The sequence below is a fragment of the Scomber scombrus genome, chromosome 12 (assembly GCF_963691925.1).
Source record: "Scomber scombrus chromosome 12, fScoSco1.1, whole genome shotgun sequence".
Taxonomy (NCBI): Eukaryota; Metazoa; Chordata; class Actinopteri; order Scombriformes; family Scombridae; genus Scomber; species Scomber scombrus.
Genome location: NC_084981.1, coordinates 25,404,982 through 25,549,160, shown reverse-complemented (window position 1 = coordinate 25,549,160; position 144,179 = coordinate 25,404,982). Strand labels below are relative to the sequence as shown.

The window sequence follows — 144,179 nt, the reverse complement described above, 5'->3', positions numbered from 1 at the left end:
ACCACTGATGGGACATACACTAGATGAGATAAGATAATGGTGCTCTGTGCTCTGCCTTTCCTGTTAATTGTATGTTATCTTCTGCTTAATGTGTGTGTGTTTGCATGTTTTGATTGTGTGGTTTGTGTGTTTTTTGTGCGGTTTATAGATTTGGGCTGCAGGTGGAAACTGCTGTGCTCATCCCTCTGATCAAATTCGTACTTATTTATTAGAGTTATGCTATGTTTCACTGATTTTGGCTGCAACATGGTTTAAGGATGCATGATAATATCAAGTCGTCTGTATCGGCCGATAAAGGTTTTATAATGAAATATCAGCATTGGCTCAAGATGAACATTTGTGCTGATATAAGCGACCGATTCGTCACCTTCTCTTCATCCGCCTTGGTGGGTGTGCTTCTCACCTTGATGGTCCCACCGCCTCCTCCATAGGCTCCACTTCACTTAGCTGCCTCTTCAGTGAAGTGGAGGGAAACATCAAGACAATCAAAGTGAAACAGTCCATGAAGCAGCGGCGGCGGTGGCGGCGGCTCTGTGTTCGGCTGCACAGATGGGAAACATCTCGGCTGGCAGGATGCAACCCTCTGCTTGTAAAAAAAACAAAAACCCAAAAAAGTCCTCCTTCTTCTTCTAGTTTTATAACAGTTGGCAATATATCACGTTCATTACCACCAACTTCTACTTCAGATTGTAGACCAGAGATTAAATTCTATACAAATAAAGATTAAATTCAAAGAAAACTCTAAATCTTCACCCACTTAGCAAGTTCTTCTTTCATGTATCGTCTTTCTTGATCATACTTAGTACAGTCTATGATTGCATGCATAATGTGTCTTCTCATAGGTAGAAAAAAAATATGTGCATATATCTGCAATCGGTCAAAATGGGTTGGAAAATATCTGCATATTGGAAAAAGGCAAAACAATTCAATGACGTGCATTTTCATAAATAAGCTTTGCACAAAAACTAGATTTACTCATTAAGGCTTATTGAAGGACAGCTTTTCCTTTTAAAAGTGACAAAATATGAGTGCAGTGAGAATAGTTTAACTTGCACACCAATATGTTCCACTTAAGTGTTGAATTTATGTTTTAAGATGTTTAAGATGTGTTATGTTTTTATTTCTAGAAAAAAAGTTTAATTTGTTTGAAATATTCTGAATGCAGAGATTCTTCCTCTTGATCTGAGAAATGAAAGTTTTTAGGACTCGGTTACACATGCATGACTTGACAAAGTGGAGGTACTTCAGTGGAGGGCTCATTGTTTCTGTGGTTTCTGTGAAAACCGACCAGAAAAATCAAAGGGAACAAACAAAAGAGAAAAGGGAGGAAAAATGGAGAAACGATAAAACATCTGCGGTGTGTAAAACAATACTGATCCTGGCAAACACTCAGGTAATTAAACAAGCAGCTTTATTTAATTATTTATTTTATTTAATAGCAACTTTTTGGCTCAAATGATACCAAAATCTCTTCCAAGTATTAAACCTCTAGAGCCAAGATGTGAAGATTTAATGCCTGTTAATATCACTAATAATCCCTTATAATGAGAAAAAGTACATTTTAATTCTTAAACAGCTTGCTTAGAGACTACAGAGGCTCAGGATGATTGTTTCAGGTGTCCTGGTTTCCTGGTCGGAGCTGTAAGGTGGGGCAGAGCGGGAGGTACGGAGGGCATCAAAGAGAACAAGAGAACATGTCGGCCTATTTTAGAACATGGCCTCCCCGTCTTTGTATGGGCTTCAAAATCCCTGAAAACAAAGTGTGTGTGTGTGTGTGTGTGTGTGTGTGTGTGTGTGTGTGTGTGTGTGTGTGTGTGTGTGTGTGTGTGTGTGTGTGTGTGTGTGTGTGTGTGTGTGTGTGTGTGTGTGTGTGTGTGTGTGTGTGTGTGTGTGTGTGTGTGTGTGTGTGTGTGTGTGTTGGCAGTGATGAAGTGTATTGTTGGATTGAGTGAATAAAGTGCTGGCTCAAATTCAATTTGGACTTGGCCTCAGCCTAAGTGTACACATTCACACACACACTTAAGAGTCTTAAAGTTTTGAAAACACTCTTCACTCTTTACCTCTTAAGACCTTAATTATACCAACATGTTGCCAAGACTTGCAACCAACAATTATTTTTTATTATCCATTAATCTTTTTTGATTATTCACTCGATTAGCGCAGGTCCTTAAAATGTGAGAAATGTTTATCATACTCTTAAAGTTCAAGATGCTGCAGCCTAACATGTCTTGTTTTGTCCCAACCAGCAGTCCAAAGCCTAAAGGTTTTCACTTCACTGTCACAAAGGACTAAAGACTAAAGAAAAACATATTCATGTTTAACAAGTTGGAACTAGAACATTTGAATATTTCTGTCTTTAAAAAATGACTCAAAACAATTAGATATCAAAACAATTAGCAATCAATTTACTTTCAATCAACTAATTGATTCATTGACTAATTGTTGCATTAAATATTAATATCCACTCCTGGAAACCAAAGCATGATTAATAGTTTTTTAAATGTTTTTAAAAATCACATGGTTAAAATTTAACATCGCAAGTCAATTTATTCACATATTGCAAAAATAATGTAACATTAATGAAGAAAACCTGGCGCCTACATTACCCATAATGCAACTCAGTCCCCCCAACAGCTCAGCTACAGAGGTCTGCAAGTCAATTTATTCATGTTGCACTTTTATAACATTGTTTGACTCTTTATGGACACTTTAAAGAAGTATTAAAGTCAACACAATTTTTTTTATTCCATGCAAACTTGGTGCCTACATTACCCATAATACATCTGAACAGTCTGGTAACGTCACTTCTTTCTAACTCAACACCCCTCAGATTTTTATAACTTTTCAAACTTGCGTTCGGCCCCAATTTACGGCGACTCAAGTGACATCATCATGTGAGGCAGATTTCACACAGCAGCTCTCTGGATATTTATCCTGAGCTTCCTCAAACCTCTGCAACAAAACAGTAAATGTGATCTAGGTGGTATTAACTTTTCCTTCCAAAATGTGTAAGTTGCATATAAGAAAATACACTAAACACACACTATTAACATCTGGCTGTTGTCTTTTTATAGTGCTGCAAGTGTTTGTAGGTTTAATGTAAAATCCCTATAAGGACACACATATAGATTTAGCTCTAACACACATTTATTAAAGGTGGTTTTGACTGTTTTTCTTCTTTTTCTTTGAGTTTTGCTTCAATTTGTTTTAAACTTGAGCCGCTCAGTGTTTCGTTACTTATTTGTTTTCAACTCTCAACCACAGAATTGATCATCTACGCTGTGGCTGCACGAGTGTTGATTTGCACACCACTTTGTTTTGTTATTGCTAAAGTGGTCGTCCTTTTTTTTTTTTTTTTTGGCACCATTTTTTTTTTTTGTGGTCCTGCATGTTGCAGGTTTCGGTGCAGATGTGATCCTCAGTGATAAACTGCATCATGTCACCACAGAAGGAAGGGTATCTAAAGTTCAGCAGTGCAGAGCCACACATCACACACATCATCTGTTGTGGTTTGTGAACTTATCATCGTCATAGAGCCTGCAGACACATCACAAGTTAAAAAGCTCTTTTGTCTGTGAAGGTTTTTTTAAGGCTCGTATCACTTCAAAAGCTAAACTCTTAAATCATCCTCGTGGGACTCGTGAAGTCTTTATGAGGCTTTTACTGACTCTCTTTTATTCTGTTAACACGTGTTTGTTTTTATGTGTTGACGACAGATAAACAGCCCCGCAGTTGCTTCTGAGGTCCTTGAAAATAGAAATGTGGCCAAAGCGGAGATTGTTAAAATGAGTCTGACTGTAGACTGATGATGTATTTTACTGCTCGTGTTGTTGTTGGTGCTCATTTCTTTTCTGCATTGCCACAATCATTTTTTATTTTTTATAGCTCTTGCAAAATTTTAGATCTGGATATTTTTAGCGTTATAGGGAAAAAATGTTTTTGACGTTTATATCGAGACAGATTAGATAAACAGCACAGTCGGTATGCATGTAATATGAAACTATATTTGCATGTTTGTCTTGGCTGTTTAGTCTTTAACAGAGTGTAACAGGACGGAGATGAATGCTGGAAGAAAAATATCCAAATAACAGAAAAAAAGGATGATCTAATAAAAGTCGGCTCCTTCCCAACTTTACATTTACATGGAAGGTTAATTATTTATTCATCTTTTGGACTTAAATCAATATTACAATAATATCCTGGAAATAATTAATATCTCCAGAAACACTGAATTATTTAATGACTAGATATTTACTGTGATTACATACTGTATGAGATGTATCATTAATCAGGAATAAAGATAATGAATCATGGTTTTAATACGTAGCTAAGCCAAATAGGCTTTTGTCTTGAAGCTGAGAGAAAAACAAACTATATAAAATATTATACAGGCCTACAGTAATATATTCAATCATATCATTATTATAACTTTACACAGCCTCGTCATGCCCGTATTTCATATGTAATCATAGTAAAGAGAATAGTTGTTTGTCTTGCTTATATCAGAAGCTGAGTGCAGGAAAAACAAACTATATAAAATATTAAATGTATATAGTAGTGCCAACTATTTCCAACTTTACATTCACATAGAAGATCCGATTTTTATTCATTTTTTGGACTTCAGTCAACATCACGATTAGCACAGTAGAAATAATTGAAAGTGCTTCACATACAGATCTCCTCATGTCTCTAAAACTGTTTCATTCTTTAATGACGACATGTTAATTCATGATTTATGATATTTCTCGTATGGTTTTTTTGTCTAGTTCATATCAAAACTGGGCATAAATAAAGCAATAAACCTGCCAAACTATATAAAATATTATATATAGTAATGCATATTCATGTTTTCATATGATAATAACTTGAATTATTCCCCTTTTTTCCCTGTCTCCTGTTTTTTAAACCATCATTAATGTGTTACCTATGAACCAGCATGTTTCCATGTCTGCAGCACACCATCAACATTATATACACAATGCGTCCATGTTCATATTACTGATGAAACTGATGATACGTGGAAGGTTCAGGCGCTTGCAGCTCATGCAGGAGCTTCTGTTTGCTGCTTGCGTCGATGATGAAGCAGATTTATTAAACACAGCTGGAACTGACTGTTTTGACATTCTGTTAATGGTGCCGTTATTATTTATGAACTCTGCTGCTCTTCCTGTTGTGTGTGTGTTTTTTTGTTTGTTTTTGTAATGATTCAACATCCTGCTTCGTATAAATCTGAACAGCATTTCACACAACTTTATAGTGCACAGGGGTGTTTAACAGAGAAGATGTGCAGTATAGAAGCAGAGTGAAAAACATGTTAAGACTTAAAATGTAAAGCCAAACCCTCATGTATGATTTCCTAATATGACTTCTTGTGCTGCTCCTGTTTGTCTGTGTGCGCGTTGACATCGATATACGACTCCTTTTTCATTTCAGAGAGCGTAACGCCAACGGTAAACAAACCCATGACATGCTTTTCTTTTTAAATGCATGTAAACAATGTTTTGTTATGGAGTGACGTGCGAGGAAAAAAAAGCTTTTTAGGGATTAGAGTTTGATTGCTAGAATAAAGCAGACTGGGAAGGAAATGAAAATAATCACCTGTTTCTACATCTTTTAAGCACTTGTCCGCTTTCAGGTTTCTTTTTAAAGACAAATTGATGTTTATTAAAAAAACAAAAACCCTGTCACCCTCACATGTGGAGCTTCAGCAGTGTTCACTCTGTGTGAATGTTTGCTCACCAGTCATTGTTGAGCAGCTGGTTTTACTGGAAACCAGTGAATATTCAGATTCAACAGATACTAGAATAATCCCAACCTTCACAGATGTTCGGTGAATATTAATGATTCTGTAAAGTTAATGATTTATTCCTTGAGTACTGACCAAATTATTTTAATCCATGGTCTTATTAAGTATATATTCCAAGTTTACCATGTGTTTAGACTACATTTAACTTATAACGTTTCATTTGTGTTTGTTGTAAAATGGTGAAAATGGGTGGTTTAAGGTTTAGATTAGGGTAAAGTTTGGGGTTATGCATCTCTTACCTTCATATTAATCAATCTGTCTCCTCACTCTTTTCTTTCTTTCTGTATTTCTGACTGTTACTCTTCATGAGTTTTCTATCTGTACAGCACACATGAGCGATAACGTTAGACACAACTTAAAAACCAACCTAATCAAAAACTGTTTAAAACATCTCACATCTCAGACAGAGGAAACCCCTCCATCCATCCTTCCTCCTCCTCAGAGTGACAGACATTAGAACAAAATGTCCTCAAACTTACCTGTTCTGACTTCTTCTTCTTCTTCTTCTTCTTCTTCTTCTTCTTCTTTTCGGTCATGAATCAGAAGCAGCTGACGTTACAGTAAATGAGCCTCGAGCCTCTCAGAGCATGTGAGGCGAGGGTTAAACTCTGTCATCAACTAAAGCATAAAAAACATTAAAATAGTGCAAATATAATTTCTTCTATGTCTCTCATTTATGGACAGTTTGTGCAAAATATAGGAACATGTGTTTATATAGCCGAAATTTGGCAAGTGGACAAGAATACAAAGATTTTCTACATCTCAGAAAGACAGAAATCCACTTAGTTGTTGATGCAAAACTTACACAAAAACAATCAAATCACACTGGATTTCTTATAGCAATGTCACATGGGCTTGTTACTGGAATAGAGTGAAGATATAATCATCATATAACCTATTAAAAAATATCATGCACGTAAAGTTAAAATGCCAGTGTGCTATGGAGAATATTTTTATATAATGGTTTTCTTTCTAACTCTAACCTTTCAGTCTGTTGTTGTTGTTGTTGCCATCAAATGTCTCATTGAATTGTTGCTTAATTAACCAGTTCACAGCTCCAGTGTGACTTGGCAGCTTCCCCCTTTTTTAGTCGAGAGAAAACAACACTCATTTCTCATCTTCATTCATTTTTGTATTAAAAAAGCTTATTGTGTTTTATCTTGTGAGTGAAACAAACTGTGGACGGTCACACTCTGTGGATGTTAATCACATGGTGCATCTATGATGTCTGGGTCGTCCGCGTCTGTTGCCAACAGCAGTTTTTTTGTGCACTGTTGAACCAGGAGAGGCTCCGCACACTGAGGGCATTCACACAGGAATAAAAAAAAATAAAAAAAATAGTTTAAGTGCCATCAACCATTGAACCAAATAAATAAAGGTCTATCTGTAAGCAGGATTGAAAGTATGAAACCTTCAGCTGCTTTTAAATGTCATATAACAAACTGAAAAGTGTAACCATCCCCTCTTCTTCTCTGTGTTTTCTGTGCAGGAGCAGCTCGGAGCGCCGCAAGGAGAAGTCTCGAGATGCGGCTCGTTGCAGACGCAGCAAAGAGACGGAGGTTTTTTACGAGCTCGCTCACCAGCTGCCTTTACCTTACAGCGTCAGCTCTCACCTGGACAAGGCCTCCATCATGAGGCTGGCTATCAGCTTCCTGCGCTTACGGAAGATACTCGCCACAGGCACGTACATTTCCCTCCACATATGCAAAATCGTGGTTTCTAACAACAAGTTCTTTTGACGTGATATGGCGACAGATTACTGTGTGTGTGAGACTAATTGTCCAGTGAGGTAGGAAGGTATTTGTTGGCCCCCCTTTCTTTGCACCTCTCCTCCTTCCTCCTGTCTTTTTTTAAATTTAGAAACGGAGGAAGCTCGACAAAGAAACAAGACCTATTGTTCGGGAATTCCTCTGCTGTGTCTCGAAATGAGATCAGAGAAAAAACAAAATTAAACAAGCAGCAAGCAGCAACACCAGCAGCGGTCAACTCGGTCACAGTACAGCTTTTAAAAAACTCTTTTTCTTTTAACAAAGCTGTGAAAAAGTTTATCAAGTATGCAAGGAAGATTATTTAACCCAAGTTACCTGGAAATGATTAAGTCAAACCTCTTTAATCTGTACTTAAACCTGCGATTACAATGAATTCACATTAAACTCAGCACATTTTTAGCTGATAGAGATTAATGAGTGGTTAATTTTATCTCTAAATATTTACCCCACAACTGTCATTGTAATCTGACATCATTCACTTCTTATGTAACTTTTGAAGGCATCGCACAATAGTCCACATAAGCTCTAAAAAAAATGCTTCACTTTGTTTGGAGGGGAAAATGGTTATAAACATACAACCAGCGTTTCCTTAAACAACGCTGACAGCTACTTCCTATTTCTTTTGATTTATGGAGTCTAATCAATGAGTCAACGAATAAATCTCCCCTTTATATATTTATTTAAAAAGCTTTCCTGCAGCGCGTGTGGCTCAAATTTTATGTTTTTGCTTTGAAACTTTAGTTTTATTTTTATGAAACAAAAAAAGTAAAAATGACAAATACAAAGAAGCCTCATTTTTCTGTGCTAAGTGTGTTAAAAAACAAACTGCATAGTTGTATAATTAGCAAATCAGTTACATACATTAAATAAATCTCTGGAGTTAAGGTTCATTTTTATCATTTTTTTCTATATATTTTAGCACAATTTAAACTCTCCTTTCCCCACATCCTGTTTTTCAGCACAAACTCAGCTCTAACTTATCATTGTTTTTCAATCTAACACACTATAAAGCTACCAGGAGCCCATATCACAATAAAAAATGTACACATCTTTAGTGATAAGCATCAAACTATTACTGCAGAACAACATAGGAATGCAAAAATGTAGATTCAGTCGTTTATACACACAAATAAAGCAGATTTTGCAATTTACATTTTCTGCAATTCATATGCAAAGTGATTTTTAACTTATTTAGCTCATTTTTGACCCTTTTAATTGAAGATATGCATGCATGTAAGTCACTGAAAGTACTTATAAGGCAGTTCAAATTGCAACATAAGTGAGATATTACATAAAAGCATCTCATCAACTCTTGAGGCTGTTTGTCTCGGCTTGTCTCTCCATGATAAAGTTATGTTACTGTAAATAAAACATGCTCAGTGTATTCACCAGTGAATAGACAAAATATCCAGGAAAAAAAAAACTACTTACAATGAAAAAAAAGATACATGTTTTCTTGCTTACCCACAGTAGTATCTCGTCACGCAGCTAGTTTCAGTTTCATGTTCCTAGATTTGTAGATACGAGCCGCTGGAACGTGCCTCCACCCAACACACTGAGGTTGGATGACATCTCGTTGCGTCTCTCAAAGTGCTGAAAAGTCACGTCTGAAAAACTCAAGAGCAACTCATCTGAAACAAAGTACAAGATGCTCAGATGCTCAGGGAATCCACAAATGTATTACATTAAGATAACCCCACAAAACACTTTATAAATAAGCCAAAATGATAGAAAATGAATATCAGAAGAAGACCTGAAACATAAACTTCCTTATGTACAAATGGGGCCATAAAGAAGATCTGAATAGAGCGTCTTACTGAATGAATTTAAGGTATGAGGAACTAAAAATAGTTTTAAACAATAAGGATAGTTTAAATGAATGCATTTTAAAAAATAAACTGGTACCAATGAAGTTGATGATTGATATCAAGAGGAAGCTTACTGAGCGTGTCGAGCGTTGGCGTGTAAAAACCTCTATGAGAACATCACAGTGTCATTTGGGTGAAATCAACCTTTAAATTCATCAAAGAAAAAAACGAACGGGGGGTTTAGATTCCTGGAAAATTCACAGAAATTGCAGATGAAGGAGTTTACGAGGGAGGAGAAAGTTCAAATTAATAAAAATAGGAGTAGGGATGAAGGTAGATAAGACTGATTTTGAGAGAAGGAGAAGAAGGAAGAGGTCAGTGAGTCTAAGAAAGAGAGGAGAGGGTGGAAAGAAGAAAACATGAAGAGAACGAGGAGGAGGAGGAGTAAAGGTAATGAGGGTAGGAAAGCAGGGGATGAGAGGAGGGAGGAGAGGACAGGAGGGGGGGATCCGTGAGATGCAGCAGCAGATTGAGCGTTATCAGGCCGGTCTGATTGCTCTGTGATGGAAGGAGAGATTGGAGAGGAAACAAGGAGCTCTGCCCATCGTCCGGCTGGTGCTGGCATCACTCCTGCTAGCCATAACACCCGACTGCCTTGGCGCCAAACATGCTGGCATGCACACACACACACACACACACACACACACACACACACACACACACACACACACACACACACACACTGTTATGTACACAGACATACTGTATGCAATCCAGAGCACATGTGCAGCACCTCTGTTACGTAAAAGAGGCTCAGTCGGAGTCAGGAGAACACTGATGTACTGATTAGGGAGGAACTCAAACCTGTGTTTCTCACTGATTGGTTCATATTTGACTCAGCTTAGATAGAAAACACACTCTGAAACATGAAACATGAAACATGAACACACTCAGTAAATTATTCTGGATTGACGCTAAAATAGCACGTTTAGACCCAAGTTAAAACATGCATGTTTGCTGTTTTAGTGTCTAAAGCAGCGTTATTATACTTAATAAAAACTAAGACTAAACTAAAACCAGCAGGGAAACACTAATTTTGTCATCTGGAATAAAAATAGAAATGAAAACTAAGCAAAAACTACAATGAACAATGCAAAATGAATTAAAACGCAACAGAATTGCAGCTAAAATCAGATTTGTTTTCATTGTTGAAGACCATTGAAAGTTTTGCTTTTGATATATATTAGATGTCATGCATTATTTCATCCTTTTCAGCTTCTATAAATAAAAACTTTCCTCCAAATACCTGAAAAATCAATCAATCTTTATTTATACAGCGCCAAATCACAACAAAAGTCATCTCAAGGCACTTTACACATAGAGCAGGTCTAAACTGAACTCTTAAACTAAATAAAAACTCAACTAAAAACTAGTCAATTACTCAATTTAAAAATAAAACTACTTAATCACTTGTTAAACTAACTAAAACTTCACTGTAATAATAAAATAAAGATTAAAAACTATAATAACGCTGGTCCAGAGTCAGATCAGAAGTAAAAAATAAATCAATTTAAACTACGTCTCTACTAGAGTTAAGTGCAATGTTAAGTATGATTATGTAAGCATGAGACTTGAAACTTAAGGAAACAGCTCAGCCTCGCTCAGTCAAAAGTGAAACTTAACACTTAATTATGTCATATTGAAGTCCGTCTTTTTGTGAGTATACTTCCACTGTAGCTGATTAATGAGTGTCAACACAAAGAAAGGGATTTATTTTTCTACTATAAAGATAAATCATTTCAATTTGATTTTTTTATTGCGCCAAATCCCAGCAGACGTTATATCAGTGCCCTTTTGACATAGAGCAGGTCTAGACTGGATTCTTTATTGATATGACTCATAGATGACTGATCCCTTCATATAATGTGGACTGTGGATTTTGTCCCCCGATCACTTACATTGTCAATACTGACAGATCTTCTAATGGTCAGTATGAACAGGAGGAACGATGACAAAGAGTCAAACCTTAGGACACACTTGAAAAATATTTTTTTTTACCTTTGGATTCATTGGCTCACATATAGTTTCATAACATTGCTCAATCGTTTTACGTCTTCTTTTGTCCTTTTTTATCACGAATTTTGAAATGAAGTGGAAAACATTGAAACACGAAACCCCCGAGATCAGAGAGTAGATGACGTTAACAGGGTTTCCTCTGATGGCGTTAAAGACCCTGACATGCTTTTTTGTTTGATACATTAACAAGAAACAGACGCAGGAAAAGATGTCATTACAAACTGAGAGAAAAGAAGGAGTAAAGATGAAACCCCCCCCCATGAATCAGTGACCTGAGTGACGCACTGTCCCAAACCCTCTGTCCTCTCGCTCCGTTCTGTCCGGTACGACTCAGCGGATATCAAAAAAATAGAGAAGACACGATTATCCGAAACAACAGCTGACCTTATCGCTAAACACTTGTTTCTGCACCCCATTATTTTCAAAAGGATGGCTGTTGCGTAACCAAAAGAACAACACTGAGAAGAAAAGTGCAACCGGGTCCAAATGATGATGGTAATCACAGCTAAGTATTTAGGCCAAAGGTGCTGCCGGTCCCCGAGAGTCTCTCCCCGAGCTCCCCGGGGCCCATGAGAAAAAGCTCTGGGCTCCCCCCATGGGGTTACGGATATTTGGGCCCCGCTCCAAACTCAAGTCCCAGGCCTCGTCGGGGGAGAGCTTTGAGAACTGGCCTCCCTTATCTCAGGGAAGCACTGGAGGAATTGCAAACTTCCCATCGACTACTGGGCTTTGTTCAGCGTGAAGCCACCGTCCCCCCCGCCCCCCCTCCACACACACACACACACACACACACACACAAACACACACATACACTTGAGCCGGGGCCAGTTAGGCGCTCGCTGTGTTTTTTGTATCAATTAGCCGTCCAGCGAGACATACTGGAGTCCACTGTGTAAATGTTTGGAAACTGTACTGTACATATTTGAACATAATGTGTAAAGTTACGCTCCGAAAAAAAAAAGAAAAAAAAGGCTCCAGCTATTATGAACGCTTGTGTAGTTTGGGGTGTAATTTGTCAGGGTCGGGGCTCGGGAGTGGTCTGAGACGCAGGAAGAAGCTGCACTGGTTTGTTTTGGCTCCGAGCCAAAGCCTCAAGAAGGAAAACAACACACACACAGAAACACACACACACACACACACACACACACACACACACACACAGAGAAACACACATATATGCACAGATATTCATGTATAATCAGCGTACTGTAGAAGGAGAGAAAGAGTTTGTGAGTAAATCCCTCTTCTGTTTTTCTCTCTCTCCGTCCAGGCAACAACAGCAGCAGCAACAACAGCAGCAGCAACAACAGCAGCAGCAACATCAGCAGCAGCAACATCAGCAGCAGCAACATCAGCAGCAGCAACATCAGCAGCAGCAACATCAGCAGCAACATCAGCAGCAGCATCAGCAGCGATGTCGACGAGGAAGAACAGATGGACAGTCTGTACCTGAAGTCTCTGGAGGGCTTCATCACCGTGGTAACGTCTGACGGCGACATGATCTTCCTGTCCGAGAACATCAACAAATTCATGGGGCTCACGCAGGTACACGACCGTTAAAGAGCTCAGAGAATAGAAAGAGGTGGACATGTGCAGACGGGCGTTTGTTTTGAAATGCTGCACCGCTTCACACTTTGCACATAGATTTTTATAATGGACCAAATGTAACACTGAAGCATTTAATTTTGGTTTGATCTTCATGATGAAAGTTCAACAGGAAAAACAGGCTTTATGCAATATATTATGATCATGTTGGTATAAAATCTGCTGATAAAACACTAAATCTTTGGCCCTATAATCTGAAAACCTTTGATTCTGTCCTTTATTCAGCATAACAAACCATACTCACAAATTATGAAAAACAGAAAAAGAGAAAGTTAAAACCAACCCAGATTGAGTTCAACACTGTACATAAAAAGATAAAATAGCATTAAATAAACCGTATTTAACATAAAAACAAGGTGTTATGCATACACCTGAAGCACCTCACTGGGTAAAAAACATTAAAAGGTTAATATAATCGCTTGTGGTTGTCCCAGTGAAATAATAGCAGCAGCATTATGGATTTAAATGAAAGCTGTGACTTGCAGATTTTCATTACTGAAGGTATACAAATAAAATAAGACAACACTTAATTGATCCCTGAGGAGAAAACAGGTGCTACAGCAGCACGAGTCCACGTGCAGAAGACACAACGAGGATAGAGCAAGCAGGGATAAATATATTTAAAAAGGAAGGAAACATACACATGAATTCAAATGTAGTTCAATGTAAACACAGATATACAAAAAGTGAGAAGTTAGAAGCTAATAGTTATAAGCATTGTAGTACATAAGTATGCTTAATGTGCAAGACTGATGGTGCAGTTAGATATATTATAATACATACAATATACTATAGAAGTATTGGTATGATAATACCATAATAATAATAATAGTTCAATATTTCCATTTCCTCTAATCCTTCTTCTTCCAATAGATATACAGTCAGTCAGTCAGTCAATCAGTCAGTCGTGGACGGAGACGTGGATGTAAACTGTCACTCAGACCAGCCTGTTGTATTTGTGTGAAATACCTCTCATGCCAGCAGCAGTGTGTGTTCAGTCCAGACACTGTGGCTTCAACTCTACACACACTCAGCAGTTCTTCTATTTACTGTCAAAGCAAATCACAAAAAAAAGAAAGAAAAAAGAAAAAGGGGGAGAGAAGAAGTGTACTTTAAATTGTTGAGCAAGGTCTCTTTTTCTTTGTTGTTTGCCGTTGTTGATTTTTTACTTCAGCAGCCGGCATTGATAAGTCTCTATTTGTCTTGCGGTGAAGTATTTTTTTTTACGTGTTCGATCCCCTGTGGCTGCCATCACTCACACTCCCCAACCCTTTTCCTCTGCTTCTGTTTATCCCAAACAAACCACTGTTGCTGCTGGCCGACATGAGAAACACAACATGTCGAACGTGCAGAGAGAGAGAGAGAGAGAGATAGAGAGAGAGAGAGCATGGGAAAAAAAAGAAAATAACAGGACTGACATGTATTCATATTTTTTTTATTTTGCAGGTGGAGCTCACTGGTCACAGCATCTTCGATTTCACTCATCCATGTGACCACGACGAGATCAGAGAAAACCTCAGCCTGAAAACAACTGGTCAGCACTTTGTTTCCCACACACACACACACACACACACACACACACACACACACACACACACACACACACACACACACACACACACACACACACACACTGACACACCAGTATATATCTTCCTGCATGATGCAATGATTTTCTATAAACAAATCTACTGTGTCGGGAATTTAACTAGAGCAATGGTCATGATATCATTAAAATATAACCATAAAATAATAAATGCACTCATGTATTCACGTGGCAATCAACCCATTTGATCATAAAATAATATATAACCCTTCTAGAAATCTCCTCCTGAATGTCCATATATGACTAAATAGGATATTTGACTAAGTAGATATAAAAGGCAACGTAATGCTACCCGTGTTACATTTCCTGTCATCATAATAAAAAGAATCATACCGAATGTACAGTAACAGTGTAGTTCCTTATTTCACTCTAAATTATCCGATCTTGCACAATATATACCGATAATAACTGCAGCTTTATTAGACTTTTTATGGTTGTATGTTTACACTCTTTTTGTAATGGACCAAAGTTCTTTATCAGGGAACATTTACAATTAAAGAAAGAGGAATAAATGAATATAATATGCTCTAAGATAAGGTTAAAAACGGATTTTGCCGAACTGACCTCCATTGGGGAGCTGATTTCATACAATGGGAACCAGTAATGCCAAAGCTTTTTATCTTAAGAAGGATTTGTGGAGCTGTAGACTTCAGGAATGCACTAATATATAGTAGATTTATGTCGTATAAGGCCTTTAAAAGTTAGAATTCAATGCTAAATGTATTTAAAATGTCCTGTTGGAGGCACAAGAGGAAAGGTCAAGCACTTATTAGAGTAATTTGGTGTTATCCTCTGAGGACTGTAAATGTGCACAGTGTTTTTCAAGATGTGCATGAACTAACCTCTCTACCAAACATTGAGGAACCTGAACAGATCAAACACTGTCTCTCAAAACTCTTTGGAAGAACGATGGCTGACAATATACTGAACTGAAAGCATTTAAATGATCCGTGGGTCATTTGAACCGAAGAAACAAGACCAGATAAATCACACATTTCAGCAAGTTAGTTGTTGTGACAGAATACACAAACTTTAAGCTTTAGTAGAAATTAGGTGAAAGGTCAGTGATTTGTAACTAGGAACATCTCTCATGTCTGTTGTCATTGTTTCAAGCTAAGAAAACAGATGACACCCTCTTGCCACTGGGAGGGTTTCATCTGTATTTTGAGTAGAATGATAAATTGGTTCATTGTCTCTACGTGACGGATGTGTGATACTAGTCCTGTATGAGAAGTAGCCAAAAGTGAGAGAATTAACTTTCATTGGTAGACTCCCTAACTGGAGTGTGTGACTGATGGCCCACTGACGAGTATATTAAAGATCCAAAAAGTCTCAAATCAAACACAGCCCGTTTCGCTCTTACCTGAAATAACGATTAGCTAGTTAGTAGTCATTACAGACTGCTAAATGAACCCAATAAACCTACTGATGGCTTATATCTAACAACAGTATAGTGGTACTTAATGTAAAAAACACATGTATGTTTACATTTATATAACGCAGCGATGTTCACCGTAGTTACAACGTCATCGGCCGCCATTTCCTGTTTGAAATATGGCCCCTCCCCTTCTGCTACAGAGCCAAGATGGCGACCGTTGGGGGCAAGAAGTGTCCATAGTTACACACTCAACCTTTTGACTGTACTGCATGTTTCCATACTTCTCAGTGTGAATGCACTTATGCATTCAGAGTATTAAGAAGTGTAAGTACAGAAGAAGAGATTTGAGACATAGCATGTGACTCACTTAAATAAAAAATGATGGATCTAGTATTTATAAAGAGAAGTTAAGGCTTTTTTTTATAATGGGAGTCAGTAGAAGCGAGCATCTAGCAGCCATCACTTCAGCTTCATGCTGTGCTTGTTGCTGCTCGCTGCGGACCCCCCTCCGAATCAATCATCAGTCCTTCCTGCTGCTGTGGGCCAAAAATGTATCAGAGAAAAAAAGGCAAACCCCCCCATACATGTACAGCGGGCCGTTATATAATGTCAGCTATCTCATGAACGAGTGTCCAGAACAGACATGAGAACACAGGGTCAGGGAGCATATAGAGAGGAACTTAAAGAGAGATACAGTGTGTGTGTGTGTGTGTGTGTGGGAGCCGGTGTGTACATGTGCAGAGACGAGGGGGGAAAAAAGGCGATGATAGGAGCTGTGAGGATGAGCGGATGAGGAGACACACACACACACACACACACACACACACACACACACACACACACACACACACACAGAGGAACTATCTGGTAGATAATGAACATGCTATGTCACAGTTTCTGTAGCGGACGTTCACATACAAGATACAACTCAGAGAACTAAGGAGCGAGGTTTTACAAGTATTTAGGGTTAAGGGTTTTTACGCTCTAAATAAACACTGATACGATGTGTGTGTGTGTGTGTATCTAAAAAATGAAAATTATGCCGCTGACTAAGGTTTATATTAGAAAATAATCTCTCTCTCACTCATGCAAACACACGATTGCACTCACTAAACTGTGCTTGATAACTCTTATCAGCAGTGACCACAGGACACACAAGTGGAATAATACTTTATAATCTCTTCCCCCCATTAACACACACACACACACACACACACACACACACACACACACACACACACACACATATGAACAAACACACTTTTTCTTTCGTGAGGATTAGGAGAGGGAAGAAAAAAAAAGGTTTCTATGAGTGTTAAGATAAAGAGACACTTGTGAGTGTGGATACTGACAAAAGACACTTCACCACTCTACACTCTGGCTGCAGCTCTGCAGCTGAACTCTGACCTCGTGATGTAACAGCTTGGCCTAATTTCACGTTCCTCTCTCTGTCCGTGTGTGTGTGTGTGTGTGTGTGGGCGAGCGTGTGTGTGTGTGCATGTGCGTAAACCTTGACCGTATTTTCCAGTCACATACGGGAAGGCCAGATAAGGGGATAAGGGTTTTTTTTTTGTTCATTTCACCACTAAAAAATTAAAATAGAATAAAAATTGAATTACATTTGTAGCTACAAGAAGCAATTACGTAACTAAGATCCGGTGGGGTTTTTGTCATTTAGTCAGAGAGAAGAAAACAGCTTGAGATAGAGCTTCGCTAAATGATAAATCTTATGTTTTTCTCATCGTTAAAGTGAAATATTCCCCATTTTTTCACGTTGATTTAAAAGAATAAAACTTTTAAACTGGAGAAGCAAAAATTCTGATTATATTCTGATTAGTCTGCCTGATTTTTACCTTAGATTAATCTATTATGTGATGTTATTTGGCATATTTTCCCTCATGGAAAGTATTTTAACAGAAGAGAAAAATTCAAAGTTTCTGAATTTATCACAAAGAGGGTTAAGGTAAATGTAATAAATATGATACCACTGTCAGGAGTGAGATTCAACTAAGAAATGTATGGCCTCAAAAAGTAGCACATCGGTACTGAATCGATTCCCTCCCGGGATTGTGTGTGTTTTTCCAGGCAGCGGCTTTGGTAAGAAGGGCAAAGAAATGAGCACCGAGCGAGACTTCTTCATGAGGATGAAATGCACGGTGACCAACAGGGGGCGCACCGTCAACCTCAAGTCAGCCAGCTGGAAGGTAAGAGACAGCTGCTGCAGGTACAAGCCAACACATCTGCAAGCATCTGCACACTTCACATGTACAGCGTTACCTATCGTACATTCCCACACACACACACACACACACATTACTTCCATATGGCTTCTCAATAGATCGCTTACCTAACTTTTTTTTTGGCTAAAAATGAAGCAATGAAGCAATTTGTTGACCCTCATCACAGGTTGAAAATGTGAATATATTGCGAACAGGAAGCCAAGGAGTAATTTCTTCTTCTCAGACTGATTTATTTGAATGGGTTTTAAAGGCTGCAAGGTGTTAAATCTGTTAGTGATTCACAATAATAAAGCAAAGATTAAAGTAAAGCCTAAAAAAATACGTTTTGGGTTACAGAAAATCTTTTTTTCTACTTTTCTTGAGTCTCAAAGTGAAAACTGAGCTTTTACTTACTGTTGGCTCTATCCCATAGAGTAAATATACTGGATAAAAAAAGATATTTCATGGTAAATATGGTCTATGGCAAGAAGTAGCAAAGTGCAAATGTAGTCAGGTCAATGTCAGCTGCTGACCAGCAAAGCCAAACACATTATCCTTCCTGTGTCCTCCAGCTTTATCCCCACATTGTGTGCGTAACATTTATCCTCCTCCTCTTCCTCCCTCCAGGTGCTGCACTGCACCGGACACCTGAAGATGTACAACAGCTGCCCTCCGCGAGTGCTGTGCAGCTTCAAAGAGCCCCCGCTCACCTGCGCTGTCCTGATGTGCGAACCCATCCCACACCCGTCCAACATCGACACACCGCTGGACAGCAAGACCTTCCTGAGCAGACACAGCATGGACATGAAGTTCACCTACTGCGATGAGAGGTACACACACACACACACACACAGACACACACACACACGCACTTTACGATACTAACATCAGATTCAAGTTGGCTTACATTAGAGTAAAATAAAACTGTGCGGTTGCCCTGAACCAGTGGATACTCCAGTAACTGCTCCATGCACATTATAGTTAAACACATGTTAATTAGTGAGCTTTAGAGATGCTGGTATGTAGATTTTGTTGCCTTCAGACTGAGCCAGACAACCTGTTGCCCCCCATTTTCACTCTTTATGCTAAGCAAAGCTAACCAGCTGCTTTCTGAAGCTTCATATTTATCATACATACGAGCACGGAATCAATCTTGTTGTTTAAGTTTACATTTAGCCAGTCCGACTTCGGGGTTAGAGGCTCATCCAGGTGACACAATGCCCATCGCTGCCACTGTATGAGTGAGCAGATAGTGTACTGTGTGGCTTTCTAGAGCGTATTCTCTTAAAAACATCTGCCTGCTACAGCTGAAAACGATGCTCTGTGAGCTCTGAGAGTGAACCAAAACAATCAAACTGCAGACAGACAGCTAAAAAATGAGCTGAAACTAATTATAACGCTCCACATAATCCTGTGTAGGCTCATCACTACATTAATCATTGTCATTTATATTGATTACGTCTGCTCTAAGCAAAAAAAATCATCTTATATGAGAGGCTGAAACAATAAAAAAAAACTTAATTTTTCTTTCTTGAAAAATTGCTTTACAGAAAATAAACCCATAATTTCTAAAGAAGAACCTCAATAGAGTTAAATAGATCTTCACTTTGTGGGTCGCTGCCAGTGAAAGCACAATTCTTAAAGAACAACGTACACGGGAGACTTTTTGACTGATTGCAGCGTGTTGACTGAATCAGTTTAACTTGGCAGGGCAGTCAGTGGGAAATGTAAGCCAGAGATGAAACATTAATACTTTAATAAGATGCTGTCACGACATTGTCAGAGTGTGCCAAGAGTTCCCAATCACAGACAAGCCTGTACGCACACACACACACACATACACGCACACACACACACACACACACACACACACACACACACACACACACACACACACACACACACACACACACACACACACACACACACACACACACACACACACTTACTACTAATAATATACTAACAAAACACACATTCCAGCTTTTCAAAGTTGTCACTTAAGCTCCTGTCTGACATCACATCTGTCATGTGTCATGTCACCAGGACTGCCACCAACTCTGTGTGTGTGTGTGTGTGTGTGTATTTTGTGTAGCGGCCATCTTGAACCCAAATATTTCTGTCGCAGTTACACGAGGAGGTGATGATGAACACACACAAACAGTCTCTCTCTCACACACACACACACACACACACACACACACACACACACACACACACACACACACACACACACAGTCTCTCACACACACACACACACACAGTCTCTCTCACACACACACACACACACACACACACACACACACACACACAGTCTCTCTCTCTCTCTCACACACACACACAGTCTCTCTCTCTCTCACACACACACACAGTCTCTCTCTCTCTCTCTCTCACTCACTCACTCACTCACTCACTCACTCACACACACACACACACACACACACACACACACACACACACACACACACACACACACACACACACACACACACACACACACAGTCTCTCTCACACACACAAGTACACACTGATTTGAGTTACACAAGCTCATGCACGCTGCCCCGTAATCTTATCAAGCTGCTCATGCAGAACAAAGGTTTCTTTCGTGGGGAAAAGTGAGTGTGCTTGTTGTGTGTATTGCGTGCACATATCTGTGCATGACCGCGCCACAAACAAGGACCCATTTTCTATTTTGCCTTTTTGGTGCAATTTAATAGCTCGCCCAAATCTTCTCTCCAATTACGTAAATGAGTTTATTGTAGGTGGGTTGCCCTCACGGCTCAGCAGGGACTTAGACTCATTAGGGAAAGGGACAGAAAGTTTCTTTAGCTCATTTCTGGCAGCGTGAGAGGTCGAGTAGGGAAGGAGAGAGACACAAAGAAAGAGAAGAGGGTAGAAAAAGAGAGAGGAGGAAACGTAGAGAGACTTCACACTTAGAAGGGCGAAGTGTTTTTACAAGTAGTGACGTCCAAGAGAAAGTTCAACTTCTTAAAGGATGAGTCAAGTCTGTCTTAAAACAACAGGCAACCTGTTTTTCTTGCTGTAATCATCCCTCCTGTTCATACTGAACATTAGAAGATCTTGATTGATGGATGGAGGACTAAATCAACAGTCCTCCTTCTGAGAAAAAATGTACTTAAAAGTTTAATCCAAAGCTAATATGAAGCTTCAGTCGTCCGAATGAGTCCAATCAAGTCTTCTATGTTTCAACGTTACAGTGTTTTTAGTGCCAAAGTCTCTTTTTGTTACTATACTTCCACCACAGCTCAACACGGAAACACTAACACTATATTCATTTAACTTTATTTGAATGATTACATACCAGATTTTGCAGGGAAAGAAGCCACTTATTCCTTCCTGGTTCTGTTTGTATTTAATTTGCATGACCTGATAAAATGGGGAAGTGTTATTGGACAGTAGTATTCATTATTCTTTATGCTTATATTTTTTTTACTTTGAGCATATTTGCAATGCTCTGGCACTGATGCTGACTTCTACTTTTAGCTTCTTGACTAATTCTTTATCAGCGTACAAGTTTTTAGTGCATGTTGTAGATATCTAACCACAATACACTGAAAGTTTCATAGTCTTGTCTATGAATAAGAACTGTTATATATCAGAGTTAAGATACTGTCATTCATGTAGTTTTTGTGCTGCATGTATCTCATTAAGTTTAATTCAAAATAAGAAATCTTTCCAAATCTTCACATTTGAGTAAAAGAAATCCAGAGTGAGGAAAAGAGGAGATGGATGGATTGAACATCAAAAAGAGTAAAAAAAGTTTGGTGCGCCCATTCTTGGATATGATTTCTGTTTTCTTTGAAGAAAATGTTCTTTCACTAACACTCTTCCTCTCATTGCATCTGCTCGTTCCCTCACTTTACCTACTTTCTCACTTTTTTCTTATCTATCCCTCCTTCTTCACAACCACTCCTTCTTTCATTTACTTTCCTCCCCTTGCGTATCTCTTTTGCATTACCCCTTTTATTTTCAATGCCCTCCTTCCCTTCCCTCCCTCCAGTCTGAGGCCTGCAGCTGTCAGTGTTACGTAATCTGGAGGACAAGAGTCTCTGCACATCTCTCTCTCTCTCTCTCTCTCTCTCTCTCTCTCTCTCTCTCTCTCTCTCTCTCTCTCTCTCTCTCTCTCTCTCTCTCTCTCTCTCTCTCTCTCTCTCTCTCTCTCTAAATCCACACAACATATCATCATCATTCACAGATTCTTCATCTTGAGTTGACATGATAATTCACAGTTTATCTTCACATTTCACATTTTCACAAAAATATCCTGGGAATTCTGGCCCGAGGAATGTGCAATCAGCGCTCCGTTACAGGAGATTCAGTCATATTTGGATCAGCTGAGAGAGAAACAGCAACAGTCATAGATAGCAGCGAGTATGGGGGTTGTGTTCTTACCTTTAACTTGATGTAATGTTCTCTTTTTTTATCTAAGATTGGGGGATAGATACAGAAACATTCATTCATATTCAGTGAAACCTGACTCTTAGTTATGCAGAGCTTTGCACAAGGTAGAAAATAATCTTAACATGATGCACAATAAAGCAGTAAAAATGTGGCCAAAAATGTTACATTTGCCATTTTTAAATAAAGTCATTGGCAAGTTAAGTTTAGTTTGCACAAGATAATATACAGTGCAGGGAGAGGCTAAAAACCCAAACAGACTGATATAAAGCTATAAGCATAACAACTACATAAAAGTAGGAACAAATCAAATAATTACTATATATATATAATAAAAACAATAAAAACATAAAATGTGGGTACACTTTTGAGGAAAGGTGTCCATAACATTATGTTTTAATGCTGGTTTAATGATAGACATTTATATTTTCCCCATTGATACATGTATTATTTGTATTTAGTTTTACCTTTTTTGATTATTTTTTCCTGCTTTTTAACTTCCCTATTTTGAATACTGCTTGTAATGTGTTTTTTTATGATATCCCTGATGAAACCCACAAGCTAAAACATGTTGGTCTAACAATTAACTTATTCTATGCTATAAGTTTTGCTGGATTTTGAACTCACCAGCGGCAAAATGTGAGGAAATGAGACAGATCAGACAGGCAGTAACGCTTCACAAATACACAAAAGAAACTATTTTCATTGTTGATTAATCTGCCAAGTATTTTCTCAATTAATCAATTAGTGGTTTTGTCTATAAAACAGAATAGAAAATTGTCAAAATGGCCCAAGTGGATATCTTCATATGTCTTTAATTGGTACGACCAACAGTCTAAAACCCAAAGACATTGACTTTATTATCACAGACAACAAAGAAAAAACAATAAAAACCTCAGATTTGAGAAGCTGAAACCAACAAATGTTAAAAGAAATGACTTCAAATAATTATTAGATTTCTTTTTCTTTGACTTAGACATTAATCATCTTATTGTTCCAGCTCTGAAAAAGAAACCACATCAGATTTAGCGAGAAGCCAGACCCGAGCTCCAGAGTCACATGAACTTATTCGGGATAGATTTGGTCGCTCTGCCAAATAAAACCACATTCCAGTCGCTTTAATTTAGGTTAAACTCGAGGAACTTGTCGGCATTCTTTGTCCCAGTTTACCCTCTCTGGTCCCTTTTTATACCCATAAAACCTTGTGTTCGGGGGGTCATTTCCTGTCGTCCGTTTGGATTATGTTCTCACAGCACAGCTTGTTGAGAAGAGGCTGGTCTACTCAGGCTCTTTGGTTTAATATTTTCACTTTATATACAAGTTAAAATTAGGGTGGTTTGTTTGGAAAAGTTGAGAATATAGTATAATAATGTGTGAATGTGGCCGAAAGTAAAGTTAGTGTCTAGTTGACAGGTAAAATAGTTAACCCTCCTGTTGTCTTCGAGTTAAGGAAGGAAGGGAGGAAAGAAAGGAAGGAAGGAAGGAAGGAGGGAGGAAAAGGAGGGAGAGAGGACAGAAGGAAGGAAGAAATGGGGATGGAGGAAGGAAAGAAGGAAGGGAGGAAAGAGAGAGGTAGGAAAGAAAGAGAGAAGGAGGGAGGGAGGAAGGAAGGAAGGAAAGGAAGGAAGGAGGGAAGGAAATAAGGAGGGAGGACAGACGGAAGGAAGAAAGGGGGATGGAGGAAGGACAGAGAGAAGTAGGAAAGAAAGAGAGAAGGAGGGAGGGAGAACAGATGGATGGGAGGAAGGGAGGAAAGAAGGAACAGTCAAAACAGGCGGGGTGAATTTGACCCGGGAGGACGACACGAATGTTAAATAATAGTTCAACTGCACTTGTTTTTCTCACTGTAATCCTGTAATTTACCTCTTAATCCAGCACATGTGTAATCTACTGAAAGAGAAAAGAGTTGGATAGAAATAAAAGAAAAGAGAAAAAAAAAAAGGTAATTCAAAGCCAGCACCAAAATCCTCATTAACAAAGTGAACTCGTGATGAGAGCTACGGACGGAAAGAGATTAACTTTTCCCAGAAACGCAGTGAGAGTTTAGGACGGAGGGAGAGAATGTGAACAATTCTTATTTTTGGACGATCGTCCGCCTCTCTGTTTCATTTCCAAATCGTGTCTGAGCCCTTTTGAAGTTTAGGAGTCCGGGATTTTTTCAAAGGGATTCAAGGAAAAGTGGAGATTATTAAGTTAAAGTCTCGTGGGGTCAGGGAAGTGGAAGTGGGGGTTGAGGGGGCAACCGTCTCCCTGTTGCCCCTGAGAGAAAAAAAAAATGTGTGAAAGTGCTCTCTAAGGTGCCTTTACAGTATGATAAAATGCCCTCTTAGTGTACCTACAAAAATTAAGACACTCTTGTAAGTATAAGAGGTAGAGGTGGGAGACATCATTTATAAGGGGAGGGTGGGGGCATCGGAGTACAGAAACTGAGACTCATACGTTCCACATATTGGCTCTGCAGGTCCGGTTATTACCCTTCTACAGAGATTGTGTGTAATTATAACAGAAGGCTTCATATTACTAATGAATATTTAACTCTGTTACACTTATATTTTGCTGCAGTGTGATAAAATGCCCCCAAAGTATAATAAAGTTCCCCCACAGTTTAATAAAGTGCCCCCACTGTGATAAAATACCCTCTAGGGTGCCCCCATGGTATGATAAGTGCCCCACTGCCCTCTAAGGTACCCCCATAGTATGATAAAGAGCCCCTACTGTAAGATCAAATACCCTCTAAGGTGCCCCCAATGTACAATAAAGTGCCCCCATAGTATGATAAAATGCCCTTTAAGGTGCCCCCACAGTATGATAAGTGCCCCACTGCCCTCTAAGGGGCCCCAACTGTACAATAAAGTGCCTCCAGGTCTCCTGCTGTGATCAAATACCCTCTAAGGTGCCCCCTCAGTATGATAAAATACCCTCTAAGGTGCCCCCTCAGTATGATAAAATACCCTCTAAGGTGCCCCCATAGTATGATGAAATACCCTCTCTGGATGTTGAGATGAAGGTTCAGGTGCCCTTCATATTTTTTTGCCCCCGCCCCTCAGACAGCCTCAGCCTGTCAATGCTGTGCATCATTAACTGTGAGTGTTTTTTGTGTGTTTTGCAGGGTAACAGAGTTGATGGGTTACACTCCGGATGATCTGCTGGGCCGTTCAGTCTACGACTTTTACCACGCCTTGGACTCAGACAGCGTCACCAAGAGCCACCACAACCGTAAGTACACACACACACACACACACACACACACACACATACACACATACACACATACACACATACACACATACACACACACACACACACACACACACACACACACACACACACACACACACACACACACACACACACACTCAGAGACATAGAATAAACATGAATCCACCATGGTGCTGTCATTTGTTTAAGAGGCAAAAAAAATCCATTCAAAGAGGTAAAAAACATTTTTTTTAAAACCCAAACCCACAAAATAATCACCAGTTTTTTTTAAAGGTTTGTACAGATATGTGTCATCAATCAAAGTCTTAATGTATTTATCTAGTGCAAATTTGTACGGTGGAAATAAATGCTTCACATACAAAATATAAAGATCAAGAGGAAAAAAAAAAAAAACAGAATAAAGACTGTACAAAATCGATGTATAATAATAAAAAAAACAAGCTAAAAACTTGACTGGCAAATGATACAATTTTAAAAAACAATTAAAAACTGATGCATTGAATAAAAGCAAAGTTAAAGACATACTACTGAGATTGCCTGTTTGATGCCTGCTCCACAGTTTAAAGGCACAGATGGGGAAAGAGAAAAGTTGCATCCAGTATTAAAGAGAGGAAAGCAGGGTAATCGAGGGGCCTGAGGGGCTCGTTTGGGAAATATATGGATTTAAAAATAGCTTTGTAAACCAATAAACCAATAAAAGGACCTTTTTATTTTTAGGGTTAAAAGCCTCGTTGCAGCTTGTTAATTGATGTGGTTGGAAAGGCTGTTAAAAGGGCATCACAATAATCGAGTGCACATGTTCTAAAAGCATGATACGTTTTCTGTCTTATATATATGTGAGTGTTTTTCTCTCTGTATATGTAATGTGTGTGTGTGTGTGTATATATATATGTGTGTGTGTGTGTGTGCAGAGCAGGAGCACAGTATTAAGATGTATTTTATTAAATTAAGCGTAGCCACTGATGGCCTGATGAGGTTTGCACGTCTGCTGCCACAAACACAAACGCAGCGGACAGAGGACCAGGTGGCCTCTATTACATTCTAATGACGCTCTGTGTTTGTGTGTGTTAACCAGGCTCTGAAGTGTCATGGCTTTTCTCTTCACTGACAGCACTATATCATTAGAGGCTCTGAGCAACACTGACCGCACAGAAACTGCTAATTTAGTTCCTTTAACCCTCCTGTTGTCCTTGAATCAAGGGAAGGGATGGAGGGAGGACGGAAGGAAGGGATGGAAGGAGGAAGGAAGGAAGGAAGGGAGAAGGAAGGAAGGGAGGGAGGAAGGAAGGGAGGAAGAAGGAAAGAACGGTAGGAGTGAGGGAGGAAGAAGGAAAGGAGAGAAGGAAGGAAGGAAAGGAGGGAGGAAGGAAGGGAGGAAGGAAGAAAAGGAGGGAGGGAGGAAGGAAAGGAGGGAGGAAGGAGAGGAAAGAAGGAAGGAAAGAAGGAAGGAAGGAAGGGAGGAAGGAGAGGAAGAAAGGAAGGACAGAGGAAAAGAAGGAAGGAAGGAAGGGAGGGAGGGAGGAAGGAAGGAAGGGAGGAAGAAGGAAGGAAAGGAGGGAGGGAGGAAGAAGGAAAGGAGGGAAGGAAGGAAGGAAAGGAGGGAGGAAGGAAGGGAGGAAGGAAGAAAAGGAGGGAGGGAGGAAGAAAAATGCAATTTTAAACACACTTTTGAAATATTGAGGCTTTATTTGATACCTTTACAGAGCAGAAACATGTTTTAAATCTAAATTAGCTAAATGTCTGGAATGTCTCATGCACTTTGTCATTAAAAAAACAGCTTTACTGCATCTTCAAAGAGGACATATCATCCTTTTTGTGATTTTTCTGTTATTTTTCTGCAGTTTTAATGATCTTGAGGTGAATGTATGTAAAATACTCCCTTGCTTCAGCCTGCTTTTAACACTCATATTATTCACACATGCCTACAAACTATTGGTTTCCATAGTTTTTGTTGCAAATTTTTGTCATCGGATTCAGACTCGAACGTGTATGGATGACCAATCAGAGCAGAGTGGGCTCATCAGGAGGGGGGGGGCCTTAAAGAGACAGGAGCTAAAACAGCCTGTTTCAGACAGAGGCTGAAGTGAGGAGTTTAATAAGTTAAATAAGGCGTTTTTAACTGGAAATCATGCAAAGATATTCCAGTAGAGATCCAGAATATTAATATAGAGCTGGAAATGCATGCATGATATGTCCCCTTAAACAATTGCATTACAGGCCTAACATGTGATCTAAGCATTCAGTTACAACTTTCAGGACACTCAAAAGTTATTTATTATGTATTGATTAAATGATGATAGTGGCTTGCTTCCAACTTGTCATCTTTAATAAGTTATGTATTGCAGATGTGGACTCGAGTCATTTTTTTTCTTCTTTTTTTTAATGAAATAAGAAATGATTAAGCCAATGAGATGACATTCTCAATTGTTCCCGGTACAGTTCATTTCATTCCAGGAATTTCTGGTAATTTTGAAGTGTCTGTATCTTGGGACTGAGGAAATATGGTGAAAGACTATCAATCTATGTCCTGTGTGTGTGTAGCATGCATGTGGATATAGTGTTTAGAGTTTGTGTGTGTGTGTGTGTGTGTGTGTATGTTTATTTTCCTCTGTCGGTCTTCCCTGCTGTGTCTGCAGTCTTTAGTGTAGGCTGAAATCTGCTGAGATAAAAACAGATCTTTCTATATATCTCACACACACACACACACACACACAGTTGACCCGCTCTCACGGCCAACGTGACCAGCCTGTCGAGCAGCACATGCTAACAGCGTTCTGTGTTACATATAATGTTGCCCTGAGCTTCCTCCCCACACACACACACACACATGCAGTCACTGGCCTTATGTGCACTCTCTGACCGCAGTCCTGCTTCTTTCCCACGCCAGTGCTGAACTTTGGATTGTAGCCAGCACATCTCCTCCTCAGCTCAAAGTTAAACATCCCACTTTGTCCTGCTAACCGATGTTTGGTGGATTTCACAGCCTCACACAAAAGTAAATATGTGGAAATGTAATGAATCAATCCGATAAAAATTCAATTTTTGATGAAAAAAAAACAGAAGAGCTGAAATACTTCACTGCTCGGTGCTTTGTGTTTTGTCTCGTGTGGGTTTAGTTTCTTTCTGAGATTAATCAGTATCTGTTACTGTGCTTGACAATGAAATGTTAGCACCTCATCATTTTACACAATCAAAACAATATAAGCTGTTTTTTCACATTCAATAAATACAACTGCCATTAATCACTGATAACACCCGGGTTAAGTTTGACATATTTGTACATTCAAGAGAAGTGAAACCGCCCAAAAGACCTTTCCTTTAGTCTGAAATGTTGTGACTTCTCCTAAAAATAACCCAGAATATACAAAAACTCTCAATGTACATGGTGTCAAAACTTAAATTTACTCAATTCAAAAGTCACCACTCACATTCAATAAAAGTCTTTAATATCATGCCTGCTGCTGTGTTCTCCTGTAAGACTAAATTATATCATGCATGTTTTTTCTCTATAAACAAATAATGTAAAATCAAAAGATTACACTCTCTGCTCTCTTAAGCATTAGTTAAGGATTAATCACCCATTTATTAATGACTGATGAGGTAAGTATAGCGGAAAATGCCTGATTTAAATTTCTCAGAGTCCAATGTGATGTCACTCAAGGATATTCAGTTTACTGTCATTTATGTCACATAATTGTATTTTCCATAACAAATAACTAAAACAATTATTCAATTATCAAAATAACCACGATTTCATGATAGCCCTCCTGTTGTCTTCCTGTCGACTGTAAGCATTTTACACATATTCTGGGAATTATGGTCATTTAAATTAAACTATACCTCATTTTTGAGTTGACGTCTGTTGTCCTCCCGGGTCAAAATAGACACGAGGACAACAGGAGGGATGGACTCATCAAAGATAGAAGATTTCTGCCACTACTTTACAACTTTAACAGTGGATAACATGCAAACATGAAGAGTGTGGCACTCAAATCATGATGTGATATATGAATGAGGGTTTCAATTTTAAACGACTGCAACATAAAACCTTAAGTCTGAGCTTGCACAACCTGAGTGTGATCATGGACAGGAGTCTCTAACAGCTCTTTCCTCCTTTCCCTGTCTGTCTCTCTGCAGTGTGCACCAAGGGCCAGGCAGTGAGCGGTCAGTATCGCATGCTGGCTAAGAACGGAGGCTTCGTCTGGGTAGAAACCCAGGGAACTGTTATTTATAACAGCCGCAACTCTCAGCCCCAGTGCATCGTGTGCATAAACTATGTCCTCAGGTAAGCGCTGCAGTCCTAATGAGTGCAGCTACTGTATAGCTATTTGCATGAGAAAAGATGAAAACCAGGATAAATTGTGGGTTTTTTTAGATTTAAGGTTCCTTTACTAGGAAATTTCAACACAAATCTTCATACAGAGCTTCATATAGGACTCCAAAATCCTTCTTTAAAGGTTTTATTGTGCTCATAAACTGTGCCTCTCCTTCTCCAATCCTGCAGTGACGTTGAAGAGAAGTCGATGATCTTGTCCTTGGAGCAGACAGAGTCCCTCTTCAAGCCGCGCCACATGAGCACTTTCTTCACCGCTGGAGGAGCCGGTGTGACCGCAGAGCCGGGAGAGACCCTCTTCACCAAACTCAAAGAGGAACCGGAGGACCTCGCCCAGCTGGCGCCGACACCCGGAGACACGATCGTCTCCCTCGACTTCGGTCTGTATTGACTTCTGCCATCTTAAGTGCGTTTTTGGGAGTCTTTAACCTTCGTGTCGTCCTCCCGGGTCAAATTGACCCCGTCTGTTTTGACTGTTCCTTCTTTCCTCCCTTCCTCCTTCTTTCCTTCCTTCCTTCCCTTCTTTCTTTCTACCTTCCTTCCTCTCTCCTTTCCTTCCTTCTTCCTTCCTCCCTCTTTTCCTTCCTCCCTCCTTTCCTTCCTTCTTCCTCCCTTCCTTCTTCCCTTTTCCTTCCTTCTTCCTCCCTTCCTCCCTCTTTTCCTTCCTTCTTCCTCCCTTCCTTCCTTATTCCTTTCTTCCATCCATCCTTCCTTCCTCCCTCCCTTCCTTCCTTCATTGACTCGAGGACAACAGGAGGGTTAAATGAGAGATAATGTAAGTCAACATGTCCTGATGAATCCTTTTAATAATGGGAAACCTTGGAAGACATTATCACATAAAAAAATGTCAAATTAGCAAAAAAACAAAAAAAACGTGTGTGTAAATCATCTTGGCTCTAATCTGTGATTCCTTCTTGCAGTCCGCTCTCATTTCGAGGAGCCTCAGCAGCCGACAGCATACAACCAAGTATCTGCTGCCGCTATGCCTCCTCCTGGACCTCCGGGACCTCCGGCCTGGACCAGCGAAAGCCACAAGCCTGCCCCTCCGGCATCAAGCCAAACCGTGGCTCCACTTCCAGGAGATATGGCTAACATGGCAAACACGTTCAACGTGCAGCAGAATCCGCCACCGAGCAGCGCCACTCCGAGCCTGAGCAGCTGCTCCACGGTGAGGACGAGAACGGGCTGATTGTTCAATTGAAAGATTGTAATTAGTTAATGAGCGAGCGACTTGTTTTTCTTGTTTCTTGGTTTGTTCTTCCTGTGTTCAGTGAGGCCTGGGGGGTTAAAGGTCACTCACAGTGGGCAGAGTGTGTGAGAATAACGAGGGTGGATATTTTGGCAGGAACAGGCTCTCTGAATGGTGCCTTTGTCAAAACTCATCTCTCGCTCTTTGTTTGTGTGTTTTTTTTTCTTTGTCTATGTCATCTTGTCCCACTATTTATTTATTTATCTCGCCCACGTCCATTATTCACACTTCCTCCTCTCTCCTCTCCTCCGTCCCTGCAGCCCAGCAGCCCAGGTGATTACTACAGCTCTGTGGAGAGTGACCTGAAGGTGGAGCTGACTGAGAAGCTGTCTGAGAAGCTGTTTGCTCTGGACACAGAGGGCGACGGCAGTCCTGAAGACACAGAGGTGAGTACAGGTGCCACTTTAAAACAAAAAGTCATGTCTCTTAAAACTTTCATTTGTAGCAGGATCAGAACTCATGGGGCCCATTTTTGATCAGAAAGTTGGTTTTCCTCTTCATTTTGTTAGTATTTCTAACACTTCACAAGCAGTAGATTAGACTATTTAACTATATAACTATTACTACAGCTTTGTAGTACAAATAACTTACAAAATGTACAGATGTCTGCAAAAGTTTTATTGGAAAGGCAAAACCAATCCTGCATCCAGCTATCTATGTGCACTAAACTTAATTTGTTTAATTGTTTCATCATTTCCTCCAAGTCTAACTTAAAATGGAAGAACTCTTTGATTATATATCAAATATATTTTGTTTTTGCCACCAAGTGCCTATTTAAATGGTTAAAATATTTACACCCAAAATGCCTTTATTATTTATTACTGTACATCAAATGGCAATAATTAAAACTGTAGACACATTTGTCCAGACTAAGCTTGACATTTTTTATTTCAGGTCCTCCACACCCCTAAATTTAAAATAAACATCTCGTCTCAGTTTACACAAAGTTTCCGTACATTTATGTGGATGTTTGCAAAGACGGACTGGAGACTAAGTCACAAACATCCTGTAGCAGCTACTTAACTGAGCATAAAGTTAAATAAATACAACTTTTAACAAACCCATGTTGTTTTCTCAGAGGGACTTAAGTGACTTGGACCTGGACACTTTGGCTCCTTACATCCCGATGGACGGAGAAGACTTCCAACTGAATCCCATCATCACAGAGTCGGAGTCCCTGGAAAAAGGTCCGGCTGGAATGATGGGGAGCAACGGCTGCCTCGCCAAAAAACACCCGGCGACACAGAGCAGCTTCAGTAACATCGCCAGCCTCTTCCAGCCACTGTCTTCTCCTCCTCAGCATCCAGGCCACTACCAGCCTCAGCCAGCCTGGTCCGCACAGGAGAAGAGAGGCTCCGGTCAGGGAGCTCTGGAAACCCGAGAGGGGTCTTACATGTTGGGTCACATGCAGATTCCCCCCTACCAGGCTCCGGCCAGCACCCCTCTGTCCTCCATGGGCGGCAGGCAGAATCTACAGTGGCCACCAGATCCCCTGTTAACCTACCAGCAACAAAGAGTCGCCAAGCCCTACATGATGGACAATTTGTCAGAAGAGGAGCGACCCTCCTGCCAACAGAACATGCCACATCTCATGCAGAAACAGAGGTGGTGTACCGTGACAAAAAAATGTCCTATTCACATTTTAAATCAAGATAGAAACAGTAATGCACTAGCTTCTCAGATATGTATAGTATACATGCAGCATAACTCTAACACTGTGTGAATGAAAGTAAAGCAAATACATTTTTAGGAAAGTCTGAACAAGAAAATTCATTTTTAGTCAAAATGATTTATTACATTTATAAATGTTTATCCATTCTGCCAATGAACTAACTTTTATTGTGTGTGTGTGTGTGTTTGCAGGTCCATTGACAACTTTGTTCAAGCCTACAGAGACATGAGTCCAGCCAGAGTCGGCATGGCCAACAGCATCAAGCGCTCCTTCACTCAGATGGCTCTGGTGAGTCTCCTCTCTCTCTCTCTTCACACATACAATATTTACCATTAAAAAAACATTAAAACAGGATCCCCACCTTTCACTACAATTTGAAAATAGAGCAAATTATCCACAGTAATTGTCCTGTATTCATAGATTTGAGACTAGAATTGTCTTTAAATTTACCTTTTCTTGTGTTATTCTGTCTCATAATTAGTCTCTACACCAATTCACATACATACATTTCCCATTAGTCATTAATAAATGTTTCATGTGTGATTGAAACCTTGAATCTTGATAAATCTTATGGGGAAAAACACATTCACAATCACTACTTTATAATCCAAGAGAATATTTTATAGAATATGATTTTTTAAAAATGCTTGAAGGCTTGAATTGATTTTTTAATTTTAGTACATGTGCATATGTAAAAAATGTGTATCAGCTGCACAAAAACTGAAAAATTGATAATGCATCTTATTTCCATTTTTTGTAAACTGTGGGTCCCATTAGGGAAAGTCCAGCTAAAATAAATGTTTTATAGGTTGTTTTTTTTACAGCTCTCAGTAAAAAACTGACCCTGATCAGTATGCAAGGGTTAAAATAAGCAGCTTATTAATGTAAAACAATGGAAGAACTGCTGCAGACTTAATACTGACCACCAGACGGGGAATGAAATTAAGTACAGTATAAAAATGTGCACGTGATGTTAAACTTTCCCAACATTGAACAAATCTTGGTCGTTTCAATCATAAAGCCATAATAATACAGACTTAACTTTAATGAAGCAGCACTTTAAAGGCGTTTCTTGTGAAGTAAATGTTGAATTGTGTTTATCAGGGTGAAACTAAGCAGCCAGAAATCATGTGGAAGAAGATGAGGGGTGACAGTTGTGCCGCCATGGATCGTTCCCTCAGCACAGGATCACTGACAGGTATGAGCTCACCGTTGATTTGAATATCATCTCTCTCACTAGATGAACGTAGAAGTAACCGTGTCGCTCTCTCCTCTCTCAGAGACAGGGATGGGCAGGATGATGCCAGGCAGCATGCCTCTATGTCTCAGCTCTCTGCATCAACACAGGAAGTCTCAGTATCCAGGAAACGGGTTAGAGGAGAAAACCTTTTCCCATAAGAGCTGCAACTACTCAGATTATAGCATGATGCCTTACAACAAGACCGGGGGTGAGCTGACCTGACTTTAATCTTTACATTTCAGTGTTTAATGGCCTAGAAACTCAACTAACATCACTGTAGCACCAGAACTGTGCAATATTCTGATTTGTTTACTAAAAACACTGCAAAAAAATCTCCTTATCAAGTCATAAAATTTCTGTCTCTACACCGATTCACATTCATAAATTCCCCATCAGTCATTAATAATTGTTTGATTAATCCTTCATGAAGCTGTCAGAGAGAAAACACTACACTATTATATTTATCTATGGGAAAAAAAATACATTCACAATCACTATTTTATGATTCAGGAGAACATTTTATAGAATATGATGAATACAACATGTTTGAATTGTAAATTTGCATATATAAAAATGAGTATCAGCTGCACAAAAATTAAAAAAAAGATGCAATTTATTCCCATGTTTGTAAACTGTGGGTCACATTTAGGTACAAGTCCAGCTAAAAGGGTTAAAAGAAGTTACAGACAGAAACAACAGACAGATTGTTACCTGTGTATGTTGTTTTTACTGACTCTCGTTCCCTTCGTGTGGTTTTCCAGGTATAGCGAGTCGTCTGCTTGGCCCTTCATTCGAGCGTTCCTGTCTGCCGGAGTTGACCCGTTACGACTGCGAGGTCAACGTGCCGCTGCAGGGAAACCTGCACCTCCTCCAGGGCTGTGACCTGCTGAGAGCCCTGGACCAGGCCTCCTAGAGCCCCACATTCAAACCACACTACAGACCCGGACTTTATCCCAGCCCTAAACCTCAACCAACAAGCCAAGACCTTTTAGGGCCTTTATCCTTTACTCTGTACCTCTGGGCTTTCAGGAAGTCTTGAGGCTAAGCTACCTATAGGGAATGGTATTAAAAAACCATGTCCTGCCTTATTTAGCCACCCCCGTTCTGCAGCTAAACAAGCTGAAATATCAGGGTAAAGCCACTTGTACCCCTTTTTTTCCCCCCTGAGCTGCATAGTTACCCCTTCACTATCAGCTCTGTGTTCAGAACATGGCTTTGGTTTAAAATGGGTGTTAGTGGCACGGGATTCAAAACACACAACCTGCCTTAAAGCTCAGCTCTGCCCCAAACAACTACAGCCATACTCCCACCTGCCCCGCTCCGTTCCCAGCGTGGTGGGAATCTATGGCCGAGCGAGCGGCATAGAGGTGCAGGATCTAAACTCTTATCCAGATATATGGACTCTATGCAGCTCAGTTCTCAGCCCTGCCTCCTCCTTCCTTATCGGCTAACTCGTGTAGCTCAGAGGTGAGGATATTATACTACCTACACACTAACAGAGACACTGTTCTTTCACTTTAGTGTAACTGACCAGCAATTAGACCCAGCCCTCTCTCCTCTCTAATGCCAGTTCACTTCAAACTCCAAGCTTTCAGGTTTAGAGTTGGGTATCAAGCTTTCTGATTCTGTGGCCAAATGTTCTCTTTTTATAACCTTTTTTTGGCTTGTGGTTCTTTAACATTAAGCAGTGCGAATGTACCCTGCTCGTTGGTTTTATTGTTCTGTGAGTTTGAGTAATATTTTAGTTTTTCCATCTGAACCTCTCAGATAGTTTATTTGGATTGTTTTTAAAGCCACAAGAGATAAAACTACTCAGTTATTATCAGTAGAAAAGTTCACTTAAAACACTTAAAATGTAATATTTCAATACTTAATTCAACTTGTGCATGACAAGATAGAGACATTTTCACCAAATCATACTGTTTATGACAAGTTACAACACATTTGGGGCTCATTTAAAGCTCAAATTGTATTAGAAGAAACAGTAACAAGGATCTGATGAGAGCTAGAATCAATAAGCAGAGTCATAATAGGTAAAAATGTGAGCGATACCCAACAACACAGACACTTAACCAATCTCTCTCTCTTCACTATAACATCATTTGTTGTGTTTAAAATAACCAGTTAGTGGCGTTTTTGTTCATTCAGGAGGAGTCCGCCTCTTCACAGAGACGAGTTCACACAGTAGCATTAGAACGGTCTGGGTCAAACTTAATGACATATGCATTATATTGTTATTTTAGATAATAAGTCTATCTCCTATTTGTTGTTTTTTTTAATGGAAACATTTTAACTTTTATCCAGTCTCTCCACGTTATTTAATCCAAAATCGACGGGACACTTTACCATATCAATACCGCCTCGTTTCTTCTTCCTCGTTTATTTTTTTAAATGTTATTATGTTCTTTACCTACCAGTTTTCTTCTATGTTTGTGTCTCACACAGACACACTAATAAACATATATTGCAATACATGTACTCTACTGTAAGTTTGATAATAAGTTTTGATTTTTATTCCCCTTCTTCTTCTTTCTCTCTATAAAACCTGTCTTTGATTTATCTATACGTGGTTCTCTCACACTCTTGTGACTACAGGGTTTTTCTCTTATTGTGCTATTATTTCGTTAGATTGTAAGCATCAAAACTAGCTTAATTTACTAAACTGATAGCTTGTACAAGGAATCTGACTTCTATACACACGCTGTATAGGTTCACAATTAAATACACTTCATGTAAAACAGTTAACCTGAAGAAAACAGTGGTGTGCACAGATTTGTTTTTTTTTAAAAAGGCTCCGCTTCTTCACTCAATTTGAGTTTTAAGGTTTCATTTTTACCCTAAAGTCAAATTAAAGAGTCATAACAGTGTGATTGCATGTCTCCGCTATTTCACTACAGACACATTATTCCATTTTGACCATTTTTTAAAATAAATCCTGTACAGTTTTAGATACTTTGAACAATTTTACCCAAGTTTCTAGGCAGCCACTGCCAATGAAAACAATGTAGCAGACTCTCTAAAACTTACTTGACTTGTGTGTAATCAAAAGTTACATGATTGAAAAAACAGTATAACTCTGCACAGCTGTAGATTAAAAATCTCAAACGCTAACACCAGAGAAGCACCTACCCATCAAGAAGTGGCCTACCTCCATAATATACAATGAATCAAAACCTTTTTTCTCTACTCTTCGTCTGCAGTATGTTGGATCTCGAGCGTGCCAGTTCATTTTCACATCAAATAGACATAAAATGGAGACGGATATCTGTCTAATTGGTGGATTGCAATCAAATTTCTGACATGTTTTTTGCAGAAAAAGTTAGCTGTAATGTGAAGCATGTGAGATTTGTAGTAACTGGGCTACAACTCGCAGAGCCACTGGTTTGCTAAACGGAGGATAAAAAGGGGGGTGATGTGATTTTTTTTTTTTAGCCAATCATAGAGACACTTAGGCCATAAGGGGCACTGGGAGGGGTCAGAAGGGCAATCGGGCCAATTATGGCGTCATTGAGGGGTACTTGGGCCAAAAAAAGACGTCACTTAAGCAGCTTAAGTGACCTCAAGTGCCCTTTTGGTGTGATATTAGGGCCAAAAAAGTCAGCTTTAAAAGTGTCCCATTAAGAAAAAAAAGGCCACTTATGCTCTTAAGATGAAGACGGTCACTTCCTGTGCACACCACTGCCAAAACTAGACTGTCAACTCTCGTAAATACTAATGTAGACTATATGTACATAGCAGCAGCAGTATAGCCTCCTGTAAAGTGACTTCTTTATGATTAGGACAAGGCCAGTTTTTTCTTACAATTCACAACACAGAGCGGCCGCCACTATCATAAAAAAAAGCTTTGACACAGAATATCATTAGTCATATTAAATAAAAAAGGTCAGATTTTTTATTTTTATTTTTTAATTTCCAGACTAGAAACTGTAAATTTCACTCTAATTATGTCAGTAATTTTCGGTTCAATGGAAACACATTCTCACTATTTTTCTCTTCTCTCCTTTTCTGTACTTTTTTCTTTAATCTCACTCTATTTTTATTTTTTTTTTGAGGTAATTGTCTTTGTGTGGTGACCACTTTTGAGTATATAGAGCTTTGTACACATATACGTTACGTATTTAAAAAGACAGAACTAATGTTGAAGATAGTGTTTTTAGTGTTTATGTGTTCTGGTACTTTTGTCCTTATCTACCCCTGTAGATGCAGATGGATCAGATCCTTCGCAGTGCTGTTTCCTCTCGTGCTGTTTCTGTGTTTGTGGCATTTTTTTTTTTTTTGGTTCCTTTTTTTTTTCCCTGCAGAGTTTTATCCTTTTAAAAAAATATATCTATTGAATCTGTTGGCTGGCCAGTATTGTTTTATGTTCTTGCTTTAAGAAGATACAAACAAAACAAACAAAAAAAAATTAACAAGACAAAAAAAAAAAAACGTTTGGATGAAAAGATGTTTATCAGTTTTTTAAGTTTCACTTTTCAGATATGTAGCATTTTGAACATTGTAAAAGGAGGTGAAGTTGCCATAGAATTAATCACATTGTTTTCCAGTTGCATATATAAAAGCAATGGTGCTTCATAGACCATGTATGTCATTTTAAGAACTTTTATTACATCTCTTGGATCCACTAACACTGTATTTTGATGTTATCTGCTTTATGTTATTATGCTGACATTTTCTTTAAAGTTCATTTTAATCCGTATAATGTGCCTTATCATGACTTCATGGGTGTCTTAATACATGAGAAGTTCTACCCTTCAAGTGCACAGTTTGTTCCCTGCAACCTGTAGATGACTTCCTTCAACTGTGGGAGACTTTTACTGAATTAAATCCCAACGTGGCATCGTACGTTTTCTAGTTGCTAGTTAACAGATAGCTAGCAGAGCCATAAAGTAATGTGAAATCATAAAAGCTTTGCCAATGTAGTAATTATAGGTTTGTTTTTTTCAAATCCAATTATCCAAAAAACTGAGATACAATGTCACAGTTGGGATGATATTTAAATTAAGTCTTCCTCCTTCATAGCCTCCTCCGATACATTAATTTAGATCCAAATAGAAGTACAGTTTAGGGAAGGAATACGCAGTAAAACCCTGTTAGATTCGACTAGATTCCCATTAGATTCCCCTGGTGACGACGAGTCAAATCGGGAGGATTTTAAGGCTTTTAAAAAAGGAAACGGATTCCCCTCAGCTCATCCAACCACCTGACAGTGTGTTTGTTGATGAAGCTGCTTGGGTTTGTAGGGTTTTTTAAGGTTTAGCTAAAACAAAAAAAAGGCATTCATTTACTGTCACTCTGCATGTGAAATTCAATTTGCCTGTTTTTGAGCAACACTGGATCAAAAACAGCTCCAAAGATTCAATTTAAACAAAGAGCAGATGACTTTAACTGTTTGATTTGACCATTGTAAACTAACGTTGAAGCCCAGAGTGAAAATCTCACGCTTATGTCGACATGTAGCAACAATTAAAAAGGTCCGATCTCCATCTTTTTTTTTTAGAGTTACACCATTATTTAGATGCTTAGAAAGGTTTTAAACAAGTCTGTAGTTTCACTTAATTGTTTGAAGTGCAGCAGAGTTATAATAAGAAACGTGAAAATCTATGAAGAAGAAACTCGGGTTGTAAAAAGACAATTTTCAATCTAATTACGCCTCCTGGTGCTTAATAGGATTGGGGGGGGGGGGGTGAGAGTGGAGGAAAAACAGCCCGATTTGAAGGGAAAAGTGATGTTGAGTTAAGTGACACGTGAAGAGAGATACATCCTGCTCAGCCTGCCCACTGACGCATATCTCTCCACTCCTCCGCAGATCTGTGCCTCCTCTCACTTCTCCTCCTCCTTTCACTTCACAAAAGATTGACAAAAAAGAAAAACCCCCGTGTATTGTTCTTCTCTCCTGATGACACTCAAACTGAAAGTTCCTAATAATTCAATGTAAAAGTAGTTATTCCTATTTCTTAGATTAAGAGTAGTTAAAGAAAAACAAAATAAACCCAAAAAACTAAAATATTATTACCAAATTTGTTTACATTGGGTTTCCAGAAAAGCACTTTAACGATTGTAAATTATTTTTCCTGATATATTTATTATGTAAAATAGAATAAAATCCCTGAAAAAGGCCAGAAATACACTTATTATTATCACAGACCAAAAATATAAAAAAGAGGCTTTTTTTTTTTTTATATTGTATTTTAATAAATGTCCTGAAACACGCTCATGAAAGAAGAAGAAGCTTCTCAGATTATGAGATTAAAGCTACTATAAAATTGTGTTTATGTACGTGGAAAGAGTTGGCTGGATGGAAGTCGATTTTTTAAAGAAAATTAAAAAAAAAAAATCTAGGAGGAGAAGTCCCGCCTCGTGTTTTTTAAGCTAGCAAATGTTCCACTAGCTTCAGCTGGACAATGTCTAAAAATTTAACAACCACAAGAACAGTTGTCAGATGTTCAGAAAGACAGAATGAAGATATAAATGTCTGAAAAAATCTACGTGAAGCTAGTGGAGCAGATGCTACCTCCCTCAAAAAATTGTCGGGACTTCAGCTCTCCTTTTTTTTTTTTTTTTTTTTTTATCAATAGAAAGCTTATCACCAGTCGTAGAGCTTAACATACTGTGCTGCTTGAAGGGTTTCATCCCAAAAATGAATGCGACATTAAAAAAAAAAAAAAAAAAAATGCTTCAGGAGTTAATCCACTCATTCGTTGCACTTCCTCTTTTAAAGACAGTATCAGCATTTTTTGTCTCGTGTCTCAACAGGGTTTATGTTTTTATTTTCCTTTATGGGATCCATGTTCAGCTACTTGTACTCTGTTTTTTGTCGGATGTCATAACGTACAGTTATATTTGCTGATTCCGCATTTTATATGCTAAAAAAAAAAAAAAAAATTCATATTGATCTTATTATTATCATATTGTTATCATTGTTATTACTATATGGGGAATTTAACCCAATAAGAATTTTGTGTTTCTGCACTGATATCTTACTATTAAAGCATACTGATCTTACCCTCCCTCATTGGCTCCATGTGTGGTTTATTGTAGCTCACTGTACGATGGTTTATGCTCTGATTTAAAGATCTTTAGCGATGGTTAACCTTTGCATACTGTTCATAGTCTACACCCTCATAAAAATGTCTATACCAAATTTTAAACCACAGATGTGTTTAGAAATCATCAATAGTCAATCTGACTGATCAATAAATGTGATTAAACCTTGATTAATGTTTCAGAGAGCAGAGAGAGTGTATTGTTTAGCTTTTACACCACTAAACAGCTCCTATCACACAATATCATGTCCTATTTTACCTAAGATATGAAAATATAACATAGCAATAATGATTAAAATGTCTCTTTTTGGTAATTGTGGGTCTCTTTAGTCACTCCATCTCTTAGTTACCATGGTAACTAGATGGCAGCTGTCACTCAAACTAACTGTAGGTTGTTTTTAGTCATTTTTGCATCTCTTTTTGGTAGTTTTTAGGTTTCTTTAGTCAATTTAAGTCTCGTATTAGTCATTTTTATGTCTCTTTTTGGTGGTTAAATCTTACTTTATGTAAAGTGAAAATGAGCAGAACTTTATGGAGCTGTGGGGTTTATTGTATAACCATTAGAGCCATCAGTCTTCACTGCTACATCATAAAAATAAATCCTCATAACTACTATCTTATTAAATCTATTAACTATTCATTTCACTAAAACACATGTCAATAGATACGGGTCATATTAGACCCAGAACAGACTCAATGGACAAACATTTGTAGCACTCATTTTAAAATATTCTCATTTTTTGTGCATTTTTGGCCACTTTAGAAAAAGTCATCAAATTCCAGAGTAAAAGAATAGCTGTCAAAAGTCAAAACGGGTCAAATCCTTACCCAAACAGTATGTAAGGGGTTTACAATGTGACAAATGCAGATGAAAAGCTGCATTAACAAGTCAACATTAAGTCCAGCCATTTCACTGAGGCCTGATCCATTTAAGGTGGTATGGCAGAATGGGTGTCTTAATACATGAGAAGTTCTACCCTTCAAGTGCACAGTTTGTTCCCTGCAACCTGTAGATGACTTCCTTCAACTGTGGGAGACTTTTACTGAATTAAATCCCAACATGGCATCGTACGTTTCACTGAGGCCTGATCCATTTAAGTTGGTATGGCAGAATGGGCCAGAAACAATGCTCGTCTTTCTAGTATCAGAGGCTTTATGGGGCTTCGTGAGGAGTCTTAGATGAAGAACTGTCTTATACATTGTGGAAAACTCCTGGGTCTGATGGTAATTTTAATTCCCAACATCTCACCTTTGTGGATTCGGGTCATATCTCAGACTGGTGTCTATAGTCTCAATCGATGGCTCTCCTGGAAAAGCTTCAGTCACCTCAGTAATTCAGGAAAGTTTGATGATTACGTTAATATTTTTTTTTATATGATAGTTTTTTTTAAATACTACAAATTTCCATGGATGCATCATAACATACTAGCACAATGTTTCTACATAGGACACAGAAAGACTTTAGTTTTTATTATTTTCCATCAACTTCCAATCGATGTTTATGAATTTTAAATCATTTGATCATTTAGAAAAGTCTAAACGTCTTCTGTGGCACTATTATGATCTTTCTAGATGATTATGTCCATGCACTTCATAAATCATTCAAACTAATGTAAAGTAGACAAAACAATAATTTCCCTTCACTCTCAAACTGCCAGTTATTTAAACACGTTTTAATGGGAGTTTCCATGGTTCATGGAAAACATGTTTCAAAGCTTTTAACTCCTAAACCTTTGTTGTTGCACTTCACTTGATGCTTTTGTTTCAGATTGTGACGCACATCCGCTGCTCGACTTGGACAGACAGACCGACAGACAGATTGGCATAAATGAGACCAAAACTGGCACAGAAAGACAGAGATAGACTTAGTGTCTCCTACCTCACATCGGCTCTCTCAGGTATCGGTGGTTATGGACACAACTCCATGTGAGGATGACCTGTAGAAGCAAACAAAAGAACACAATCCACTTTTTTAAAAGTTTTTCCAAATCTCAGGTTGGCATACATACAAAAAACCTAAAATAACCATCACACACATACAAGCCAAATGATCAAACCTCTGAGTAACTTCTGTTAAAACTAGCCGAAACATCTGTATGCTTAAGAGTGGGAATTGGGAATATGATACTGTAAACTTTGTGGTTTGTTTTGCACACAAAAGTAAGAGAGACACTGAAGAAGGACACTGAGGATGATGGTTATGAAGATGACTGATGGCTGGATTTGTGTTTCAGGGCTCTGATGTACTGCTATACAAAAGTAATAACGTGTATATGGGTCAATGAGGTTTTTATTTGTGTCCATGTGGTTTAGTCAAATTTAAAGGGGTTAAAATGTGAAAATAAACGTATGAATAACTTACACACATTGTTTTTGTGGACCCAGCATCAAATTTCTGCTTTTAATCCATTTTGAGAGAATATATTAGAGGATTATGGCAAAAATGTCTAAGTGGTGTAACCATAAAAACTTTGTACCAAATAATTCAACTTGCTTAAAAACAGTAAATTCTCAATAAAACACCATATCAACTAGTTTGGCATGATCTTACATTATAACTTTTATATTAAATAAAGGTAATGGAATACAATTGTTCTAAAATGAAGTAATTATTAGTATAAGTCCACTTAAATACACTGTAGGTGGATAAAATATTTAATATTCATCATTCTTTTGTGGTTACACCATTTGACATTTTCAGGAGCATTCTGTCTTACTTTTGGTAAAAAATGGTGCAAATGTCATTTCAAATTACATAAAACCCACAAAAATACTAAATGTACATTTTAACAAACCTGATGCTGCTTTTAATACTTGTTGAATTGCTCATCTTGCCAACCCTTAGTTGTCACTGAACCATATACGAATTAAAGCATGCAGATTTGAGATTGTAATATCTATGATCAAAAAAAGGTACAAAACAAGCAATAAACTGGACAATATTCCGATAACTGATATGCTCATGTAAAATCTTCCATTCAACAAACACAGTTTAACAACTATCACCAAATAAATGTGCTCAATGTGCTGCTGCTGCTGCTGCTGCTGGTCATCTGAACTTCTCCTTTTAGAGACCAACCAATTACCCGAGAATCATTAGGTCAACGGGTTTACAACAGTGGCGCCACTGTAATTAACCCCACCCACCAATATCTTTGGTTTACAGCATAACACACATACAGTATCCAATGGGTGCATTCAGATACACAACAGCCAAAACAATAGAAACACAAGAAACCGCTCCAACTAAAAAGTAAATTGTTAGCCGCTACAGAATAATCGACATCTGAATGAGGACCAAAGTGGAGAGGTCATTGCTGTGATGTCTTTCATTAAGATTTCTATTTGTTCAGCACTATTTAGTTCTGGCATACTTGAACATGTGGGTATATATTTGTCCCCCCCCCCCACTCTTTTGGGCCCCCGCTGACCCATTTCAATCAATTCTGTTTAAACCGTTCCCACCAAGAAAATGATGGGAAATGACTGGTAGAGGGTTGGTGCCAACAGATCCTGACTCAGCCATTTGTCAGCCAAAAATACAAAAAAAACATACAACTTTTTTGTGTTATGTATGTGCATGTGTGTGTGTGTGTGTGTGTGTGTGTGTGTGTGTGTGTGTGTTTGTGTCTCTGTGTGTGTGTGTGTGTGTGTTTCCTTCCTCTGCAGCACGACAGGAACCCAAACTTTACGAGCACAAAAAAACATGTTCAGACAGAAAAACAGGTAAACAACAACAATAAGCACGCACACACACTCTCTCTCTCACACACACACACACACACACACACACACACATATAAACACACACATATACACACACACGTCTAGCATCCAGCGGCCTTTGTTCCAGCTGATTGAGAGCCTTTTGTCTCCTTCAGGTGGGGAGTCAGAAAACCTTGGTGGAGGTGGAAATGGGAGGAACCGGCGACTCGGGCCGACCAGTTTCCTCTTGTTTCAGGTTTTCAAGGCGAGTCTGCATCCAGTTTCTCCTGCTGAACAATTCACACTACACCAATAAACCCTTCTGACATCTCAGCTGCAACAATCACCATTTTTTTTATGTCTTGATGTGTGCCGACTTCTGAATTGCAAACATTACGAGGCAATATCACACTCCTCAGTGAATTAAATGTGTTGCATAAAGATTGGACCTCTTTATCTTTTGAACAGCTGGGCTTATTTTTAAATCTATTAACTTATTCTAATAATATGGATGATATCAGTCTATGATTAATCAACCAAACTAATGGAAATAACTTCTTTGTCCGCACACACACGCAGACACACAGACTTCTGTGTGGCCGCATGCAGGAACATTGTGTAAAACTGGCAGCAGTGTTTGACTAATGAGAGTCACTATTCAAAGACACATTGTCTCATAGACTCTATGAAATGAGTCTAATGAGTGCACCTCATTATACTGTACTTGTCCCAACAGAAGTTGTCCTTCTGCCAAATATTTGGCTCAGGTTCGGGATATCAATTATCTTTTTTAATTAGTCTTAATGCTTTATTAATCTGGTGTATATTTGCTAGTTAGCTGGCTCCAGCTTGTTAATTCCCCTGACCTAAAAAGCAGTTTGCACATGTCAGTTTTCCATCCAGATGTATGATACATTTTTACATGATATCACACAAATTGGCAAAAGAAAAATGCAAATCGATATGCATCCATTACTCTTATGCAAATATCACCATTGCAGAAGACGATTCAATGACATGTTTCCATTAAAAGAGCAGCAGTCGAAGCTCAAACGTCAGAAAAACATGTGGAAAATGTGATGTTTGTTTCATGTATTCATTTGAGGAAGGTTACACGCAGATCTGATGTTTTTAGTTCTTCGGTGGAAGCTTGAGTGTCTGTCTCCATTACACTTATATCGATAAATATGTCAATATATTTTTACCTCAACCAAGCTTAGACTACCTTCTTAAAACCATGCCTTAACCTTTGTGTCGTCCTCCCGGGTCAAATTGACCCCGTCTGTTTTGACTGTTCCTTCTTTCCTTCCTTCCTTCCTTCTTTCCTTTCCTCCCTTCCTTATTTCCTATCCTCCCGTCCTCCCTCCTTTTCTTCCTTCCTTCCATCATTCCTTCCTTCCTTTCTTACTTCCTTCCATCTTTCCTTCCTTCCTTCCTTGACTCGAGGACAACAGGAGGGTTAAAAACACTGCAATTGTAAAAAATAAATTGTTAAACACTTTCAATAAAAGAAATTGCTTGAAAATTGCATCCCTAATTCAGCTGCCACAGTGACATACATGGTTAAAGTTTGATCCAGGATGATGTGAGTTTGATGTCGTCTTTCTAGTCAGTCTGTCACAATTCTGCCCCGCTCAGTTTACCCATCAACTGTAAGTGCTGTTAGTGGAAGTGTCAAGGAGCAGCAACATCTCAGCTACTACAGTAGACTATGTAAGCTTATTTCTGAACCATGCTACTCATAAAACACCCGCTGTGTGACTACTGAGAAATACCATCCAGCCAGCTGAGGACAGAAACTTTTAAAAAACAAACAAAGTGTCACGCTGTGAACTGACCAATCACTTCTCGATGCAACACTCCTGTCTGTCCTCTGGGATCTCTGCATGTCTCGAGACATTTGACCAATACACTGATCCGGGGGACAGTTTGTTTATGCACTGGTCCAATCCCAAGACGGTAAAATGCTCCAACTGGGACTCACTCCCCCGACGCAGTCTCATTATAAACAAACATCCAATTTCCCATGTTAGAATCCGAGACTCTTCATGTCTAGATTTGAACATATGACAGATAGAAAGAGATATTTTTTTATATTCTTAGTATACAGTATTTTTATCTGATTGGTATGACGGCCGTATGGCGTCATGGGTGTAGGTGGCAGTCAGAAATTTCTTGCCTCAGTATTAAATATTTCTCTCAGAGATGCTAAAAGTAGATAAGAACTATTTTTCCAACCATCCATCCAACACAGGAAGATATACACATGATCCCCAGAAGAAAAACCCTAAATTATTTTGGTGACCCTCTGGCCTTTCTTGTAGCGCTACAACAAGCCAAATTTCCACTGGCACACATGAAATGTCAATGAAATTTACTGAGCACATTTATGCTACCCAAAGGATGACGATTTTTTTTATTTTGGATGCTCCCAATTACGCAGTGAAAATGGAAAGAATTCTAATACTCTATAAATAGAGAGAGCAAGTCCTGCCAAGAAAAAACACTCAAAAGGTTGTAATGTCAATCGCCCAAAAATGACCAAAAGTGACAGATACCATTTAACAGCTGTAATAATTATGACCCAGAGCAGTGGTGCAGTTCAGATTATGTATATATAAAGATGGCGGGTTGGGTGGATGGTTTAACCCAAACTTGTAAACAGCAAACGTGGATTCAGGAGCCACAAGAGACCGCTGTTTGTTTCCTGATTTTCTAACCACTAGTTGAGACAGTTTGTTAAGAAATGTAACTATGATTGTTTATTATTGTAGCCATGACGAAGAAGGTGGCCTAATTTTAAATTGAAACTTAAGCCCACACCACATTTCTCCAACCTTAAAGTTGCAATACATGATATTCAGCCACTAGATGTCGCACTTTAGCACCAATATCTCAGACCAAAACAATGACGTTTCCGCCATCTTGGTAACGGAAGTGGAGGACACAATGGGACACGCACTTGGGTGGCAACCAAAACAAATAACACAGAAGCTCAGACAACAACACACATAAATAGGCAGTGTGCTTTTTAAGTAGGTATTAGCAGTTTTTTTTCTCTTTTGTACATTAACAAAAGTGATTTTTCAACCCTAACCATGATCTTTCCTTAAATTTAACCAAGTGTTTTTTGTGCTTAAACCTAACAAAACCATAACCACAGTGTTGTCACATCATATAAACATAATTATTTTTACACTGATTTGTAAGCACAGACAAATGATGATGTGCTGCCGATTACTGCGACTAAAAGGTGCCATATTATAACACTGTGTGTCCTTCTGGAGTCACATGTTCAACAACGTATTTGGTGGTTTCATTTGAAGAATTTTTTGATATCAGTGAGAAAAGACTGAATATTAAAACATGTCTCTATATGACACAACTCAATAGCACAGCATCACAACCAACAGCCTCTAAAAATGACCATAAAGTTGAATGAACACCTCTTCATGAAGGCAGGACATGCTACAGGACTTTCATATCAGACTGTATTCATTCCTACAAGATGAAAAGAAAAGAACCAAGCAGCACAGCAACAGATGTTCAACAAGGCTAAAGTCTGGCTCCCCTTCCTCGTTTTCCTCTTCACAAAGACGCTCAAGTTCTAAATCTTTAGGAAGGAGAACATGGTAATGATGAAAAAGTGGAGGGAAACTATTTTTTAAAAATAACTTTTATGTCTACCAGCATTGTTTTTAAATATCACAACTGAGCTTTTAGAGACTTCACATTCAAATAATTGTGAAAACCACATCAGCAACCTCACTATAAGTCGTCCTAATTTATCTAATTATGCTTCTGAAAATATCTCAATTCACCTGGCTGACCTCTTGCACCTCATTCAGCAATGTTATGTCTCTGGTAGTACTTTCATACCATCATCAATCAGACTGCACAACACCACAGCTCCCAGTACCTCCCACTCACATTATAAAAATACTGATGCTGTCCTTACAATGTAAATCCCAGGAACATTGCACACCTATAATTTTATAATCTCAAGAGCTTCTGCATATTGCACCTTTATATATTGCAGATTTATTTACTGTATAATGTATTTGATTAGATTTTTAGTATCACTTTCACCCTTAAGCTGCTCATTTTTTTCCACTGTACTGCTGCTGTGTCAATTTTAATTTCTCCTATTGGGGTTTAATAAAGATACATCTCATCTCTCATCTCAGGAATAAAATCAAGGGAATAAAGTAACTAAGACACAATCCTACTGACAATTAGACAAGCAACAAAACAGAGTGCGCAAACTACAAAGATGCTGATAAGCACACTGACATTTAATCCAAAAGTGGACATATTATGCATATTTCAAGCTCTATATTTGTATTCTGGGGCTCCACTGGAATATCTTTGCTTGATTTCCAGTTTAAAACTCCTCATTTATCTTATATTGGCCCTTTATGCAGCCCCTCAGTTCAGCCTCTGTCTGAAACAAGCCGTTTTAGATCCTGCACACATGAACCTATACAACATCAATGGTACTTTGGTGTGAATAAATGCAGAACTCTTGTCAACAGTAAATAATCTAAAATGTTCGTAGCTGCTCGTCTTCATCCAAATCTAGACAGTGAACAGTAAAAATTAAAACCAATGTCTCCAAATAATACCTGTTACACATTTACAATCATGCATGTTCCACTTTTTGGTTGTTTCTCCCAGCGAGGAAACTAAATCACACAAACACCACCAGGCGTTTCTGAACAATTCAACAAAATCTGAGATGTGGGCGGCATCAGAAACCAGGCTACTCTGACCCTGCCGCTATTGAACAACACAATGGTATCTTACATCATGTAATTATTGACAAGCTGATTGTCTCGTGTCTGTTTTTCAGTGGGAATTCACTCAGAAATACAATGCTTGGCCAAATCGAGCCACTCCAGCCCAGAACTGTGTTTTTCAGCAATTGTTCTGAACTGGGAGGCACAAAGACAAAGAGCTTATGCAATCATTATTCAATCGTCCTCCCTGTTTCTTGACCCCTTTTGAGCCCAGTTTGGCTTAATCAGGAAAGAGAGAGACAAAAATAAGCCTTTCGGAGGAACGAGGTGGAGAGAAAGGTCAGCGATTTGTCCCTATTAATAAATAGAAAGACACTTGGACATCCTTCACAGAGCGCAAATATAATACAAATGATTAACAAATAATGTAATTACTGGTCAGGATGTACAGCCACGGAGGGAAAAAGTTTATTTTTTCTGTTCCTGCTCCTCAGTTATGCAAGTGCTGAAGAAGCGTGGGACAGTAATTGTCTCAGTAGGGGTTTGCAGACTATACAAACATGACTTTACAATATAACACACACTCATATCACTTTTCTATTGTACTAGCAATCTGTATAACTTCTACATAGCCCTTGCATCCTGTAAAAAGGGTTTAGAAATAAAAGATGTATAAAATCCTGAGTATATCAGTTAGGCTTTGAGGCTCATAACAGAGAACAGTATCACCAAATTATTTTAAGTAGATGAAATAACCACTTTTTCAGTTTTTTAGTGTGTTTAATCCTCTTTTTGGGTTTTTTTTTTTTTGTATTTTTTAAATTTCTATTTTATCATTATTTCTGATTTATCTAAAAATGTTTGAATTTGACTCTTGCCATTTCTTTCTACTCCTTAATTCAGCAGTGAGTTGTTGTTGGCCTTTTTCATTTACTTGTAAAGCCCTTTAAACTGTTATTTATATGCACAGCAAGATGCATTTGGAATATATTATGACTGATTGATCCCATTTCATTACCGATAAGCTGACATCCCCAAAGTCCCCAAATAAGGCAGTTTGAATGCTGTTTGTTCTCATTTCGTGTACTTGTGTTTATTATGGATAAATAAATATGCTTGACAGGTCGTTACTCAAATTCTTTAGTACTCCAGTATAAAAATGTAGGGAATAAAAAAAAAAGTGCAAAACTAAATATGTGAATATGAGCAGAGTGAACGGGGAGCAAATCTGATCAAATTGCAAGTATTAACACCCTAAGGACATCAGCAGCAAGACTAGAGCTGCAATGATTCAATGATTAATTGATCGACAGAAAATGAATCAGCAACTATTCTGATTAAACATTTTATGGTTGCAGCTTCATTAAAATAGACAGAAAATTAAATATGGAAGCTATTTTCACATTTTCACTCATCTTTATCGTCCATTTTCAGGCAAAAAAGGCAAACATTTGCTGGTTCCAGCATCTGTAGAAACAGATTTCTGGAGGTTTCTGGCATAACTTCATCTACTTCCAAAAGGTGCACGGAGAAGTCTGATGAAAGTCAAAGCTTTATTTTATTAATAATAAATACTTTTAAGCTTTTTTTATACTACAAGTGTTACTAGAGCTTTGCCTTTCTTCAGATCTGGTTCCAACATCTCAAATATGAGGATTTAATATTTTTTCTTTCTCATTCATGATAATAACATGAATATCTTTGGGTTTTGGACTGCTGGTGGAATAAAATCTGAAAACATCTCTGTGGGCTGTGAGAAATTATAATGATTGCACTCTTTTTATTTGACATTTTATACCAGACCACAATCTTTTTTTCTTTTAAATAATCAAGAACATGATCAGCAGGTTAAATCAATAATGACAGTCATCTTGATGCCGTGTTAAAGGTGTTTTTTTGATGCTGTGTTTTTGGAGAATTACCAATGACTGATTAAAATAGTTATTATCTGACTCTGCAGGTTTAATTTTAACAGTATGTCTGTTAAATACGACTAAATGTCCTTTATTATTCTATTAAAGTCAATGTTTCATCTTATTTTTCACAACCATTGACTAATAGTGTCTTAAATCTCCTGATCTACACATTATTTGAGAGTGATCAATGAGGAAGAATGTGATGGTTTCTATGGCAATAACCTGGACTTTCTCACTTTTCTATCTTATATTCAGATGTGCTGAAAGTAAAAAACAACAGAAATCATCCTGTTGTCGTTTCCTCTTCTCTCTCTGTACCAGGCTGACGTTTGAGCAGATTAACCCCGACAGGCTCTCTTCACACCAGGCGAGCTGGATTTTCTGATCTCTGACGACCCTTTTGACCTGGTGTCTGTCTGCCTTTTTTAACCTCTCCGTGACTTTGAGAGCACTTCCTGTGTGGTGGAACACACACAGGCAGATGGCAGAAAAGCCGTTATGTGTGTGTGTGTGTGTGTGTGTGTGTGTGTGTGTGTGTGTGTGTGTGTGTGTGTGTGTGTGTGTGTGTGTGTGTGTGTTTGTGTGTGTGTGTGTTTTTAAGTGAAAGCCACAGACAGAGCAGACTGTATAGCTTCCGCAGGGTAAACATCAGCTTTCTCATGAGAACGTTTTTTAGACCTCCTCTACGTGTCTCTCTCTCTCTGTCTGTGTGTGTGTGTGTGTGTGTGTGTGTGTGTGTGTGTGTGTGTGTGTGTGTGTGTGTGTGTGTGTGTGTGTGTGTGTGTGTGTGTGTGTGTGTTTTGACTTCTCAGCTTGGCAGCAGCTTATGTGTATTTATTAACAGTACAAAGCCTTTCTATTAAATTTCCCAATATTTGAAATATCCTCAGATGAATTTAAAGTTAATAACATGCAACACTGACTATGTAGCTCCAAAAATCCAAAAGCTTCACTGCATCTATCTGATAATTCTCGTTCCTTTGCATTTAAATTTTCATCCATCTATTAACATGTGATTCAGTTAAAGGCTGAACTACACAACAGTATGTAAAGTAGTTTTATCTCTACCAGCTTCAATATAAAAATCATATTTACACACTACTGCCTCAGTAATAATAATAATAACAATAATAATAAAATAACAATTTTTCAGAATGATTACCTGACTAATTATTGATAACAACACAAACGCAAGTGTTTTTGTGTTTTTAATGTGTACTTTTAAATGAGTGAAATGGGTTATGTAGAAAAAAAAATCAATGAAAGCTTCTGATGCTGCTAAAAGCTTTGGTTCGTTTCTCTTTTTCAGATGAGGCAACATCACCATCTAGTGGACAAACACACGAATTACAGCAGCGCTCACCTGCTGCGCCTGAGCTTGATGTCGCTCTCTGATGAATGACTTATGAAATGTCTCAATGTTTGTACTTCACCATTAGAGGCAGAAACACTTTGACAACAGTCAGTTAATGAATATTATTTATGAATCAAGTTAAGGCTTTTGGAAGGTGATTTTAGCTTTTCGCAATACCTAAACTAGTAATGATTTGTAATAATTTTAAGCCTTTTTGCTCAAAGTCAGCTGCAGAGAATAATTTAAGATAGTGTAGAAGTTCAGTTTGTTACACATTTGAGTGTTAAATGAAATGACCACGCTGAAAAATTATAACATAGGACTAGAAACATTACCTTAGATCAAGTACATTTCAACGCAGCTGTGATTAACATACAGTTAAAGCAAGAATCCAGAAATATATTCATTGGAATCAGTTAGAGGAAGTCAGGCTCAAATAGAGGAGATGATTTATTCACTATAATTGGGAGGGGATCAGATCTTTGTCAGTGGTTTAATAATGTAGAGACTATGTTGAAGATGTAGAGATAATGTTGAAGGTGTAGTGGTGCACCGTAATAAATAACATTGAGAGATATATTAAAAGATAACGTTTGAGATGGTCACAAGTGTTTAAAAAGACTATAGTGAAGGGAAATCAGAATTACCTACAGAGCTGCAATGAAAGTTGGTAATTTTTCAAGCTTGAATTCCAAAAAAGTGTCTTTAGATTTCTATTTTTGTTCAATCAAAAGTCCAAAACCCAAACAGTTTACTATAAGGAAGAAAACAATCAAATCATCACACTTCAGAGTCTCAAATGCATGATTGTTTTGCTTGAAAATTGATTAAAATGATTACGATGACGATTCATTTTCTCAGTTGAATAATCGATTAATCACTGTAGCAGTAAGTTATCTGATTGGGAATTTTATTAGATTTTTTATTGTACTCTCATGACTTGTTGTGTTGATCCTTCACTCCGACACAGTAGGTGACAGTATAGTTGGCGTTTAAACCCAATAAACACAAAGAAGAAGAATTGGCTGCAGATAATTTAAAATATGAAGACGCTATTTATTAGTGAGAGCAGCTTTGACTCACCTGTTGCAGCAAAACTGACTCTGTGTCATCCATATTTTCCTGCAGGTGTACTTCTTCCTTCTTCTGTCTTTTATGAACACTCTCTCTCTCTCTCTCTCTTCATGAAGTCAGAGTTTCAGGTTTTAATTCATGGATTCAAAAAATAAAAAATCAACCAAATACAAAATGACACATCTCCAAAAACAACTTGTTAAATCCATCCTTAACATTTCCACAGCTTCTTCCACAGGTGCTCAGGTGTGTCTCCTTAGTGACGTCACTACTCCGGATTTTTCTTCTTCTTCTTCTTGAAGGGATTTTGGCAGCAGGCCTATGGACGCTGCTAATGTGTAACTGCCCCCTGCAGGACGAAATGTAACTGATACAATCACACTTCATATTTTTTTTATATACAACCCTGAATCATGCAGGAACTATAAAACAGATTTTATGATCAGCTGGTTGTTCTCATTTTGTCCAGAGAAAGATTTAATAGAAAATGACGAGACTCCTGGGTGTGATAATCTCTCATAAAAAGTTTTACTGACTCTATTATCATTTCTACTCCCACGGACTCCTCTACCAAATATAGAAGTCTACTTTTACTAGTTGTCTTGTTAAAATAGACAAAGTATAAATATAGGCTTAAAATATATATATTAATATAACATATTTATCCATTTATCCTTTTAGTTTTTTCTGATTTTGAAGTTTAACAATTGACCCCAATCTGTGATCCACTAATCTGAACTCTGATATTTTTTGTCAGAAAATGAGTGGCATCAGATTAGAGTGAGACTATACGTGACAAGGTAAGAGTGAGTGGCCTAATAGGTGTTGTTCTCTTGAACAGGGGATTGACAGGTCAAGTCCAACTTGGGTTGTAAAGATAAAATGATGTGTATACTGTGGTTTAGCAGTGAAAAACACTTTTCTAATCACAGCTGAAGACACAGTTTTCGGACACCTTTTTCCTCTCTCCAAAAGCAGAGACCTTCAGTCTTTTAATGTTTTACTGCATTTCAACAACACATCAGAAGAACAGAGTTAAATGTGGTTAATATTTTCCTTTTTAACCCGTGTTGTGTCATTTCATCTCTGGTTTCACTGGGAAAATGTGTAACTTGCTTTTCCGACTTCTGTGATTTAGAAAAACAGGTGGTTTGTTTCTCCATGTGGATGAAATAATATACTGTGAGCAAATACTCAAAAGTTACACAGTCATCCATAAGTGTATGACTTCTTCTGTCACATAAATGGGTAAACAGGAAAAACATCCGTAAATGTGCTTTTGGGTATTTTCTTTAACACATTTCTCTCTCACTCTCTCTTTCCTGTCACCTATTGGAGCCTGGAAATAAGTGAAATATTATATGAAATTGTTCATGGGTTTCCTCTGTGATTAATAACTCAGGTGTTCTTTTTTGTTTCCATAGTAAAGTCATTTGAGTTTTCTCCCTCCGTATCTCGAGGTTTTGTTCCTTGTTTTAAATGTGGATCCATCTGCTACTGAGTTTTTCTAAATTGGACAAATACACACAAAAAATATCATTATCAAGTTTTCTGTTCTTCTTTCTTGTTTGTTTTTTTTGCCAAATCCAGACGATATGCATGAGTGTCAAGGGTGATCAGCAGAAAAGACCGATGGTGAGATGAACCAGCGCAATCTCTAAAGTGACAAGTGAATGTAGAAGAGACTGTGACGTATACAAAGAACTTATTACTAAATACAAGAAAACAGTGTGAGATCAGAGATGAACCCATTTCTTCAACATTATCACAACTAATTCAAACAATCCCAGAATACTCTTCTCAACCATAAATTGCATTTTAAATCCACATTCAACCTCAGACTTAGTAGACCAGGCCTCCACCATTAAATGTGAAGAATTTGCCTCTTTCTTCAAAAGATGAAGCTTATAATAATAGACTCAACATTTCAACCATCCAAGACTTTTTAAAATAAGGTTTTTTTTGTCTTGTAAACATAACAAAGTATCAACATTTAAATATCTTTCTCTTCGTTTTACAGAAGTTTAATATTTGACAATCTGTTTTATCTTAAAGTCTGTGCAATAACAATGTCAAACTCAGGTATATTATCATTTTATTGCTTGCGTATTTACTTATTAATAATTGTTCTTTATTCCTCTTTATTGGTACTCTTTCTTTTTTTACTATTTGCTGCTGCAATAATGTAAATTTCCCCACTGTGAGACATATAAAGGAATATCTTAACTTATCTTATCTTATCCGAGGAAACACTGAGTCCCCCCTCCAAACCACCCGTCCTCCACCAAGTAATCATGACTTGCTTTGATATAATTGTCGAGGATGCAAAACTGCGTCGAGTATGTAACCCTCCACCTGCTCCCTTGACCCTAGTCCCGCAGCACTTATTATAAACGCTCCTTAAATACAATCCTTATCATGAATTCCTTCCTAGACCATTTCCCTTTTAAGACCTCAACCTCTTACTCTTACTTAAAAAACCTAGTTTAGACTCTCTTAGACCCCTCTTTTGCTTAGTTAAAACCGCCCCATTTCAAACTTACCTTTCCTGAGAGCACATATTTAAAACACCAAAAGCTGACTATGGTTTGACCCAAGCCAGTGTCCTGGGATCTTTACCATTCTCAGTTTACTGCCACTGGGATCCCTAATCCGTCAGCATGGTATGAATGCCCACAGTTGTGCTGACGATCCAAATACTCTGTCTAATATAACTGACTGTGATATGAGCTAGTAATGATTGGATGAGCAAGAACTTCCTAAAGCTAATTAAAGATATGACTGAAATCCACTTAGTTCGCGCCAAAAATAAGAGGGAACCTGTTTTCAAGAGGGGACTGATCTCAGTTTAAATTGTTGACTGAAACCATCTTAAATCATTTGTGCAATATAGTGAAGATGAGTCGCCTTGATTATCGCAATTCTCTATGCTGGCCGACCGAAAGCAGCCATTACATTGATTTTAAAGTCTGTCTCATTTTTAAGGCACTAAATGGCTTCACCCCCTTTTATATCAGAGTCTCCATGTCCCTTAAGATCCTCCACAGCTGCTCCTTTAACTGTTCCCAGAGTCACCACAAAAAACCTTTGGGGATTCTGTTTTTAGCCAATATGCCCAAAAAATATGGAACACTGTAAATATTAAACTTACTGGCTCATTTAATAGTTTTAAACATCGACTCAAAACATACATTGTTAATACAGTGACTGTGTATTTAACACTTACAGACTGTTCAGGGTCACATTTAACCAATTTTTCACATTTGATAGCTGTAACAACACCCTATACACATTTGTTTTAGCCAGACTTTTCCTAATGTGACCCACAGTATTTAAAAATATAAATTAAAGGCATTACTTTTGTTTATTTTTGTGCAGCTGATACACATTTTTATATATGCAGATATACATTATTAATGACCGATAGGGAATTTATGAATGTGAACAGTATGTAAAGGGTTAAATCTTTTATGATTTGTATTTCTCATTAATAAGTGTGTAGCTGTGAATGTACTAGTTTAAAACAGTATCTTTCCTTTCTATGATTTTAAACTTGAGTTTTTGGTGTTTTTGGTTGTGCGGTTGAATTGTAAAGCAGCATCCTGTGCATGAAACTAACTAACTGCCATATAAATACAGTTCAGTCAAGTTTCAGTAGCTGTGCCATGCAGCTGTGCCATGCATTTGCCCAATAAGTAAACTATTAAACAACTTGTGTCTTGTAAGATTTCACAACTTTACAATGTCCAAAGGTGGTGCAATGGTTAAAGATCAGGTTGGTTTTTGGTCGAGAAGGCATATGAGTTGATTCAGTCCTCCTGACATCTCTGCAGGGAGCAGACCTTCCATCAGTTTCATATGCAGGTAACAATTTCAGGTTTCTTTTTTACCAATTTGTAGATTTAGTTTGAAGATGTTTCACTGCTATTAACATAACAAAAAAGTGTGGATGTGTTTTCAGCAGCCGTCAGCAGAGTAAGGATGAAGTTTGAGAGCATCTTGGAGGAAATCAACGGTTTTGGGCCTTTCCAATTCGCCATCATCGCCTTGCTCTGCACCCCTCGAATAGTTCTGCCCTGTCACTTCTTGCTGAATAACTTCATCGCAGCAGTGCCTCCTCACCACTGTGACATCAGCACCCTTGATGAAGGAGGACTCTTCAGAAATTCAGGAATAACTCAGGAGCAAAGATTGACCGTCAGCGTTCCCACACGAGAAAATGGGGATCCGAAATCCTGTGAGATGTTTGCAGAGCCTCAGTTTCAACTCTTATCCAACAGCTCTAACAGCAGCGACCTGCAGACTGTTCAATGTCAGAGCGGATGGGTTTATGACAACTCCACCTTCACCTCCACCGTGGCAACAGAGGTACAATCACTCTGAGTTTTCTTCCAAGTAGGACACATTATAAGTATTTAGTTAGGTAGTAGATATTCACACTACAAAAATCATGAAGCCATAAAAAGACCCAAGGACCTGTGCTCTGTTTTGTTAATGGGTTTTAAACACAAATTCATTTTTAAAGGCTTTTTAAAGCAGATTCAGATATTTTTATTACACTATTATCCCTAAATGTTAACAGATCTAGGCCAAGAAGTCATAATTAAAGGGATTTGGTATTTATAGTATGTTCTTGGCATTGGGGGGACTTTTTAAACTGTACTTTTTTAACTGTTACTATAATCATCCCATTTAATTGAATCAAAAACATATGTGAATCATCAACTTTCTCACGGTTTTCCAGATTATAAAATTCTTTCAGTTAAAAAATAAATAGTTTTATTGCATTCACACAATAAAAAATAAATAGTTTTATTGCATTCACACAATACAATACACTGGTAATCAATAACATAATTTATATTTTAATGATCTCCTTGTCTGATCTCCTCTTCCTACAGTGGGACCTGGTCTGTGACAGAAAAAGCCTGACCAAAACCACAAGCACTATCTTCTTTTTCGGAGTTATGCTGGGCGCTGTAGCTTTTGGCTTTCTCTGTGATAAGTATGTGTGTAACAACATTTTGATGATTAAGGGTAAAATCTGACAGCTTTAATGTTAGATTGTCTTAGTATTCACTCACTTAACCTTCGTGTCGTCCTCCCGGGTCAAATTTACCCGTCTGTCTTGACTGTTCCTTCTTTCCTCCCTTCCTTCCTTCCGTCCGTCCTTCCTCCCTCCCTCCTTCTCTCTTTCTTTCCTTCCTCTCTCTTTCCTCCATTCCTTCTTTCCTTCCTCCATCCCCCTTTCTTCCTTCCTTCTGTCCTTCCTTCCTCCCTCCCTCCTTCTTTCATTCCCTCCTTCCTTCCTTCCTTCCCTCTTTCCTTCCTTCCTTTCCTTCCTCCCTTCCTCCTTCTCTCTTTATTTCCTCCCCCCTACCTACCTTCCTCCCTTCCTTCTTTCCTCTGTGCTTCGTTCCTTCCTTCCTCCCTTCCTTTCTCCCTCCTACCTTCCTTCCTTCTTTCCTCCCTCCCTCCTACCTTCCTTTTCTTCCTTCCTTCCTCCCTCCTTTCCTTCCTTCTTCCTTCCTCTCTTCCTCCCTTCTCTTTTCCTTCCTTCCTCCCTCCTTTCCTTCCTTCTTCCTCCCTCCTTTCCTTCCTTCTTCCTCCGTTCCTTCCTCCTTTCCTTCCTTCTTCCTCCCTTCCTTCCTCCTTTCCTTTCCTTCTTCCTCCCTTCCTTCCTCCTTTCCTTCCTTGACTCGAGGACAACAGGAGGGTTAAACATGAGATCATTCAAATGTTATTCATCATATCAGTAGATTTTATCAGTACCTATATATATATATTTTAAAGGACATTTACTTCATAAAAACTTCATCCTGAATTTAGCACTCGTTCTTCTTTTTTCCAGGTATGGGAGGAAAAAAACTCTCTTGGCCTCGTATATCATGTCGATGTTTTTTGGCTTCTCCAGCGCTTTTGCAAACCACTACCCCCTCTTTGCAGTGCTGAGATTTCTCACTGGATTCGGGCTGACAGGAATCACCATCAACTCAATAGTTCTCAGTGAGTAGATCCACAGTCCTCTGTGTCCTTCTCTGCAAAAATATCAAGTCGATATCTTACAATGTTACAGTCTTTTTAGTGGCAAAGTTCCTTTTTTTTGGTTACTAAACGGGGAAACACAAAGAAGGAATTTGATGCTAAAAACCATACACTGTATATAAGAAATGGACGTAACATCCGTGACGTCACCCATTGGTTTATGGACTGCTGCTCGGAAGCCAATAGTATCGGATCTGAGCAGCGCCATCTTGAAAATGTCAGGTGCATGCCGGGAAAAATAAAAACACGGATTCTACTTATATGGGCATCAGGAGGAGCATGAGGCACCCTCCTGAACCTGTGAACCAATCAACTTGTCAATCACGACGTAGCCACGCCCTAATGCATACCCTGCTTTATCGTCAAATATAAAATCAGGGAGGCCAAAATTTCACAAATGAACATCATACTGCATTGAAGAAGGCTACACTAGCGATTGAGACCATAAACACATTTTGAAAACGTTTACTGAGGTTAGAAATCAAGTGAGAAGCTGGTGAATTCTCCATTGACTTGTATAGAGACTGAAGTTCATTTGACACCAAAACGGTCGCCCCCTGGTGGCCTTTTGATAGAATGCAGTTTTAAGTTACTTCCTCGTTGGCATCATTTCAGAGGACCGGAACTCCCCGCCTGCTAAAAACACTGTAAATGTGGTGATATGACTAACTCAATCACTGCCATTGAAAGCATGGAAAAACCTCTTTCACTGTTTATATATATATATACCTGACTGCTGGTTTAAGATACATTAGAACATTTAAACTATAACAGTGGAAGTGCACTAAACACTGAGTTGCTTCTGTTGCAGTCATATGGATCTTTTTCGATGTCACCACCAACAACATAGTTTCACACTAGTGGAGAGTACAAAAAAATCTATACCACTCTCTATATGTGTGTTAAATTCAAAGCTGGAGCACAAAGACTGGAAACAAAGGGGGGACAGCTTGCTTGGCTCAGTCAAAATGTAACAAAATCTGTTCAAATTAACTAATATTCAAGTTATATCTCTTTTGTTGAACCTTTGTGTCGTCCTCCCGGGTCAAATTGACCCCGTCTGTTTTGACTGTTCCTTCTTTCCTCCCTTCCGTCTGTCCTTCCTTCCTCCCTCCTTCTCTCTTTCTTTCCTTCCTCTCTTTTTCCTCCCTTCCTTCTTTCCTTCCTCCATCCCCCTTTCTTCCTTCCTTCCCTCCTTCCTTCCTTCCTTTCCTTCCTCCCTTCCTTCTTTCCTCTGTCCTTCTTTCTTTCCTTCCTCCCTTCCTCTTTGCCTTTCTCCCTCCCTCCCTCCTTCCCTTTTTCCACCCTCCCTCCTACCTTCCTCCCTTCCTTCTTTCCTTTCCTCGCTTCCTTCCTCCCTCCTTTCCTTCCTTTCTTCCTTCCTCCCTCCCTCCCTCCCTCCTTTCCTTCCTTCTTCCTCCCTTCCTTCCTTGACTCGAGGACAACAGGAGGGTTAAGTCATATAAAGATTGAAGTGTAAAAATGAGCATTTCATGCTTATCTGAGGGCTTGTGTGTCAGACTACTTCCTGGTGGATGAACAGTAACTTCCTGGAGTTTGTACTTGTTGTCTGGCAACTGTTGAGAGACGTTAAGCTGGGTGTTGTTTAACCAAAAACAGAATACTTATCCAGTAAAATATGTTTGTTTATGTTCGTTTTTCTTGTCTCTTTCATCTCCCTGCAGGCATTGAGTGGGTCGACGTAAGTCATAGGTCATTTATTGGCGTGATTGGCAGCCTGGCCTGGTCTGTGGGTAACATGCTGTTGGCCGGGTTTGCCTACCTAGTGAACGACTGGCGATCACTGATCATGACTGTTACAGCCCCGCTGGGGTTTGCAATATTAACCTGGTGGTGAGTTAAAGTATCTTTCCTTCCAGCTCAGGGATTTGGCTCCAAATAAAGCCTTTACAGTTTAAACCTGATCAAAATGGTCAGATATACATGTTAACTATTTTTCATTCAGTAACATTTCTCAAATATCTGCTTTGTTTTAGAATCTAATTTCTCTTGTAAGTTTTTCTATTCCATTCATTATTTTATTTAAATATAACTTTTAGGTGGATTCCTGAATCTGCTCGTTGGCTTTTAGCTAATGGTAAAATGGAAGAGGCCCAGTATTACCTGGATAGATGTGCTAAGATCAACAAGAGAAAGAATTTCAATTCATCCAAATTTAAAATAGAGGTAAGTGTCATCTTAACCCTCCTGTTGTCCTCGAGTCAAGGAAGGAAAGGAGGAAGGAAGGGAGAAGGAAGGGAGGAAGAAGGAAGGAAAGGAGGAAGGAAGGGAGGAAGAAGGAAGGAAGGATGGAAGGAAGGACGGACAGAAGGGAGGAAGAAGGAAGGAAAGGAGGGAGGGAGGAAAGAGGGAAGGACGGAAGGAAAGGAGGGAGGAAGGAAGGTAGGAGGGAGGGAGGGAGGGAAAAAAGAAGGAAGGAGGGAGGGAGGAAAGGAAGGGAGGGAGGAAGGTAGGAGGGAATGAAATAAGGACAGAAGGAAGGAAGGAATGGAAGAAGGAAGGGAGGAAGGAATGTAGGAGGGAGGGAGGAAAGAAGGATGGAGGGAGGGAGGAAAGGAAGGAAGGGAGGAAGGTAGGAAGGAAGGAAGGAAGGAAGGAAGGAAGGAAGGAAGGAAGGTAGGAAGGAAGGAAGGAAGGAAGGAAGGAAGGAAGGAAGGAAGGAAGGAAGGAAGGAAGGAAGGAAGGAAGGAAGGAAGGAAGGAAGGAAGGAACAGTCAAAACAGACATTTGACCCGGGAGGCCGACACAAAGCTTAAAGGTGAATGGCTTTGTTGTGTGTGATTTAGATTATTCTTCTGTTAGTAAAAACAAGGAACAGTCACAAAAATTGGTTCAGTCTGTTTTGCATTAGCCCATTTATCACAGTGTCTACAGGTCAATGGCTTTTTTGTACAACCACAGACTCAAACTATTTCAAATCCTTAACCTCCTGCAACCTCATATGGGGATTTTGGATTTGCTGGACCTTATACTAAACTTTGACCCTTAACCTATAATTGACCTGTTGTCCTCGTTCATACATTAATCAGTAGTGAAAAACGAGATGACAGGCATCTTGGTGAAGTCAATCAACAGCCGATCCCCAGACAAAGGTGAACCAGGTACATAGCCTTATCAAATTGTCTGATTGAAACTTGTTTATTTATGCTCAATAATGTTTGTAGTTGATATGCTAATCCAAATTTGACTAATTTTAGCAATAGCAACAATCTACGACACGCTAATCAAGACGTTAGGACTGTATTATTGTTGGTGTGAAAGTAAGGAAATAAGTAGTTTTATTAATTAATTGTGTTATACAGTTAAAAAAAAAAAAAAAAAACATTGTCCCCATATGAGGACTTTCCAAAAACGACTTATTGTTCAAAGACAATGCTTAGTTTTTGTACTTATCATGTCATACTAATACCAAATATCTAGGAGAGATTCAAAATGCAGAACAAAGAAAAAGCTCAGGTCTCAGGAGGTTAAACATTTTAAATTTAAATGACGTCAAATCCAAATACACATGTCACTTAACATTATTTCTCTTTCTTTGCACAGACTCTCGCCAACATACAAGTCCTGGAAAAGCAGGACAGAAACTACTCTTACCTTGATCTAATTAAGACCCCGAAGATGAGGCAGTTATCACTAATGATGGCGATTGTGTGGTGAGTATTGCCTCAAAATGACCTACAAAGATATACAAAGCTGTCTTTTGAATCTCTTTCAACATACATTTTAAAAGCAAGCTTAAGACCTACCTTTTTAACCCTCCTGTTGTCCTCGAGTCAAGGAAGGAAGGGAGGAACAAGAAAGGAAAGGAGGGTGGAAGGAAGGAAAGGAGGAAGGAAGGGAGGAAAGAAGGAAGGAAGGAAGGAAACAAGGGAGAAAGGAAGGGAGGAAAGGAGAGAAGGAAGGGAGGAATAAAGGAAGGTAGGCGAGAGGAAAGAAGGAAGGAAGGACGATAGGAGGGAGGGAGGGAGAAAGGAAAAGAGGAAGGGAGGAAGGAAGGAGAGAAGGACAGATGAAAGAAGGAAGGGAGGAAGGTGGGGGGAGGAAAGAAAGATAGAAGTAGAGATGGAGGAAGGACAAACAGAAGGAAGGAAGAGAAGGAAAGAAGGAGGGAGGGAGGAAGTATGGACAGAAGGAAGGAAGAAAGGGGGGTGGAGGAAGGAAAGGAGGAAGGGAGGAAAGAGAGAGGAAGGACAGAAAGAGAGAAGGAGGGAGGGATGAAGGACAGACGGAAGGAAGGAAAGGGAGGAAAGAAGGAGGGAGGGAGGAAGTATGGACAGAAGGAAGGAAGAAAGGGGGATGGAGGAAGGAAAGGAGGAAGGGAGGAAAGAGAGAGGAAGGAAAGAAAGAGAGAAGGAGGGAGGGATGAAGGACAGACGGAAGGAAGGAAGGGAGGAAAAAAGGAACAGAGGGGGTCAATTTGACCCGGGAGGACGACACAAAGGTTGCTGTTGTATTTTATTTATTCATCTGTCTTCATAACACATTTCCTCTTAGTTGTTTTCTGTAGTTGGGTATTCTGAATTTTTACATTTGAATCCTACCTCTGGTGTTTCGTCATTGCAGATTCATGAGAGTTACGATAGCTTTTCCTCAGTTCCTGTTGTTCATTTCTACTCTGCAGGTACGGAGTCGCCTCGACATATTATGGCATCAGTCTGAATATCAGCGGATTTGGTTTGAACATGTACCTCACACACTTCATCTATGCTGCCATTGAAGTTCCTGCCAAGCTGATGGTCTATTTTTTACTCAACATCATTGGTCGGAGGAAGTGCCAAGCCGGCACGCTGTTGCTGACGGGAACCTGTATCATAATAAACATCTTTGTTCCAAAAGGTTTTCACATTTTCCCAGAAATGACTTCATGTTTTTGAGCTGTACTAATTTGTCCTGTTTTACTACAGATATTACTATTTCTCAGTGTTAATGAAGGAGACAGTCTTTGTGCGGTTAACACAATTAGAAAAGTGTTTTATTTTTGTTATATCACCTTTGTGTCGTCCTCCCGGGTCAAATTAGCCTCGTCTGTTTTGACTGTTCCTTTTTTCCTCCCTTACTTCCTTCCCTATGTCCTTCCTCCCTCCCTCCTTCTCTCTTTCTTTCCTTCCTCTCTTTTTCCTCCCTTGCTTCTTTCCTTCCTCCATCCCCCTTTCTTCCTTCCTCTTTGCCGTTCTCCCTTCCTCCCTCCCTCCTTCTCTCTGTCTTTCCTCCCCCCTACCTTCCTCCCTTCTTTCTTTCCTTCCTCCCTTCCTCTTTGCCGTTCTCCCTCCCTCCTTCCTTCCTTCTTTCCTCTGTCCCTCCTACCTTCCTTCCTTCCCTCCCTCCTTCCTTCTTTCCTCCCTCCCTCCTACCCTCCTTCCTTCTTCCTCCCTTTCTTCCTCCTTTCCTTCCTTCTTCCTCCCTTCCTCCCTTCTTTCATTCCTTCTTCCTCCCTTCCTCCCTCCTTTCTTTCCAGGCTTCAGATTCACAGTCAAAACACCCAGAAAAAATAATATATTTACTTGTTTTTTGTAGATCTGTGGCATTTGCGTGCTGCTGTGGCCATTCTTGGAAAAGGCCTCTCAGAAGCTTCCGTCACGACTATCTTTCTCTACACGACTGAGCTTTATCCCACAGTTGTCAGGTCAGTTACTGTTTATATTAAAGTGTTCAATTAAACTGCTACATCACCAGGGCTTCATTTATTTATCTATAATTCTGGTGATGATTTGGTCTTTTGTGTTACTTGCCCTACTGGACTCCATTATAGATGGAGTTTGTGGGTTAAACATTATCATTACCAAAGCAAAGATTAGAATAAGAGCCATATTGTAAAAAATTGCATTTCCCTTTAATAGTACCATTTAGATTTGAATGCAATTGTTGGCATATTGTCCTGTGGTGTAGTCTTTCATCATTTCATCAGGCCAGCTCACCAATTATTGTCATTTATCATGAATATTTCCATGCTGTTCTAGTTGGACTGAATCCAGCTGTGTTAAAGATGAGCTGTATATCTGTTGCCATAAACATAATGTAGATAAAGCATCCATCTCCCTTTCTTCCTTCCTTCTGTCGTTCCTTCTTTCCTCCCTTCTTTCCTTCGGTCTGTCCTTCCTCCCTCCCTCCTTCTCTCTTTGTTTCCTTCCTCTCTCTTTCCTCCCTTCCTTCTTTCCTTCCTCCATCCCCCTTTCTTCCTTCCTTCTGTCGTTCCTTCTTTCCTCCCTTCTTTCCTTCGGTCTGTCCTTTCTCCCTCCCTCCCTCCTTCTCTCTTTCTTTCCTCCCTTCATTCTTTCCTTCCTCCATCCCCCTTTCTTCCTTCCTTCTGTCCTTCCTTCCTCCCTTCCTATTTTCCTTTCTCCCTTCCTTCCTCCTTCCTTCCTTCCTTCCTCCCTCCCTCCCTCCCTCCTACCTTCCTTCCTTCTTTCCTCCATCCTCCCTTCCTTCCTTCCTTCCCTCCTCCCTCCCTCCTTTCCTTCCTTCTTCCTCCCTTCCATCCTTCCTTCCTCCTTCCCTTCCTTCTTCTTCCCTTCCTTACTTGACTGGAGGACAACAGGAGGGTTAAAGTCACTGTTTCCTCTTTTGTACCACTGTCTACACTGTCTTTTATTTTATTCTACATTTTATTCTATTTCTAGTCTTATTCAATGTATATTTATTCAGAATGTCCGCCACACCACAGCAGATCTTATCTTAGGAGTCTAACTTTGGTGTTCAGTTTCCACAAAAAACAAACTCAGGGGAAAATTTAGCATAACCCTAACCCTAACCCTTTAAATCATAGAAAGGATGCTGATAATAAATCCAATGAAATGCCTCAAAATACATTTCCTACCTGCAGTAAGGCCACACTCAGGTTTTCATGATGTATTGTGTAATTCCTTATTTCCCACCAGACAAAATGGTCTGGGCTACAGCAGCTGCATTAGTCGTCTGGGGGTGTCGATTGCTCCGCTCATCCTGCTGCTGGAGGACGTATGGACTGTTCTTCCTCAGATCATCATCTGCGCTATGGCCATCATATCTGGCCTGGTGTCTCTCCTGCTTCCTGAAACCCTGAATGTGAGGCTACCAGAGACCATTGATGACATAGAAAAGCCAAGGTTTGTAACATTAAAGCCACACTTTATGTACAATTTGAATTGGGTTTACTTTGCTGCCATCTTGTGGTCTTATCTGGTGTTACACTGAGACACAGTAATGCATGCTGGCCTTTTACTTCTGATTTTAAGTTGGGATATACCATATAACATTGTATAAAATGAAATCATAAAAAACTGTCACCACATTGTCAATTTAGAGTTTAAGAATGTGTAGAAAAATCACCTTTAAATTAGATTCATGAGGGTTTTTTTATGTTGAGAAATGTAGGAAAATATAAAATTAAAACATTTTTAAAAAGAAGTATGGCTACATAACTGATGGATGCAATAACACTGATACAATACTTTTCAGTCAAGAGCATTAATAACATGGAAATATCCTGTTCATTGCTATTTTCTTTCATTTCAGCAGGAAAGACGTCTCCTCTCACTCCGTGGAGTCTTCAGGAGTTTTCCTGGAGTCAAAGAACACAGCAGACACTTAGCTTTGTAGAGACAAGTACTGTGAAACAAGGACTTTGTTTTCTGTGTTCATACACATCATGAAGAAGTACCACCATCTGCTGTAACTGCCTTGTGTCAATGTAAACACTGGGAGTGAACACAGATAATCACTTCTCTGCTATTTGGAAGAAAACTAAGGTCAAGATATGCGTGTAACTCCAACCCCTGTTTTTTTGTTTTTATTTTTTTTAAACAGTCATTTGATGGTTTTGTTGGGGTCTTGTAGGTCATTGGGGGATGTGGGTATATTTTTTAGAAATTATGAATACAATTTGAAAAGAAATTTGTGTTTTTGTAGTTTGTAACCATTAATATAGTCAAACATTAAGGATAACTCATTCATAATGTCCACTTAAGTATTTTTTTAATCCCTGGTTAATCTGCCTGAGTATTATTTCATCTGAATGATAAACAATAAGTTTTATGCGTTTCCATACACCACTGACTTTTGTGAAACAGAATAATGTGGTTATATCACAGCAGATATAGTTTGCTTTGTTGTCAAACTTCCATCTGCATTGACTTCATCATTCATGGTGGTTTTAAGGATTCTCCATTGAAGTTGTTGCACATGTGTAGCCTATTTAAGAATCATCTAATCAGTCCTTCAGGGTATTTATGTATGAATCAGCACAGATTAAACCAACCCTCACAGTTTATTTACATTAGATTACATTCAACTTTTCACACAAAATAAGTGCCAGTGTAACAAAACTTTAAATATACAGAAGTAGTGTGTACTTACAGAAGTAAATGTATGGGTATAAACATTAAAGTGTAAGGGTGCTTGAAAATCTGAGTCAAAGATCCTCACAAAAAGTGCATGTACCATCTAAAATATATATGAAATGTGTTAAAGAGTGCATATGTACCCATCTCAGAAGTAAAATCACATCAGAATCACATTTATGAGCCAAAGTGGAATAAAAATCAAGTCTCAGTCCTGACAAATAATTTTCCTTGGTAGCTTTTTCCTTAAAACTTGTCTTCACAGGCAGTGCTCGCCCCCTCACACATAAAGCCTCTCCAATTTAGCTTTTTTTTTTTTTTTTTTTTTTTAAGTAACCAAAACTGAACCATCCCTAATGTTAAACCTAAAACTAACTTTGGTTAATGGATCTTGTCAGCAGCCCTACACACCTCTATTAGAAGTATAAGGTAACTTTAACCTTCGTGTCGTCCTCCCGGGTCAAATTGACCCCGTCTGTTTTGACTGTTCCTTCTTTCCTTCCTTCCTTCTGTCCTTCCTTCGTCCCTCCCTCCTTCTCTCTTTCCCCCCTTCCTTCTTTCCTTCCTCCATCTCCTTTTCTTCCTTCCTTCTGTCCTTTTTTCCTCCCTCCCTTCCTTCTTTCCTCTGTCCTTCTTCCCTTCCTTCTTTCCTTCCTTCTTTTCTGCGTCCTTCCTTCCTTCCTTCTTTCCTTCCTTCTTTTCTGCGTCCTTCCTTCCTTCCTTCTTTCCTCTGTCCTTCTTTCCTTCCTTCATTTCTGCGTCCTTCTTTCCTTCCTTCCTTCCTTCCTCCCTCCCTCCCTCCCTTCCTTCCTTCCTTCCTCCTGCCTTCCTTTCCTTCCTGCTTTCCTTCCTTCTTTCTTCCTTCCTTCCTTCCTCCCTCCCACCTTTCCTTCCTCCTTCCTCCCTTCCTTCCTCCTTTCCTTCCTTCTTCCTCCCTTCCTTCCTTGACTCAAGGACAACAGGAGGGTTAAAGACCTAATTCAGGGCAAAGATAAAGATAAAGTACTTCTCTAATGGTGCTCCTATACATGGTCAGACTCACAATGGACAGTCAAGACCTGGCTCCTGCATTACCCACAATGTAACTCGACTGCAAACAGTTAAGTCAGAGATTGTGGTGTGTTATGCTAGCAGCTAATGTAGCATAGAGAATAGAATAACCTCCCTTTCTAACTTTTCTATCTGTAGATCTCTTTTCACATATGCTTTATTATTTCCCAAGACCTGTAAACAGACTTTGTTGTATAAAAATTGGTGGGGTTCTCCTTTAAAGACAGACGTTCAACTGCAAGTGTTTATATGCTGACAGGGTATTTCTGAGATTCAGAGAAATTGCTAAGGTCATGTTTTACTCTCATTGGATTTTGTTATATTATGTTTATGAGTGACTTGTGGACAATCACATCTTTTCTGCAATTTATTGCAACTTTCCTGGCTAACTAGCTAACTGCCCAGACTAGTGCTTATATTGGCAGGAATATCCACATAGGCCTACAAGGGTTTTCCGAGAGCCTTAAAAAATTGCAGAAACCCCATTTACTTTCATGGGATCTTATCAAATAATTGTTGGATGATTGCAAACGTTATCACAAGTTGTTGGAAAAGCTGCTGCAAATTTATACATTTGGGGTTACAGTGACCACAATATGATGCTGCAGGGACTGTTGTGTTTTTATCAACATCAGCTGCTTGGCCACCAGCTGACTAATCATATTTATGCAGTTGTAACCTGACACGTATCCTACTACTTTGTTAAATAGGCTCATGCCAACACCATATTTTGCCGCCATCCCGACCCTCTTTATGTGATGAGCTTTTGTTATTTACTTTATTATTTTTTTATCAAGGGGAATAAGTTCTCCCTGCAGAATCTCCATAGCTGCATGGATTCTCTGAGAGCTCTCTCAAACAGAACAGCCTTTTGTGCCAAATCAAACTCTATAACTATTTGCTGTAAGCGATCAATTCCTTGGTGTGCCTCCGACTAAACATTGTTTTTGGCATCTGCCCCCAAACTCCAACCAGTGTGAGTTTTCCCAAGCAAGACTGATGGATGTATTTGGAAATCTTTCTTAAAAGTCTTTGTCCTGGGCGCGCAGGTGGTCGGGGGGGTTTGAGTCCCAGCCGGGGGTCCTTAGCTTCAACCCCCCCCCCCCCCCCCCCCCTCTCTCTCCCATGTTTCCTGTCTGTCTGCTGCTGAATGAAGGTGTCTATGTGTCCTCCTCAAAGTCTTGTCTCTACAATTTCAGCCACCGTGTCCACAGTCGGCCTTATCTCCTGTGTCCGAGGTGTCTTTTGACAGCAAGGCATTACCTGCAGTACCTCTTTAATCCCTTTGGTCATGAATAAGTAAAGGAATGGGTCCACCAGAGGGCTAAGGTAGAGCAGCAGGTGAGACAATAGCCCCAGGTATTGCACCGTCTCTTTAAATGATAGAGCCTCCAGGAGTATGCTGAGGATAAAAGGGGTGTAGAGAATGGTGTAATTTGCCCATATTGCACCTATCCCCCACACCGTCCTCCTCCTCTCAGGGGTGGAAGGGTTTGATCTGGAGCAGATCAAGGCCCTCCAGGAGTCCACAGCAAAGAAGAGGAGGAAAGGGAAAGGGGTGAGTAGAGCCACTGCGAACCAGAAGTTGTAGTTCAGTACAGCGAGGGTCATGACAGCGAATGGGGCAGCCCACATTACCAGGGCGACCACAGGAGACCGCCGGATGTCCCCACAACAGCCCCGACACTGCGGGTAAGCCACAAGGACATGGCGCTCCTGGGCTATGAACAGCATGAAGGTGATGTTGGAGATCACACCAAAGTAGAAAATGAAGTCAGTGGGGTTAGAGGAGGAAGCAGACTCAGAGCTCATTTGTTGGTCCACACTGGGACGACCTAAGAAACTAATGATGTCAGAGACCAGGAGGAACATGACATGCATGGGGATCTTGTTCTCACCTGAACAGAGAAAAAGATACAGAGGTTACTAATGATCATAAGATACTGCTACTAGACCACATACTACAATGCTTATACTCATATTAATGCTAATACTGCACCTGCCAATACCACACCATTTTTTCTTACTGCAACCATTAGTGCTACTGTTTTATCTAAAATACCACTAAGCTACTAATACAAATACTGATACTGGCATTATTTCTATTATTATGCTGATACACAACTGTATCAACAATAGTACTTCATACTACTACTGCTACTCCAATTTGCGTCATGCCCTTGAGACGCCAAACACAAACCAATACATAGTGATAAGCACAAGGAACAATGTGCACAAACAGACCGCCTGCATCTCTCTCCCATGCCCCGACCCTTTACTATACATTACCCAAGGCTTTCACCACTCCCAATCAAGGACCCCTCCTCCACACTCACCAATGAAGGAGTTGGTTGAGGCTGAACTTAGTCAAATTAATGAATATAATATATTCAACAGCAAGAACCACAATCATCATCACTCGGGTGTCCACCAGAGATGAGATAGACCCAATGCCGCTTGATTAAACATACCAGTGATCTTAAACAGCTGGTGGTACTGTATGGTCAAACACATCTTAGCAATCAGAGACCATCAACTATCTGTCTCAATAATCTTAAATTTGTCCATATTCAGTCACAACCCGTCTTTTTTTTTTTTTACTGTCACAGAATCCCAACAGATGAAATTAACTATTTTCATTAAACTATGTTTTTAGTTGAGACTTGGCTAAACAGTACTACTGGTGTAGCAACACTGATAGAGGCCTGTCCTCCAAACTGTAATTTCTATCAGCCAGTCAGACAAAACAGGAGAGGAGGAGGGATTGCAACCATTTTCTCTACATACTTTGTATGTAATGGCATTGACCTGGGTGGATTTAAATCATTTGAATATCTTGTTCTTTAGCTTAAAGCTGAATTATCACTGCTTACTATGACATATTATTACATTGCATATGACCCGGTTTTAGCTGCACTTCACTTGCTGCCTGTCAAATTTAGAAAATGATTTTAAAATATGTTATTAACTTTTAAATCTCTGCATGGTCTAGCACCTAATTATCTCACTGAGCTTTTAAGTCCCTACATGCCAGCTTGTAATTTTAAGTCTTCTGACAAGGCTGTTCCCAGGTCTAGACTGGTGACTAAGGGGGACACAACCTTTGCCATCAAAGCCCCCCTAGGACTCTAGAACAGCCTGCCTGAGGATATCAGGTCAACCAATTTTAAATCTATTTTTATAAAACTGCTCTTTATCCTCATATGGCAGCAGCTTAGTGCACCAATTTAAACTTTTATCATTTATGTCCTTTAATGCTTCTTGCTAGCTTGTTTTCTCTAATGGTATTTGCATTACTTTACAACTATGTTATCTTTGTTTTAAACTTTTGTTTTATTTCAGAATGTTTTTATCTATACAAACACACCATGTAAAGAAAGGTGCTATACAAATAAAGATTATTATGATTATTGTTATGATTACATTATACCACCAGGATATTCTCAGAGATGATCTCATTTGGTGTCATTACATATGATGCGCTAATCCTGCATGTAGACTTAAACATTCATATCAACAAAAAAGAGTGACTCCAAAGCTGTGGAGCTTGAAAATCTACTGAGCAGTTATGAACTCACTCAATATGTAAATAAAGCCACTCATCGGCATGGCAACAATCTAGATCTGGTAATCACAAAAAGGGCTAAACATTGACAATGTTTAGCCTGACCATCACTGTGTGTTCTTTGATTCCTAGATGACAAAGCTGAAACATATTTGTCTAATCTTATGAGATCACTTGAGTCATACAGCTGCAACTGTTCTTTGAATGACATGGTTGCACATTTCTACAATGCACTGTCAGATGCTTTGAAAAATGTTTCTCCACCCAAAGTTAAGAAGAGGTCTACACTGTCTGAATCTCTCCATGGCTGAACAATATAAGTGTTAGAGATTATGAGATCAAGAGAATGTGACAGCTACAATAAAATGGAGGAAAACTAGAATCACAGAAGCCATGACTGCACATAGCAAAGCATTATGTCTGGCCAAGAAAGGATTACTTTTCCGAGATTACTACAGATTATGCTGGGAATTCTCCACTATTGACCAGCTACTTAACACTGCCCCCACCCCCACCTACTGATGATCTCAGCAAATCCCGCAAAAGTGATGTAAGCATGGGAAAAATTCACATACTGTAGGTATTACAACTGAGCTCCACAAGGCTCCACAATGCAACTCGTCTACCTCGTGTATTTACCCCCTGTACCTAAAGCATTTTTAAAGCAGTTGTTCGACAGTGTTTCAACTCATGTCCTGAACATTATAAATACATCACTTCAAATAGGCGTCTTTCCAGATGCCTTTAAAACAGCTGCTGTTAAACCCTTACTAAAAAAACCCAACCTAGATGGTAACGCACTGGCCAGCTACAGGCCATTATCCAACCTTCGAGACATTGCCCCGCTAATCCCCAGATTAATGCTTGCTGGAAAACTTACAAAAACACTAATAGTGCGATGTTATAAACACCTTGTCTTTATTTTTGTGCATTGCTTTGTCATCATGTATTTTTGTAATCTGTTCTATGATAGGTGTATAACATATTGGACAATTTATGACCGAATAGCAGAGTGAAGACAAACCTTTGGACAGATTCTTCAGGGTGTAAATAGCTAGTCCAATGGCAGGCAGCCCAATAGCGAAGGTTAACCAGTTGATCACCTTGGCCACCTGGACAGTGGTGTGCAAGGTGGCATTGAGGTTGTCTGTGACGTTGTTGAGGACGGGGACAGTTGTTGTCACTGTGCTGCTGTCAGCCATAGAAGGCCATGCGGTGGCTATTTATGTGTTCAGCTGTTCAGATAAGCATAGAGATCCTCTGAGGGTGTTGCTCAACTGAAGTCATGGATGCGGCCGTTTGTAGTTTGTAGTGAAGAAAGTCTCAGACCAGTTTGATTCAAAAGCAAGACCAAAGCCATTCCTTCACAAGACCAAAAGAAACACAAAACAGTTGCACGTGTCAACATTAAAACAAAGGATTCAGTGTATTTTTGTTTAAAGGTAGAAAAGCCGGGCTAGATAACAGAGCGTTTTGTCATCTGTGTCACCCATGACCGCTGATGTGTAAAGTCTTTCCAAACTAGGCACTGAGCTTCAGTCCAGTCTTGTACTCCTGCACTGCCCTCACTCAAATTTGATTTCATATTTTCTCAGAAATAGCATCTAGAAATGTCTTGACTGGATGAGAATAGGAAACATTTATGTTTAATGGCAAACTATACATGGTTGCTTCCATTTAAATTAGATTCCTCCGTAAAAACTTAATTTAATTGTGAATGTTACTGACCAAGAGAAGCTTTAAGTCATCAAAACCAGCTCTGAGACTATACCAGACAGTAAATTGGCCATAAAACCTAAAGTACAAGCTAAAAGAGGCAAAGTCAAAAGTACAGAGTTGGTAAGAATGATCTGTGGGTTCAGGACTACATCATACAGCCATTTGAATTAATGTTCTGGTTAAAAATTCTGGTTAATTCAAGTTCAATATTTCCTTCAACATGATAGAGTTTTTTTTATATTGCTGTCTACTGAAGCCAACATTACTCCATCTTCATATTTAGCAATGTCACATTGATTAACTTAAAGTATTATCTTACCTGTGACAAACACTGAGTCAACTTCCATCCATCAAAAGCACATTTGTTGCAATCCAAAAACAACAACAATAAGACTTCATTGCTAAAAAAAAAAATCCCCCCCAACTCTCAAATGGTTGCGCAATCAGCATCACAGACAAACAGCACGTCTGTCCGAATATCACTCAACATGTTTAGTTTGAGTTTTGTGTATGTGTGCGTCAGGGCTTTGTATAACAGTATGTGACATCGTTCTTCCTAGGAAGCCATTTATTGCTGCAGCACTGAGCCGCCTTATCGCCACAGAGCTCAGCTGGCTGCTTTGAATGTGGCTGAATATTGTCCAGTGGTTTACATAGATCCCACTGGGTGTTTGGGATAATGGAGGAAGTGAATATTTGCATGAAGGGCTGATGTCAGTACATCAAATGAAACTTTATCTTAACTACTTAACCACATGTTTGTGTGGAAGTGGAACTACAGTCAATTAGCTGCAAAGCTTCTAGCCTTGAGATTAATTTACTTGCCATAAGACTGTTCAGCCTGGGAAAATAGTTGTGTAATGTCCTCTGTGGTTCTGGTGGAGCTTTGTCTTGTCTGAGAAAGTAACCCTGATGATGTTATGTTGGCTTGGACGTAGAGACTATAAATTGCTAACAGAAAATCTGCATGAAAAACTGGAGGTGTGGAGTTTGGAAGACAGTATTTACCAGACCGGGAGGGCCCAACAAAAACATTCAGTATTGGAATAGTAGCATTTTTGGATCTTAACCTATCCAAGGAACTAAAAGTCAGAATATCTTGGGCTCTGCTGCGTCAGCTTTAAAGAGGACTATGATGCACATTTCCAGGTCTATGTTTATATAATTGAGCTCAACTGGAATATCTTTGCATGATTCACTAATGCCTATGCAGCCCAGCCAGTTCAGCCTCTGTCTAAAAAAGGACGTTTTAGTTTCTGTCTCTTTAACGCCCTCTACCGAGCAGACTACTCCTTTCTGATTGGTCAGTTTCGGGAGGGTTTATAAACAAACAACAATAGTCGGATTTCACTTCTTTTTCCTGTTCTTTACTCAAAATATAAACTTCTGAAATACAAATGTACAGAGTATATAAGAATGGCTTAAACTTGATTTATTGTTGATTGTTGTGAGTGTTGAAGTTGTCTTGTGATTAAAATGCTGCTGTTGTTCTTCATACATCTATGGTTAAAACAATTAGTAGGAAGTAACCGGAACATTATTGGTTCTTATGGTTCTAACACGCAGACCTTCCTGAACTTACCATTACATTAGACGATGTAATGTTAACGCTATGAAAATGTTTACACAAAGGTTTTAAGATTTAAAATGTAATACCTCATTTTAGTCGCTATATCTGTAAGACATCCTCAAACATTTGACGTTTGCTCTTGTCATGGTAGGAAAGCCTCATGAAATGGCATTCATGATATATAATATATTATTATATATACTATTGTGTCTTTCAGAGGTTGAATGGATTGGATATTTAAATGTATTCAATTAATACCTAAATTGCTCTTCAGATATTCCAAGCTTGTTTTTCTGTGGTCAAAATGGATCCAGCACGTGGACGGTTTGACTTTCTGTCACATACTATTTGAAGAAAGCACAACATTTGTCTCACAGTGACAATGAACAATGAATAGAAATCAACTAAAACCATAAATATCGTTCTGACAGTGCTCAAAAAGAGAAACGAATCAGGACATCAGTGGCCTTTCAGCCTTTCAGATCCTCTAACACGTTAAAAGCCATCAAAGGATCATCCTTCTGCTTCACTGTCCACTCTGTTAGCCCCCCCCCCCCCCCCCCCCCCTCCATTTGGCTCTTTTCTGCCTGTCTTTACAGACATTGTGTTCAGGTCTTGCTACAGTTGACCTGTGACCAGCAGGATGCTCTAAGATACAGTGAACAGTGCTATTGTTTCTGTGAAAAGGCCCGGGCATGTTGCTTTGGATTATGGGAAAAACAGCAGGATGCAGGTGGTGTTACGGTCAGAATAATCTGCTGACAATATCAATCCTGCAGATTCTGTGTCTTGTAATGCATTCATTCATTCTTCTTCTGTTTATGTTTCCTACATGAACTGATACGGTTTCTATTTTATGGTCCTGGTTTTTATTTTTACGCAATCAAAAATAACACAGTTTCTGAAAATGATACGAAGCTTGCTGCTTATATAGATTGCAATACTATTGACACAGTTATTTATCTGCAGTTGAAGGGGCAACACTTTCAACCACCTTCCCTCAGATCAGCGTCTCTGATGGCGAGAGTGAGACATCACAGCATGCATCAGCTCCTCCTTACTGTGACTAAAATAGCAACTCTTGTTAATACAATACAACTGTCTATGTGCTGAAAACCACAACACCTCCCCTGTTTAACGGTATTTTAAGTGTGGTAACAATACATTCTGAGTTTAAAGAGAGGTGGAAGAAATGTATTTAATTCATTTCTAATGACTTGACAGTAATGAGAGCTTGTTGGTCGGAAATACTGATCTCATGAGTGCAAGTTCTCTGGTATGACGATTGGCTGGTGAAGTTGAAAGCTCCTGATCAAACTTTGTCAAAAATTTCCAATGCAAGCTCAAGATGGATTTTTGAATTAGTTATAAGGCCTTAATTATTTTTAGCTTATATTATATAATCCTTAGGATTTGTCGACCCGATTGAACTCTTGTTACCGTGGTGACAGCAAAGTGAGGTGTAATATTCCAGCTATTTTTTTCACAATGGCAACAGAAGAGCAACCGGTGTGTCTTGTTTACACTACAAACTCACACTGTTATGATGAATAAGTGAGTCCAAAATAAACTGCTGTTTGATTTCACACACACTGTTCATTTAACTGCTCAACTGTGGCTTCTCTTCCTTGTTCCATTATACCCTTACAATTGTGCATGTGCATTGTTGATCAGCTGTTAAACTAAAATATATATAAATATGAAATATATTTTTGGATTTAATATATAATTACACTTATTCCTATGGCTGTTTCACACTGTGCTTGGTTTTTGAATCTATCATCCACTTGTAGGCAGTTTAAATTCAACACAGGAAAGACAAACTCCCCCATTAACAAAGAAAACTATTACTATAGAGATGTAATAACAAAATATAGATAGACTGAAACTCAAATACTCTAAATAGCATTAACAATAAAAGTCACCTTGACCTTGCACAACAGGATTTTATTTAATAAAAGCCCATTAAACTATAATATTATACACCATTATAACTTTAATATAGTGCATATTCCCAAAAAAAAATGTTCTACGTCAAAATACCACCAAATAATGGTGCATAATTATTATGATTATTAATACATACACAATACACAGGGAGGCCCACAGTTGATATTTGCCCCTAACCCAAACAGAGGGCTATTTTAACCCTTGGAGCAAAATGGGAAATGCTTTATCCTTAAATACAGTACAATAAAATAACAGCAAAAAATATGACATTCAATTATTTCTCTTATATTATATTACTCTAATATTCTGGTGTAGCTGCGTTTGGTTTAAATGCTGCGGATTATGTGCAGTTCCACGCGCCTCCACTGAGCTCGAGAGCATTTCTTCCATGACTGTGTTGATGCAGCAGCAGGGAGGGATGTGTTGTGTCATCCAGGCAGCGCGGCAGACGCTCGGTCCTTCAGTCGGACTCCTTCAGCTCCATCATGGCTCTCAATATCCCCGGAGTGTCCGTGATGATGTTCTTCTACCTGCTGGTCCTCGGGATCGGTATCTGGGCCTCTTTCAAATCGAAAAAGGAAGCCAAGATGGTCCAGGGGGATAAGACGGAGATGGCGCTGCTGGGAAACCGGGGCATCAACCTTGTGGTCGGCATCTTCACCATGACAGGCGAGTATCCTCTGTGTGACCGGCGACAAAGACGCCCGTCTGCATGATGGAACAATAATCACTTTTGCTTTTTAATACGCTTTCTCGAGAGATCTGCGTCTGGTATTTTACTGACGTCATTATCGTTTTTTTGTTTTTCTTTCACCAGCCCCCTTTGTTTATTTATATTCACCAATTATTAGGCAAGTCGTTTTTTTTTTTGAATATATTAAAATTAAATCAATTAATTTAAAATGAAATACATCCGCTCTTGTTTTAAACGCGTTTTCACCCAATTTAATCTTATAGACAACCACCAGCTCTAATGTGCCAAATTACAAACCAACATATAATTTTCATTTTTTGTATATATCTAGATATCATCAGATTGTATATAGTAGGCTATGTATATGTCTGTATAGTCTATGTTTATTCTGCCAGTAACTGGTGATGGAACAAGAGAGAAAAAAAAAGAGGATTCGGTATAACGGTATAAAGAGGAATTAATAAACAGGATTTGCTGTTTTTTTCATGTATGGAGACAGAAAACAGGAGAAACTGTTGACAAAAAAAACAGGAAGCTGTTAAAAACAGGAACTTAATATGGATTGAAATAAGCTGAGTCAAGCTGAGCAGATACAGAAGGAGAGGAATCATTATATTGTTCTTAAAGCATGTCTACTTCATGACACATTTCATGATCATGACTCTCAGACCAAATTACTTGTTCCAGATCTGTCTGGTAGTGAGACAGCCTCAAGGACACGGATGTTTTAAAGTGATTGGTCATTAAATTTACAGTAAACTCCTATTTAAATTTAATTTCCTGTTAAAGTTACAGTAGACAGGCTAGTATTCTGTTATCAGGTTACAAAGGCAGGTGCAAGTCTGCTAGCCAACCTTCCTGCTACTGTCCTCTGCGTGTGAATGTGCGTGCGTGCGTGAATGTGCGTGCGTGTGTGTGTGCGCGTGTATGTGTCATACAGCTACATGGGTTGGAGGAGGATTCATTGTGGGAACAGCGGAGGCAGTCTACAACCCCTCTATGGGACTGATCTGGGCCGTCATGCCAATTGCAGCAACCTTGTGTTTCATCATTGGTGAGATTTCCTCTTAGCAGTAACAGGTAGACGTGGACAATGCAAGGTCATGAGGTTCACTTCCACTGGAGATCGTGTGTGTTAAAGACAAAGTGTATTGCCACTCTGGCAGCCCCATGAGCCGGTAACCCTTATTACACAACACAAAACAGACATTAAAATAGACTGCAGGCAGAGGCATGCTCCTGACCACACACAGACGGATGCATGTTGTATTATATACAACTTGTATAACAGATTTTTTTGTTTCCGTGCCTGCTGGCACTCAGGTTCACACAACCGGCTGGTGTGTGCATTGCCTCCTCTGTGAGGCTCTGTGACCTATGGTTACTCATAACACCCTCATGTTTTTAGTGCCTATCTGCATGTTCCTGTAGCACAATTGCTAAGCAAGACAGTGCCAGCAGTAGCACGTGTGCACAGAACAGGAAACACATGTACAGTAAGCAAACTCTTACATTGTGCTTATCATGTGAGGAATGAATTATTAAACATGATGACAGCCAGTGTGAGTGATCTTGCCTTTACAACATATAAGAACATATGGGACTAATAAAGAAAGGATCCAATCTAATCCATTCCTACTTTATTTGTTAAGCACTTTAAAACAACCACAGTGGATCAAATTAATGTACAGAATAAATAAAAGACATAGACATGGTAAAAATGTCACAGTTTGCGAGAAAGGAAAAAGTAATGGTTGGTAATAAATAGTATGTACATTAACTGATTTTATACTTCTTCTTTCTGAATTCCTTAAAGCTATAATGACATTTTGAATGACATGAACTAATTATTTGCCTGTTTGTCAGGGTATTTAAACAGCGCTGGTCAATTTGACCAATAAAATACTGGATTTTTCTAAATTTAACAGGAGGTTTAATATGAAAAGTAAACTATGATATATCTCAGTGCTGTGCCTTGGATTTAGAGAAGTCTAACATGTGACAGGAACAGGAAACAACTTTCAGTAAAGCCAATGTGGCATTATTTGCTAGAATTGTCTTTAAAACTTTAAGAAAAACATATAATTATTATATATAATATGATATAATCTTGCTCAATGTTGTAAGGTAATGATCCCAGAATATATTTTCAAATTTGCATAAAAGTAGAGATCTGACATGAGGATGCTTCAGTGCTTACATGGCAACAACATACTATGGAACATGAGTAATATCTGTCCTTTTAGATGACTAAAAAACAGTACATGTGACAAATAAAAGAGAAGCTTCTGTGGTTAGCTACAAGAGCAGAAAAGGACATAAAAAAGGGCTAGATAGATGACAAAGACTGTAATAGTAAAGACAAGAGATAGAAAGTAATACCTGCCCTTGTAAATGACTAAGAAACGATACATATGAAACATAAGAGAAGCTTCTGAGGTTTGCTACAAGAGCACAAAAGGACTAAAAAGCTGGGTTAGATAGATGACAAAGATTGTAATAGTAGAGACCAGAGCTACAGAGTCTGACAAGTCCAAGTCAAAACATAGAAGAAAATATCTTGTGACCAGACTTGAGCGCTATAGCCAGGGGCGGAAGTAGCGTGACGTTGTTGTAGGAGGATGTCTGGGTGTGTGTTTGGATGAACAAAGTGTCCTACCAACCGTCACAGTTGGTATCTTTTAACAATAACCTTTCTCTGACCCCAACAAAGTAGTATCAATTGCTCTAAACCAAACCGTAACTGGGTCATTTCATCAGAATCAATGATTTGTCAGTGCCTCCCCTTGGCAGCACCATGTTTTTTCCAATACAGTCTATAGTTTGTCCACAGTACAGTGGCTATTTTAGGTTATCTCAGATTTAGTTTGCCAGACTCAACTCTACATTATCAGCCTTAGCTCTGCTGTGAGCTGAACATTCAAGCCCGACAGAGATAGTATTGTATCACATTTTGTATCTTAGCATTTTATTTATTTAATTATTCTAATGTTGGAGTGTTAAAATGTTAGATTTAGTTATTAAACTACAGCTGGGAATGACTTATTTTGCGAGGCAGCTAGATTCATGAAATCAGCACATCACTAGATTGTGTGAGAATCCATCTTGTCACGTTTTGCCCTTGTGTCCGAACCATCGGCGGTTCGGACCAATCGGCGCCTCGTGTCCAGCTGCCTCGCAAGGTATAGACAGTGATGGACAGATGGTTCATCCGATCTCCTGCCAAGTATTTTTTGAGTGCTTGCCCCTTTTCCAAACAGTTTCTGTGTATGACCTCTCAGATGGTTCTGTTTCACAAACCATCTGGCCCATCAGGTTACAGACTGACAGGATTTTAGGCATTAGTCTTAGAGCTATTAAAGGATTTAACTTTTGCATTTTAGTTGTACTACATAATAGTCAGGGGATCCAATATGTCAAATTTCAGTACAGGCACGGCTTCCTTAATGGAGGATTAGTTGGTGCTAGCATGCAAAGGTGTGCTTTTCTTTTGCATTTGGTTTCGTGAGTAAGTATTGTTTTAATGGAAAGTCTGAACTACACTACATTGTGATGGAAACTTCTGAAATACTGAAACTGTGGGAAAACACCTCCTAACTTAGAAGGAGACAAGAGCGGTTCAGAGTTACTGTAAAAGAAATTGTCACAGATTTGCATTGCTTAAGAATGTAAATGAATTTGAATATACTCTTGTTTTTTTGTTGTGATGAATTACAAAAAAAACACCACAGGTTTCAAAACTTCCTTATATGTGGAGATTAGGAGAGAAAAAAAAAATCAACATTCCTCCTCCACATGAAAGTCACATGAGAACAGAAAGATTTATCCTCTTACACTCAGATGAAAGTACGCTGACATTAACGTGGTTCTGCTTTTGTGGCAAATGAAAAAATTATTTCACTGTGGCTGCAGATTTTATGTCTGCCTGATAGCCAGTCATTCATGCAGTGTATTCTGGATTTTTGTGCATGTGTGTGTGTGTTTTTTAGGAAATAAAACAGTAGCATTAAGGGGGAAAAAGAACAAAAGCGGTGATCATGAGACAAGATGAGTAAGGATCTGAGTGGCTCACCATTTCTGTTGCACAATTTCCTGAGGAAAACAAAAAACGTTTTATCTACAGTAACTCTGCAGCTTCTAAAGGGGAAATTAAAGGAGGTATATTTAAACAGGTTATCTATATCTACAGTTTTGCTTAAACTTATAAATCCCCTTAATCAAACTAATTAAAGGTTTTCTTATTGAAAAGCTGGATGTTGACCTATTTGTCATTTTAAATAAATGACAAATAACTGTTAGATAATAAGTCTAAATCTGTCTCTTTTCCTGTTTCATCATTGAGGTGGCCTGTTCTTTGCCGAGCCGATGAGAAACAATAAGTATGTCACCATGATGGATCCTTTCCAGATCAAATATGGAAAAGTGCCGACGGCCGCTCTGTCCATGGCTTCACTCGTATCAGAGATTATGTGGGTGACAGGAACACTCATAGGATTAGGTAAGAATGTTTTTATATGTAACACCTTCAGTGAGTGTATGTGTGTGTGTGCGTGTATGTGCATGTGTGTGTGTGTGTGTGTGTGTTTTTATTTGTGTGTGATGCATTTGATCCTTATATGTTGACCCTGGCAGCGCAGCAGCTGTCGATCGCAGCTCTTTGCTAAGTGTAGAGTGAAACACAACCCGTCTAATTGTACAGTTGGTCTGAAATAACTCCAAAGGGAACAGGACCTTAAATTACGCCAACAACCACATGAGTGATGGGCTTGAGACAGTTTTTATGGTGGTAAATAAACAAACTGCACTATCATAATAACTAAACACTGAGGTAAACAAATGCAGATGTCTTACATTGGATCTCTTTTCTTGTCACTTTTACTATTGATTACAATTTTACAGTTTCATTTAGCAGACGCTTTTACAGTATCTAAAGCGACGTACATCTGAGAGTTGATAAAACACAAGCATGGATCTAGTCAGAAGAAAACTACACGAGTAAGTGCCATGATGCTAAGGTAGTGTCCGAAAGGACGTAGGTAGCAACAGTCAGTGCAGAAGAAGGTTTTTTTTGTTGGATGTGGGTGGTTTTGTTCAGTCCATTGAGTGCAGAGGTGTTTGCGAAATAACTTTAGCCTTTTCTTATAGACTGAGAGGGACTGCGGATGGAACAGAGTTCGGTAACTAACAGAAGATAAGTGTCTAGCTAGCGACTTAGTGCCCTGTCATTGGCAGAGCATAGTGAGCTAGAGGGAGCATACATCTGAATAGGAAGTTCAGCTAAGACGAGTTGTTTTAATTGCTGTTTTATAATTGAGCGTCATGGTTTTGAATTTGATGCGGGCAGCGACTGGGAGCCAGTGGGGGGATATGACATGGCTGGTTAAAGATCAGACATGCCGCCATGTTCTGGATCATCTGCGGGGGGTTGGAAAGTACATGCGGGAAGACATGCCAATGAGGATTTGCAGTAGTCAATGCGTGATATTACAAGAGTCTGTATCAGGACTTGTTCTGCATGCTCAGATATGTACAGTCTGATCTTCCCGATGTTGTACGGGGCAAATTGACATGGCTAAGCAATTGAGGCCAGGTGGACCTTAAAGGTTATTTGGTCATCAATCCTGAATCCCAAGTTTTGGGCAGACTTTGAGGGCATGAGTTGGGTTGAATCGAGCTGGATATTGGTCTCTTGTAAAGATGGACTGGCTGGGATGACGAGGAGCTTGGTTTTTTTAATTAAAAAATTGAATTCGAAAAATCTAGTTTACAATTCTCTAGCCAAAGCTGGTTTTGATTGGCTCCTTGCTGTATCAGTCAATTCACATGTATTCACAGATGTATGCACCATTATCAGATGTAACCAAAACATAACTGGAAACTTATCAGAATGTAATTATAGGTGTTAAATGATGCCATTGAAAAGTTATTACTGTGAGGAGGCTGCAGGATGAGTTTACTTTGACATAAGCTCAACATTTCAACATTCATTAAAACTTTGGCAAGGGAAGCTAGTGTGGAAACCGAGCCAGTGACTCCTACATTTCCTGGGACCTTCAAGCCTGAACAGCGATAAGAGAAAGTGGCTTATAAAAAAACGTAGTTATCAGTAAGCAGTAATCTTTCTGAGACAACTACTTCCCTAATGTAAACACAAGTAACCTTACTTTCAGATGAATGCAGGCTTGGTCACAATGGACACAGCGGTTTTCCTCAGCCTTGTCTGCAACCTGTGCCAAATTATCTCTGGTCATCTCAGGTCACCTTTTATATTCCTGGTAGATATGCACAAGATATGCATTGCAGTGCAACCTGCGTACACACCACCCTGGAGTCCATCACGCCCTTATTTAACCTGTGATAAGTAAGACATTAAGTCCTTACTGACTCACTGACTGTAATCTGAAGTTAAATAAATACATGCAAATCTATTTCATTAAAAGCATTAATATAGCAGTGCTATCAAGAGTTTACTAATCAACAGATAACTTTGCATTCCCAAGGTGTGATCTGTGTTAATTGAACAATGATACTGTTGAAAATGAGCACAAGCTCCAAGCAAACCTTCCCCTGGTAAATAAAGATGATTAGCTCCATCCTGTTTCACCCCTCCAATAATTCAAACGGTATAACAATGTACCTGTGACAAGAGTTTGGTATTGAGTTTCTGTCCAAATGTCCCACTAAGAATAGAAAGCATGGTTTATTCTTGGGATCAGTGTTGACATTCCCACAGTAAACATTTGTTTTGCGTGATCATGAGATTTATTGTGTGTGTATCTAAAGCCTGATATATGTGTTGTTGTCGAAAAAACTATTAAGGACAGGTCAGGTCAGTGAGTCACAACACTACACTGCCTGACATGTTCCTTTAAGAGATCGGTCATGTTAGTCTGTTTAGAAACGGCTCCAAAGACTAATAACAGCTGTGTCGTTTCCGGTCTCTGGAGAGTAGTTCTGTGTAAGTTAGACGACACTGAGCATGTGTGAGAAAGCAGTTATGTTTACAGCTTTGTTAGCCTTTTGAGCTACATATCACAACCTCTTGACTTTGTACTGAAGTTCTTTGAGAAATGTACAATGTCATACAAAGTGAAGAGGTTGTGATTTGTAGCACAACACGCTATGAACCTCTGTAAACCGCATTCCTGCACATGCATAGTGGCATCTGCTGTACAGGGAGCTTGTCTCCTGAGACTGAAAATGTGATTACTGTTTTAGTCTTCTGAGCAGTTTCTAAAAACAAACTTGAGTCTTCGGGGCGAAGAATCATGTCGCCTAGTGTAACGGTGTGGCTCTTTTTAAAAAAAACAACCATGGTCTACAGCACAGAGGCTTTTGATACAAACACAGTACTAAATTCAATAAACATGCAGAAAATCACCACTCTAATTCTTTGATAATAAAAATGTTTCAACTGTAGTTTTAAGGTTAGATTTAGTTAAACATTGAGAGTTATTTACAGTATATAGTAGCATCTTGTAAATCACACAGTTCCAACGATTATACACATGCACACATGAAAAATACAAATGAACAAACAAACTAAAACCAAGCACAATGAGAAACAGACCAACAAAAAAAAAACATACAATGGGGATGAAGATCTATTTAAAAAAAAGAAAAAAGGCTTGCTTATAAAGATGAGTTTTTATAACCCGCTTAAAACAGTCCAAAGATTCACCAAATCTGATAGACTGGGGGAGATGATTTCAGAGGTTTGCGACTATAACTGGCAAAGGCATGGCTACCTTTACTGTTAGCGTGAGGGATTGATAAAAGGCAGAGTTTTGGGGATCAGGGGTTATCAAGAAACAAAGAATGAGGATGAAGGGACAATCAGAAATGTAACTGGAGGGAAAGGTGATGCAGAGCCTTATAAGTTATCGACAGGATCTTGTCATTTATTCTGTATTTTTTAAAGGAAAGTCAATGAAGGGATGTAAGAAGGGGGGTAACGTGGGACCTCTGGGTGGTTCTAGTTAATAACCTGGCAGCTATATTTTGAACCAAATGTAATTAGAATAATGGAGTCAAGGGAAATTGAAAGTTTGAACTAATGGCTCGAGATCCATCGAAGACTTGACGATTATTTTGCGATATTTCTTAGCTGAAGAAAACAGGACTTGACGAGCTTAGTGACATACAGGTTAAAAGTTATATACCAAGGGTCTTAGTGGTGGTACTGTACTGGTCCAATTAAAGATGCTAAATATTATAATTTAACACTCTTGACAAGTAACTCCATGTATATATAACAATCATGTATATGGGTTTAACAGGAGTCACCATGAGTGTGATCCTGGATCTGTCCTACACTGTGAGCATCTGGATCTCTGCTGCTGTGGCCATCACCTACACACTGATGGGAGGTCTCTACTCTGTGGCCTACACAGACATTATACAGCTCATCCTCATATTCATCAGCTTGGTGAGTTATCGTCCCCTTACCGCCCGCTTCCTAATTTATTACCTGGCTGTCTTTGGGGGGGGTCATGGACCAATCTATTAAAAGTGCACTTCAAAGGTTTTGCATAATTTTGAACTTCAGAGAGAACTGGATTAGCTGTGTCCCCCCCCCCCCCTGCTTACTGTCTTTGTGCCAAGGCTTTAGCTCCATATAATCAAAGCACAGAAATGAGAGTGGTATCAAACCTCCTTCACTCACTCACATCTCACTCTGGGCAAGAAAACAAAAGTGTATTTCCTAAAATGCTAAGCCGTTCCTTTAAGGATTTAGGTTAGCAGCTTTACCAACTTCAGTTTTAATTTTAGGTTGTGTGCTACTAACTAGTTTCAAATTGTATTTTTGAGTAAAACTCTTATGACAATAAAGACAAATATGTGAGGTCAGAAATGCTCGTAGTGATGAACCTACAGAAAATTATCAGTGACGCTACGCTGCAGCTCCCCTCGGCTTTACGGAGCTTTATAGTGACTTTCAGCTCATTGTTTAGCTGTCTGGCTGCAACTTCACTGTTTTGGTTCACTCGGCACTTTCAAAGTGTCATTTTAGGCTGCAGTAGGCAGCTGTTTTCAGAGCTCTAAGCTCTAAAAAGCCATTTTATACCACCTGCTCAGCACCAAAGGGAACCTAGCTGAGCATTTAGAAAAACAGATCTAAAAGAGAGTGAATACTGGACTTACATTCACCAGGTGGACAGAAACACGACTCCAAAGGAATTTTAATGTTGCTCATTAACTGCTGGATGTGATAAGTGTCTCAGAAACCTTTACTATATTCTTAATGAGCAATGTCTGTCTGCTAACATTCCTCTTTGTGTTGACAGTCTGAAAGGTTGGCTGTTAGTGTACTGTAGTTGACTAAAGGTCGTTGTTTTTGTTAGTGGCTGTGTGTCCCCTTCGCCCTGATGTGCCCCGCTGTGGAGGACATCACTGAGACGGCTTACAACTACACCTTCCAGTCTCCGTGGGTTGGGTCTCTGGAGTCAGACAGAGTCTGGAGGTGGATCGATAACTTTTTACTGCTGGTAAGCGTGGAAGGGTTCTCATGGAAACTAGAAAACCTAATATCACACAGTTTGTTCAAGATGAAGCTTGTGTTTAACCCTCCTGTTGTTCTCGAGTCAAGGAAGGAAGGAAAGGTGGAAAAAAGGAAGGAAGGAATGATGGAAGGAAGGAAAGATGGAAGGATGGAAGGAAGGAAAGAAGGAAGGAAGGAAAGGAAGGAAGGAAGGAAAGATGGAAGGATGGGAGGAAGGAAGGAAGGAAGAAAGAAAAGGAGGGAGGGAGGAAGGAAGGGAGGAAAGGAAAGAAGGAAGGGAGGAAGGATGGAAGGAAGGAAGGAAAGATGGAAGGAAGGAAGGAAGGAAGGAAGAAGGAAGGAAAAGAGGGAGGAAGGAAGGAAGGAAGGAAGGAAGAAAAGGAGGGAGGAAGGGAGGGAGGAAGGGAGGGAAGAAGGGAGGGAGGGAGGAAGGTAGGGAGGGAGGGAAGAAGGTAGGAAGGGAGGAAGGTGGGAGGAAGGACAGACAGAAGGAAGGGAGGAAAGAGGGAGCAGTCAAAACAGACGGGGTCAGTTTGACCCGGGAGGACGACACAAAGGTTAAGGCCTCCAATAATGAATCCCCCTGCCCCCCCTCACTGTTTAAATCTACAGATTATGACATTTCAGGCAAGGTCTGGAGAGTATCTAACTATGACGTTGGCATCTCTTCTTTTTGCTGATGATGTCCCTATTTCCGTTTCATTAGACTGTGATCTGTGTTGTGCAACTAGGTGGTATGTGGACATGCTTCCTAACGGTTCCTGTTAGCATAACGCTTGCAAAAAAATGATTCATTGAAGAAGTTGCAAAATGAGACTTTTACACAGCTAGCTCATGTTGTATTGCTGTTAGTTATGAAATACTAGTTATATTTTCATCCTCATGATTGTATTTACATTTTCAATCTTTGCATAAAAAACTAAAAATATCGTTAAGAATTTTTTACAATTGGCTGAAGTGAAAAAGTTGGTGCATCCACAAGTGTTAAATGTGATGGAAACAGATATTGAAGTAGCTTTGACGTCAACTTATGTTTCAGTAACGCTTGTCATATTCATACATGAAACAAACAGAAATGTCATATTTCCCATCATGTTTTTCTACACTGTTTTTCACCATTTGAGGTTTGAATGGGGCTCTTTTAATCACGTTGTCTCACTGCAGCCACTTATTCTGCCATGGTTTAAAATAAAGCGTCTCCAAATGTTTGAAAAGACAGCAGTGAATGGAAACATACATTCATTTGATTTTTCTTTTGCTGACATCCTGGAAAGGAAACCCAGCTACTGTAAAGACAGATGCTGTTGCTCAATCTGTTTATAAGCTTGGATGAAGTACATATATATATATATATATATTGTAATGTATAATGCTGTGTGTTAGAGCTGTGTATGAAGAGGTGTGAGGAGGTGGAGGTTTTTTTAGGTAAGCGTTTTTTGAGCTGCTCCAGCTCCAGTTTGTGCCTCTCATGTTCTGTTACATTTAGGTCACAGAGATGAGTATTAAAAGATAAATCCCTGATGATTTTCCTCAAACCAAGGTGGTTCAACAACAGCTACCACAGTTTTGGATGTAGGCTATTTCTAGAAATCTCCAACACTTCCTGTTCCTCTGCATCAAAGCATATTTTGTCTGAATTTAGCTCATATATCCAAATTGTGACTTGTTGTCATACTCACAATAAAAAAGAGTTTAACAAGAGGATATTTTTTTACTTTCATGTCGGTATATTTAAATACAGAGATGGAGCAGGGACCCAATTAGCTTAGTTTAGCATTAAGACGGAAATTAAAAAATACAACTACAAACCCTGTTAAAACTCACTAATTAACATACTGTACATACTTTATTTTATCCAAACACAAGCTTTAGTCACTGTGATTAACAGTTAGTTAGTATATAAACCTAAAAGTCCCATTTAGCAACTGCGTCAAGGAAGTTTCTCTCTGCAGGCGCTAGGCAAACAGGAAGCCATGAAAGATTTAAGTCAGAATTGAATTTGAATGGCACAAGAAACATTTTAATATAATAATCGAGCATAACTTTAATCCTGTCATATCCTGACTTTAGTGGTCTTGACTTCTTTTATTCTTTCTTTTTGTACCTTTAAGGGTTTGGGGAACTTGGGGCTTCAGAATTTCCATCAGAGGACGCTGTCAGCTGCCTCCTCAAGTACTGCCAAGATCACCTGCTTCACCGCTGCGTTCATCGTTCCCACATTAGGCATCCCTCCCATACTCCTCGGTGCAGTGGCCGCATCAACAGGTGGGACTCATACCTTCATGCAATTAACCAGAAAGTTCAAATTTGATGATGGTTTCAAATGGAAGCGAGAATGAGTTTCACTTCAGTACCAAACGTTTTGTAATAGCAGTGTAAATGTACTGCAGATCATGCATGCAAAGAAGAAATGGTAATCGCTCTTCCGCTTCCACTTGGTTCATTAGTTCTTTTGTGATTAAAATGATTAAATATTGCATTTCAGTCTTTGTATTCATTCAAATCAAGGGACTGAAGATACTGCTGTGCATCTGGTTTAATTTGCATTTGTGTTCATGTTCAGCTTTTGTATCTGATGTAGCTGCACGACATACTGAGGTATTATATTACCTATTTTTGTATTTTGTGTAGCTTTACCAGATGAATCTATCGTCAACTAATTGCATTTTACAATTTTTTTGTGGAGTTGTGATTAGTTGACGATAGATTCAGTGCAGAACAACATTCAGGAAACAAGAAAAAAGTGGTGTCATTTGCACTTCCTCTTGGTAATTTGGGTGTTTAAACATTCTTATAAATATATACACTGGTGAAGATTGAAAATAAGCATGGGGAACTGAACCAAAGTGAACTTGTTATTTGTTTTTTCGGCTGCTTACCAAACTGTCTTTTGTGCTCCTCAGACTGGAACTTGACCTCTTATGGTTCCCCGTCTCCATTTGAACGCGGGGACACGGGTCTCATCCTGCCGATCGTCCTGCAGCACCTCACCCCAACCTACATCTCCATTATCGGCATCGGGGCCGTGGCCGCCGCAGTGATGTCATCGACTGACTCTGCCTTGCTTTCCGCCGCCTCCATCTTCACCTCCAACATCTACAGGAACATACTTAGGACCCAGGTAAAACCATCACAGTTGGCAGTTTGTATCGTTTACAAGTGATTTAATCGTAAATCTAGAGCTGCAACAATTCAAAACTCTACAAATATTAACACTATTAATCTTTTAAGGCTGCGTTCAGACTGCAGGCAAATCTGATTCAAATCTGATTCCTTCTCAAATCTGATTTTTAGAGTGAGTGTCCACACTGTTTTTAGCAAGTGACCAAATCGGATTTGGCTCGTTTCAGACTGGGCCACATTAATGACTAATCTGACAGGTTGCTGTGGCAACGTCGTCGGAGCGGAGGCGTCATCTAGGGTGTATTGTGTGATGTCATATAATTGCGACAGCAACAACAAACCCCTCGAGCTTCGCTTGAACGGAGCCATCTCCCCAAAGATTAATTAAGAATTTGGTTTGGTCCTCTGTCCAAAGACTGATGTTTTCAACGTCCTCCATTGCCTCCATTGATATCAGCTAGCAACAACAACTGGAATAAGCCGGGTCTGGTGTCGCATAGAGTGATGTAGCGTAGAGATGTAGAGAGACGTCACGGACAGTCAAATCCGATTTGAGTGTTTGGAGCTGTTCAGACTCAGACACATCTGTCCAAATGCGATTTGAAACTACCTCCCAAAGGTGGTTTCGATCTGGTTTGCAAAAATTGGATTTCATGTGATTTATGACTGTTCAGACTTCATAAGAGCCATCTGGTTCCAATCTAGATTGGCTAAAAATCGGATTTTGGCTTGCAGTCTGAACGCAGCCTATGTAATTTTTTGCTGGATTTCTTGGTCTTACATTATAAAGTAAATCAACTTTTTGGGGTTATTGGACAAAACAACACATTTAATGACATCAATGTTGCTTTGTGGGTATTTGTAAAGGTTGTCTGTCAATAGAAACAAAGTCAGTTGATGAGTCAATAGTGAAAGTAACCCTCCTGTTGGGGCTCCCCCTCGGTCAACAGACATTAACTTCAAAATGAGGTACAGTTTCATTTAAATGAGATCGAGGATTGTCCTCAAAAAGGCAACATTATTTGTTGAATAAATACGTTTTATAATGTTTGGTTTAGGCATAAAAACAACGTGGTTAGCATTAAGGAAAAGATCATATTTTGATCTAAAATTACTACTTCAGTTAGTGAAGGTGATCATCATCATGGTTAGAGTAAAGAAACTTCTGGTTAACACATTCATTGAAGACACGGTTAACAGAAACCAACGTTTTGTGTCAGAAGGAAACAGGAAACAGTTCCTCGTGCTAAAGTGTGACATTTAGTTGCCACATCCTCCCAACCTAAATATTCTCACGCTGCAGACTTTGTGGCTTGGCTTGAAGAATAACACTGTACAGATCTGTATGTATGTTCTGCAACAATGAGCACAGAAAAACACAGAGGAATAACAGACTGATGGAAGAATCTGCAGAAAATTCACCCTGATGGATACGCAGATAAAAACACATTAAAAAGTACAGTTCCAAAACTAAAATAACTCATGTTTGGAACTATGAGTCTGCTCAGCAAAGACTCTCATCTGATACTTCATATGTAATTATTCTGCGTACGAGAGCTGATGCAGCTCACAAAGACCTGATGGCTCAGCTGGTTTAGAAGCAGGTGCACATGCGAGACTTAAAACCACAATCCTCTTAGAGTCTGATCCATTATGCCACTGGGTCAGCAGCAGAGGTCCTAACAGACATATTCATATTCTAATCTGCTGTTCGTAATCAATTAATTATTATTATTTCAATAATTATTAGGAAATATTTTATGTGCATGTAATTATTTGTATAAGTCCACTTAAATACACTGTAGGTGGACAACATATTTAATATTTATCATTATTTTGTGGTTATGCTATTTGACATTTTCAGGAGCATTCAGTCTTTTGGTAAAAAAAATGGTGCAAATGTAATTTCTTAGTGGTTTCAATTCAGCCAGACTTGATTGTTGCTCGTGATTTGTCTGTCTTGTTTTTACATGTGATTATGTTTTTGATAGTTGTCTAACCTGTCTGCAAGTCAAGTTTCCCTTAGGGGACAATACAAGCAAACTGAACTGATAAAATCAACAAAAATACTAAATGTACATTTTAACAAACCTGATGCTGCTTTTAAGACAATTTTTTAAAGATATTTTTGAATTGTTCATCTTGCCAAACCTTATTTGTGACCCTTATGCACAAGATAGAAACACTTTAAAAGCATTTCTACCAGTATTAATACTATTAAACCGTAAAATAGTTATATCAGTTAACTATTAACCCCTAAACTGCGGAAAGGTAGTGCACTGTTGTGTATTGAGACAATCCAAAAGGTTTGCACATGTCTCCAGTCTCTTTAAAACTACTTTATTGTGTCACTAAGGAAAGATGGATGATCTATACATTTTGACTGTTTTCTTCCCTCCAGGCGTCAGAGCAGGAGATCCAGTGGGTGATCCGGGCGTCGGTAGTGGTGGTGGGTCTGGCCGGTACGTCTCTCACCTTCCTGGACAACAGCGTCCTGATGATCTGGATGCTTCGATCCGACCTCACCTACACTCTCATGCTGCCTCAGCTCATCTGCGTCCTCTTCTTCCAAATCTCCAACGGTTACGGGGCCGTTCTGGGTTGCATAGTAGGCGTGCTTTTGAGGATCCTGTGCGGGGAGCCGCTGCTGGGGCTACCGGCCATCATCAAATTCCCAGGATGCATTCTGGTAAATGGTGTTTACATCCAGCGTTCCCCAATCAGAACCATCTGCATGCTCTCTGCTCTGGTGGCCATCTTGTTTTTTTCCTACCTGGCGGATCTGCTGTTCAACAAAGGTCTACTACCTGAGAAATTGGATGTTTTTAAAGTGAAAGTTCTGAACTCATCACAAACACAAGGGGGCGAAAAATCCGACACTAAAGAGGAGAGCTTGAAAGAACGAAATGAAAACGATGAAGCCTGTGAGCCGATGTTAGAATCAAGATGTTAGGTATGAGCCATGAATGCAAATTTAAGTAAGAAACCTCATTTCAAATACATTTTTATATTTTTTAAAATGTACATACTGGTTCAAAAGCAAACGTATGCAATGTGTAATGACAATTAATTATAGTACAGTATATTTTGATTTTTTTGTATACTTTTATATATAGCATAAATGGAAAAAATAAAAGCTATGCTCTTTTATTTAAGAGCTCAGCATTTTCTCTGCAATTTTATGCAGCAGTGATACTTTCAGGCATGGGTTACTGTATGAGATGTGGTAGTCTTTTTAGCAACATTTCCCTTTACGATAACCTCATCTCCAGAGCGCTGCTGTTGGTTGAAAACCACAACTTCAGTATTTTGTTCATGGAGGTGAAGGAGCGCAGTTTAAGATCTTCTCAAAGCTTCCACATATTATACACAATACTACAAGACACTATACAAAATATTGTTGTGAACCATAAAAAAAAACTGTGGTGCAGGTTATTCTTTCTTACAGTAGAGTTTTTCTGCTGTAAAACATCCTTAAATTCATTTTAAACTATAATATACGTACACTAAGCAGCTTTATTATGTTGGAGAAAATGTGATCATTTAAACATTAAAAAAAAAAAAAAGGTTAAAGGGGAACTTCACCAATTTTACACATCAAACTCTGCTTGCAGGTGTCGGGGATTACTATTGCATATGTGAAAAAGAACAGTTGTATAAAGCCTTTTGTGGCTCCAGAGGGAGCTGTGTTTCATTTTTATCCTTTTAAAAAACTGTCCATCGTGAGTCTGACAATATTATAGGAGTGCAATGTTAAATCGGTGGAGTACTCTTTAACAACAGTGACTTCAAACTGATTCTGGTTTCGGGGACCCTTGAACCATTGGGCCCTTGGTTTTTTTTGCACGGTAGTTAAGGTTATTTTACATTTGATCAAACACTGTCTTGATTTTTGTGCAGGCTACAGCATATAAAACAATTACTGGTCACATGAAAGTATCTAAATGTTCCAATAAAAACATTTTACCGAATTTTTGGTGTGATTCTTCTTTCTTTTTTTTTTATCCATGATCCATGTGGTTGATCCTCTCAGGATGCTGCACCATTGCTGAAAGAATACATAGAAAACATTCGCAGAGCTACTTTAACAAACTAATGATGGGCTATTTTCTCTTGAAAGCCAACTGATTAAATTAAGATGTCCTGAAGTGAGAGCAAAACAGATTATATGGAAGCAAATGAGCTTCAGTGACGCGGAATTCACCTAAAATAAACCCTGTCTCAAAGCCATTAGATTTTTTTTTTTTACACTTGCACATAATTTTTTTTTTAACCTTCCTGTCGTCCTCCTGGGTCAAATTGACCCCGTCTGTTTTGACTGTTCCTTCTTTCCTTCCTCCTTCTCTCTTTCTTTCCTTCCTCCCTCCTTTCCTTCCTTTTTCCTCCCTTCCATCTTTCCTTCAATCTTTCCTTCCTTCCTTCTTCCTCCCTTCCCTCCTTCCTTCCTTTCTTCCTTCCTTCGTTCCTTCCTTCCTTTCTTTCTTCCGTCCTTCCTTCCTTTCTTCCGTCCTTCCATCTTTCCTTCCTTCCTTGACTCGAGGACAACAGGAGGGTTAATGTCTAAAAATATTATTTCAAGTTTCTTGTTAGGTTGTGATCAATGTGGTCTTTACATCATTTTTGATGTTGGGAAATTATAACAATCAGATGGAAGAGATCCTGTTTGATCGCTTTATGTGAGACTTTTTCTCATTTTAACACTAAAGCAACTTTTAACCCTCCTGTTGTCCTCTGGTCAAGGAAGGACAGGAAGAAGGAAGGAAGGAAGGAAGGAAAGAAAGGAGTAAGGATGGAGGGAGGAAGGAAAGAAAGGAGTAAGGATGGAGGGATGAAGGAAGGAAGGAAAGGAGGAAGGAAGGAAGGAAAGAAAGGAGTAAGGAGGGAGGAAGGAAGGAAAGGAGGAAGTAAGAAAGGAATGAAAGAAAGGAGTAAGGATGGAGGGATGAAGGAAGGAAGGAAGGAAAGGAGTAAGGATGGAGGGATGAAGGAAGGAAGGAAAGGAGGAAGGAAGGAAGGAAAGAAATGAGTAAGGAGGGAGGGAGGAAGGAAAGGAGTAAGGAAGGAAGGAAAAAAGGAAGGAAAGAAAGGAGTAAGGAAGGAGGAAGGAAGGAAAGAAGGCAGGAAAGGAAGGAGGGAGGACGGAAGGAAAGAAGGAACAGTCAAAAGAGATGGGGTCAATTTGACCCAGGAGGACAACAGGAGGGTTAAATTCACATATCGGTCATATTAACACTTTATGCACCATCTTTGTTGCAGATTTTTATGACATCTTGACAAATGCGAGAACAATGATGATGAGAGCAAAGAGAGATTCCCCATAAATACTTCATCAGCTTGTGCGTTTGTGTCTGCTGAACAAATAGCAGCAAACATGAGAAGATGGTTTGTGTCTGTCTGCAAGTTTTCTAAATGACAAAAGTAAAGTCACATGCACTGCCACCATGATGCTAATTGTTACTAATTGCTGCACAACTACTTTACAGTTTGCTGTCACAGCTGCAGGAATTTCTAGTGGACTACTTTGTGCTTACCGTTGTTCATACACAAGTGTTTGAGATTATTTCTGTTGGATTCTTTTTAAAGACGTAGGAGGTTCATGCTTTTTGCCAAAGTCCTTTATGTGTACAGTGGAGGTGGTAAGTAAAATATTGGCCTCGCTCCAGACCTTTCTATCACAGCCAAGTTTCCTTATCAGAGTAGTAAAATGTTATCATGACTAAAATTCATAATGGATAAATAATATCCACAGGTTGGTGTGCAGACTGTTTTAAAAAAATACTTAATTACAAATATAAGATATAACCAGCGTAGATTATTATTATTATTACCTTTGTGTCGTCCTCCCGGGTCAAATTGACACCGTCTGTTTTGACTGTTCCTCCCTCCCTTCCTTCCTTCCTTCCCCTACCTTCCTCCCTTCCTTCTTTCCTCTGTCCTTCTTTCCTTCCTTCCTCCCTCGTTCCTTTTTTCCTCCCTCCCTCCTACCTTCCTTCCTTCTTTCCTCCGTCCTTCCTTCCTTTCTTTCCTCCCTTTGTTCTTTCCTTTCCTCCCTCCCTTTCTTCATTCCTTCCTTCCCCCTCCTTTCCTTCTTTCTTCCTTCCTTCCTTCCTCCCTTCCTTCTCTCTGTTCGTCCCTTCTTTCCTCATTTTCTCTCCTCCTTTCCTTCTTTCCTTCCTTCCTTAAGTTTTACTCTACTATGTTTTTTTTATTTCCAATTCTTACTGTTAAATGTTTGTTTTATGTAAAGCACATTGAGTTGCCATAGTGTATGAAATGCGTTATATAAATAAAACTGCCTTGCCTTACTCTATTTGAGCTCCTGTGCAATTACAATAAAACTACTCAAATATCAAAATACACAAAATCTGCGTAGCTATGTAGCCAAATATTGGATTTATAATCAGTTTTGTTGTCAAACCCTGCATATGTCTAAATCCCATCTGACTTTCTGTCCTCCCATCTCATGACGACGCACAAAAATAACCTTCCGCTGCTTGACAATTCAACACAGGAGCGTGTGGCATGCAGAGCGGTGACAGATGTCCGGAGTGTCCCCTCTGTCTCTCCTTCCTGATGTCCATGTCACTCTAAGTCAAGTAACGACATATCTTTGCGGTATCATATGAGGTGACATCTCACCCCTGATTCGTCGTGCCAACAGCTCTAGTGGAACAATCGTCCCACGAGACCCTGACTCACAGATAGAGGATGAAGGTCTTCTATAATAAGACTCCACAAGCTAGTATTGTTGTGTGAAGGACGTTGCTCCATGTGCTTCCTGTGTCCGCTGATTTATGGTGATGAGTTTAAGAAATGCAAGTATGCAGCATGCTGCCAGCGTAGTGCAGATTAGTATTATATAAAATGTCTAATATTTGTGTTGGAAATTGTACAACAGAGATTATGGTTGACTTTGTAATTTTTTGTTGTTGTTGTTGGCAGCAAACGAGCTTCTTTGCACACAAACTTGCAAAGAAGCTGCAGCACTTTGACAAGTATTCAGCGTTTATTTTATGACTTTTAAAAAGATTGTTTACAGCTGCTGAATCATCTGAAGAGCTTCAAGCTGCTCCTTCTTGTTGTTTGAAGCTCTGAAGAGGGGACAAATAATAAGAATAATGAGAATAAACTTTATTTATAGAAGGGATTTAACTCAAAGTGCTTCACAGAGTAAAATAAAAAAATACAATACAATAAAACAGCAGCAGCACTTAACCTTCGCGTCGTCCTCCCGGGTTCCTTCTTTCCTCCCTTTCTTCCTTCCGTCTGTCCTTCCTTCCTTCCTTCCTTCCTTCCTTCCTTCCTCCCTTCTGTCTGTCCTTCCTCCCTCCCTTCCTTCCTCCCTCCTTTTCTTCCTTCCTTCCTTCCCTCCTTCCTCCCTCCTTTCCTTCCTTCCTCCTTCCTTCCTCCTTCCTTCCTTCCTTCCTTCCTTCCCTCCTTCCCTCCTTCCTTGACTTGAGGACAACAGGAGGGTTAAATCAAAAATAAGATCTAAAAATTAGATCTAAAATAAAAAATGACACTAATTAAAAGCCATATTAAATTAAAATGTTCACAAAGTCCACATCTCTTATAGCTTTATCATCATCATCCTTCATTTTGGAGCATAATTAAAGAAAGCTGCACTATATATTTTCTTGTGTGCATAATTGTGTGCATTTAAAAACATCAGCTTAAGGAATAAAATGAGCTCTGCATAACCGTTAAAAGTGCTCTGGCCTCTTTTCAACTTCCTGTGCTTGTTCAGTTCCTACAGTTAATGAAGTCTTGTGGTGAAGCACTCCTCCCTGCAGGTTCATTTATTATTATTCATGTGTTCTGTAATAATTCAGTTTAAGGCCACACATTTTCTCTCATGAAGCAGAAGCTTAAAGCGACTGTAATTAATATTTTTATAGGTCTACTCTGAAATTGCCTTCATCTCTATGAAGCTTTTTAAACATCTTTCACCTCTTCTGGTTCACTCTCACTGCTCTTGTAGTTTCATTTCTTTCTCTTTTTTTTTGCAGATGGAAAAAGTTAGTGACCAGCTGGTGAGAATATGAAACATTTAGCAACTAAAGAGACATATTTCCCTCTGGAGTTGGTGGAGATCAAACCAAAAGCAAAAAAAAAAAAGAGTGAATATCGGCTGTACAATCATCACATGGACACAAAACACCAAACGCAAACACTACAAATAAATGCTAATGTTGCTCCGTATTTGCACTTTAAAGGCGATCATGTGTCAGTGTTAGTGAAAGACTTTTATTAGCTCGGATTTCAGTGGAGAGTTGTAGTGTCTCATGATGCTGTTTTAGAAGATTTTAGTCTCTCACATGAAGACTAATAGTGTTTTGGCACAAATATTGATCAAAATATTGATATATATAATCTGAGTACATTCCGAGAGAAGAAAAAAAAGTGTGACTTCACCATCACTGCCAATTTTCTTTTAAAGTATGTAAAAGCCTATAAAAATTCTATAAGAGTCAGAAAGTGGCTGTAAAAGCAGATAAATAATTAAATGATGAGTAGTGGCACTGCTGCCTTTAAAAGTCACACGCACATCATGAAAAATACATTTTGTTTTTGCTCCAGGCGACACTGGAGACAAGGACTTAAATGTTTTACCATGTTTCACTTTTTCTCCAGCAGGAATCTTGATACCTGTCGCAGGTTTTTAGTGAAGGACTGGGTGAGATCCATGCAAGGACGTAGTGACACCTGCTGGCTGTTTGGTGGTACAACAGCAAACCTAATCTATGTAAAATGAATGACAGAGAGTATAAAATCTATTTATACTCCCACACATTTATGATTATATCAAACTAAGCTGTTGAGATCAATCACACAATAAAAACACTACAAGTTTAGCAGTTGTGAGTACACAATTAAACCTGTGCTCTTAACTTTAACGTAACATATATACATGTTTTATACCTTAAGCTTCGTGTCGTCCTCCCGGGTCAAATTTACCCCATCTGTCTTGACTGTTCCTTCTTTCCTCCCTTCCTTCCTTCCGTCTGTCCTTCCTCCTTCCCTCCTTCTCTCTTTCCTTCCTCCACCCTCCCTTCCTTCTTCTCTTCCTCTTTCCCCTTTCTCCCTCCCTCCTACCTTCCTTTTTTTCCTTCTTTCCTCCGTCCTTCCTTCCTTCCTTTCCTTCCTTCCTTCCTCTGTCCTTCCTTCCTTCTTTCCTTTCCTCCCTCTTTCCTTTCTTCTTCCTCCCTCCCTCCTACCTTCCTTTCCTCCCTTCCATCCTCCTTTCCTTCATTCCTCCTTTCCTTTCCACCCTCCCTTCTTTCCTTCCTTCCTTGTCTTGAGGACAACAGGAGGGTTAATAGGGGCAACGTATCCTGGTAGAGATACAACCAATAAAATCCAAAATATATAAATATTGTTTCAATTATTTGTGGAAATTAGTTAACTAGTAACATCAAAGTAAATAAAAACAATAATTTTCCCATCTCATTTTCCACTCCTGCCTATTTGAGGGTTAAAATCGGACATTTATTATAAAATAAATATGTGATGCGAGTTGTTATAATTTCCCACCTGCAGCCAATCAGGATTCAGAGTTTAAAGTTAGCTGCAGATCCCTTTTTCTTAATAGATAAAACCATTTTCTGATAATGATTTCTATTGATCCAACAGATCTTTGCTTAAATTAACTGATTCAATTTACAAAAATATCACACACGACAACTTACTCTTACTCATTTCACAATTTATTCTCCACACATTCACTGCTTAAATACTAAGTGATCCTATAATCAGGCTTTCATGTGAATTTCAAAGCTGATTCAGCACTGAACCAAAGAACTGCTGCTGCTGCTCGGCCGTCTGTAGGTTGCATATCAGCCATTCATCTACTTTATAATTCTTGTTCTTTATCATTTTTTAACAACTTCTGAAGCACTGTAGTACAAGTTTATCCCAATGATTCAATGCTGAAATTGCTTTCCAGTTACAACTCTTAAAGACTCGGAACAAATAGCACAATAAATACAGTTTATCGTCAGATCAGATCAGACAAACAGCTATGATTCACAGCCAGTCAGTGTTGTCTGTTTAGATAATGCAATCAATTAAAAAGCTGTCAATAGTGTCACTTTCAACCCTTATTCCACTTTTTATCCAAGTAGTTATTTCGACTTATTATTAGTACAGTAGCTCAGACTGTTTCATATGAACAAGACAATTAAAGACTGACATCACACTATTAGTTTTGCTTGACTTATTTGTATATTTAGTGGTTGATTGGTGTAAAAGAATCAACACTGAATGAGTCGCTGTAATCACAGAGTTTCAAGTATTGAGAATTTAACTGGTTTTATCATCATCAGGGTTCAATTTAGGATCAGCTCGCTCCTTCAGTCAAAAAGGAGGGATGAAATGTGAGTTTTAATGTTTTCGTTTTGTTGTGAACAAAGAAAAAAACAAACAAACAAAGAAAACAAACAGAAAAAAACCCAACTTGTGCAGTTGAAGTCAGTCTTTTGGAAAACTCAACAACAGAGTGACAGCTGACAGAGTCTTTTCGTCTCCTCCGAGCCCTGACAGAGGAGGAGGAGGAGGAAGAAGAGGAGGAGAAAGAGTTTCAGCACCTGAGGTCATGAGGGGCCTGATGTCGTTTCTGCTGCAGGTTTTTTGGTTGGGTCCAGGACGGTCCCTTCGTACACGACTTTGTTCTTGATGCCGTCCTGGATTATCCTCTGTTGTACACGAAGCTTAGCGTTGCTCATCCTGCAGTATAACCTGGAGGGAGACACGGGGAGCGTTTCGGGTGACTGGAAGCGACAGAAATTCAACTTTCAGACACACACACACATGATGCTTGGATAACAATGTGTCCCTCCTTATATGTCAAATCAACTTCTTCGTTCTACTGAGGGGGAACAGCTGACAGGTGCATTTCATTTGATTTGGCAAAGTAACGTATATTGACACTTTACATAGGGGCCGAAATGATACTGGATTTTTGGGGCTGATGCCGATACCAATATTAGGGAGTAAAAAAATTACGATATCAATATGTCAGCCAATAATCTTACACATAAAGACTATATACATAAACATACATTTTTTGCATTTATCTCTTAAATGTAGTTATCAAACACTTGTGACAAAGTGCAAGACATTTTACAGTTTGACAATAAACTTTTTTGTATAAAATGACATTAATGCAGTGAAACAGTAAACTACACAAGGAATTGAATTACTATAAATAACTATAACTAACTAAACTAACTACATAAAAAACATGTAAATATATCCAACTTAAACTAAGAAAAAAGGTCAATATATCTGTGATAGTCTCTGCTTTTAAGCTTTAATTTAACACTTTTAAATCGCATTTAAATGTCTTTTTGATTGTGCCATGTGTTGCTTTTACATCCTTTCTTGATGCATTTTATGTTTTATGCAAAGCACTTTGAAATTGCCTTTGTGTTGAAAAGTGCTATGCAAATAAAATTGCCTTGGCTTAAATCACAAGAAATTTGACACCTGTGCTTGAAAGTGTTTCACAAAGTTGCAAATGAGTGATAACATTTTAGATTTGTGTGTGCAATAAAATACTACTAAAAAACAGCTTCCTGGTGTGAATTTAACCATTATAACCCACAAAGGACATTATTGGCTTTTCATTGTTATTTTCTTGATCATTTTGGACACACCCATTTTGTAGCCCTGGCTTCAAAATGGTAGTTTTTAGTTTTTTCTCTCCACCAGATGGCGCCATTTAGCAGTACTTTTGCCTATGGGAGAATACAATGCAGTGATTGCATCCAAAATTACCTGGATGTGTTTGTATGGGTATCAGAGTGTGGTGTGTATGTGTGTAATGAAAAAATGAAAGTGTGTGTGTGTGTGTGTGTGTGTGTGTGTGTGTGTCACACACACATGCACGTGCACACACACATCGTCAAACACAATAAAATATAATATATAACACTTTAAACGTGCAGCACATTGACTGTTTGACAAAATGTTCCTTGTGGTCAAAAAAGTTTAAAAAAAAGAAGGTGAAGATAAAACCAACATAAAGACCTACCAGGATCCAAATGTGGTGATCATGAAACCTGCAAATCCCACATCAAAAGACCTTTTCACCCGACCTGCACACAAGAGGAAAGACTGCTGCTGAGAGTTCAAACATGATTCATGATTCATTTCAGAGTTCAGATAAACTTTTCTTCTGCCAAGTTAAACATCCACTGCCTCTTAGACCCCTCGGACATCTCAAGACAAGAACAAGAAACTTCCCACTTCCTCCTGCATATCATTCACCATCTTTCTCATAAAATGCTCCCAACAAGTTTAAAAACTCTGATATGGCTCAACAGGTTGTCCAAAAGTCATCATATAGAAGAATGTGTTATGTTATGTCTTATTAGGTGGGATGCCTCCTGAAATAATGGATTAAAAAAAGGACATTTACTCAGAATATTTAGAATAGTTAGATCTTTGAAACTGTTCAGGCTTGACTTCAGACTCACTGGTGGCCAGAAAGTGCAGCAGTCCAGCTGCTACTGAGCCTCCAGCTCCGTGCAGGACGGCCTCTCTGGAGCACGGAGTTTTTTGGACATCCAGAATCCCCAGCAGCCGAAAACCCTGAAACCAAAACAGACGGAGAGTGAAGACAAACAGACAGAAACAGAGCTCAGAAGTGACTTTTTTCCACCTTGTATGTAAAACTGAGACATAAATTCATACTTCTTCTTCATGGAAACTTAATCTGTTTTGTTTTTTTATACTGGTATTATCTCAAAATCATGTGCAACTATTTATTCCAAAAAATGTATCTTAGGTCTTTTAATTATATATTTATTTATCTGTTGTACTCATATTTAAGCACCAATATGTCAGTGACCACTACGTTTATGATAATCATGTTCCCAGTACTAATCCAAATACCCTTAAAGTAGTAGAGTGCTTCATTTAATACCCATCAGGTGAATAGAGGGATTAAATTACATAAAATGCCACCGCTCCTCCACATCTAAATAATTTGAAATTCTTCGAATTATTAATATTTAAGTTTTGAGTTGATGGCCTGCAAGCAAGTCCATACAAATAGTCATATTTTCTAACTCTGGATGCAAAAAGGATTGACTGCAAGTATTGTTTGAGGGGAGATGATTACATACTTCTTGGTATCGATTTATTTCAGTCGATACCTTAAAAGATAAAAGTACCGATACCTAGTGACAACCAGCATTAATAAAGTCTATTAGGTATCAATTGATGAGTTAGGCTATACATTAAAGACTCATCAGCTGTATATTGAAGACATTACAGCTGTTACACAAAATATACGTGTGTGCGAGTATATATATGTGTGTATATATATATGTGTGTGTATGTATATATGTCGGTGTGTGTGTGTGTATGTGTGTATATATCATAGGTATATATGTGTGTTTGTGTATATGTGTTTGTGTGTGTGTGTATATATATGTCGGTGTGTGTCTATGGTTGTATATACTGTATATATGTGTATAGGCTATGTGTGTGTGTGTGTGTGTGTGTGTGTGTGTGTGTGTACAGTATATATATGTCGGTGTGTGTATATAGATGTGTGTGTGTGTGTGTATGCCATTTACACAAGTTAAATCGTGCTCAGAAAGACTCTTTCACCTCTCCTAACTTATCTTCTAAACGTGAGAAAGTCACCAATTAGCACGGTCACCAATTAAACCGAAACACCAAGACAAGGAAACAGATGTAGCATGTAAAAACATTAATTTACAACCGGCTTCTTTCTGTGCTCGCTTCTTCTATAAATTAGCTTTTAATCTGACAGCCAACACAATGCATCATAACACCACTTCATCCAGAATAACATTTAAACACGTTATGAGTCAAACGGACGCGTTTGCTGCTATTGACCTTCTGAAAACTGGAAGTTTCGTGTCTCCTAGCAACAACGCATTACTTCTGGCTCTTACCTTGTCGCTCTCCTCTTCTTCACCTGACATTTTAGCACGGTGTGTCTCCTTAATGCGAAGTTTAACCACGAGTGATTTAACCTTAAACAAACGATAACGTAACAAGCATTTTCGTAATCACATTGGGTTCTGCGCATGCGCTGTGTGTGAGTGCCGTACAGGTCCCACTGCTATACATGTCCGACTCGAGAGAAGAAAAACGGCGTTTTCTGATGTATAGTTCCGGTGTTGCATCGTATTTGGTAACCTTCAGATTATGTGACCTGCAGTGTTAAGAAAAGTGCTCAAATCCTTAATTTCAGTAAAAGCGTCAATATCAAAGATATTTCATTACAAGTACAAATTCTGTATTTAAAATCATACTTGAGTACAATTTATAGAAGTATAACTAGCTAAATATACTTAAAGTAGGGTGGATTAAGGTTATATGCGACACTTTTTGCTATTCTGACCTGTTTACCTTATTTACATATGAATCCAATACATTATATCAACACCTAATATTATTATGTAATCCCTGAGATGTTTCCTTGTTAAATCAGAGAACAATTTTTAGATATTATACTCAAAAGGAATATGGAAAATATATATATTGATGTTCCTTGTGTCAAAACATTTCAGAATTAGTAGATTTTATGAGGAATTCAAAGGAAAGTTAAAGAAAAAGTGACTACCAACCCCGTTCTCCCCTACTTATGTAGCAGAACATCGGTCTGTGACTGATATATTCATTTTGAAATTTGTATTAATTATGTTCTTTGTTTATTATATTTCATTCATTAGACACTTTTACTTCAGTAAAGGATCTGAGTACTTCTTCCAACACTGCCAGTCACAGAATGTGATGGGTAACCAAACACAGTTTAACACCAGGTTGCAAAGTCTCGCTCTCTTTCTCTCTCTCTCTCTCTCTCTGTCTCTCTCTCTCTCTCTCACGCACACACGCACACACACACACTGAATCAATTAATGTCTTTTATTGATATTTTACAGTCAAACCTAAAAGTGGGCAGCATAAAACAACCTCTCATTTATGTCTTTTTTGTTCCTGTGAGTCAAATTTTCAATCTGGGATTTTATATTATGATCCACACAATTAATGTGACCTAAAATAGAAGCAATTAATTAAATTGTAATTCAAGGTTGAGGGCTGCTTATTTGTCCCAGACAGGCATCATCACACTGTGTCATCTTAACCCTTTCATATCCTTCCTAAAATAAACCATGTCAGGAGGAAGTCAGTGTGTCACAGTGATCCCACGCTGATAAAAACAGGATTATTTCACCGGTAGCAGCAGATTAATACCTGACAGTCGCTCATCCTGTGGAAGCTGTGTGGGAAAGATTTCCTCAACTAGCTCTTCTGAGAAATACAGTTTGAAGAGTCGACTACAAAAAAGTTCCTTTAAATGTAATGATGGCATATAATATGAAAAAATACATAAAAATTGGAGCGTTGAAGACCAATAAATACAACTGCTTAAGATAGAGTCAATACTATTTTATTTCATTATGTGGTATATTTCTAAAAGTGTTATAGATTCTTATTTAATGTGATTGAATTAATATTGAGCAATATTGTTTCTGCAATTTTCTCACATAGGGTAATGGACATTTTTCTTCTTTTCTGTTGACATCATGCACATTTTGGTACTATCAGTAGAAAACACATTTTGTATTTTAACTGTCAATCAAAAAGAGTCTGTGTGAAAACCAGGAATCCTAATTTTTAGACCATATAGGAGAAGATATCTGTCACAGGAAGTGAAGCCTCTGATTTATTCTAATTACAGACAATCTAATAAAAACATCTGTATTACTCAATAAATATCATATATCCTCCATTCTGCATGGTCCCTTCTTCTGTGTAAACTTTGATTACAAGAAAAGTATCAGCAATTCTCAGTGGTTTCCCCCTGTACACACACAGATAAATAGACTAATTTAAAAAAAATACATAAAACTCTTACTGTATAAACATATAATTAAACAAAGATGAATAAAACAGTGTACTGTAGGTTGCACATAATGTAAACTACTGCTTAAAATACACAGAAGTACTGAGATCTTTTAGTAAAAGTTGCAGCAACACGATGAAAAAAAATAAAACTCCATACATTAACATACAAAGCTTCAAAGGAAAAGTGCTAATTCTGCAAATTGTCCCCATTTAAGATAAGATAACATAATATAATCCTTCATTAAGTCCAAAGAGTACAAGTCACAGCAGTAAAGTGGATATTAAAAACAGAGAGAGCATCAATAATAAAAGTAAAGAACAATAAATAATAAGTAAGTAAAACAAGTAATATGAACAGTAGAGGATAACAATAAAAATGGTAAGTGAGTATTTATTATAAACATATAATTAATAAGTGATATTTTAAAGCTGTCACTGTGAAGCTAATCGTAACTTCTACTGTATAGTGTAATCTATAACAATGCTGCTTCAGTGTTATTTCATGAAGAAGATCACATGTTTTATGTATAAAATACTCATCTGAGAAAAAATAAATGCAATGCAGTAAAGATTATATAATATTAATATTATAAAAATAATAATATAATATATTTAATAATACTTCCCTCTAAAACGTAGAAGAATAAGTGCAAAGTCGCATAAAAAGGAAATACTAAAGTAAAGTGCAAGTACCTTAAAATTGTACTTCAGTAAGCTGCAGTACTTTGTTACATTGTGCCATTGAATATCACTAATACTAAAAAACAATATTGAACATTTAATACAAAGAGAGTGAAATAGACAAATAACAAGATGCTAATAAATCAATATATTTCATTTGTGTCTCTTAACTACTCTACACTGTGATTCACTCATTAATCTTCTCGAGCTATATGCTGAACTTCCAACTGCTCCTTTTTAACATTATATTATTTTGGGTTGCATACCGGAAACTTGTTTGTGCTTGGATGTTAAAGTGTCATGGAAACAGGTGACCAGGGTCGAAGCAGCGTGACATCCAGCGAGTTTCATCCTGGATACCAGACTCCTCTGTGCTGCATAAATACTGAGCAGGACAGTCGGCCTCAGCACACCGGCTGAGACTTCACTATAAGGTAAGTTGGTCATATAACTGAGATTTATTGATTGATTTCATCTAAAAAAAAAACCTTAATGTATATGAGTGTATAACAGCAAACTCCAGTATCATAAATAGACGTCAATGAATATAAATGGTAGAACAGCATGTGTGTTTTTCCTCTTTACAACATGCTACAAAGACTACAGTTATATATAGTTATGTTAATAAGTAATTTATAAACAATTATTGGCTCAAATTCTTTCATAAATCACCATTAGAGTATCTTCCCTAATTAATTAAAATTGAAAAGTCAAAACAAGTACAGGATATAGACCGAAAAACAAAAACAAACAATAATTATGTTATTTTTACTCATGGTTGTTACTGTTATAATTACAATATATATTATTATGAGTTTTTAAGACACCTCAAACTCAGTTTTGTGGATAGTAGCAATATAGGTAATTTTTATTAAGAGTTTCACACTCAAAAAACATTTGTCCAGCTGAGCTCTGCCCACTACAAACGAGTAAAATTATTTTAAAAAAGAAGAAAGAAAGAAATAAAACACATAAATCTTTGATATAAAATACGTAAAATATTTCTAATTTGGGGAGAAAAAGAAAGAAAATGTGTTTTCAGGGCCTTTAAACTCCCAAATGAGCAATAAAAAAAGGATCTTTGATTAATACAATTTGTCAACACAAGTAGAGAATATAGACCAAAAAAATAAATAAAGGATTAAAATGTAAAATGATGACACTGTTATGTTTAATCATGGTTGTTACTATTATAATTATTCACATATGGTATATATTACATTACACACACACCTCAAGCTAAAGGAGAGATACTCAGTCAGTAAAAAAAACAACAACAATACAAAACAAAACAAAACGTAACAATCCAGTGATGATTTTTAGTTAATCTTTGCTTTGCTTCTTTTTAAGCAGTCGTGTTATGTCTGATGTACAATAAAATGTGTCACAGTTCCCAGTAAATTAATAAAAAAAGTTTATATAACGTTTAACATTTATATAAAGTTGTTTAAACCCTTAGTAAGTATATTATATTCAGGCGGGGAGTCCTGGTCCTCTGAAACGAGGCCAACGTGGAAGTAATTTAAAACTGCATTCTATCAAAAGGCCACCAGGGGGCGACCGTTTTGGTGTCAAAAGGACTTCCGTCTCAATACAAGTCAATGGAGAATTCACCAACTTCTCACTTGATTTCTAACCTCAGTAAACGTTTTCAAAATGTGTTTTTGGTCTCAATCGCTAGTTTAAAGCCTTCTTCAATGCAGTATGATGTTCATTTGTGAAATTTTGGCCTCCCTGATTTTATATTTGACGATAAAGCAGGGTATGCATTAGGGCGTGGCTACGTCGTGATTGACAGGTTGATTGGTTCACAGGTTCAGGAGGGCGCGTCATGCCCCTCCTGATGCCCATATAAGTAGAATCCGTGTTTTTATTTTTCCCAGCATGCACCTGAAATTTTCAAGATGGCGCTGCTCAGATCCGATACTATTGGCTTCCAAGCAGCAGTCCAAAAACCAATGGGTGACGTCGGATGATACGTCCATTTCTTATATACAGTCTATGGTTATACTGTACCTAGATATAGAAATGGTAACAATCAAGGAAAAGACAAAGAATAAAGTAAAGAGGAATCTGCAAAAAATATGATCACATATAGGTCAAATTAGAAGAATTAACTGAATTTAACCACTTGTGAATCCTCCAGTTACTACCTTCATCTGAGACCAACCATGTGAACGAGCAAGTGATAAGCTAATTAACTGTTTAACGAACCAGCTTCATCTCTTCCAGGACGATGGTTGTCCAGGTTACCAGAGTGATGTTTGCCCTCATGCTCAGTTTGTTTCTGGCAGTTTCGTCTCCCATTTGGCCGCTGACTCCTGCAGGTAAGACAATCAGTAATCAGTGTAATCTTTAGAGAGCATGTTAATCTCAAACTTATTTAATCAAATATGATAGAAATCTGCATGTTATTATTAGAAAGTTGGAAAAGACCTGACATCAAATCACAACGTCTTTATTCATATTTTTAAATAACAGTTTTTTGGGGGTTTTTTTATACTTCAGTGCACTTTTACTGGCACGTAATACGTTTTTTTTTTTTTTTTTACCATTGGATAGTTAAATATGTGTTTTATATGTGATGTTACATGTGGCTGTCTATCTATCTATCTATCTATCCATCTATCTGTCTGTCTATCAATCAATCAAACAATCAATCTATCTATCTATCTGTCCGTCCGTCCATCCATCTATCTATCTATCTATCTATCTATATCTATCTATCTCTCTATCTATCTCTCTCTCTATCTATCTATCTATCTATCTGTCCATCGATCTATCTATCTATCCATCTACCTGTCTATCTATCTATCTATCTATCTATCTATCTATCTATCTATCTATCTATCTATCTATCTATCTATCTATCTATCTATCTATCTATCTATCTATCTATCTATCTATCTATCTGTCTGTCTATCTATCTATCTATCTATCTATCTATCTATCTATCTATCTATCTATCTATCCTTTAAGTCTTTGTCAATCAATTTGTTCCTAATGACTGCATATCATTGTTTTCTGTGTCGTTTTAATTAGTGCTTTAAAAAAACAGCTGCAAGAAGACATTAGTAAACACTCAAATGTCAATACCTCAGAATGAACAGTTCAGACATAGAGTTATAGTATGTGACATGTTTAAGTCAACCTGCAGTATCTTCCATCACTAGTGGCCTTCCAGCTGCAACCCTGCCAGCTCGTCAACCAGACGGTGTCTGTGGAGAAAGAGGGCTGTGCCACGTGTCACCCGGTGGAAACAACCATCTGCAGCGGCCACTGCATCACCAAGGTACACTGTCTGCAATGCATGAGACAATCAGTCTGAGATGCTGTGTAGGCTGAGAGTATTGCGCTGCAAAAAAAGTAATGAAATGAGGAATATATTACTTAAAATAAGCAAAATTATCTGCCAACAGAACAGGCAAATTTGACTTGGCAAGATTTTTTAAAACAAGTAAATATATCTAGCCTCAAAAACCCTGCAGAAACTGGTGTATGTATACTAAAAACAAGTAGATCTGTACTGATATATGGAAAATATTTAAGAAGTATTTTCTCAATATGTAGGAAAATGTGCTTAAATTCAGCATATGCTAGTGCCATCATCTTCCAATAAGGTTTTATGTTCGGCAATATATCTTAAAAACAGTACAGCTACACTTAAAAGTCCTAACATGTAGTTTTTGCAGTGTGTGGCATTAGTCTTTACTCTTTACTTGTGCTTCCCTCCAGGACCCTGTCATCAAGATACCGTACAGCAAAGTGTACCAGCATGTGTGCACGTATCGGGACTTTTACTACAAGACCTTTGAGCTTCCCGACTGTCCTAGCGGTGTGGATCCCATGGTCACCTACCCCGTGGCTTTGAGCTGTCACTGCAGCCGCTGTGCCATGGACACGTCCGACTGCACCTTTGAGAGCCTGCAGCCCGACTTCTGCACGAATGACATACCTTTCTACTACTAGGCTTAAGTAGTAGCATCTTATAACACAATAAAAAACTGAATACAGATGCAAAAACTGCTCTTTTTGTAGGTTGTGCTAAATAAAGGTTGTCACACAGAGCAAAGAGTGATGTTTCAATACCTAGGACCATAACTGTTGGTGCATTCTCATGAACAGAAAGACTGAGGGTTGCTGTTGCATAAAAGATCGTATCAGTCTGTGATAGAATGGTGTATGAAACCGGAGTGCAAAACCAATTTTGTTATCAGGGTTATAAAATGAGCACTGATCTTTGGTATTAATCTTTAAAAATGAATAAATTAATATTATGTTTGTATGTTCATTTTAAAAAGCGATGTGACATAAAATGTACCTATGAAAGCTGCAGCACCAGGCTACAATATATATGTTGAGTGATGACACCCAGTAGCTTTTGTGATTGTCTACATCTTATCTGAGGAGGAGAGAAAAAAGTTAGGCAGGCAAGGATGTATAAATAGTACATCAGAAGTTAAATGTTAAATGCTCACCTTTTTTTATGCGCATTAGACCTAAAATGCTGGGTTAAGAGACCAGATAAAGCAGTCATAGAATATTGAAGTATCTGTCGACAGACCAGTACAATTTCCTGTACAATCACGTCTCTATCTTTGTTGGCAATTGAACTTACGCCATCTTGAGCGAGATGATGTGAAGCAAATAAAGTCTCTTGATTGACTGTGCAATATATTATTTTCAAAGATATATTGTGACGATTGGTCAGCATGTCACAATCATAGACTGTATATAAGAAATGGACGTAACATCCATGACGTCTCCCATTGGTTTTTGGACTGCTGCTCGGAAGCCAATAGTATCGGATCTGAGCAGCGCCATCTTGAACATTTTAGGTGCATGCTGGGAAAAACAGGGATTCTACTTATATGGGCATCAGGCACCCTCCTGAACCTGTGAACCAATCAACCTGTCAATCACGACGTAGCCATGCCCTAATGCATACCCTGCTTTATCGTCAAATATAAAATCAGGGAGGCCACAATTTCACAAATGAACATCATACTGCATTGAAGAAGGCTTTAAACTAACGATTGAGACCATAAACACATTTTGAAAACGTTTACTGAGGTTATAAATCAAGTGAGAAGTTGGTGAATTCTCCATTGATTTGTATAGACAAGGAAGTCCTTTTGACACCAAAATGGTCGCCCTCTGGTGGCCTTTTGATAGAATGCAGTTTTAAGTTACTCCCGCGTTGGCCTCATTTCATAGGACCGGAACTCCCCGCCTGGGAGAGACTCGACTGTCAGCAGAGAGGTGGCAGATAAGAGGTAACTATTTCACATGGAATGCTAAAAAAAAAAGTTAAGTGGACAATGAAAACGGCTTTTAATCTAGAATGAACAGGAAGCTACATGTTCATCGTTCCAGAGGCCAGCTCAAGACCTGTCATACAGCCAGCTCCGTGTTGGCAGAGAAAGCTAACAGAGTAAAGGAAGGGAGAAATTCAAGTAAATAGAAAGGAAAGAGATACAAGCTGGCCCGGATCTACCATCTGTGATGTGAGGAAAAAATACTCACAGAAATAGACACACTATCTTGATGTTGATTATTATTGTCGTTTTTATGCGAAGCAAATAAAGTCTCACGATTGATCGTGGGAAAGTGATGATTGGTCAGCATGTCACAATGCACTGTGGTTAGTTTGTATCATCTGGTGTGTGGGGAAAATGATCACTTAGCTGGAAATCGACAGTGATGGCTGTAACCAAAGCCGAGTGGGGAAGTCAAAAAAAGAGAAGTAAGATAAAGAAGCGGCTTCAATAAAACAATTTTTTAAAAAGGCGTATTTGCAGTAAGGAGGCTTTCTGCACTCTCTTTGATGTCTCAAGTCTGAGCCTGTGAAGGAGCTGGACTTTTACATGTGTGAGGCTGTGGCTGCCTTTACATTTAGGAAGACTATTTGACACAATGGATAATATAACATTTAAAATACAACACATTATTAAAGTTTTACTATGCAGGACTTTAATTGAATTTAAAGAGCACAGTCTAGACCTGCTCTATATGTAAAATACCTTGAGATGAATTTTTGTGATTTGGCACTATATAAATAAAGATTGTTTGATTGTCGGTTGGTGTTTGTAAACACACAGTATTCAAGGCCTCCTCCTAGGCTCTGTGAGAAAGAGAGAGAGAGAGAAAGAGAGAGAGCAGTGGCAACAAATACTGATTTCATTTAAGTTTCTGCAGTTTATTCAACTTTGTAACAAGTTAACTGACTAATAAAAACCATTAAAGACATTATTTTTGAAGGCATCTTCACTTTACTTTTAGTGTCTAAAACACACAAACACAGGCAAACAGTATCTTTCAGGAAGCAGAGTCACATGTGTCAAATTTCTAGGAAATTAGCAAATGTGATAATGCAACACCCGAAAATTAAGATTAAAACGGAAGATAAAGTGTTGCAAGCATGAAGCTGTGAGAACGCGACTGATGTAAAGACACACTTACATTTTGTTTCTAAATATGATTAACAGATTCAACTCTTTTTATTACAGATTTTAATATGAACATCACCAGCTGCTTCAGTAAACAGGATCATTTAAGCCTCTAACTGGGAATCCAGATAGGAAGCAAGACATTTAACACGTCTCTGTTAACAAAACCAGCCATCTTTCAGCAGGGACAGCGGACGGCCTTCACCAGGCTGACTGACAGTTAGAAAGTTACTGAACCAAAACAGTTTTCATGTTGGATCCACAGTTTGTATTTATTGATTCATTCATTTTATTTCCCTACTGTCTGTACAAGCGAGAAGAAACTGCCTGTAGTGAAACAGGCAAGATCACAGGCAGACTGGGAGCCTTGATCATTCAATATAAGGTGTACTATATCTTATTATATCTTGTTGGTTGATTCTCAATCCAGACTCAAAACTAAAGGTGATTGTGCCTTTAAAATTGAGGTTCCTAAACTTTGGAACTGTCTCCCACTGGATTTAGGATATGTGGACCTCTTTGATAAGCAGCCACCAACTAGCTACTTAATCTCTATTTAATTTTGTATTCTTATCGTCTTTTTCACTTTGTAATGTCTGATCTGGAAAGGTGCTATTTAAATTAACTCTGCTCACTTAATTACACTATGTTCATGCTTGCTTGACTTTTTCTTTTTTTTTTGTTGGATGCTATGTGCACATAGATAAGGTTAATTAGTACAACCAAACTGCCTTCAATAGAAAAACCACAGGAATTAAGAAACCATGATGCAGAAGTGCATGTCATCTGTCGACATACACCAAACACACAGTGAATATATTCTGCACACTGACTGGATGCAGAGGACAGAAAACAGACACCAGCATACAGAAGTCATTCAGGTTGTGGTCGTGCAGCTTTCAAAGGTACATTTACTACATTTAACAATGTATTGTTGATTAACAGACAGTTCAGAGGTATTGGTACATGTAGAAATTTAGGACAAGGAAATTAAAACAATCATTAAGATGAATGTGCAGAAAGGTGATGTGTTCACTTACTACTGAAGTGCATTTGATCAATGATGCTATCTGTTTTCCTGCACATTTCTGTGTGCAATGTTGTTTAATGTTTTGGGTTCACTGTATTTGTACTCTGCAGTCTTTGTTGATATCACTGAGTATATATATTTATAGGATATATGTTTTACAAAACTTCTTTGCTCTTTATAACCTGATAGGTCTCTGAAGAATGGAGGAATGGTACAGCAACAACACATTACAGAACTACAGTCATGACTATGATTATGATTATAGTGATTATGATGAAAGTTTTCTAATTGAGACATCTTTGCTCAAAAATGAGGACTATATTGCCTGTTGGATGGCCATCGTCATCTGTCCTCCTTTGATCATACTGGCCATCTACTATCTGTTTTCTCTGGTGCGTACATTATACCAGATATTTATGTTTTTGTGTGTCAGTGAAGGATCTTAATAGATTTTGGGGTTAAAATATTTGGCTGGCAATATTTTATATTCTTATTTTCAGCAAATCTCATGTGCAGAGCCAAATCAGCAACAAACTGATCCCACTTACAAGTGTTGTGCGTGTTTCTAAAGCCTGATATATCTTCCTCTGCTGTTGCCAAAAACTATGAAGAACATGTCAATGAAAAGTCACACTGGATGATATGTTCTTTTGTTCCTGGTTACTGTAACTTATTTAGGATCAAGATAAATCAGATTTGGATACATGCACACATGCTTGGTGGTTTGGCTCTGCACATGACATTTGTTGACAAAGAAGAAATAAGAAAAATGTACAAAAAATACTGGTCAAGTCCTTTAAAGGCAGGTGTCAAAGGTAGGTGTATTTAATAAATAATTAAAATAACTGTTATTTGCAAATTTAATTGTAAAGGTGCCCTTTAAGAAACTCAAACTCAAAACTCAAAGTAGGTAATAGATGGGATAATTTTTTGAAGTTTTTTATATAGGGATCAATCAGTAGTCTTTACTGATCAGGGGTTTTTCATTAGGTTTTTATAGTATTTAGTATTATTTAGTATTATTATTATGACTGATATGGTAAGTTACCATCTGTGTTACTTGTTGACTTAAAACAAACTTTTTGTTCTTTTGTAATAACTCGGTTTTACAATTTAGACATTATTGTGCACAAACAGTCATTTGAATTAATCAAATAATTTCAAGATGTTGCCCAGTCCTAGTTACAGGTGTATGTTTATACATATAACCTGGCAGTGTCCTAGATTATATTCTCTTAAAATGTTTGAATTTGTGGAAACACACACTGCTTTACATTTTGTTTTGTGGAGAACACAATATTCAGAGACGTGACTAAGTTCAGAGCAGCATGTTTACGATTGAAGTGCTTTTTCTATTCATGTTCACCTACAGGTACGTGATAATCACGTTGCTCCAATCTACCTCATCAACCTCCTCATCTCTGACTTTATTCAGCTCTGTTGCATGGCGATATGGTTGGGAAAACCCATGGGTCTTCTGGAATTCATCACCTTCTTAATTCACCTCCTTGGTCTAATGGCCAGTGTCGGCTTCATGGTCTGTATTTCCCTGCAAAGGTAAGTATCTGTTTTCTTATTATGTGTGTACTTGCTAGGGTTGTCACTTTTTCAAAAATGTTTGAACAAAATTGTAATGACCTGCAATTCATTTATTAATATGAATGTCGCCGACGGCAGACTGAGTGTGCTGGATAATATGCAGTCAAATGAGGTTGTACATTTGGCGCTGCTCTGCTCTTCTGTGTTGCCTCCACCTCCACTGGCTCAGTGGGTTGGTTAGCTAGCATGTTTTACAAAGTGGACTAATAGCCTTATCTTTGATCCTGACTTTGCTGTCCACGGTGTGGAACCCAAAATACTTGTACACACAGGAAATTGTGTTCTGTGTTAGCTGCCTGGCTGCATTCAGCTTGACTCTAACTCTCACACTCCTGCTGGTCATCTGCACTTTCCCTGCTCATTTTCTTCTTAGTGAAGAAATTGGAGATATCTCCCTGCCTTCGTTTCATACTGTAGTCTACATTGAAAATGTGTCCACAAACACAATGAAAAGCAACATGTTATTTGCACTGTACAAACATCACAGTAGCAACAATGATATGATACTCTGTTGTTGACTGTTAATTCATGTCGCAAAACACACGACAGATGCTAACGTTACTGAAATAGTGGAGAGATTTTAACGTTTATCCAGATGGAGAGCTAACACCTGCATGTGTTTTACTTTCCCAAATGGAACAGAAGTTGGCAAAACATTGTTGTGACAGTCTTAAAGAACCTGTAGTGTTCTGTTCTTGCCTTAACTCGATGCACCTAGGAGCATCACGTTGAAAAAAAAAAGTCTTTGACTGTTGAAGTTACACGAGTTCATTAGCGGAGCCACTTCCTTTGTATTTTTTGCAAAAATAAAAGCCTTCATGAGTTCTTAACACAGTCTAGTCACACAATGTTTCAGCTTTGCTTCCGTTTTAACATGCAGCGTCAGTAGTTTACACAATGATTGACATTACCACGAGTCATTGACTTGGGAGGGGGGTCACACGGGGTGGCCAATCAGATTGCAAGGGGGGGCGGGTGCCCCCCTGTGCCACCCTGGAAGCCCCTCCTCTGATTAAGATGATCTATGTTTCTATCTTTTATTACAGATATTTGCTCATTGCCTGGCCTCTGTGGTACTCCTTTAGACGGACCATCAAGAGCTCATTGGTGGTCTGTGTTGTGATCTGGGTCTTAGCTTTGGTCATTTCCTGTTTAGTCGCCATCATGGACATGGAACACAATGGACGACACAAGCCCATTGGAGTAATCCTTCTCCTCCCCTTCCCTGTGCTCATCTTCTCTGTGGTTGGGATCTTTAAAGGCCTGTCTGCTGCCATCTCGATCTCCTCTGAGGAAAAACGACGAATTGTTGGAGCAACAATTCTGGTGTTGCTTAATTACACACTGCTGTTCCTGCCTTACATAATTGGTAGCATAACACCATATCGTACTATGCCTAGCCCTTTGGCATTCATCTTCTTCAATCCTCTTGGAGACTTGGTTCTGTATGTTTTCATGAGAAAAGGGGCCATAGACAAGATTTTAGCCTATGTGTGTTGTTGCAGGATGGAAACACAGCAGCAGCAGATCATTGCTGTAAATGATAATAGCACGACAGTCACCTCTGTGTAGGGAGAGAAAGTTATCAGAGTAAAGGAAGGAAGAAATTCAGACAGTCAATTTAAAAAAAAAAAGTTTCCTAGAAGCTCTGCCTCTAAAAAGTTAAGCTCATATACTCCTCATTTGCAACAGCAAATGTTGTTTTTTATTGTTATATGTAGGCATGTTGTTTACATGATAATTCCAGTTTATTTCATCATGGCATATTTCCCATAAATGTGGTTTTATGAGTCACGCTCGCTTTGCAGCCTTATTATAGAGATTCAGGGAAACAAGAACTCAATCAAAGTTGTCCAAATAGACAAGATGTTTACACTGTTCATTTCAATTGCTTGTTTTGAAGTCTAAATGAAAGAAAACAAAGAGACTAGTTGCATGTAGCAGCCATTACGGTTCATTTGTTAGGGATCTACATCCAGGACAGATTGCAGTTTCTTTACATGTGTGAGGCTGTGGCTGCCTTTACATTTATTCAAGCTCATGCTAGAAAGGTAAACAAGAGATGTTGTATAAAGATGCTTTTTATTCTTAATTGTGATATTTCTATTGCTGTTTTCATTTTGGTTTTTTACTTAGTCATGTACTTTTTATGTTTTATTGATTTATACTGATTTTATATTCATATCTGTAATAGTTGCTTTAATGGACACCTTGTCTTTTTCCCCCATGACTTTCATTACTTTATTGTATGTTATGTGTGTACAGCACATGTATCATCTGTTTTTGAAAAGCACCATTTAAATAGTTAAAATGATGATATACTATTCAAATGCATGCCTGCCTAGCTTTTTTCTCTCCTCCTCAGATAAGATGTAGATCATCACAAAGCTACTGGGTGTCATCACTCAGCATATATATTGTAGTCTGTTTGCATGCTGAGAACACAACATCACACTTGCTGCAGCTTTCAAAGGTAAAATTTATGTCACATTGCTTTTTTTTTTTTTTTTTTTTTTTTTAAATGTGCCTAGTTATTGTTAACATTGCTCTGTGGATAGATGTAATTATATAATGTATTATGACATTTATAACCACTGATGGGAAGTAACGCGTTAGAAGTAACACGTTACTGTAATCCGATTACTTTTTTCAAGTAACGAGTAAAGTAAGGGATTACAATTGCAAAAAGTAATTAGATTACTGTTACTTTCCCGCAAGCAGGCTTCGTTGCTGCGTTACTAAACCGTGATTTTGTTTGTGAGACTGTCTCATGACAATCACGTATGAGCGGTGAGACGTCAGTGGTAAACAACAGACACGTGTGTAGATCAACAAGAGATAACATGGAGTGCGGGAGAGAGCAGGACCATGCAGCGTTTAATGCTTGGAAAGGAAGTACCGACATTACTTTGAGTTTGACTCTGTAAGAAGTGACATTAGAGTCCTCTGTGCACTCTGCGTGGGAAGAAAACGTTTATCTACAGCAAAAAATTCCACCTCAAATCTGAGCAAGCACCTAGCAAGCAGGTGTCATGCCAAAAAGTGATCGTCTGCCAGAATCTGATTTGTGGCCGCGGGAGCGCGCACAGCAGGCCGTTGAGCGGTAGCGCGCACAGCAGGCCGTTGAGCGGTAGCGCTATAAAACGTCTAATTTTCTTTTGATTAAACGGTCATAATATGCATATGCAAACAATTATCTCACATTATCACAACTGTGGCCAAAAGAAGTGTAGTTTGTAGCGAAATAAGGCATGGCAATTACGTGATAGACATGTCTCTACAGTATGTTTGATTTATGGGTGTGTTTTCAATAAAGAAATGATCACTTTTGCAATGATCCTCGTGACTCTGCATTGTTTTTTATCTGATCTGGGCCCTACGTTGTATTTGCTTCCCATGTTTGGATGTGTTTTGTATATTATTGTTTATGCCTACTATTAAAATAACAAACAGTTTTCACCTGCCGGAAATTGATTGGAGGCCAAATGCAGTTACTGAATGGTTATTTCTGCCTAAATATGACTTGATCTCATTCATAAGCTTCATGATATAAATATCTGAGCTCACAGGACAGCTTGGAATTCTTTTAAAGGACCATTACAACACAAAATGGGCTTTTTCACCTGCCAAAAATTGATCCCTGCCCTTAATTTGATACTGAAAGAGTTTTTCTGCCACAAAATGACTTCATATTACTGTGGTAAGTGATATGAAGTCATTTTTCTTATAGAAATCATTACTGCCACACAAAGTAAAAATAAAGTGTTAAGTTAGACATGAGAAGAATAAAATTACTCATTGTCAAAATGATGTATACTTCTTAAGTCAAAATCACACTAGCAGTCAAAACTATGAGACAGTAAGTCACAAACTTGCTAACTCATCATCTTGATTTAGCATGAGTAGTTTTTGTTGTTGCTATTTATAACATCTAATCTTGTTTTCCTGTTTGAAATGGGCTTCTGTAATCTCCAGAGATGCTTTTTATCCTAAGGAAAACCACAAATTAAATTGAATTTACGTTTCTTTTTAGAGCAGATGCCGAAATCTCAGAGACAGATACAAAACTGGGACAAATAAAACCAAAACGAACAACCGAAACTCAACACTGCATCGTTACATCCAGAGGTTTAAGGACATAACCTGAGTGTAGTGCTGCTCTAATCGAATATCATTTTTCATTTAATGACTAATAATTATGTCAATAAAACTCCTACACAGTTCCACTTTTGTTCACCAAACCCAGAGATATTCAATTTATAGTGACATCAAATAGATAAAAACATGCAGATCCTCATATTTCAGTAGCTGGAAACAGAGAATATTTGATATTTCTGCTTGATAATGGTTTTTAGATTAATAAAAACAAATTATTTGAATGCATTTCAGTACTATCTCACTCAATAGTTACAGTTATTGTTTGGAGAAAGAGACTATTATAGATACAAATGATACTGGAACAACTACAACAAAATGTAGTGCTCTTCTTTGTCATCCAAACTCCTTTCAAGTGCCATTAATGTTTGAGCCTGGAGTCACAAAAACAGACAGCTGTTTGCCATAACACAGGTGGAAAACACATCTCCTCCCAGGGCCACACTGCGACACTTTAACCTCACAAACAGATTTAATACATCAGATATTTGATGTACACTCTTTCAAAGCCCACTTTACCATCCTGCAGCCTCCTACACACTCACACTTCGCTGCATGAACAGACACGTGCATCGGCTAATGTTGCCATGATACTGTTTGTTCAAACCTGATACTGCTGGTCAGTGCCAGATATAGAGTTAAATTTATCTGCAACTATCCAAAATTAACATATTGTATAACACGAACTTGGCACAAAACCAAAAGATGGATGTGTGAGAAAAGACAATGTTCATGTTGGTCGTTATCTGTCATCATCAAATCATATTTACAAGGGAGAAGAAAAAAAGGGGTGAATGTGGTTTAGTCCAAGATAGTTCGCATGAGCACAGCAGGCTCTTTGCTCCAGTAAACACCGGGGAAGAGCTCAGCGGTTTTATGGCTGTCAGCACAAAAGAGCAGTTAAGGTGCTGCGTGTTGCACCTCGGTGAGATGAGATGGAGGCATCGAGGAGCTCTCGCAGCAAGGGCGGGAGGTTTTGTCTCGGATGGATTCAGTTCAGGATGTTTCCTGCTGAACATGCATACAGAAAAGTCCAGTGAACAGCGCAAACACACGGTACCATCGGTAGATAAGTTTGGCCTCTTCATGGGAGTTTTGTGGCATACATTCCTCGTATGGTTTTCTTCTCTACATCAATAATTTAAGACTGAATATCACGCTCACAACCTCTGAAGTCAAGTTTCACACTGAGAGACATTTGTACAGAAATCCCCAGTTTAATTATGTAACTAAGCTTTATCATTTGCCAGTTTAACACGAGATATTTGTACATTTTGACCCAATTTTAACTAAAAAATAAGGTATATTTTAATTTAAATGAGGCCTATTGACCATCATTTCAAAAAAATATGTGTAAATCTGTGGTAATAAGTTGGATGAAGTTGGCTAAAAAGGTCTAACACAGAATTGGGTGATAATGTATACCATATGCTTTACAAACAGTCAAACCAAACAGGGTCAATTTTGATCTAGGAGGGTTAAAACTTCTTTTTTATCTCCATGTGCAAAACATTTGCTGCATGAAGACAGTAAACAAGACCCTCCTGCAACAAAGATGGCAATACGTTTCTGGAAGGTGAGTCCCTTCATGGAAGTACCAGAAACAATACACAGTTAAACTGCAGATTGCAAACAGTATTTTTAAAATCCAAATTTCATCTGCATTTTTCTGTGTTTTTGGGAGGGTTTTTTTTGTATATGAAACACAGAAGCTAAAAATAATGAACCCAATATCATTATTAAGCAAGATTGCAATTAGATTTGACAGAGTTTGGACACTTGCTGTAGTTGTGTTTCACTATAATCCACATGTGAGTGTCATTTCTTCTAAAAAAAAACATGATGTGTTTACAACCTGTATCATCATCTGACTGAATGTGTTGCTCACACTGACAGACTCTGATATTTGGTGACTTCTAATGATGTCACCAAATAGTGTAGCAGAGTGATCACAGCAGATTTCGCCAGTCGTCTTAACATATGATTGGGCAAAGCTACAATATTTAGACTCAGACTGTGCAGTTAAAAAACTGTTTTCTTACTTGCTGCACGCTGCATCACCAGCAGAAACCCTCTGACAGAAACACACGCAAATGTTTCCACACACACACACACACACACACACACACACACACGACTCAAGACACTCCTACTGCCCACACAAGTGCACACACATAAACAAGCACCAACACACACACACACCCCAATCTTCACCAGCAGATCTCTGTGCTGGGAGCTTATATAAGGGAGAGTGGGAAGCTGAGAGCTATTTCAGGACTAGAAAAAGACGTAATTGTGTGTGTGTGTGTGTGTGTGTGTGTGTGTGTGCATGGCTATTAGGGATGTCCCGATCCGATATTTGGTGAGTATACAGTGTATAATATTAACGCTATTGACGATTTTTGAATATAAAATCTCCTAAATTATATCAAAACTAATTTCCCCAAAACAAATGTTGTAGTATGATTATCAGGTGACCCTTGTTGTGTAGCATGATTTTGGTCATCCTACACTATATAATATTAACACTATTGACGATATTTCAAAATAAAATTCCCCAAAAATATGCAAACTTTTTTTTTTTCCTGAAATGACTGTTGTAGTATGATTATCAGGTGACCCTTGTTGTGTAGCATGATTTTGGTCATCCTACACTGTATAATATTAACACTATTGACGATATTTCAAAATAAAATTCCCCAAAAATATGCAAACTTTTTTTTTCGTCCTGAAATGACTGTTGTGGTATGATTATCAGGTGACCATTGTTGTGTAGCATGATTTTGGTGAGTATACAGTGTATAATATTAACGCTATTGACGATTTTTCACAATAAAATTCTCCAAAAATAAACAAAAACACGTTTCTCTGAAATAACTGTTGTAGTATGATTATCAGGTGACCATTGTTGTGTAGCATGATTTTGGTGAGTATACAGTGTATAATATTAACGCTATTGAAGATTTTTCACATTAAAATTCTCCAAAAATAAACAAAAACACGTTTTTCTGAAATAACTGTTGTAGTATGATTATCAGGTGACCCTTGTTGTGTATCATGATTTTGGTCATCCTACACTGTATAATATTAACGCTATTGACGATTTCTCACAATAAAATTCCCCAAAAATATGCAAACTTTTTTTTTCCTGAAATGACTGTTGTAGTATGATTATCAGGTGACCCTTGTTGTGTAGCATTATTTTGGTGAGTATACAGTGTATAATATTAACGCTATTGACGATTTTTCACAATAAAATTCCCCAAAAATATGCAAAACATTTTTTTCCTGAAAAAACTGTTGTAGTATGATTATCAGGTAACCCTTGTTGTGTAGCATTATTTTGGTGAGTATACAGTGTATAATATTAACGCTATTGACGATTTTTCACAATAAAATTCCCCAAAAATATGCAAAACATTTTTTTCCTGAAATAACTGTTGTAGTATGATTATCAGGTAACCCTTGTTGTGTATCATGATTTTGGTCATCCTACACTGTATAATATTAACACTATTGACGATATTTCAAAATAAAATTCCCCAAAAATATGCAAACTTTTTTTTCTTCCTGAAATAACTGTTGTAGTATGATTATCAGGTGACCATTGTTGTGTAGCATGATTTTGGTGAGTATACAGTGTATAATATTAACGCTATTGATGATTTTTCACAATAAAATTCCCAAAAAATATGCAAAACATTTTTTCCTGAAATGACTGTTGTAGTATGATTATCAGGTGACCATTGTTGTGTAGCATGATTTTGGTGAGTATACAGTGTATAATATTAAAGCTATTGACGATTTTTCAAAATGAAATTCCCCAAAAATATGCAAACTTTTTTTTTTCCTGAAATGACTGTTGTAGTATGATTATCAGGTGACCATTGTTGTGTAGCATGATTTTGGTGAGTATACAGTGTATAATATTGACGCTATTGACGATTTTTCACAATAAAATTCCCCAAAAATATGCATTTTTTTTCTCCTCCTGAAATAACTGTTGTAGTATGATTATCAGGTGACCCTTGTTGTGTAGCATGATTTTGGTCATCCTACACTGTATAATATTTAAGCTATTGACGATTTTTCACAATAAAATTCTCCAAAAATAAACAAAAACACGTTTCTCTGAAATGACTGTTGTAGTATGATTATCAGGTGACCATTGTTGTGTAACATGATTTTGGTGAGTATACAGTGTATAATATTACACTATTGACGATATTTCAATATAAAATTCCCCAAAAATATGCATTTTTTTTCTCCTCCTGAAATAACTGTTGTAGTATGATTATCAGGTGACCCTTGTTGTGTAGCATGATTTTGGTGAGTATACAGTGTATAATATTAACACTATTGACGATTTTTCACAATAAAATTCTCCAAAAATAAATAAAAACACGTTTTTCTGAAATAACTGTTGTAGTATGATTATCAGGTGACCCTTGTTGTGTAGCATGATTTTGGTGAGTATTCAGTTTATAATATTAACGCTATTGACGATTTTTCACAATGAAATTCTCAAAAAATAAACAAAAACACGTTTTTGTGAAATAACTGTTGTAGTATGATTATCAGGTGACCCTTGTTGTATAGCATTATTTTGGTCATCCTACACTGTATAATATTAACACTATTGACGATATTTCAAAATAAAATTCCCCAAAAATATGCAAACTTTTTTTTTTCCTGAAATAACGGTTGTGGTATGATTATCAGGTGACCCTTGTTGTGTAGCATTATTTTGGTGAGTATACAGTGTATAATATTAACGCTATTGACGATTTTTCACAATAAAATTCCCCAAAAATATGCAAAACATTTTTTTCCTGAAATAACTGTTGTAGTATGATTATGAGGTGACCCTTGTTGTGTATCATGATTTTGGTCATCCTACACTGTATAATATTAACGCTATTGACGATTTCTCACAATAAAATTCCCCAAAAATATGCAAACTTTTTTTTTCCTGAAATGACTGTTGTAGTATGAGTATCAGGTGACCCTTGTTGTGTAGCATTATTTTGGTGAGTATACAGTGTATAATATTAACGCTATTGACGATTTTTCACAATAAAATTCTCCAAAAATAAACAAAAACACGTTTCTCTGAAATAACTGTTGTAGTATGATTATCAGGTGACCATTGTTGTGTAGCATGATTTTGGTGAGTATACAGTGTATAATATTAACGCTATTGACGATTTTTCACAATAAAATTCCCCAAAAATATGCAAACTTTTTTTTTTCCTGAAATGAATGTTGTAGTATGATTATCAGGTGACCCTTGTGGTGTAGCATGATTTTGGTCATCCTACACTGTATAATATTAACACTATTGATGATATTTCACAATAAAATTCCCCAAAAATATGCAAACTTTTTTTTTCGTGAAATGACTGTTGTAGTATGAGTATCAGGTGACCATTGTTGTGTAGCATGATTTTGGTGAGTATACAGTGTATAATATTAACGCTATTGAAGATTTTTCACATTAAAATTCTCAAAAAATAAACAAAAACACGTTTTCCTGAAATGACTGTTGTAGTATGATTATCAGGTGACCCTTGTTGTGTAGCATTATTTTGGTGAGTATACAGTGTATAATATTAACGCTATTGACGATTTTTCACAATAAAATTCCCCAAAAATATGCAAAACATTTTTTTCCTGAAATAACTGTTATAGTATGATTATCAGGTGACCCTTGTTGTGTAGCATGATTTTGGTCATCCTACACTGTATAATATTAACACCATTGAGGATATTTCAAAATAAAATTCCCCACAAATATGCAAACTTTTTTTTCCCCTGAAATAACGGTTGTAGTATGATTATCAGGTGACCCTTGTTGTGTAGCATTATTTTGGTGAATATACAGTGTATAATATTAACGCTATTGACGATTTTTCACAATAAAATTCCCCAAAAATATGCAAAACATTTTTTTCCTGAAATTAATGTTGTAGTATGATTATCAGGTGACCCTTGTTGTGTATCATGATTTTGGTCATCCTACACTGTATAATATTAACGCTATTGACGATTTTTCACAATAAAATTCCCCAAAAATATGCAAAACATTTTTTTCCTGAAATAACTGTTGTAGTATGATTATCAGGTGACCCTTGTTGTGTATCATGATTTTGGTCATCCTACACTGTATAATATTAACGCTATTGACGATTTTTCACAATAAAATTCCCCAAAAATATGCAAAACATTTTTTTCCTGAAATAACTGTTGTAGTATGATTATCAGGTGAGCCTTGTTGTGTAGCATGATTTTGGTGAGTATACAGTGTATAATATTAACGCTATTGACGATTTTTCACAATACAATTCTCCAAAAATAAACAAAAACACGTTTCTCTGAAATAACTGTTGTAGTATGATTATCAGGTGACCCTTGTTGTGTATCATGATTTTGGTGAGTATACAGTGTATAATATTAACGCTATTGACGATTTTTCACAATAAAATTCCCCAAGAATATGCAAAACATTTTTTTTCCTGAAATAACTGTTGTAGTATGATTATCAGGTGACCCTTGTTGTGTAGCATGATTTTGGTCATCCTACACTGTATAATATTAACACTATTGACGATATTTCAAAATAAAATTCCCCAAAAATATGCAAACTTTTTTTTTTCCTGAAATGACTGTTGTAGTATGAGTATCAGGTGACCATTGTTGTGTAGCATGATTTTGGTGAGTATACAGTGTATAATATTAACGCTATTGAAGATTTTTCACATTAAAATTCTCCAAAAATAAACAAAAACACGTTTTTCTGAAATAACTGTTGTAGTATGATTATCAGGTGACCCTTGTTGTGTATCATGATTTTGGTCATCCTACACTGTATAATATTAACGCTATTGACGATTTCTCACAATAAAATTCCCCAAAAATATGCAAACTTTTTTTTTCCTGAAATGACTGTTGTAGTATGATTATCAGGTGACCCTTGTTGTGTAGCATTATTTTGGTGAGTATACAGTGTATAATATCAACGCTATTGACGATTTTTCACAATAAAATTCCCCAAAAATATGCAAAACATTTTTTTCCTGAAATAACTGTTGTAGTATGATTATCAGGTGACCCTTGTTGTGTAGCATGATTTTGGTCATCCTACACTGTATAATATTAACACTATTGACGATATTTCAAAATAAAATTCCCCAAAAATATGTAAACTTTTTTTTTCGTGAAATGACTGTTGTAGTATGAGTATCAGGTGACCATTGTTGTGTAGCATGATTTTGGTGAGTATACAGTGTATAATATTAACGCTATTGAAGATTTTTCACATTAAAATTCTCCAAAAATAAACAAAAACACGTTTTCCTGAAATGACTGTTGTAGTATGATTATCAGGTGACCCTTGTTGTGTAGCATTATTTTGGTGAGTATACAGTGTATAATATTAACGCTATTGACGATTTTTCACAATAAAATTCCCCAAGAATATGCAAAACATTTTTTTCCTGAAATAACTGTTGTAGTATGATTATCAGGTGACCCTTGTTGTGTAGCATGATTTTGGTCATCCTACACAGTATTATATTAACACTATTGACGATATTTCAAAATAAAATTCCCCAAAAATATGCAAACTTTTTTTTCTTCCTGCAATGACTGTTGTAGTATGAGTATCAGGTGACCATTGTTGTGTAGCATGATTTTGGTGAGTATACAGTGTATAATATTAACGCTATTGATGATTTTTCACAATAAAATTCTCCAAAAATAAACAAAAACACGTTTTCCTGAAATAACTGTTGTAGTATGATTATCAGGTGACCCTTGTTGTGTATCATGATTTTGGTAATCCTACACTGTATAATATTAACGCTATTGACGATTTTTCACAATAAAATTCCACAAAAATATGCAAAACATTTTTTTCCTGAAATTAATGTTGTAGTATGATTATCAGGTGACCCTTGTTGTGTAGCATTATTTTGGTGAGTATACAGTGTATAATATTAAAGCTATTGACGATTTTTCACAATAAAATTCCCCAAAAATATGCAAAACTTTTTTTTCGTGAAATGACTGTTGTAGTATGAGTATCAGGTGACCATTGTTGTGTAGCATGATTTTGGTGAGTATACAGTGTATAATATTAACGCTATTGAAGATTTTTCACAATAAAATTCCCCAAAAATATGCAAAACATTTTTTTCCTGAAATTAATGTTGTAGTATGATTATCAGGTGACTCTTGTTGTGTAGCATTATTTTGGTGAGTATACAGTGTATAATATTAACGCTATTGACGATTTTTCACAATAAAATTCCCCAAAAATATGCAAAACTTTTTTTTCGTGAAATGACTGTTGTAGTATGAGTATCAGGTGACCATTGTTGTGTAGCATGATTTTGGTGAGTATACAGTGTATAATATTAACGCTATTGACGATTTTTCACAATAAAATTCTCCAAAAATAAACAAAAACACGTTTCTCTGAAATAACTGTTGTAGTATGATTATCAGGTGACCATTGTTGTGTAGCATGATTTTGGTGAGTATACAGTGTATAATATTAACGCTATTGAAGATTTTTCACATTAAAATTCTCCAAAAATAAACAAAAACACGTTTTTCTGAAATAACTGTTGTAGTATGATTATCAGGTGACCCTTGTTGTGTATCATGATTTTGGTCATCTTACACTGTATAATATTAACGCTATTGACGATTTCTCACAATAAAATTCCCCAAAAATATGCAAACTTTTTTTTTCCTGAAATGACTGTTGTAGTATGATTATCAGGTGACCCTTGTTGTGTAGCATTATTTTGGTGAGTATACAGTGTATAATATTAACGCTATTGACGATTTTTCACAATAAAATTCCCCAAAAATATGCAAAACATTTTTTTCCTGAAATAACTGTTGTAGTATGATTATCAGGTGACCCTTGTTGTGTAGCATTATTTTGGTGAGTATACAGTGTATAATATTAACGCTATTGACGATTTTTCACAATAAAATTCCCCAAAAATATGCAAAACATTTTTTTCCTGAAATAACTGTTGTAGTATGATTATCAGGTAACCCTTGTTGTGTAGCATGATTTTGGTCATCCTACACTGTATAATATTAACACTATTGACGATATTTCTAAATAAAATTCCCCAAAAATATGCAAACTTTTTTTTCTTCCTGAAATGACTGTTGTAGTATGAGTATCAGGTGACCCTTGTTGTGTATCATGATTTTGGTCATCCTACACTGTATAATATTAACGCTATTGACGATTTTTCACAATAAAATTCCCCAAAAATATGCAAAACATTTTTTTCCTGAAATTAATGTTGTAGTATGAGTATCAGGTGACCATTGTTGTGTAGCATGGTTTTCGTGAGTATACACTGTATAATATTAACGCTATTGACGATTTTTCACAATAAAATTCCCCAAAAATATGCAAAACATTTTTTTCCTGAAATGACTGTTGTAGTATGAGTATCAGGTGACCATTGTTGTGTAGCATGATTTTGGTGAGTATACAGTGTATAATATTAACGCTATTGACGATTTTTCACAATAAAATTCTCCAAAAATAAACAAAAACACGTTTCTCTGAAATAACTGTTGTAGTATGATTATCAGGTGACCATTGTTGTGTAGCATGATTTTGGTGAGTATACAGTGTATAATATTAACGCTATTGAAGATTTTTCACATTAAAATTCTCCAAAAATAAACAAAAACACGTTTTTCTGAAATAACTGTTGTAGTATGATTATCAGGTGACCCTTGTTGTGTATCATGATTTTGGTCATCCTACACTGTATAATATTAACGCTATTGACGATTTCTCACAATAAAATTCCCCAAAAATATGCAAACATTTTTTTTCCTGAAATGACTGTTGTAGTATGATTATCAGGTGACCCTTGTTGTGTAGCATTATTTTGGTGAGTATACAGTGTATAATATTAACGCTATTGACGATTTTTCACAATAAAATTCCCCAAAAATATGCAAAACATTTTTTTCCTGAAATAACTGTTGTAGTATGATTATCAGGTAACCCTTGTTGTGTAGCATTATTTTGGTGAGTATACAGTGTATAATATTAACGCTATTGACGATTTTTCACAATAAAATTCCCCAAAAATATGCAAAACATTTTTTTCCTGAAATAACTGTTGTAGTATGATTATCAGGTAACCCTTGTTGTGTAGCATGATTTTGGTCATCCTACACTGTATAATATTAACACTATTGACGATATTTCAAAATAAAATTCCCCAAAAATATGCAAACTTTTTTTTCTTCCTGAAATGACTGTTGTAGTATGAGTATCAGGTGACCATTGTTGTGTAGCATGATTTTGGTGAGTATACAGTGTATAATATTAACGCTATTGATGATTTTTCACAATAAAATTCTCCAAAAATAAACAAAAACATTTTTTTCCTGAAATAACTGTTGTAGTATGATTATCAGGTGACCCTTGTTGTGTATCATGATTTTGGTCATCCTACACTGTATAATATTAACGCTATTGACGATTTTTCACAATAAAATTCCCCAAAAATATGCAAAACATTTTTTTCCTGAAATTAATGTTGTAGTATGATTATCAGGTGACCCTTGTTGTGTAGCATGGTTTTCGTGAGTATACACTGTATAATATTAACGCTATTGACGATTTTTCACAATAAAATTCCCCAAAAATATGCAAAACATTTTTTTCCTGAAATTAATGTTGTAGTATGATTATCAGGTGACCCTTGTTGTGTAGCATTATTTTGGTGAGTATACAGTGTATAATATTAACGCTATTGACGATTTTTCACAATAAAATTCCCCAAAAATATGCAAAACTTTTTTTTCGTGAAATGACTGTTGTAGTATGAGTATCAGGTGACCATTGTTGTGTAGCATGATTTTGGTGAGTATACAGTGTATAATATTAACGCTATTGACGATTTTTCACAATAAAATTCTCCAAAAATAAACAAAAACACGTTTCTCTGAAATAACTGTTGTAGTATGATTATCAGGTGACCATTGTTGTGTAGCATGATTTTGGTGAGTATACAGTGTATAATATTAACGCTATTGAAGATTTTTCACATTAAAATTCTCCAAAAATAAACAAAAACACGTTTTTCTGAAATAACTGTTGTAGTATGATTATCAGGTGACCCTTGTTGTGTATCATGATTTTGGTCATCCTACACTGTATAATATTAACGCTATTGACGATTTCTCACAATAAAATTCCCCAAAAATATGCAAACTTTTTTTTTCCTGAAATAACTGTTGTAGTATGATTATCAGGTGACCCTTGTTGTGTATCATGATTTTGGTCATCCTACACTGTATAATATTAACGCTATTGACGATTTTTCACAATAAAATTCCCCAAAAATATGCAAAACATTTTTTTCCTGAAATTAATGTTGTAGTATGATTATCAGGTGACCCTTGTTGTGTAGCATGGTTTTCGTGAGTATACACTGTATAATATTAACGCTATTGACGATTTTTCACAATAAAATTCCCCAAAAATATGCAAAACATTTTTTTCCTGAAATTAATGTTGTAGTATGATTATCAGGTGACCCTTGTTGTGTAGCATTATTTTGGTGAGTATACAGTGTATAATATTAACGCTATTGACGATTTTTCACAATAAAATTCCCAAAAAATATGCAAAACATTTTTTTCCTGAAATAACTGTTGTAGTATGATTATCAGGTAACCCTTGTTGTGTAGCATGATTTTGGTCATCCTACACTGTATAATATTAACACTATTGACGATATTTCAAAATAAAATTCCCCAAAAATATGCAAACTTCTTTTTTTTCCTGAAATGACTGTTGTAGTATGAGTATCAGGTGACCATTGTTGTGTAGCATGATTTTGGTGAGTATACAGTGTATAATATTAACGCTATTGACGATTTTTCACAATACAATTCTCCAAAAATAAACAAAAACACGTTTCTCTGAAATAACTGTTGTAGTATGATTATCAGGTGACCCTTGTTGTGTATCATGATTTTGGTGAGTATACAGTGTATAATATTAACGCTATTGACGATTTTTCACAATAAAATTCCCCAAGAATATGCAAAACATTTTTTTCCTGAAATAACTGTTGTAGTATGATTATCAGGTGACCCTTGTTGTGTATCATGATTTTGGTGAGTATACAGTGTATAATATTAACGCTATTGACGATTTTTCACATTAAAATTCTCCAAAAATAAACAAAAACACATTTTTCTGAAATAACTGTTGTAGTATGATTATCAGGTGACCCTTGTTGTGTAGCATGATGTTGGTCATCCTACACTGTATAATATTAACGCTATTGACGATTTCTCACAATAAAATTCCCCAAAAATATGCAAACTTTTTTTTCCTGAAATGACTGTTGTAGTATGATTATCAGGTGACCATTGTTGTGTAGCATGATTTTGGTGAGTATACAGTGTATAATATTAACGCTATTGACGATTTTTCACAATACAATTCTCCAAAAATAAACAAAAACACGTTTCTCTGAAATAACTGTTGTAGTATGATTATCAGGTGACCCTTGTTGTGTATCATGATTTTGGTGAGTATACAGTGTATAATATTAACGCTATTGACGAATTTTCACAATAAAATTCTCCAAAAATAAACAAAAACACGTTTCTCTGAAATAACTGTTGTAGATAATTATCAGGTGACCCTTGTTGTGTAGCATGATTTTGGTGAGTATACAGTGTATAATATTAACGTTATTGACGATTTTTAACAATAAAATTCCCCAAAAATATGTAAAATATTTTTTTCCTGAAAAAACTGTTGTAGTATGATTATCAGGTGACCCTTGTTGTGTATCATGATTTTGGTCAACCTACACTGTATAATATTAACACTATTGACGATATTTCAAAATAAAATTCCCCAAAAATATGCAAACTTTTTTTTTTCCTGAAATGACTGTTGTAGTATGAGTATCAGGTGACCATTGTTGTGTAGCATGATTTTGGTGAGTATACAGTGTATAATATTAACGCTATTGATGATTTTTCACAATAAAATTCTCCAAAAATAAACAAAAACACGTTTTCCTGAAATAACTGTTGTAGTATGATTATCAGGTGACCCTTGTTGTGTATCATGATTTTGGTCATCCTACACTGTATAATATTAAAGCTATTGACGATTTCTCACAATAGAATTCCCCAAAAATATGCAAACTTTTTTTTTCCTGAAATGACTGTTGTAGTATGATTATCAGGTGACTCTTGTTGTGTAGCATGATTTTGGTGAGTATACAGTGTATAATATTAACGCTATTGACGATTTTTCACAATAAAATTCCCCAAAAATATGCAAAACATTTTTTTCCTGAAATAACTGTTGTAGTATGATTATCAGGTGACCCTTGTTGTGTAGCATGATTTTGGTCATCCTACACTGTATAATATTAACACTATTGACGATATTTCAAAATAAAATTCCCCAAAAATATGTAAACTTTTTTTTTCGTGAAATGACTGTTGTAGTATGATTATCAGGTGACCATTGTTGTGTAGCATGATTTTGGTGAGTATACAGTGTATAATATTAACGCTATTGAAGATTTTTCACATTAAAATTCTCAAAAAATAAACAAAAACACGTTTTCCTGAAATGACTGTTGTAGTATGATTATCAGGTGACCCTTGTTGTGTAGCATTATTTTGGTGAGTATACAGTGTATAATATTAACGCTATTGACGATTTTTCACAATAAAATTCCCCAAGAATATGCAAAACATTTTTTTCCTGAAATAATTGTTGTAGTATGATTATCAGGTGACCCTTGTTGTGTAGCATGATTTTGGTCATCCTACACTGTATAATATTAACACTATTGACGATATTTCAAAATAAAATTCCCCAAAAATATGCAAACTTTTTTTTCTTCCTGAAATAACGGTTGTAGTATGAGTATCAGGTGACCATTGTTGTGTAGCATGATTTTGGTCATCCTACACTGTATAATATTAACGCTATTGACGATTTCTCACAATAGAATTCCCCAAAAATATGCAAACTTTTTTTTTCCTGAAATGACTGTTGTAGTATGATTATCAGGTGACTCTTGTTGTGTAGCATTATTTTGGTGAGTATACAGTGTATAATATTAACGCTATTGACGATTTTTCACAATAAAATTCCCCAAGAATATGCAAAACATTTTTTTCCTGAAATAACTGTTGTAGTATGATTATCAGGTGACCCTTGTTGTGTAGCATGATTTTGGTCATCCTACACTGTATAATATTAACACTATTGACGATATTTCAAAATAAAATTCCCCAAAAATATGCAAACTTTTTTATTTCCTGAAATGACTGTTGTAGTATGAGTATCAGGTGACCATTGTTGTGTAGCATGATTTTGGTGAGTATACAGTGTATAATATTAACGCTATTGATGATTTTTCACAATAAAATTCTCCAAAAATAAACAAAAACACGTTTTCCTGAAATAACTGTTGTAGTATGATTATCAGGTGACCCTTGTTGTGTATCATGATTTTGGTCATCTTACACTGTATAATATTAACGCTATTGACGATTTCTCACAATAGAATTCCCCAAAAATATGCAAACTTTTTTTTTCCTGAAATGACTGTTGTAGTATGATTATCAGGTGACTCTTGTTGTGTAGCATTATTTTGGTGAGTATACAGTGTATAATATTAACGCTATTGACGATTTTTCACAATAAAATTCCCCAAAAATATGCAAAACATTTTTTTCCTGAAATAACTGTTGTAGTATGATTATCAGGTGACTCTTGTTGTGTAGCATTATTTTGGTGAGTATACAGTGTATAATATTAACGCTATTGACGATTTTTCACAATAAAATTCCCCAAAAATATGCAAAACATTTTTTTCCTGAAATAACTGTTGTAGTATGATTATCAGGTGACCCTTGTTGTGTAGCATGATTTTGGTCATCCTACACTGTATAATATTAACACTATTGACGATATTTCAAAATAAAATTCCCCAAAAATATGCAAACTTTTTTTTCTTCCTGAAATGACTGTTGTAGTATGAGTATCAGGTGACCATTGTTGTGTAGCATGATTTTGGTGAGTATACAGTGTATAATATTAACGCTATTGATGATTTTTCACAATAAAATTCTCCAAAAATAAACAAAAACACGTTTTCCTGAAATAACTGTCGTAGTATGATTATCAGGTGACCCTTGTTGTGTAGCATGATTTTGGTCATCCTACACTGTACAATATTAACGCTATTGACGATTTCTCACAATAGAATTCCCCAAAAATATGCAAACTTTTTTTTTCCTGAAATGACTGTTGTAGTATGATTATCAGGTGACTCTTGTTGTGTAGCATTATTTTGGTGAGTATACAGTGTATAATATTAACGCTATTGACGATTTTTCACAATAAAATTCCCCAAAAATATGCAAAACATTTTTTTCCTGAAATAACTGTTGTAGTATGATTATCAGGTGACCCTTGTTGTGTAGCATGATTTTGGTCATCCTACACTGTATAATATTAACACTATTGACGATATTTCAAAATAAAATTCCCCAAAAATATGCAAACTTTTTTTTTCGTGAAATGACTGTTGTAGTATGAGTATCAGGTGACCATTGTTGTGTAGCATGATTTTGGTGAGTATACAGTGTATAATATTAACGCTATTGACGATTTTTCACAATAAAATTCCCCAAAAATATGCAAAACATTTTTTTCCTGAAATAACTGTTGTAGTATGATTATCAGGTGACCCTTGTTGTGTAGCATGATTTTGGTGAGTATACAGTGTATAATATTTACGCTATTGACGATTTTTCACATTAAAATTCTCAAAAAATAAACAAAAACACGTTTTCCTGAAATAACTGTTGTAGTATGATTATCAGGTGACCCTTGTTGTGTAGCATGATTTTGGTGAGTATACAGTGTATAATATTAACACTATTGACGATTTTTCACAATAAAATTCCCAAAAAATATGCAAAACATTTTTTTCCTGAAATAACTGTTGTAGTATGATTATCAGGTGACCATTGTTGTGTAGCATGATTATGGTGAGTATACAGTGTATAATATTAACGCTATTGAAGATTTTTCACATTAAAATTCTCAAAAAATAAACAAAAACACGTTTTCCTGAAATGACTGTTGTAGTATGATTATCAGGTGACCCTTGTTGTGTAGCATTATTTTGGTGAGTATACAGTGTATAATATTAACGCTATTGACGATATTTTACAATAAAATTCCCCAAAAATATGCAAAACATTTTTTTCCTGAAATAACCGTTGTAGTATGATTATCAGGTGACCCTTGTTGTGTAGCATGATTTTGGTCATCCTACACTGTATAATATTGACATTATTGACGATATTTCAAAATAAAATTCCCCAAAAATATGCAAACTTTTTTTTTTCCTGAAATGACTGTTGTAGTATGAGTATCAGGTGACCATTGTTGTGTAGCATGATTTTGGTGAGTATACAGTGTATAATATTAACGCTATTGATGATTTTTCACAATAAAATTCTCCAAAAATAAACAAAAACACGTTTTCCTGAAATAACTGTTGTAGTATGATTATCAGGTGACCCTTGTTGTGTAGCATGATTTTGGTCATCCTACACTGTACAATATTAACGCTATTGACGATTTCTCACAATAGAATTCCCCAAAAATATGCAAACTTTTTTTTTCCTGAAATGACTGTTGTAGTATGATTATCAGGTGACCCTTGTTGTGTATCATGATTTTGGTCATCCTACACTGTATAATATTAACACTATTGACGATTTCTCACAATAGAATTGCCCAAAAATATGCAAACTTTTTTTTTCCTGAAATGACTGTTGTAGTATGAGTATCAGGTGACCATTGTTGTGTAGCATGATTTTGGTGAGTATACAGTGTATAATATTAACGCTATTGAAGATTTTTCACATTAAAATTCTCAAAAAATAAACAAAAACACGTTTTCCTGAAATGACTGTTGTAGTATGATTATCAGGTGACCCTTGTTGTGTAGCATTATTTTGGTGAGTTTACAGTGTATAATATTAACGCTATTGACGATTTTTCACAATAAAATTACCCAAGAATATGCAAAACATTTTTTTCCTGAAATAATTGTTGTAGTATGATTATCAGGTGACCCTTGTTGTGTAGCATGATTTTGGTGAGTATACAGTGTATAATATTAACGCTATTGATGATTTTTCACAATAAAATTCTCCAAAAATAAACAAAAACACGTTTTCCTGAAATAACTGTTGTAGTATGATTATCAGGTGACCCTTGTTGTGTATCATGATTTTGGTCATCCTACACTGTATAATATTAACGCTATTGACGATTTCTCACAATAGAATTCCCCAAAAATATGCAAACTTTTTTTTTCCTGAAATGACTGTTGTAGTATGATTATCAGGTGACTCTTGTTGTGTAGCATTATTTTGGTGAGTATACAGTGTATAATATTAACGCTATTGACGATTTTTCACAATAAAATTCCCCAAAAATATGCAAAACATTTTTTTCCTGAAATAACTGTTGTAGTATGATTATCAGGTGACTCTTGTTGTGTAGCATTATTTTGGTGAGTATACAGTGTATAATATTAACGCTATTGACGATTTTTCACAATAAAATTCCCCAAAAATATGCAAAACATTTTTTTCCTGAAATAACTGTTGTAGTATGATTATCAGGTGACCCTTGTTGTGTAGCATGATTTTGGTCATCCTACACTGTATAATATTAACACTATTGACGATATTTCAAAATAAAATTCCCCAAAAATATGCAAACTTTTTTTTCTTCCTGAAATGACTGTTGTAGTATGAGTATCAGGTGACCATTGTTGTGTAGCATGATTTTGGTGAGTATACAGTGTATAATATTAACGCTATTGATGATTTTTCACAATAAAATTCTCCAAAAATAAACAAAAACACGTTTTCCTGAAATAACTGTTGTAGTATGATTATCAGGTGACCCTTGTTGTGTATCATGATTTTGGTCATCCTACACTGTATAATATTAACGCTATTGACGATTTCTCACAATAGAATTCCCCAAAAATATGCAAACTTTTTTTTTCCTGAAATGACTGTTGTAGTATGATTATCAGGTGACTCTTGTTGTGTAGCAATATTTTGGTGAGTATACAGTGTATAATATTAACGCTATTGACGATTTTTCACAATAAAATTCCCCAAAAATATGCAAAACATTTTTTTCCTGAAATAACTGTTGTAGTATGATTATCAGGTGACTCTTGTTGTGTAGCATTATTTTGGTGAGTATACAGTGTATAATATTAACGCTATTGACGATTTTTCACAATAAAATTCCCCAAAAATATGCAAAACATTTTTTTCCTGAAATAACTGTTGTAGTATGATTATCAGGTGACCCTTGTTGTGTAGCATGATTTTGGTCATCCTACACTGTATAATATTAACACTATTGACGATATTTCAAAATAAAATTCCCCAAAAATATGCAAACTTTTTTTTCTTCCTGAAATGACTGTTGTAGTATGAGTATCAGGTGACCATTGTTGTGTAGCATGATTTTGGTGAGTAAACAGTGTATAATATTAACGCTATTGACGATTTTTCACAATAAAATTCCCCAAAAATATGCAAAACATTTTTTTCCTGAAATAACTGTTGTAGTATGATTATCAGGTGACCATTGTTGTGTAGCATGATTTTGGTGAGTATACAGTGTATAATATTAACGCTATTGAAGATTTTTCACATTAAAATTCTCAAAAAATAAACAAAAACACGTTTTCCTGAAATGACTGTTGTAGTATGATTATCAGGTGACCCTTGTTGTGTAGCATTATTTTGGTGAGTATACAGTGTATAATATTAACGCTATTGACGATTTTTCACAATAAAATTCCCCAAGAATATGCAAAACATTTTTTTCCTGAAATAACTGTTGTAGTATGATTATCAGGTGACCCTTGTTGTGTAGCATGATTTTGGTCATCCTACACTGTATAATATTAACACTATTGACGATATTTCAAAATAAAATTCCCCAAAAATATGCAAACTTTTTTTTCTTCCTGAAATGACTGTTGTAGTATGAGTATCAGGTGACCATTGTTGTGTAGCATGATTTTGGTGAGTATACAGTGTATAATATTAACGCTATTGATGATTTTTCACAATAAAATTCTCCAAAAATAAACAAAAACACGTTTTCCTGAAATAACTGTTGTAGTATGATTATCAGGTGACCCTTGTTGTGTAGCATGATTTTGGTCATCCTACACTGTACAATATTAACGCTATTGACGATTTCTCACAATAGAATTCCCCAAAAATATGCAAACTTTTTTTTTCCTGAAATGACTGTTGTAGTATGATTATCAGGTGACTCTTGTTGTGTAGCATTATTTTGGTGAGTATACAGTGTATAATATTAACGCTATTGACGATTTTTCAAAATAAAATTCCCCAAAAATATGCAAAACATTTTTTTCCTGAAATAACTGTTGTAGTATGATTATCAGGTGACCCTTGTTGTGTAGCATGATTTTGGTCATCCTACACTGTATAATATTAACACTATTGACGATATTTCAAAATAAAATTCCCCAAAAATATGCAAACTTTTTTTTTCGTGAAATGACTGTTGTAGTATGAGTATCAGGTGACCATTGTTGTGTAGCATGATTTTGGTGAGTATACAGTGTATAATATTAACGCTATTGACGATTTTTCACAATAAAATTCCCCAAAAATATGCAAAACATTTTTTTCCTGAAATAACTGTTGTAGTATGATTATCAGGTGACCATTGTTGTGTAGCATGATTTTGGTGAGTATACAGTGTATAATATTAACGCTATTGAAGATTTTTCACATTAAAATTCTCAAAAAATAAACAAAAACACGTTTTTTCTGAAATAACTATTGTAGTATGATTATCAGGTGACCCTTGTTGTGTATCATGATTTTGGTCATCCTACACTGTATAATATTAACGCTATTGACGATTTCTCACAATAAAATTCCCCAAAAATATGCAAACTTTTTTTTTCCTGAAATGACTGTTGTAGTATGATTATCAGGTGACCCTTGTTGTGTAGCATGATTTTGGTGAGTATACAGTGTATAATATTAACGCTATTGACGATTTTTCACAATAAAATTCCCCAAAAATATGCAAAACATTTTTTTCCTGAAATAACTGTTGTAGTATGATTATCAGGTGACCCTTGTTGTGTAGCATGATTTTGGTCATCCTACACTGTATAATATTAACACTATTGACGATATTTCAAAATAAAATTCCCCAAAAATATGCAAACTTTTTTTTTCGTGAAATGACTGTTGTAGTATGAGTATCAGGTGACCATTGTTGTGTAGCATGATTTTGGTGAGTATACAGTGTATAATATTAACGCTATTGACGATTTTTCACAATAAAATTCCCCAAAAATATGCAAAACATTTTTTTCCTGAAATAACTGTTGTAGTATGATTATCAGGTGACCATTGTTGTGTAGCATGATTTTGGTGAGTATACAGTGTATAATATTAACGCTATTGAAGATTTTTCACATTAAAATTCTCAAAAAATAAACAAAAACACGTTTTTTCTGAAATAACTATTGTAGTATGATTATCAGGTGACCCTTGTTGTGTATCATGATTTTGGTCATCCTACACTGTATAATATTAACGCTATTGACGATTTCTCACAATAAAATTCCCCAAAAATATGCAAACTTTTTTTTTCCTGAAATGACTGTTGTAGTATGATTATCAGGTGACCCTTGTTGTGTAGCATGATTTTGGTGAGTATACAGTGTATAATATTTACGCTATTGACGATTTTTCACATTAAAATTCTCAAAAAATAAACAAAAACACGTTTTCCTGAAATAACTGTTGTAGTATGATTATCAGGTGACCCTTGTTGTGTAGCATTATTTTGGTGAGTATACAGTGTATAATATTAACACTATTGACGATTTTTCACAATAAAATTCCCAAAATATATGCAAAACATTTTTTTCCTGAAATAACTGTTGTAGTATGATTATCAGGTGACCATTGTTGTGTAGCATGATTATGGTGAGTATACAGTGTATAATATTAACGCTATTGAAGATTTTTCACATTAAAATTCTCAAAAAATAAACAAAAACACGTTTTCCTGAAATGACTGTTGTAGTATGATTATCAGGTGACCCTTGTTGTGTAGCATTATTTTGGTGAGTATACAGTGTATAATATTAACGCTATTGATGATTTTTCACAATAAAATTCTCCAAAAATAAACAAAAACACGTTTTCCTGAAATAACTGTTGTAGTATGATTATCAGGTGACCCTTGTTGTGTAGCATGATTTTGGTCATCCTACACTGTACAATATTAACGCTATTGACGATTTCTCACAATAGAATTCCCCAAAAATATGCAAACTTTTTTTTTCCTGAAATGACTGTTGTAGTATGATTATCAGGTGACCCTTGTTGTGTATCATGATTTTGGTCATCCTACACTGTATAATATTAACACTATTGATGATATTTCAAAATAAAATTCCCTAAAAATATGCAAACTTTTTTTTTCGTGAAATGACTGTTGTAGTATGAGTATCAGGTGACCATTGTTGTGTAGCATGATTTTGGTGAGTATACAGTGTATAATATTAACGCTATTGACGATTTTTCACAATAAAATTCCCCAAAAATATGCAAAACATTTTTTTCCTGAAATAACTGTTGTAGTATGATTATCAGGTGACCATTGTTGTGTAGCATGATTTTGGTGAGTATACAGTGTATAATATTAACGCTATTGAAGATTTTTCACATTAAAATTCTCAAAAAATAAACAAAAACACGTTTTTTCTGAAATAACTATTGTAGTATGATTATCAGGTGACCCTTGTTGTGTATCATGATTTTGGTCATCCTACACTGTATAATATTAACGCTATTGACGATTTCTCACAATAAAATTCCCCAAAAATATGCAAACTTTTTTTTTCCTGAAATGACTGTTGTAGTATGATTATCAGGTGACCCTTGTTGTGTAGCATGATTTTGGTGAGTATACAGTGTATAATATTTACGCTATTGACGATTTTTCACAATAAAATTCTCCAAAAATAAACAAAAACACGTTTTCCTGAAATAACTGTTGTAGTATGAGTATCAGGTGACCATTGTTGTGTAGCATGATTTTGGTGAGTATACAGTGTATAATATTAACGCTATTGATGATTTTTCACAATAAAATTCTCCAAAAATAAACAAAAACACGTTTTCCTGAAATAACTGTTGTAGTATGATTATCAGGTGACCCTTGTTGTGTAGCATGATTTTGGTCATCCTACACTGTATAATATTAACGCTATTGACGATTTCTCACAATAGAATTCCCCAAAAATATGCAAACTTTTTTTTTCCTGAAATGACTGTTGTAGTATGATTATCAGGTGACTCTTGTTGTGTAGCATTATTTTGGTGAGTATACAGTGTATAATATTAACGCTATTG

At 37.4% G+C, this 144,179-nt stretch overlaps 6 protein-coding genes across 11 annotated transcripts in view; 5 read left to right on the top strand and 1 right to left on the bottom strand.

Annotated features, from left to right (window-relative positions):
• Window positions 1–41,411, top strand: part of epas1b (endothelial PAS domain protein 1b) — a 66,295-nt gene extending 24,884 nt beyond the window's left edge. Inside the window, exons 2-16 of one of the 4 annotated variants that reach the window (XM_062429913.1) lie at window positions 7,296–7,486; window positions 12,730–13,004; window positions 14,511–14,598; window positions 18,134–18,252; window positions 18,895–19,097; window positions 25,796–25,902; window positions 30,043–30,190; window positions 30,410–30,618; window positions 31,159–31,406; window positions 31,748–31,873; window positions 32,566–33,092; window positions 33,351–33,447; window positions 34,264–34,357; window positions 34,440–34,607; window positions 35,161–41,411. In XM_062429913.1, the coding sequence (XP_062285897.1) occupies window positions 7,296–7,486; window positions 12,730–13,004; window positions 14,511–14,598; window positions 18,134–18,252; window positions 18,895–19,097; window positions 25,796–25,902; window positions 30,043–30,190; window positions 30,410–30,618; window positions 31,159–31,406; window positions 31,748–31,873; window positions 32,566–33,092; window positions 33,351–33,447; window positions 34,264–34,357; window positions 34,440–34,607; window positions 35,161–35,312 (2,752 nt within the window). In that variant the 3' untranslated portion in view covers window positions 35,313–41,411. Of the gene's footprint in view, window positions 1–7,233; window positions 7,491–12,729; window positions 13,005–14,510; window positions 14,599–18,133; window positions 18,253–18,894; window positions 19,098–25,795; window positions 25,903–30,042; window positions 30,191–30,409; window positions 30,619–31,158; window positions 31,407–31,747; window positions 31,874–32,565; window positions 33,093–33,350; window positions 33,448–34,263; window positions 34,358–34,439; window positions 34,608–35,160 lie in introns of those variants that run through there. The other 3 variants (XM_062429909.1, XM_062429912.1, XM_062429910.1) reach the window with 3 other exon arrangements.
• A 16,800-nt stretch (window positions 41,412–58,211) lies between these two features.
• On the top strand, window positions 58,212–67,863 carry LOC133991542 (solute carrier family 22 member 7-like). Its single transcript, XM_062429998.1, has 10 exons — window positions 58,212–58,598; window positions 59,132–59,235; window positions 60,082–60,236; window positions 61,961–62,129; window positions 62,336–62,462; window positions 63,840–63,949; window positions 64,918–65,132; window positions 65,811–65,919; window positions 67,172–67,378; window positions 67,788–67,863. Exons 1-10 carry the CDS (start codon window positions 58,212–58,214, stop codon window positions 67,861–67,863), a joined length of 1,659 nt encoding a protein of 552 aa, XP_062285982.1.
• An 11,004-nt stretch (window positions 67,864–78,867) lies between these two features.
• LOC133991486 (high-affinity choline transporter 1-like) lies at window positions 78,868–95,749 on the top strand. The gene is made up of 8 exons (XM_062429915.1): window positions 78,868–79,134; window positions 80,100–80,213; window positions 83,502–83,657; window positions 87,439–87,587; window positions 88,504–88,647; window positions 90,773–90,926; window positions 91,565–91,782; window positions 94,186–95,749. Exons 1-8 carry the CDS (start codon window positions 78,951–78,953, stop codon window positions 94,735–94,737), a joined length of 1,671 nt encoding a protein of 556 aa, XP_062285899.1. The 5' UTR covers window positions 78,868–78,950; the 3' UTR covers window positions 94,738–95,749.
• A 3,077-nt stretch (window positions 95,750–98,826) lies between these two features.
• LOC133991492 (cytochrome c oxidase assembly protein COX20, mitochondrial) lies at window positions 98,827–105,847 on the bottom strand. Of its 2 annotated transcripts, XM_062429921.1 has the most exons (5): window positions 105,716–105,847; window positions 104,264–104,378; window positions 103,819–103,882; window positions 102,371–102,521; window positions 98,827–98,875 (listed from the first exon to the last, which is right to left on the bottom strand). In XM_062429921.1, exons 1-4 carry the CDS (start codon window positions 105,743–105,745, stop codon window positions 102,377–102,379), a joined length of 354 nt encoding a protein of 117 aa, XP_062285905.1. In that variant the 5' UTR covers window positions 105,746–105,847; the 3' UTR covers window positions 98,827–98,875; window positions 102,371–102,376. The 2 variants fall into 2 exon arrangements, with proteins under 2 accessions (XP_062285905.1, XP_062285904.1); XM_062429920.1 differs by lacking the exon at window positions 98,827–98,875 and having other exon boundaries at window positions 101,474–102,521.
• A 4,745-nt stretch (window positions 105,848–110,592) lies between these two features.
• LOC133991531 (gonadotropin subunit beta-2) lies at window positions 110,593–112,325 on the top strand. Its single transcript, XM_062429981.1, has 3 exons — window positions 110,593–110,683; window positions 111,530–111,648; window positions 112,092–112,325. Exons 1-3 carry the CDS (start codon window positions 110,593–110,595, stop codon window positions 112,323–112,325), a joined length of 444 nt encoding a protein of 147 aa, XP_062285965.1.
• Window positions 112,326–115,651: 3,326 nt separating this feature from the next.
• LOC133991994 (G-protein coupled receptor 4-like) lies at window positions 115,652–120,771 on the top strand. Of its 2 annotated transcripts, none has more exons than XM_062430632.1 (4): window positions 115,652–115,710; window positions 116,025–116,227; window positions 117,271–117,392; window positions 118,481–120,771. In XM_062430632.1, the coding sequence occupies exons 2-4, from the start codon at window positions 116,036–116,038 to the stop codon at window positions 119,004–119,006; spliced, it is 840 nt and encodes a 279-aa protein (XP_062286616.1). In that variant the 5' UTR covers window positions 115,652–115,710; window positions 116,025–116,035; the 3' UTR covers window positions 119,007–120,771. The 2 variants fall into 2 exon arrangements, with proteins under 2 accessions (XP_062286616.1, XP_062286615.1); XM_062430631.1 differs by having other exon boundaries at window positions 117,208–117,392.
• Window positions 120,772–144,179: the final 23,408 nt, after the last annotated feature.

What these genes read in the sequence shown, in the direction of transcription:
- LOC133991542 (XM_062429998.1), top strand. Translation starts at nt 58,212, where the DNA reads ATGAAGTTTGAGAGCATCTTGGAGGAAATCAACGGTTTTGGGCCTTTC. An exon ending in TTTGCAATATTAACCTGGTG is followed by an intron (nt 62,130 to 62,335) that starts GTGAGTTAAAGT and finishes TATAACTTTTAG; the next exon opens with GTGGATTCCTGAATCTGCTC. An exon ending in CTTTATCCCACAGTTGTCAG is followed by an intron (nt 65,920 to 67,171) that starts GTCAGTTACTGT and finishes ATTTCCCACCAG; the next exon opens with ACAAAATGGTCTGGGCTACA.
- LOC133991492 (XM_062429921.1), bottom strand. Translation starts at nt 105,745, where the DNA reads ATGTCAGGTGAAGAAGAGGAGAGCGACAAG. An exon ending in AAGAAGAGGAGAGCGACAAG is followed by an intron (nt 104,379 to 105,715) that starts GTAAGAGCCAGA and finishes TTTTGGTTTCAG; the next exon opens with GGTTTTCGGCTGCTGGGGAT. An exon ending in ATCACCACATTTGGATCCTG is followed by an intron (nt 102,522 to 103,818) that starts GTAGGTCTTTAT and finishes GTCTCCCTCCAG; the next exon opens with GTTATACTGCAGGATGAGCA.
- LOC133991486 (XM_062429915.1), top strand. Translation starts at nt 78,951, where the DNA reads ATGGCTCTCAATATCCCCGGAGTGTCCGTGATGATGTTCTTCTACCTG. An exon ending in CGGCATCTTCACCATGACAG is followed by an intron (nt 79,135 to 80,099) that starts GCGAGTATCCTC and finishes TGTGTCATACAG; the next exon opens with CTACATGGGTTGGAGGAGGA. An exon ending in TCCTCATATTCATCAGCTTG is followed by an intron (nt 87,588 to 88,503) that starts GTGAGTTATCGT and finishes TGTTTTTGTTAG; the next exon opens with TGGCTGTGTGTCCCCTTCGC.
- LOC133991994 (XM_062430631.1), top strand. Translation starts at nt 116,036, where the DNA reads ATGGAGGAATGGTACAGCAACAACACATTACAGAACTACAGTCATGAC. An exon ending in TCTACTATCTGTTTTCTCTG is followed by an intron (nt 116,228 to 117,207) that starts GTGCGTACATTA and finishes GTTCACCTACAG; the next exon opens with GTACGTGATAATCACGTTGC. An exon ending in GTCTGTATTTCCCTGCAAAG is followed by an intron (nt 117,393 to 118,480) that starts GTAAGTATCTGT and finishes CTTTTATTACAG; the next exon opens with ATATTTGCTCATTGCCTGGC.
- LOC133991531 (XM_062429981.1), top strand. Translation starts at nt 110,593, where the DNA reads ATGGTTGTCCAGGTTACCAGAGTGATGTTTGCCCTCATGCTCAGTTTG. An exon ending in TTGGCCGCTGACTCCTGCAG is followed by an intron (nt 110,684 to 111,529) that starts GTAAGACAATCA and finishes TTCCATCACTAG; the next exon opens with TGGCCTTCCAGCTGCAACCC. An exon ending in GCGGCCACTGCATCACCAAG is followed by an intron (nt 111,649 to 112,091) that starts GTACACTGTCTG and finishes GCTTCCCTCCAG; the next exon opens with GACCCTGTCATCAAGATACC.